This window comes from Quercus robur, chromosome 1 (assembly GCF_932294415.1).
Source record: "Quercus robur chromosome 1, dhQueRobu3.1, whole genome shotgun sequence".
Taxonomy (NCBI): Eukaryota; Viridiplantae; Streptophyta; class Magnoliopsida; order Fagales; family Fagaceae; genus Quercus; species Quercus robur.
Genome location: NC_065534.1, coordinates 14,850,360 through 14,991,370, shown reverse-complemented (window position 1 = coordinate 14,991,370; position 141,011 = coordinate 14,850,360). Strand labels below are relative to the sequence as shown.

At 34.8% G+C, this 141,011-nt stretch overlaps 12 protein-coding genes, 2 long non-coding RNA genes and 1 pseudogene across 26 annotated transcripts; 6 read left to right on the top strand and 9 right to left on the bottom strand.

The window, feature by feature from the left end:
• Positions 1-1,035: 1,035 nt before the first annotated feature.
• On the bottom strand, positions 1,036-6,162 carry LOC126722663 (aspartic proteinase 36). Its single transcript, XM_050425810.1, has 10 exons — positions 5,679-6,162; positions 5,039-5,168; positions 4,666-4,916; positions 4,339-4,566; positions 3,538-3,700; positions 3,324-3,397; positions 3,130-3,226; positions 2,387-2,453; positions 1,869-1,940; positions 1,036-1,507 (listed from the first exon to the last, which is right to left on the bottom strand). The coding sequence occupies exons 1-10, from the start codon at positions 5,915-5,917 to the stop codon at positions 1,335-1,337; spliced, it is 1,494 nt and encodes a 497-aa protein (XP_050281767.1). The 5' UTR covers positions 5,918-6,162; the 3' UTR covers positions 1,036-1,334.
• Positions 6,163-25,103: 18,941 nt separating this feature from the next.
• Positions 25,104-30,147, top strand: LOC126722654 (uncharacterized). Its single transcript, XM_050425798.1, has 4 exons — positions 25,104-25,578; positions 26,400-27,374; positions 29,103-29,150; positions 29,323-30,147. Exons 1-4 carry the CDS (start codon positions 25,390-25,392, stop codon positions 29,692-29,694), a joined length of 1,584 nt encoding a protein of 527 aa, XP_050281755.1. The 5' UTR covers positions 25,104-25,389; the 3' UTR covers positions 29,695-30,147.
• A 1,246-nt stretch (positions 30,148-31,393) lies between these two features.
• LOC126722641 (magnesium transporter MRS2-11, chloroplastic) lies at positions 31,394-40,325 on the bottom strand. 2 transcript variants are annotated; one of them, XM_050425788.1, is made up of 14 exons: positions 39,843-40,325; positions 39,677-39,749; positions 38,672-38,742; positions 37,761-37,846; positions 37,558-37,648; positions 36,151-36,219; positions 35,641-35,721; positions 35,385-35,550; positions 35,232-35,277; positions 33,784-33,864; positions 33,617-33,699; positions 32,338-32,381; positions 32,124-32,215; positions 31,394-31,823 (listed from the first exon to the last, which is right to left on the bottom strand). In XM_050425788.1, exons 1-14 carry the CDS (start codon positions 40,251-40,253, stop codon positions 31,820-31,822), a joined length of 1,398 nt encoding a protein of 465 aa, XP_050281745.1. In that variant the 5' UTR covers positions 40,254-40,325; the 3' UTR covers positions 31,394-31,819. The 2 variants fall into 2 exon arrangements, with proteins under 2 accessions (XP_050281745.1, XP_050281751.1); XM_050425794.1 differs by lacking the exon at positions 36,151-36,219.
• Positions 40,326-43,562: 3,237 nt separating this feature from the next.
• On the top strand, positions 43,563-46,247 carry LOC126722250 (uncharacterized). The gene is made up of 3 exons (XM_050425431.1): positions 43,563-44,304; positions 44,416-45,193; positions 45,515-46,247. Exons 1-3 carry the CDS (start codon positions 43,563-43,565, stop codon positions 46,245-46,247), a joined length of 2,253 nt encoding a protein of 750 aa, XP_050281388.1.
• A 17,202-nt stretch (positions 46,248-63,449) lies between these two features.
• On the top strand, positions 63,450-66,226 carry LOC126722628 (uncharacterized). 2 transcript variants are annotated; one of them, XM_050425778.1, is made up of 4 exons: positions 63,450-63,518; positions 63,872-64,103; positions 64,406-64,732; positions 65,505-66,226. In XM_050425778.1, exons 2-4 carry the CDS (start codon positions 64,068-64,070, stop codon positions 65,907-65,909), a joined length of 768 nt encoding a protein of 255 aa, XP_050281735.1. In that variant the 5' UTR covers positions 63,450-63,518; positions 63,872-64,067; the 3' UTR covers positions 65,910-66,226. The 2 variants fall into 2 exon arrangements, with proteins under 2 accessions (XP_050281735.1, XP_050281729.1); XM_050425772.1 differs by lacking the exon at positions 63,450-63,518 and having other exon boundaries at positions 63,729-64,103.
• Positions 66,227-73,436: 7,210 nt separating this feature from the next.
• On the bottom strand, positions 73,437-74,153 carry LOC126722179 (26S proteasome regulatory subunit 8 homolog A-like). The gene is made up of 2 exons (XM_050425348.1): positions 73,908-74,153; positions 73,437-73,577 (listed from the first exon to the last, which is right to left on the bottom strand). Exons 1-2 carry the CDS (start codon positions 74,151-74,153, stop codon positions 73,437-73,439), a joined length of 387 nt encoding a protein of 128 aa, XP_050281305.1.
• An 864-nt stretch (positions 74,154-75,017) lies between these two features.
• On the bottom strand, positions 75,018-76,266 carry LOC126722621 (uncharacterized). The gene is made up of 3 exons (XR_007654016.1): positions 76,009-76,266; positions 75,767-75,905; positions 75,018-75,618 (listed from the first exon to the last, which is right to left on the bottom strand). It is a non-coding gene; the product is annotated as an uncharacterized LOC126722621 (long non-coding RNA).
• Positions 76,267-76,770: 504 nt separating this feature from the next.
• Positions 76,771-77,778, bottom strand: LOC126722611 (shaggy-related protein kinase gamma-like). Its single transcript, XM_050425758.1, has 4 exons — positions 77,581-77,778; positions 77,444-77,494; positions 77,048-77,143; positions 76,771-76,959 (listed from the first exon to the last, which is right to left on the bottom strand). The coding sequence occupies exons 1-4, from the start codon at positions 77,755-77,757 to the stop codon at positions 76,786-76,788; spliced, it is 498 nt and encodes a 165-aa protein (XP_050281715.1). The 5' UTR covers positions 77,758-77,778; the 3' UTR covers positions 76,771-76,785.
• Positions 77,779-78,258: 480 nt separating this feature from the next.
• LOC126722600 (acyl-CoA-binding domain-containing protein 4-like) lies at positions 78,259-80,679 on the bottom strand. Its single transcript, XM_050425748.1, has 6 exons — positions 80,622-80,679; positions 80,458-80,529; positions 79,354-79,548; positions 79,174-79,251; positions 78,632-78,742; positions 78,259-78,441 (listed from the first exon to the last, which is right to left on the bottom strand). The coding sequence occupies exons 1-6, from the start codon at positions 80,646-80,648 to the stop codon at positions 78,274-78,276; spliced, it is 651 nt and encodes a 216-aa protein (XP_050281705.1). The 5' UTR covers positions 80,649-80,679; the 3' UTR covers positions 78,259-78,273.
• Positions 80,680-91,220: 10,541 nt separating this feature from the next.
• On the top strand, positions 91,221-113,008 carry LOC126722569 (organellar oligopeptidase A, chloroplastic/mitochondrial-like). Its single transcript, XM_050425720.1, has 17 exons — positions 91,221-91,550; positions 92,210-92,377; positions 92,466-92,589; positions 94,701-94,777; positions 102,739-102,882; positions 103,036-103,281; positions 103,343-103,433; positions 104,288-104,409; positions 105,310-105,417; positions 105,505-105,750; positions 106,285-106,430; positions 107,463-107,580; positions 109,622-109,781; positions 110,002-110,033; positions 110,231-110,296; positions 112,359-112,430; positions 112,595-113,008. The coding sequence occupies exons 1-17, from the start codon at positions 91,437-91,439 to the stop codon at positions 112,664-112,666; spliced, it is 2,106 nt and encodes a 701-aa protein (XP_050281677.1). The 5' UTR covers positions 91,221-91,436; the 3' UTR covers positions 112,667-113,008.
• On the top strand, positions 94,795-102,706 carry LOC126722578 (uncharacterized). Of its 7 annotated transcripts, none has more exons than XR_007654015.1 (7): positions 94,795-95,959; positions 96,045-96,119; positions 96,285-96,603; positions 96,726-96,867; positions 97,716-97,878; positions 98,675-100,476; positions 101,398-102,706. It is a non-coding gene; the product is annotated as an uncharacterized LOC126722578 (long non-coding RNA). The 7 variants fall into 7 exon arrangements; XR_007654014.1 differs by lacking the exon at positions 101,398-102,706 and adding an exon at positions 100,797-101,366; XR_007654013.1 differs by lacking the exon at positions 101,398-102,706 and adding an exon at positions 100,761-101,366.
• Positions 113,009-115,133: 2,125 nt separating the features above from the next.
• Positions 115,134-125,576, top strand: LOC126722540 (uncharacterized). Of its 4 annotated transcripts, none has more exons than XR_007654007.1 (12): positions 115,134-115,398; positions 115,840-116,214; positions 116,875-116,940; positions 117,099-117,238; positions 117,978-118,104; positions 119,313-119,464; positions 121,039-121,174; positions 121,491-121,575; positions 121,734-122,008; positions 122,156-122,291; positions 122,877-123,171; positions 124,878-125,576. XR_007654007.1 is itself a non-coding variant. In XM_050425698.1 (11 exons), the coding sequence occupies exons 1-11, from the start codon at positions 115,300-115,302 to the stop codon at positions 124,913-124,915; spliced, it is 1,629 nt and encodes a 542-aa protein (XP_050281655.1). In that variant the 5' UTR covers positions 115,135-115,299; the 3' UTR covers positions 124,916-125,576. The 4 variants fall into 4 exon arrangements, 2 of the variants coding, with proteins under 2 accessions (XP_050281655.1, XP_050281661.1); XR_007654006.1 differs by having other exon boundaries at positions 122,877-123,232; XM_050425698.1 differs by lacking the exon at positions 122,877-123,171 and having other exon boundaries at positions 115,135-115,398.
• LOC126722558 (uncharacterized) lies at positions 124,777-127,080 on the bottom strand. 2 transcript variants are annotated; one of them, XR_007654008.1, is made up of 4 exons: positions 126,887-127,080; positions 126,570-126,743; positions 126,088-126,291; positions 124,777-125,414 (listed from the first exon to the last, which is right to left on the bottom strand). XR_007654008.1 is itself a non-coding variant. In XM_050425712.1 (3 exons), the coding sequence occupies exons 1-3, from the start codon at positions 127,004-127,006 to the stop codon at positions 126,193-126,195; spliced, it is 393 nt and encodes a 130-aa protein (XP_050281669.1). In that variant the 5' UTR covers positions 127,007-127,080; the 3' UTR covers positions 125,834-126,192. The 2 variants fall into 2 exon arrangements, 1 of the variants encoding a protein (XP_050281669.1); XM_050425712.1 differs by lacking the exon at positions 124,777-125,414 and having other exon boundaries at positions 125,834-126,291.
• Positions 127,081-128,635: 1,555 nt separating this feature from the next.
• LOC126722532 (GDSL esterase/lipase At5g22810) lies at positions 128,636-132,179 on the bottom strand. The gene is made up of 5 exons (XM_050425688.1): positions 131,828-132,179; positions 131,595-131,725; positions 130,880-131,113; positions 129,872-130,127; positions 128,636-129,054 (listed from the first exon to the last, which is right to left on the bottom strand). Exons 1-5 carry the CDS (start codon positions 132,066-132,068, stop codon positions 128,861-128,863), a joined length of 1,056 nt encoding a protein of 351 aa, XP_050281645.1. The 5' UTR covers positions 132,069-132,179; the 3' UTR covers positions 128,636-128,860.
• A 2,148-nt stretch (positions 132,180-134,327) lies between these two features.
• The window catches only part of LOC126722525 (threonine dehydratase 1 biosynthetic, chloroplastic-like), a 6,807-nt pseudogene continuing 123 nt past the window's right edge, over positions 134,328-141,011 (bottom strand).

The following is a 141,011-nucleotide window of genomic DNA, read 5'->3' as shown; positions in this document are numbered from 1 at the left end:
AATATCAACAAAGGATAAAGATAAGATTCACTGAGATTTCAAGAAAGAGAAATATAGAGAGAGAGAAGATTATGTTATAATAAAAAATTTAAATAATATGTTGGTCATAGACTCACGGGTACAATGAGAAAAATGGAATAGGTGAAACAAGAAAGATTAAAAATATAAAATTAAGTTGGATTTTTGTTTTAATGTTTTAGAAATCAAATGTGTGGCTATCGTTAGAGAAGTTAATGGGTAGGCTGGCTAATGGGAAAAGAGAAAAATTAAAATAGATGGTCTATACTTTGTTTGACTTTAGCGGTCCTACTTAGTAGAAACATGGTAAATTTCATGTTGTGCAATGAATTAATATTAATATTGTTGTAATATTATTTTTTTGTAGCTCAAGTGCTAGTAAAATTTATTAAACATCATAGGTTGAAAACTATCTCTAAAAAGAAGTTTGTTGTGGTATGTAAGATATGTTTATTTGCCTTTTTTTTAGGACTAACCTAATTTTTGTGAGGCATGTTGTGGATTCAAGTGTGTAGTTGGATGTATCCCTAGCATTATTCATAAGCTAATATTGATGATTTATTGTTGCTAACCTCTAATGTTGATGTCATAATTTATAAAAATCTTAAAATTAAAATTTGAAAAATCACCAAAATTAGTATTAGTTTATTGCAAATCTCAAATTGCATCTACAAATATAAGATTACGATGCCAATGATGAGCTTTACATTAAGCTTTGCCCCCCTTAGGTTTGTACCCTGGCTCCGTCTCTGGCTATCAACATGTAGTAAAATGCTGAACATTCCTTCTAATAACTGTAAAATTTTCATAGTTCAAGTACTAAACCAACCAGGTCTTCCATTTGGGTCTGACTATTATAAGATAGCCCATACATGGAACAAGTCATTAGTGTTTTGTAAAAGATGAGGCCCCAAGAACTTAAATTTGTGTTATTCTACCAGGCTTCAAGCATGAATTCAAGTAAAATACATGGAAAATGATGTCATATATGTAAAAATAATAATAATAGTAAAAATATGTTACAGAAGTAAAAACATAAGAAGTTTGTATAAATTAAATCTGCTATTAAACAAATATTATGTGAAAATGTAATATACAAATGCTGCCAATGGAGCAAGCCCTAATGGAGGAACGTGTAATTCTACATGGCTGACGAAGAAATATTCAGCAGCCACAAACCTATTCCACAATGTGCAGTGACAAGCAGAAACCTAAACTCTAACAACAACGCATGGTCATACCGATTTCTATAAATATAAACCGGCAAGGGAATATAAAATGAACGAATGCTAGTCTCAGACCTTTTGCTGTATATGCTACAAAAATAAGCTGCCAAGCAGTAATATGTGCATTAGGAAAGAAATCATGCTTATTGCTATCCCCTTGTAAGGCTCATTCTGCGGTGAACTGTTATCGTTTAGCTGCCCAGCATTGACATATTCACTTTTCCCAGTTTTCATAGTTGCAGTGACATTTACTGATGTTGAACCTGATTTCATGAATTCAAAAATGAAGGGATTAAGAATTCAATACACACATAAACTCACATAAGTCCAAGGGCAATTGAACACCAGGGAGTAACCATAGCCTGTTATCATTATAGCATTTTAAATGTGCCTGCCTTTTAAGAATAGAAGAAAAGAAAAATTCCATTTAGCATTTGAATAAGTCTATTCACTTTTCATGATGCGTACTTATAACAAGGTCATGGAAATTTTTCAAAAAAATGACCTTATCATTAATTTATAGAATTATTTACATAAATAATCATTTAGGCATTTAGCACAATCAACATGTCCCTTTCAATGTGGTGTCCAAAGGCCCCATTCAGATAGGATATTGAAACTTACAGTCATAGTTAGCCCAGCCAATCCGTTGACCAGCCAAATCATAAACAAATATTTTGTCTTTTAGGACAAGGTCTGCAAAAAGAGATTGAAATATTGTTATCTTAAAGCACAAGAATAATTAAGTTTTTTCGAGCACATTAGACAAAAGAAAATTTAGAATATGCTGTAATTCTAACAAATCAAATACGATAAATTTAGAACTAGCCCTAACTGGCAGAGAGAGAAAAAAAAAGGGGGAGGGGGTGTAGGGGGCACCTTATGTGCACAAGTAGCAGAAAAGGCAAATTGCTGATTATATTAAACTTCGGAGTCCCCCCCAAACCCAAAGATAATACAAAGGAAAATCCTCACACAAATTGCTGTCTACTAAGATTTAAAACGAAAAAGAATATGCCTTGATTGAGTTTAAGGTTTCAGGAAAGGTCTAAAACTACATTATTTGAGACAATATGAACATTCAAGCTAAGCGGTTTCAACACAAGTAATAAATAAAAGCAAAGTTTCAAGTCTGTCCATACCTCCTAAAATTGTTAGCCCTTGACCCTGTAGTTTCTGTAGGCCAATGCACCACACTGCAGAGCTACCCTGAAAAGGATATTGACCGAAGTTAAAAGAATGAAAATAGTAAACCATTATTCCACGTGTGGTGATAAGATAGAAACAAAACTATGTATAAGGACCGCTACAAAGCTTCTTAGCTTGCTTGGGTTATTTTAACTCTGCAGAAGAAACCACTGCCAATGATTTGATGGCAATAGTTAATAAAAGAAACAGTCAAAGAATATCAGCAAAGATGGATTCTTGGGAATAGTGAGGCAAGGCATTAAGTAGCCAGTAATACTTGAGAATCTTCTATCAGTGTGTAAAGGATCAACTTGAATGCAAATAATTATGCCAAGGTGGGTTACTACACAATATGGATTACAATATTTCTGAAACTAGATTTATAAGTTAGAATATCATGGAAATTGCATTGCACAGCCGTGAGTATGCTTCCCGCACAATTGGGTAATTGAAAAAAGTGGTTAAAAAGTCACAGCTGACATTCTAAATAAGTTTTTAAAAGAAGAAATAGAATACAGAAAGCCAAATAGTAAGAGCATGGAAACAATGGAAGGATTATTCAACTAAACAGGCAAATTACATCTCACATCAACTCACCTGCTATTTCCACACAAAGGTAAAATATGTAGACAAGTTCTCACCAGTTATAAAGCTAGAGAGAGAGAGAAGAGAAAAGGGGAAAAAATTGTATACTCACAACAGAATTTTGTTGTAAGAGGTAGTCCTGAGGTCTTAGAATCATGGATGCACCACCAGCAAAGTTTAAACTAACTTGAGGAAAGACATCAGTGACACTGAACATAAGAAAAGAAACATTTCAGAATTAAGATCATCTGAAAAGACTAATACCCAGGGAAGAAGGAACTGAGATGATATGAGCAGAAAGTGAACCTGGAGGTAATTAAATAACACTGATTTCCCTTGGAAACAACAGGTTGAGCAGATTGTGAAACAGCATTTGTTACCTGCATGACAAGAAAATAACATACTTATATTATCATTCATGATTAAAAAGTAAAACTATGCAGTTTTAAAATATTTACAATGAAAATAGAATTATAAATAGGTTAAGTAAACACAGAGAGTTTGCCCAACAGAAACATACAGCAGTGACAAAAGGATTATAAGCTGCTTCTGCAAGGTATGCCAAAGTTGTCCCAGAATCAATTATGGTCCCTTGGTTGTTTGATGTTGTGAACACCGATGGGTCAATCGATAATGTTTGCCCGCTGACAGAAATGCTCTGCAGATTCAAATTATAATGAGGCCTGAAATTTTGAATAGACAAGTGATCAGTCAAACCAAATGCAGTGATGTTTTACATGATCCAATCCTCACAAGCATTTATTAGAAAACAAAAAGGTAAAATATCCCAGAAACTTCAACATATCAGATCTGAATGGAAACCTACAAATGTTGTTTAAAATTAAAGGTTATTATGTGTAACAAGCTACATGTGCATATAGATTTCAGTAAAGAAGAATCTTTTAACAGGCAAAAACTTTTTATGTTAAACTGATGCCAACCATATCACCTCTGATACACATTTATCAAGTTCATGCAATTCCAAACAATAATCCAACTTTGCAGTAGTATAAAATCAAAGTTAATCCTTATAAAACTATTAAAAATCAGGAGGATGACAATGTACGGCTGATCATAAACTATAAAACATTTATTTAGAAGAGCCATAAAAAGTCAAACAAACAATATAGTTTTGGGTTTGAACCTGCCATAAAACAAATTGTGAAAACACATCATGAACTCTAATGACAACCATTATCTGTCACTTTCATATAATTTACAACTCATTAAATTGCACTCAACATAACTCCAAGTAAAATAAAGCATTTAATTGGATATTGCATAAAGATTTAGCAGATTACTCCTGAGAAAAAGAACGTACTGTGATGGAACAAGTGGAGTATAGACTATATTAGGCTCCAAGATTTCCCCAAGAACCAATATGCCTCCACCAGCTTCATCTCCTCTCAAACAGTGTGAGAATGCTTTTGGTGCTACTCCCTGCGAAGCAAGTTGTGAGACAACAGACATTTCCTGTTGCCCAAACCCAAAGATGCCATCAACCGCTCGATCTGACTTTGTCAAGTCTCCTGTCTGTGAGGTGCTACACCTGTTTCATGATCCACCATCTAAGGCACGTATTCCAACTCAAACCAACAAAAAAAGAATACAACTACTATCTCAGGCTTGAAAACTAATTATAGCTCACCCAAAGGCAATGGGAGCCGAAGAATTCGTGGTCACAGACCCTCCAAGAATTGTGTCGAAATACAACAAGTCTGATACATAATATCCAGAGGTCCCACTGCCATCTCCATACTGGAAAGCATATGCACACTGATTGTTCTGACTAGAACAAAGGGCATCTGACGTTTGAACTCCAGCACTGCATCTTTGGTCTGAACAAGAGATCAATGAAGCTGTTGACGAGCTCCCAGTATCAAAGAAATTGAGCGGAATCTATAAGAAAACAAAGCACTTGTATTTAAAATCCATAGCAGCATATTGCCTTATTGTTTAAGCAAAACTAAAGGACTTAAAAACCATATAAAAGAATGAATATGGATAAGAAAAGGCAATACTTGGAGTCCACTCGTTGTTGGGCAACCATTGCATGAGTTACAACTGACCCACAGAACATCACTTCCTGTATCAATCTGCACATAGAATTCTTTTGGAGGAGATCCCAATTGCACTTTTGTATAATACAGTCTGTAATAAAGCCACAATTAATCCATCAAAGTTTGATCAAAATAAGGAATATATTTGTAAAATTAACCAAACACCCAAGATAAAACTCCCAATAATTCCAACATACTAGAAAGCAACACAGAGAAATGGAAGCCATAGCAAAATTAAAACAAAGAAAAAGAAAAAAGAAAGCACCTAAAGACAATGAATTTCTTTCACTCCTACCAACAAAAGAGCAAACCAATGTAGACAAGAATTTAGAAAGAAGAAATCTTTAGCACAACCAGAAAGGAAGCAGATAAAGAAACAGAAACCCATAATTAACAAAAACCGACAAAAGAAAACTACTTAACAATGAAAACCCATATCCCAAAATCAATGAAAAGCCCACACAACACATACAAACTTATCCCAACGCACACAAACAAAATATGAAAGAAAACCCATAACTCAAAAACTCCAATTCATATTAAAAAAAACACGCGCGCACACACAAAAAAGTGAAAAAAACAGAGTGAATTATAGAATTACCCAACCACGAACGGATCGTAGGTACCAGCTACAGGTAAATCAACGACGCCATTAGAAGACTGCAACATTCTTCCATGCCTGAGTGAGTCACGCGCCCTGAGTTGACTCAGTTCCACTCGTTGGCTCAACGGAAAGGCCCTTTCCAGCTTCAGTGTCGCCGGAAAACTGCACAGAACCAGCGCCGCCTGAAACAGCAGCGCCGCCGCAATCAGAATCCCGGCCAGTTCAATTCCTCTCATCTCCTTTCTCTCTCTCTCTCTCTCTCTCTCTCTCTCTGTGTCTGAGTTTTTCACTTTTTTCTCGCAATGATGAAAATACGTGTATTATATATGCGTGTGTAAAAGAATGTTGTAATCAAAGACTAACTTTAATATTAAAAAAAACAATGTTCTTGTTCTTCATTTTTTTTTTTTTTTTTTTTTTTTTTGGGTGAAAGAGTTTTGAGAGAGAGATAAAGTTTGAAGCAACAGCCGACGATAACAGAAGTTTCAAAAAAAACTAAACAACAATTATGGATTTGAGCGATGTTTGTTTGTTTACGTTAACTATATATATTCTTTTTAGGTTTTTTTACTTTTTTATTTTTAATTTTATAAGATTTTAGTTGCGGCCTTGGTGGAGTTTGTGCGAGTTTCGTTGTGTGTTCCTGTTTGGTAAGCCACACAATCATATTGCGCGTACTTTCTACGCTCTTTCCTATCTCGGTTTTTATATTTAATATTTATATTTTATTACATATATAAAGGAGTAGAAATTATTATAGTGTGACGTGACCAAGCTTCTGCCTCGACTTTTTAGCAGGAAGAAAAAAAAGGATTAATATTTTTTTATTAAAAAATAATAAATATTTATTATAATCTAGACCCTTCCAAGTGAAATGTTATTCAATGTCTATTTATATTTAAGAAGTCTATATATATTTTTTGTGAAAATGAGTTTTTTTTTCCCTAATCTTTATAACTCTAAAATCAAATTAAAAAATATATATTTAAATGATTATTCCTAAATTTTGGAAAAATAAATTGAACCAAATGAGCGCGTGATAGTTTGTCTAACATAAAATCTTCTTTTTAAAACTGTCGCCTTCATAGAGAAATGTTATATTTATAACATTTTCACAACAAATTTTATGTGACAAGTTGTTACCTAATATTACTAGTGGGCAAAAAAATAAATTCAATTGTAAATTCAGGTTAAAAACCCGAGCAACCTGCAATTTAAGATTTTTTTTATATGTGTATATTTAACTATTAGTTTGTTTATAATTAAAAAAAAAAAAAAAAAAAAAAAAAAAAAAAAAAGAAGAAGTGGGTGTTGTTCCACATTACTTGAGTGTAACTCTTTCCCATTGCTTAAAAGTTATGTAATTTTTCAATAGTACTTTAAATTAAGCAATGTGTTTGAGTTTGAAGAGAAAGTGTAATTAAGTGTATATGTTTAACAATTAGTTTGTTTCTCAAAAAAAAATTATGAAAATATTATGAAATTAACGCTTCGCTATTTTTAAAGTTTTTTTTTTTAATTAAAAAAAAAAAACAAAGAATTAAAAATTAAAAAGTTATGAGTTCGGTAAATCAGGTGCTCTTCGTAACTTACTATGGTCGGTGATGATTTAATACATTATTATGATGAGTTGACCGTGTCTAATCATGAATCATGAATTATATAATAGCCAAGAAAAAATATATATATGAAAATGTACAAATGATGGTCAACAACCACATTATCGAACTATCATTATAATGACTCTTTTTTAAATACTACTATGCGTTCTATATTTAATTCTCAAAAAAAAAATATACATTTTATATTTTAGATGATATTTACAGGGTCTCTCTCTCAAAAAAAAAAAAAAGGGTATTTACAGGGTTTTCCATTTTAGTGTTATAACCTTAGTAATATAAGCTAATCTATGTTAGGAGAAATTATTTGGTGTACCAGAGTACCACATCAACAATTTTGTGGAATGAATACATTGACAATGTTTTATGTCAACGTTAAGGTAATTTCCTTCTTTTGGACACTTCCTTTTTATAGTCAATATATTTTTTTTTTTTTTAGTTTTTCTTCATTAGTAAAGAGTAATAGTTATACCACCGCGTACTCTTGGTGCGGTAGTACTTGTAGAGTGTGGGGGGACAAGGGTAAGGATTCAAGTTTTCAGAAGAGAGCTTCACACACATATACACTTAGATTAGAATAGAGTATAGTTTTTATCTTGTAAAAAAAAAAAAGAAGTAATAATTATGAAATAGACGTCATAGGTTTGAAATACATATTTATCAAAAAAAAAATCCTCATTTTTTTATATATATATATAAAAATGATAATGGGTCCAAAGCGGATTACTTTTTAAAAAAATATTTTTTTGGTGTCATTTTTTGTTCCCTTCAAAGAACAAACCTCTCATTGACATTATCATATTTTCACCATTTTTATCTATTTTTTTATATTCATAAAAAAATAAAAATAAATAAATAAAGAAAAACTTCATTTTTTTTTTTCTCAAAATTGTCTTTGTTTTAGTTTTATAATTGGGTAATATATGGGATATATGACTTTCAAATGAATTTTGACTTGTATTATGATAGATGGTTAAGTTGAAATGTATTTAAAAGTAACGAATTTATATAATTTACTTTGTTTACATTCTGTTAGTATTAAATAAATCTTACTCTTATAGTCTTATTTTCCATGTTTTTATTTAATCTTGAAATACAATATATTTCTTATTTTTTGAATTTGTAAATTTTTTTTTTTCATTCTTTGAACGTTTGAGTTGAAATCTAGTTATGACCATGACTATTAAGGATGACAATTAGGCAAAACGAGATCAGATTATGGATACTTACTTCTTTCCTCATCCCTTTTTCGAGGTGGAAAAACTCATGGGTTAAAATAGAGGCGAGTTGAATTTGAGGTATTTTGTCATTCCTAGTGAGATGACTCCAAAATAGAGAGAGAGAGAGAGAGAGACACACACACACACACACATATATATATTAGGAAATAGTAAAATAATATACACATATACATACATTCAGAACGAAGTGAGCAACGAGGCAAAAAAACCTCACGTAGGGTGGGGTATTTACCATCCTTCTAAGAGCATCCATAGCAATACTCTTAAAATAGTTTTTTAGTTATTTTATAACTCCAAACAAACAAAAACACCCCACAACAATGTTGCTAAACTTAAAATATTTTACCAACTTGCTACAGTGAGCTGTTAGTAGTAGCAGCTCAATGTAGTAAGTTGCTACAAATATTAAATTATTTTCTCTTTCTTCTCTCATTATAAAACCTTTAATGTGTTATTTATATTTGTTTATTTAATTATAAGGATGACTTTTTTTGTCTGATAATTTTGATAATAGACTATTAGTTGAAGTAGAATTTAAAATTTTAAAACTTAGATGATAAAGTTTTATCTAAATTAAATTATTGTTAAATCTGATTAGTCAAAAGTCTTGTAGTTTAATATCCTAATAAAATATTAATTTAATAAGATGCAACTTGACGAAAAAACAAAAAAAAATAATAGTGAGTTGAGTGGTATTTAAGTTTAGAAAATTTTAATGATAGACTTTTATTTTTATTTAAATTAAAAAAATTTAAAATATTATCCCTTAATTTGAGGAAATATATCATAACAAATAATATAAATTAATTTACTAATTAGTTGTTCTTAAAATGTTGATAATAAACTTTTAGTTGGAGTAGAAGTTAAAAAGAAAACGTGGGTTGTTGTCTGGATTTAGTTTAGAATTTTTGATAATAAACTTTTAGTTTGAATAGAATTTAAATTTTTTTTATCGTTTTCGTTCAAAAAAAATTAGAATTTAAATGATAAAATTTTACCTAAATTATTCTCTCTCTCTCTCTCTCTCCATGTGTAGTGTTTATTAAATTTATTTTATTTGTTTGTTTATATTATTTTAATATGTTGTTTGTTAAAATAAAACCTTTGATATTAGGTGTATTGTAAAGTGAGTTGTTAAAATAGATAAAGTATATTCTTGAATTGCTAAAAACTATATATATATTTTTTTAGAACCTTGTTGTGAATGCTCTAATTTGTATAGTAGGCATGAAAAACCCAACAAAAAATTTAAAAAAAAAAAAAATTCCTTGTAGTGCAGATATTGTTTTACTTTTATTTCACATAGGCACACACAGCTAAAATATTTTCCCCCTGAGAATCAACTAAAATACTATTTACATCCTCTACACTGGAAGTTACTTCTACTGGATCCCTTTATCAGACTTACAAATTCACACTACCAATTATTACAATAATATTAACATGCTTCTATCAACATATTCTAGAACTTGTTATTATCCCACCTAAACATGATATCGCTTTTAAGCAGGTTAACTATGAAAATGTAACAGACTATAATAAATGAATACATTGACATTGTTGTAATAATCGTGAAATTTAAACAATAAGATTTGAATTATATATATATATATATATATATAAGTTGAAGGACTGATTTAAAAGCAATCTAAGGTGTGAAGTGTGACGTTACCACCAAAATATAAAGCTTCTTATGTCTTAGCCTAGTTTGTCTACATTCTGAAACCATTGAATTTTTTTTAATTTTTTTTTGGGTAAGTAAACCACTATATACTAAGTTATTTAATGCACTCTAGTCTATTCTTCACGTTAGGCAAAGAATTCCCCAAGTAGTTTGGCTTATAGTCGGTGCCATAGATGATCCATTTAATTTGAAAAAGAGAATGACAGAGATAGTGAAACTGCTCTGTAGTTTTGATTGATCATTTCATTTCAACCTCCATTATAAATAAACTTCACCCAAATCAGCGTGATCTGCATGCTTGTTCCTTTCAGAATCATTTCAAAGCATTAGGTGCTTCACTTTCTTTTTGGCAAGTATAGTTTCCAAAAGATATAAAGAAAAGGTTGTGTTTGGATTTGAATATTTAAAATCAATGTATTTAAATAACAATTACTAGTATAAAATATAAATCGTTTAATATAAGTTTAATAACACATGATGCTGTGGATTTTGGAGATTTTATTCAAACAAAAACACTTATATTATTATTATGGATTTGAAATGATATCTTATATATAGTCATTTAAAAATCAACATATTAATAAAGCTCAAATCCCTCCATAAATTTTATTTTAATAAAATAAAATTCAAATAATTCTCTTTGAATTCTTTTATCCAAAGGAATTATAAATTGATCTAAATTGACTGCTGAAATTGTGACAAAGAAATAGATATTTTGGGATCAATTTTTCCTTATTGTCGATAGGCTTGCACTGTGGTTTGTCGACTCTTCCTTCATCCTAGTCGTTTCATTTGGAAAAAAGTTTGTTGTCATTCACAAAGTCAGTAGTGGGAATTCCTATATTGATCGCATTCTTCCAGAGTTTCCTTCTCAATCTAAAATTAACAGGGAGGAGAAAAAGTTATAGTACAATAATTTGAGTGCTTATTTCATGCAACAATACTACTGAGTCACCGACACAATTACTTTTACACTAAATTTCATAATTTGTTTATTTATATAATTGTAAGTGGTCAATTAAAAGTGATTTGTATAGAAAAAAAATATTTGCTACTCACAATCTTATAAATCATTAATTTGTGAAATTTGGATGTGTGTGTCAAAGAATTATTCAAATACTCTTTTTTTTTATGAACAAAAAAGAGTTTTGCACATGTGATTATTGACCTGACCCACTTATACTTGCCATATTTTTGCAAAACGTACTATTTGAACTTGGTAACTCTTGAACCCACAAATATGACCAAGTTTGAGGCTCCTACCACACGCCATGCCAAGTGGCTATTCAAATACTAATCCACGAAGTTAAGAATGACAAAGTTACAACATTCTAAAGTTGTAGCTAGGATGGTTAGATTAGCCTTTAATAAAGTGAGGAAAAGTACAATTAGTACATGGAATGATATACATACAATCCCCAAAGCAAGTATGAATTTCTTATATTCCGTGCAATTATCTGGAGAAATTGAACTGTCGTTGACCCTACCATAGCTCAATCCACTTTCTTTATTCTTTAACCCATTGTGGGCCACCCTTTACTTCAGAGGGCAGAGGACCCATTATTCACTGTTCACCATTTACCCCAAAAGCCCATAACTTCCAAATTCCTTTCGAAATGCCACTTAGCACCCTTTTTTTTTTCATTTTCATTGGCAAAATTTAATAGATGCTTAAGTTATTGGTTTAGAAAATATTTTTTAAAATTTTTTACAAGAAAAAATACAATTAATTATTTTGACAATTTATTATACTTTTCATAAAAATTATATTAACATTTTTTAAAATAATTTATTAACAATTAATCTAAAACACTCTATTCAATTTTATTTTGGGCATAAGCACTAAAGGCTTATTGAGGCACTTTAACAGAGCCACTTCTTTTTGTCAAGTACTTTCGCACACCCCAACGCTCAATTATTTCACATTTTACTTTACATGGCCGGTTTTAAAAAGTATGCAGTCCTCGTTCTTTGTCTTCTTTTACTTTCTAAATAATTGTCAAAAAAAGATGACCCTAAAATAATATATATAAATTCTCAAAGGCAAAAGTTGGGGTTGTCTTTTCATTACAATGACTAAATTGCCCTAAATGCTATCTGAATTTTACAGCACATCCACACGTATTTTTTATGAAATTGTGGGGGAACAAGCTTGGCATTATTGTAATTGTGAGGTATACATCTTTAAGAGAGAAGTGCTTTGATTTTCGCGGCTAAACAACTTTGACCAGAGACCGCAAGAGGAGCAGGGATGTGGGCAAAGCAAAGTACTGCCTCTCCATCACGGACGGCTGTGTACCCTATTTTCCTAAAGAATTATTTAAATTTATTTATTATAATTTTTTAAGTTGGAGATCTAATTATTTGAGGAAATTGAAAGTAAAGGATGTTTGGTAATGTTGTTCTAGTAACGTTATTAATATATTTTTAGAAAATACGTGTGGATAAAAAAAATGTGTAAAAATACATATAATGTTGTTTAAACACTGAAAACTGTTATTCTAATTACATTACCAAACAACTCATCAAACAAACATGATCCATGATTTGCTGTAATAATATTCTTAGAATATTTGCAAAATTACTCCCAAAAAATTGCAAAAGGACTAACCTCTGTGTGGGTATATATATATACATTTTTTAAAAACTCAAGTATGTTTATTTTTTATTTTTTAAAAACCCTTGTTTTTTTACAACTTAAAAGTTTTAATTGCATCATTTTTAATTTCATAATTTAAAAAAGGCAAAGTTGGGCTTCAAATTAGTTTGAAGTAATCTTTCCCAACTTATTACTTAACTATATGACACAAAAATGAATGAGATTTAAACATTTAATTGCAGGCCTTTTTACATTGAGAGAAATGGCCTCTAGATCTTGAGGTTAAAAGTGATGTTAGGGACCTTCCATATATTATTACTAATATTATTCGCATGCGATGCATAACTTGATGAAGATTCATATGTAAGCTAATTTTTTTTTAAAAAAAAAAAAAAAAATTAAACAAAGTTACTAAGTAAATAGTAATAATAAATTCTAAAATAAGTAATTTTAATAATTAAAAAATTACTTTAATGTGGCGTTTGGTACAGAGTAATGTTTTATGATTCCTAGGAATGTTTAAAGATTCTCATTTTTTGTTGCAAATCACTACAAGGATTCAGATACTAAGGGTATCTGGATTCCCCCTTAACCTTTTTTTTTTCGTAGGAATGTGGATTCTCTTTTAAAATAGATGGGTATCCAGATTCTCAAACTTAAAAGAAATTGTATTTTTTATAAATTGACAATTTTAACCCTTTCTTCTTATCATTTAAGCAATGGAGATAAAACATAAAATAAATCATCAATATCTTATAGACCTAAACGTCGTCAGGTTGTTTGTTATGGATTAAGCTCTTTTTAAAATTATGGTTAAGAATTAATTTTTCCCCTTTTTATATCTCCTATTTGGGATTGGTTAGATGCTAAAGTAAAATAAATTATTTGTTTTTATTAACAAGATTTTTTATAAAAAATAAGAATTTAAATAGTTATTTTTGTATTGTACTTGCTTGAAATGTTAGACTATAGTTTTATTAAATTTGTCATAATTTATTGTTTACATTTTGTTTGTCATTATTTATTTGGAGGAAGATTAAAAAAAAGAAAAAGAAAAAGAAAGAAGACTTGATCTAGGATTTATAAATCTAAGGATAGTATGGGAAAAATATATAATTCATTTAAGATTCTTAAGAATAAACCAAACATTATAATCTCATATTCCTATGAATCTTATTAGATTCCCAGTTAAACCAAACATAGAAATAGTTACATTCTTAGGCATTTAGATTGCAAGACATCACATTCCTAGTAATTGGGATGCTAGGAGTAATGTGGATTCCTCGTACCAAACGCCACATAAGTTCTGATTGTTCAGAGTTTGGACTTTATTAGTGTTTAATTATTTTTATTTTTTAAAATTCTTTTTGTGCTTTGTGTTAATTCCTTAATATGATATATGGAATGAGGTTGATCATTCATATTTGGATTATGTTTAATCTATGCCCTAACCACCACAAATAATAATAAACAAAATAGTTCATCAATTCATATTATTTTCCTAGTGACAGTATAACTAAAAAAAAAAATTTAACACACTCACAAATTAAATACATTAATCAAAACCCAAAATAAAAATATACACAAAAGAGTTCAAAATTTGAGAATATAAAATATTAAAAAAATTTAAAATTTACGTAAAAGAACCAAGAACTTAAATGAGTGCCAATTGTTTTGCTTCTTTATAGTAAACTTCCTTTGGCATAGTATCCTTCAAGCAAATTCAAAAGAAAAGAACAATAAGTAAGATAATTTTACTAGATTAAAATATAAAAGTAAGTTGCAACTTGGGGAAAAAAATGTGAAAAAAAGACAACAACGTGGAGTGTATTGTGTGAGATTTAATTATAAGAATGACTTTTTTGGTCTAAAATTTTTGATAATAAACTATTAGTTGAAGTAGAATTTAAACTTATAAAACTTAGGATGTGTTTGGATACCGCTTATTTTATTGAAACTGAAAATTTATTATTGAAAGTATTGTAGATAAAGGTAAAAGTTAGTCGAAATAGTACAGTGGAGCCTATGAATAGTACCAAAAAGTGCTTGAACAGTACCGTGGGACCCACCATTTTTTTTAGCAAAATGCAAAAAATTTTCATCCCCAACGCAATCCAAACGCATGCTTAGATGATAAATTTTTATCTAAATCAAATTATTGTTAAATCTTATCTCTTAGTCAAGAGTCTTGCAGCCTAATATCCTAATAAAATATTAATTTAATAAGATGCGACTTGACGAAAAAAAAAAAAACAAAAACAAAAAGGTGAGTTGTTTGGTATTTAAGTTTAGAAAATTTTGATGAAAGACTTTTAGTTTTATTTAAATTAAACAATTTATAATGTTATCCATTAATTTGAGGAAATATGTCATAACAAATAATATAAATTAATCTACTAATTAGCGTGCGTTTGGACTGCGTTGGGGATGAAAAAATTTTGCGTTTTGTTGAAAAAATGGTGGGTCCCACGGTATTGTTCATGCATTTTTTGGCATTATTTTATGAGCCTCACTATACTATTTCAACTAACTTTAACTTTTATTTACAATATTTTTAGTAATAAGTTTTCAATTTCAACAAAATAAGTAGTATCCAAACAGACCCTTAGTTGTTCTTAAAATGCTAATAATAGACTTTTAGTTTGATAGAAGTCAAAAGGTTTTTTTTTTTTTTTTTTTTTTTTTTTTTTTTTTTTTTAAAGAAATAAAACGTGGGTTGTTGTCTGGATTTAATTTAGAATTTTTTATAATAGACTTTTAGTTTGAATAAAATTTAAATTTGTTGAAATTTGAATGATGAAATTTTATCTAAATTAATAAACCGTTGTTAAATATTATTCCTTAATTTGAGGAAATATATTCTAACAAATAATATAAAATTAATTTACTTTTTTTAGAAGAATATATAATTAATTTACTAATTAGTGAGAGTAGTCACTTGGCACAACTATGACTTCTAAGCTCTAATTTTATTATATAGTATATATATGGTATGATATAATATGATATAAGATTTCATGCAATTTATTACATATTTTCCCTCCCTCGTGGCATTGCCCTCCGCCATGCCCAAACCCACACATCCTAACCTGCATTGGCCATACGCAAATGACCATCCAAGCCCATGATCATCATCATGCCTCAAATCCACTTTAGACAAAAATGCAAAAAAAGAAAAGAAAAGAAAAACCCCCTCCTTCCCCACCCCACCCTTAAACCTAAAAAATGTCCTTATTTTCAGGTTGGGTAAGTCCAATAGTTTGATTGCATAGTGCAAGATTGCAAGAAATATGATCCTCTTTTAAATATAAAAAAAGGATAAAATTTAGATAATTATTTATTATATTGTTAATATAATATCAATTGCATATTCGATCATGTTAATTTGTAAGGTTTTTGTAATAAAAAAATAATAAATTTAGTTTTATCTTAAGATTCTGCTACAAGGTTTGAGTTTTTATTTTTATTTTTTAAAGACAAGTGATTGGTCTTGAGGAGGAAGAATTATTATATAAAATAAATTCTACCTCTGAGTTCCTTTATATAAGTAAGAGTTAGGTCACATACACAAAAAAAATTTGACAAAACTTTTTTGCACCCGTTAAGTTGGCAATATTTTATTAATTTTCATCTAGACTTATTACTAACATTATCTTTTTTAACTATTATTAACAATCTACCACATTAAATGTCAAAATTTTTGTGTCTTTAGACTTTTTTTTTTTTTTTTTTTTTTGAGAAACTGTCTTTAGACTTTCTCTATGCGTAAATTTATACCAAATATCAACTTTTCGGTCGAAGAGGGGTAGAAGGTAGGTCTTTTTTATTTAATCATTTATTTGTCAGGGTTAATAAGTAATAAATTGAGTGTATAAACCTAAATTCGAGTGTCACTTTTGGTCAAGATGCTGTTAAAACCTCACTTTATTTTTCTTCCTTTTTGATGAATAAAACCTCACCTATGTGAGGATGGCTTTGACACGTTATAAGTTAGAACTAGTACTGTCTGAAAATTGAAATATATAATGAGACGTAGCACGTAGACAGAGATTGGCAGAGCTAAATAGCAAATGTGCGTCACTGCATATGTTATCGTTCCATTAATTTTGAACTGTGTATACAGAAATTATTGAAAGAAAATCTTTATAAATGTTAGTGTACGCATTGACCGACGAGGATGACCTCAATGAATTCGTCAAAAAAAAAAAAAGGATGACCTCAATGAAACTGAATGTACATGACAATATTTGGTTGGTGTGTCTTGGAGACACGTGTTGGGCCATCACATATATGATATATCCGATTTGGCATTGGGTTCTAGAACAATAAATTTATAGATGCAAATGATTTTTTTTTTTCATAATTATTAGCGTTGATAGTTATGATTAATGCATAATAAAAATGATTTAGAATTTCAATAAGTTCAAATCCTCTATTCTCTAACCATTGAATTATTCTTTAAACATATACGTTAATCGAATCACAATTCATTATTTTATTTTTTTTAACATCATTTTACCTTCACTCTCCACACCCAAAAAAAAATCATTTTACCTTAAAAAATTATAAAAATAACTAATGTGTAACCCTGTGTATATGCACAAGTACATTTAAAAACAATCATAATTTCAAAAACAATTTGGTGTAAGAATTACAACTTACACATTTGTTAAGCCATTAATTTCTAAAATATATAATAGTTTCTCATTATATATATATGAGTTTGGCTTACCTCTAATAATTTTTTAATTGAACATGTCCTTTCGTTTTAAATATATAATGGCAAATGGTAGGACGTTTTAATCTCCATATTTTATTTAGTTAATGGATGATGTGTCAATTTCTCATTAAAATAAAAGAAGATTCTAGTTAAAAAAGTACTGAAGATAAGCCAAACCCTATTGTGGGGACAATTTTTGCTTCAAAGGCTAAGGGCTAGACCATGTTGGAACCTTAGGCAATTTTTGTTATCCCACATTGGAAAGAAAGCCTCCCTCTTTACACCTTACAAGGCATGAACCAATGGTTGAAGAGTACCACTAGTATTTATTGTGGGGACAATTTTTGCTTCAGAGGCCAAGGGCTAGACCATGTTGGAACCTTAGGCAATTTTTGTTGTCCCACATTAGAAAGAAAGCCTCCCTCTTTGCACCTTATAAGGCATGAACCATAATTTACTTGCCACAAAGATTAAAAAATTAAATAGGACATATAGCGCAAAATTGAACTTAGACTTTAATTTATAATTCAATTGAATTTTCTATCCACTTTGACTATTAATATATATGTATAAATTAAATTTGCCACCAATTCTTGGTTTCCATTAGAAAAGAGTACAGTCTCAATCTGCAAAACTATTAGAAATACATATATATACATTTATATATATATATTTCTTTATTGAAGAAAATTGCGAGTTTGCGACCTTCTCGGCTGGTTCTATCGCTATCATTTTAGAAATACTTTGAGAAAGAGAAACTTTTTTTGTTTTTGAAAACTGAGAAAGACAAACTTAGGTGCAGCTGTGCAAGTGTTTCGTTTTGGACCTTTTGGTTTAGGTGAAACCGCGTGTATTGAAGTTCGCAAGTATCTTTACTCTTCAGACTTCAATAAAAGAAAATAAAAATGTAGATAAAAAGGTTTTGTAATTTGAGAATATTCTATTTTTCTTAGAGCATCCACAACCGGAAATCTCATTCCATCTTATTTTATCATTTCAAAAAATTACTTTATCACTTATATCATACCATTTTTTAATACATCCAACATCCCAAATCTCTATTTTTTCCTCATTTTATTTAAATATTCTTTATTAATCTTTTTTTACTATTCCTTTTTTTCTCTTCATTTTCCTCTCTTTCTCCCTCAACCTCTAGCACCGGCCTCAACCTCTAGCAAACCCATACCCAGCAAAATCACAACAAGCAAATCACAACAAAAAATCACCCAAATCAAACATCCACCTGCCACCCTAGCAAAATCACAACAAATCTAAAAATTCAAACTCTCCACTTCGGCAGATCGCAACCCAAATCGCACACACCAGAAATCCACCTGCCACCCCAACAAAATCACAACAAAAAATCACAACAAATCTAAAAAACCAGACTCTCCACTTCGATGGATTGCAACCCAGATCGCACACACACATAACCCAGACTCTCTAGAAACACACACACACACACACACAGAACCCAGATCGCAACCCAGAAGAACCGGATCGCAACCCACTTCGGTGGCGCTTTTTGACACCAGACTCTCCACTTCGGTGGTGCAACCTAGATCGCAACCCACTCTCAACCCAGATCACAACCCACTTCGGTGGCGCTTTTTGACTCGGATCGAGTCGGAGCTCTCCAACATCTGTGACAAAATCCTCAAGCTCCTTAACTTATCCCCTCTGCCACCACCGACGACTCCAAGGTCTTCTACCTCAAGCACCAACACAAAGAGAGAGAGACAAGAGAAGTCAAAGAGAGAGAGGGAGACAAATTACTCAAAGATGCTGAGAAAGAAATTTTGACACAGAGGAGAGAGAAAAAATAAAAGGATTAAAATATATTATTTTGGTTTGGCATAGCGCTACAGTGCCATCTTACTTGTAAGATCGCATTGTAGCGCTATGCCAAAAAAATTTGGCATTTCTCAGTTTTACAATTCCAGTTGCTAGCATGTTTTTGGGCCTGAATGCCAAATGTATCTTACATTTGGCATTTGAAAGGCCCACTGCTGATGCTCTTACATATGTCAAGGTTTTTACCGCAGGATTGTACATCTCTTGCTTGAACAATATGTAGTTTAATTTTTATTGACGTTCATTTCTTGCTTTGCAATGAAAATTATAAATTATTTCACTATTTAACTTATTTTTGTTACTTGTAAGGGCACGTTTTGAAGCCTAAACCCAAAATGTAAAGGAATATAGGTCCAGTGAGCCCAACACAATAAATTTATAGAGAGTGAGTTGGAGAACTAGGCCCTAATAAGTTGGACAACGGATAGAATATGTTCGAAAGATAATCAAACAAAAGCCAGAATGATTGACCTAAATAAATTCACTCTCGGCCCGGTCTGAGGAGTAAGTTCTAATGTATATTAATTGGAAACAGTTACAAATACAATTTTGCTTGCTATAGTGCTTTATTCTCCCTTTTTTCGATCCTCTATCCATGAAGGATCTCTTATATTATATAGTTCTTCTTGGACTATCTTGATCCTACACTTGTTGATCATTTGAGTCACTACTTGAGTGCTTGTCACATCAAACACCCTTTCTGGCTTCTGTGAATTGTGGTAGCCAAGGCATCACTGTTCAGGGGTCTTTTCCACATAAATGTGGCCAGAAAGTTAGCTGCAGGGCATTCAATGTGGTGACAGCAGCTTTTCCTTAGATGTTTCCTAACTTCCACTCTTCCAGTACGTTCACGATGCACGTCCCTCTCAGCAGAATTTCCTAGAAGATCACTTTGAATAATAGAATATACGTTTAACTTGTGATTTGTTTATCCGAGGAGACACTCCTCCTCGTACCACCTTTCCTAACCTTTCTACTTTCATGTTACTTATGGGACTTTGAACTTAACACGCTCACTATTGTTTAGTCATCCTCAGACCAATTAACGTCCTCAGCCAAAATCCAAGGTCCAATATACAATTTTGGGCCCTTATCCCTATATTACTATTCATGGGTTTTACTGTACTATTTCAACTAATTTTTACCTTTATTTACAGTACTTTCAGCAATAAGTTTTCAGTTTCAGTAAAATAAACGGTATCCAAACCAATCCTTAGTTTGTTATTATTATAAGAGTATAAGACCACATTTTATTCCTCCGAGATGCGTAGTGGAATGTCATATGGGGGAACAAACGAAGTACCACCAAGAAGAATTTTGAGAAGGAAGCTTCCTATCATTTTTGTTTTTTCCCTAAAAAACGGCGCAATATATATGGTGTACTTTGTGCATGCACAATGTGCAGTTGTGCAAACGCAAAGAGAGAGAGAGGATAACATGATTAGGTGAGTAGTTACAAAGAAACATTTTTTTCTTTCTTTCTTTATAGATAAATACTATTGTCACACCCATAGGGAACTGTATTCCCGATCTTACCTTCCAAAAATTATCAAGTACTAATACCATAGCTTCCCTTAAAAAAAGAAAAAAGAAAAAAAAGAAAGAAGATTGAGCTACGTTCAACTTATATTATTCAAGTTTGAATTGTCAAAGAAAGAAGGTTTGGTTGCTTATTTATATATATATATATATATATATATATATATATATATATATATATATTTTGTTAGTAAAACATTGTTCTTTTCAATATAAAAAATTGCTCACTAAAATACATCTTAACAACCTTCCATAGTCCCCCTAAATAGGGATAACAATGGGGAGGGGATGAGATTTTCACGCTACCCTGCCTTGTCCTATAAAATTCTACTTTGTGTTAATTTGTTTCACAATTATTACAATTTTTTTTCTCTAATAAAACCTATTCCCTAATATAATTATAGTTGAAATTATAACTAAAGTTATCCCATCAAATCAAACTAATTTTTAGCAAGAACTGAATAATATTATCCAAGTGTTTAACAAGTCAATATCACAACAAAAACAAAAATCTTAACATTCATGCATTTAAATAAGCCAGTATTAATTTGTTTGTTTAAATAGTAGGGATTTAAGGTATGAACAATTTACAATTATAGCTCTTATCAACACGGAGTAGTACGGGGATGTAAACCCATTCCCGTCTTACTCCTTGGCAGGGGTTAAAATCTTGTCCCATCCCCATCGTATCACCTATGCAGGATAGGAAAAACCCATAGGGGGCGAAACAAGGAGGAGCAAGTCAAGGTGAGGCGGGGCAATATTGTCATCTCTACCCTAAAGTCCAAAACATATACATATATGCAAGGTCGGCTGAATGGTAGAGCAATAGACGCGGTCACCTAAGGCCCTAAGTAAAAAAAATGCCCCCAAATTTTAACCAATAGGGTTATATATAATCATTAAATAAAATAATATTTTTTTATTAAATAAAAAACAAACAAAAAAGTGAGAAAAATGTTAAGTCCACAATATTTTTCACAATACTTTTATAACAAATGCTAAATAGCAGATTGTTATAGCCTATTATTATGACAAAAAAATAATTATAGTGATGTTTTCAAATAGAAAACAAGAAGCAACTTAAAATTTAGAATTTGTTGTAAAAAATATTATAAATGTTGCACTTCAAAAAAAAAAAATAATAATAACAAGAGTTGAGTTAGCAAATTTTTACTAGTTTTCGTCTAGGTCTACTATTAACACTACTCTTTTATTTACCACTATCAATCTGCTACATCAACAAATGTGAAAATTTTAGTCAAATTTTTTGTGTCTATAAAATTTTTGAAAAAAAAAAAGAATTCTACGTATATAGTTTATGTTAATTAGTAATAATTTTGCATTTAAAACAAGATAATCAATTTTCACTTTAAACTCCTAAACGCATCAAGCCGCACTGCATATATGACATTTTAAAAAGAAAAAGATAACAAGTCTTGATATTTAGTCACACTTTTGCCGACGCTTTACATCAAAATTCATGAGGTAAAACATGTAAGAGGTCAAGTTTATATTGTTGAAAAATGAGTTTGAAATTTTCAGAGTCAATTTGTTTGATTGGTGAACAAACTCAAAGGCTACTAACATTGAATTAGACAAGCAGCTACAGGTCAATATAGTGACATCGGACAAGCATATCTCAAACCCAGTAAAGCCAATTAATTAGCCAAAAAAAGAAAAATAGAAAAGAAAACCCCAGTAAAGCCTGAAACATCAACAAAATAATTGTATTCATCTTTGGCAGATTGTTCCACAAGAAGACAACAATTGACGCGTTTAACTTAGATTTGACATTAACTAGACGATGAAGATTGGGAATTTATCAAAAGAGACATTAACTAGACAATCAAAAAGATACGGTGAGTTGAGCTAGTTTTAGTTTTGATATAGTTGAACTAGTTTTCTTGGCCATTATTTCTTTATTTTCTTTCCAGAGCCAAAGTCAATTTATTTTATTGACCAGCTGATTGTAGTAAACAATAAAATCAACTTTTCTTGTATATTAAGATAAACGTTCTCTTCGATGTAATCTAGAATCGGCAAACATTTAAAAACACATAAGGCTTCCCCAGGTAGCTTTCTCTTGTTTATTGAATCGATTGAGTTAAAGGGTATACCATAGACTTGTGCACACGAAATATCGAATTGGTCAAGCTCTCCTCACTCCTCACCAATTTATGCTGAACTTTTCTTGCAAGGTAGACGTGTCTCCGGCTTGCCAATAACATTATTATTATTGTAAACAAAAAAAAAACAAAAAGGAAAAAATCTAATGCACGCCTTAAACGTATTGGTTTAAAGAATATTTTTAGAAATTTTTATGAGAAAAGAAAAAGGTAATAGATTTTTTTAGGGCTTTTCATAATTTTTTATGAAAATGGTATTAAATTTTTTTAAAAATAGTTTATTAATAATTGACTTAAAGACACCCGTTAAAATGGTCATTTAAAAAAAAAAAAATCAAATTATGCTTTGGAATTAAATTAATGAGTGCATTTTAAAGGCAAATGTTGGCTGGAAAGGACAGCCAATCTCTGCTTTCTCAAGAAAAATTCCAGCCACCTTTCATTCAGCCGTATGGCTCAGTTTGAACTTTATTTGAAGAAAACTATACTTTGAGAGCTTTAGCGACTACTACTAGGACTAGATTATTAAAAAACAAAAAGACTTTAGGGCTACAAAAGTTAAGCCTGTCAATCATCATTTTGGACACTATATCTACGATATTTCATATTTATCTCTTATCAACATAGCCATGGCAGTTGAACCACCCAAAAAAAGCTAAAGAATTATTGGTACGTTGCCTTTAGAGATTTTTAATTTAGGTTCAATCGCAACCATCCACTCTAAATTATGGGAAGGTTGTAATGTGCAATCTAAACTACAAAATTTTGCAGCTAACAGAACCATTTGATATTAATTTATAATGTTCACCTGCTATGCAAATTAGTGTCTAAAACACTAAATTAGCAGATTACTAGATATATTAATCTAAAATCACAGAATTGAGTGCTGAATTATTGTAGTTTAGGATTCATATTACAAATACTATATGTTTTAGGCTTTGTTTGGTAGGAGGTATAGGGAAAAAAAAAGGTATGTATATTGTATTAAATTCCTAATATATTCCTATATATATGTATTTGATGGCAATATAATCCTTTATTGAATTGTGTTTAATAAATCAAAGAGGTAAAAATTGTCAAATCACTTATGTAAGATATTTTCTCTTCTATTTTCCTCCAATCTTGAAAGATTAAAAATGGTGAGTTTGGGTGAAAAATGATCATTACTCTCTTTGTTTCCTGTACTTTTTAAAAAAAAAAAAAATTAATTTACCAAACAACAGAAAATATCAATTAAATTTCCATTTCTTCTTTACCATTTTCTACCCAACTAAAATCACTCTTAAAGAGTGAGTGGCTACCCACTTTAGAAGGCCTTTGATTGGTTTTGATTTATTATTAATGATTGAGTAAGATCCTCATAAGATCTTAGGATATGTCAACAAGATTCAGGAAAGTATGTTAATGGGATTAGGGTAGGCTTAGACTTATTTTCTCATTTGGTCCAAAAAATCTCTCTAATGCATATTATTTATACGTTCCTAGCTGGGATTATGCCATCCACAACTAGAATCAAACTTAGCCCAAACAGCCTAGGCCCTTGTTTTTCTATAATCTATAATTCTATATACCCAAGTAGTGCATGTGACTATTTTTGGCCAATTGGGCCTTTTTGTAATACATATGGGCCATTACCATCTCTTTGGGCCCAAAACAAAAAAAAAATCATATCAGTGGGCCCTATCTGAAGCAACAATCACAATCAAACCAGCACAATATTCATCACTCTTGTCTTGAATCTTGATTCTATCAATCTTAACACCTACGAGATATGCTATCAATCATAATATTACACTATTGTAATATTAATGTAATTTTTACATCATAACATTATTTAGGAACATTATTACAAAATTAAGATATAATATGATATATTTTATAATTTTAAATTATGATAATATTAAAAAAAATAAAATAAATCAAAAATTATAATATCATATTTTTATAACATACATCACATCAAAAATAAGTCACAGCAAACCAAACGTGGGTTTAAACCACTTATACCCCATGAGCTATTACATGTACAAAAAAAACCCGCACAACAAACAAGCAGTCACTTTCTTTCTTTATTTTTTTGTTTCCTTTTTTTTGAAGAGCAATCATAATGCAATCCCTTTAATTTCCCGGCAAGACAAAAAACACTCAAAAACCCTAATTACTCTTTTTTTTTTTTTTTTTTTTTCAGTTCCACCAACCAGAGAGAGTAACAGAACCAAACCAAACCCACTCTTTTCCTCATTCTTCTTCACAGTTCATCAAACTCATCAAAATCAACCAAACCCATTTTTTGTTTGTTTGTTCAGCATTCGATTTTTCAACAATGGCGGATAATCGGAGCGAGGCGAGTGATTACTCGTCGGAGGAAGAGGGCAGCGAGGATTACAGGCGAGGAGGGTACCACAAGGTCCAAGTCGGTGATACTTTCAAGAATGGGTGCTATGTTGTGCAGAGAAAGCTTGGGTGGGGCCACTTCTCCACTGTCTGGCTCGCTTGGGACACTCAAAGATCGGTAGGTACACTCAAATGAATGAACTTGATTTGTTTCTTTGTTTGTTTGGTCAGAAAAAATTGAAAGAAAGACTGAATTTTGAGTTGATTTCAAGAAAGAAATGGAGAAAAACTTTTGTGGGTTTGAGAAATGGAAACCCCACTTGAGCAATTGCCTGGAGAGGTTGAGAGACTGTGAGAAACAAAAAAAAAATGGTGTTTATTAGCTTTTTAGCTTAGATACAAGTGCAACTATAATTTAACTGGAAAATAAACAAATTAGCTTCCAGCAAAAAGCTATATCCAAACACATTGGGTAGAACCCTAGCTCACTTTGATTTATCTGAGTTTAGTTTCTTACAATACTCTAAATTAGGGAAAGAATACAGAATGAAATGGAAAGAATGTGGTTTTTGTTTTTGCGTTTAGTGCATTCCCAAAAGAATTTGTGTTATGCTAAAGAGGGGAAAAATATAGTAATATTACTATTCCATTTTTATTTCCTTTGGAGAATTCGGGGTTCTTATTGCATTATTTGTTTTTTGTGTTTTTCCATTTAGATGTTTACTACATGTGTTGTCTTTTATTTACTCGTATTAGATTGTATATACAAATCTTGCCAATGACCTTTAGATCAACTAGCACTTCCTGGTATTTCAAAGAGAGACATCCAGGGTTTGAATCCTTCTTCTCCCACTGAAGATGTATCAAAAAATAGATTTTATAAAGCTCTATTGCATCGGATGTTTTTTCACTGACACATTTCTGAATACTAAATTAGGCCGGTGTGGTTAAATTTCATTGTTCAACTCATTAACATCATGAACTATTTATTGTCTGTAGCTTTATGTAGCTTTAAAAATTCAAAAGAGTGCTCAGCATTACACTGAGGCTGCGTTGGACGAGATAAAGATTCTCAAACAGCTTGCTGAAGGGGACCTGGATGATAAGAAATGTGTTGTGAAGCTTTTGGATAATTTTAAGCATACGGGGCCAAATGGGCATCATGTTTGTATGGTTTTTGAGTATTTGGGGGATAATCTTTTGACGCTTATTAAGTATAGTGGTTACCGAGGGGTTCCTCTCCACATGGTTAAAGAAATTTGTTACCATATTTTGGTTGGTTTGGATTACTTGCATCGTCAACTCTCAGTTATACATACTGATTTGAAGCCAGAGAATGTCCTGCTTTTGTCGACGATTGATCCATCCAAAGATCCTAGGATATCAGGTGCTCCTCTCATCCTTCCAATCAGCAAGAATAAAACTTTGTCCGAGTTTCAGGCTTCAAAAGACACTAAGAGTTTGAGTGGGGACCTGACCAAGAATCAGAAGAAGAAGATTCGAAAAAAAGCTAAGAAGGCAGCTCATGGTCGTGTGGAGCATGAAACTACTGAGGGAAATGAAGCAGATTCAAAATCACTTGGTGAAGAAGATTCCAGTACTAATATTAAATCAGTTGAGGGTTCTTTTGAAGAACAACCAAATAATTCTGTGAAAGATGAATCAACAAAGGGTGATGAAACAAAGGATAGTTGTGAAGGAAGTGGTAGGAGGGGAAGCCATTCCACAAAGAAGAAGCTACTGGCAGCTGTTGATCGTAGGTGCAAATTGGTTGATTTTGGAAATGCTTGTTGGACATATAAGCAATTTACCAATGATATTCAGACAAGACAGTATAGAAGCCCAGAGGTTATTCTTGGATCTAAATACTCAACACCTGCAGATCTCTGGTCCTTTGCTTGCATTTGCTTCGAGATGGCCACTGGAGATGTTCTATTTGATCCTCACAATGGTGACAACTATGATAAGGATGAGGTACGTGCATATTGCTCTTCATTTTTAACTTATTGGATTAGACAAGCCTATTGCATTTGATCTTTCAATCACCAGTCTTTAATGCTGGAGGAAATGCAGATTTCCAAAGAATTTGGATTTCAGTTTTCCAGTTTAAATGACTTGAATGAAGTATCAAAAGGCTTTTTTTTTTTTTTTTTTTTTGGATCTCTATCGATGTAATTTATGGATAGCTTCAAGCTTTATTAATATGTGGATTTGAAATGATTGAGTAAAAGAGGATGTTTTAAATCTATATCATAAATGGTCTTGTTGGAGCAAAATTCTCAAAGATCAAATCTATATCAAGCGATTATACTAGCAATTGTTTTTTCAAATCCCCTGATTTTGAGTCTTAAAATCCAAATGCAATTTACGGGAAACGTTTATGAAAATTTTGGAACACATTCCCTGTGCTTTTGCCACTTTGAATAGAATCTCCTAGTTCTTACACATGTTGCTGATGCTGCGTATCTGTGCTCATGTTCTTTGTTTAATTTTTTTGGGGTGCACTTTCTTGGTTATCTTGACTTCAAATCTTTTTGAAATCCATATTATGCCCTCTGTTAAATTAGCTTTATTCATGTTGTTTTAACATCAGTATTATGCATGTTGTTCTTGGTTTCCAAACTGATATATACAAAATCAACAATTAAATCTAATACATGTGGCATGTACATTGTGGACTATGACCTATTCAAAAGGCACCCCCCTCTAGAAAATGGTGCATGTGTTCTACCCTGTTAGACCTTCATTCATACTCCATACCTTCAAACCGCGTTCTATTCTCTGTTACCTCAACCCATACGGATGAACCATTCTTTGTGTCATATGATTTTACATCAGCATATGGACATCTTTCTGTTCTATCATTTGCAGTTGCTCTTCTTCTAAATCTCCATTAATTAGGACCTCTGATGTACTTGGTGATGTAGTGGGCAATAGCCGTTGTAGTGGCAATACCTGAACTATTATTGCCTTCATTTCTGGGTATACAACTTTGGTTTATAAATTTTGGTTATCACCATTTTCTTCTTCAGTTAAATAGGGAGATTTGACCTCTAACCTACTGCCATTAGAAGCAGCTGTTCCATTCTGCATTAGTAGGTCCTTTGGCATAATCTTTGGATTTATTTTATGTGGCATTAATAGGTTCATTCTCTGTATGATATCTTTTGACTGATGCACAATCATTTAAAGAATTGCTTGGGTTGCGTGTTGCTAGTTTAATTTGAGCAGTTGTGCAGCATTGTTTCTCCTCTTTTAAAATTATATTAAATGGAAAGCGGATACATTTCAATGTTTATTCTCTTTTTGTAGGATGATCCAATATGAAATTTTATTCCCCTTTTCTTGGTTGCCAAACATTTTCTGTTTTATCCAAAAGGGTACAATGGTGACACCAACTGTGTTGGGTATCCACAAGCAACTTCATAATATATTTTTTTTTTGAGGGTATGCATAAAGAAAATTGAAACTGAAAAAGAGCCTGTTATCATCTGTTTCTAGCACATAAAAAACATAAATGAACTTAATGTTAATTCATTGTTACAAGTGGGGGTGGGGGGGTTTGATGTTTGAACCATAGTTAATAATGGAAATCATGCAATGTCACTGAACTAAAAGCATCTTGGCAAAATGATCCTAATGCTGTGTAAGTTTCTTCATGATTTAGCATCAGTAGATTGTGACTTTTAATTTTGTTTTCAGGATCACTTGGCACAAATGATGGAGCTTCTTGGAATGATGCCACGCAAGGTAAGAGTATTACATGTGCCTTGGTCTTAGAAAGCAACTTGGTGTATTAACTATTTTGTGCTTATGTCTTCCATTTTTAAGAAACAAAATTTTGATTACTCTGCTGTGTTCAAAGTATGTAGTTGTGCTACCCATTTGCTCACACCACTCATTGTTCAACAAATGTCCTCAGATTGCTTTAGGTGGCCGCTATTCCCGAGATTTCTTCAATAGATGTGGGGAATTGAGGCATATCCGTCGATTGCGTTTTTGGCCTATTAATAAGGTGCTAATGGAGAAGTATGATTTCAGTGAGCAAGATGCAAATGATCTGGCTGAGTTCCTTGTTCCATTACTTGATTTTGTCCCTGAAAAGAGGCCAACAGCAGCTCAATGCCTTAGTCACCGATGGATTAGTGCAGGCCCTCGGCTTCTTGAGCCTTCGGTGGCTGATATCCAACTTGAGGCCACAGATGAGTCTCTATCTGAGAATAAAAGGAGGGAAAAGTATGACAGGGAGGCAATGGAAGTTGGATTTGCAAACATAGCCGTAAATGGAGCTTGATAAGCAGCCAAAAATTCCCAACCTGTACTAAATTCACCAAAATAGATGACTAACAGGTTTGCGGTAGTATACCCTGTTATTTCATGCAATATGTTTTCTTCACACACACTGACTTCCATTTTATTTGATTGGTGGAGTGCCTGTATCCATCTGAGATTCATGTGTTGTGAGGATGCAACCTGGGAAGCACTTGTTTGTGAAGTGGTTTGTGTAGCTACACGGATGTCTACTCCAGTTTTGACTATTGAAAGAGAGCCTCTTCAAGCATGCTCAAATTTGAGAATGCCTTTCTCAAGCATGTCATCCCTCTTTGTTTTTTGACCTGGTCTTTTTTTTTTTTTTTTTTTTTTGGGGTGTACAATTCTTTGGAGTTGGGCAGTTAATGTATCAAACTCTTCCCTAGATTAGGATTCTTTTTATGTTATATTTGATGGGTAAAAGTTGTACGTTTTATTTGGTTTGTTCTTTGTTGGTCTCTTTGAAACAGTGTTGGGTGCTGATGGGTTGAGTGATTTAAATTATTTGGCAACTTCATGAGTACGTACTATTATAGAGAGGACAGTGGAAGCAATAGTCTAAATAACCTTGGCTCAGACGGCCATATTCACACTTCTAGTGATTAGAAAGCCTATATTGACCTTCACTTTCACGATGTTTAATTAGAGGGAATTTAATGTGATAATTAAAACTATCGAGAATAATCATAAGTATTTGGTTGGCTACTATTTGAGAGTTAAAAAGTTTCAAGATATTTTTCACAGTTTATATGATTTTAAAGTCTCACTCTATTGCATTCTGTCCAAAAAAAAAAAAAAAAAAAAAAGTCTCACCTAAAGATAGAAATTTAAATTCTTCTAAAAAAAAAAAAATAGAAATTTATATATCCTGCATCTTGCACTTCAATTAGGATGTAACGAATCACGTTTAAAGTTCTAGAACTTTTGTTATCTGACTACAGGAACCTATTGAACGTTATCCCTAACAAGCGAATAAAGCACACATACCGTAAAACCAACCGATGTGCCGATGTGTTGACTAGATTGGGGGCAAGTTCCATTTCTTCTTTTGTTGTATTTTTGAATCCACTGCTTGTGGTAGAAAGCCTTTTGGCGTTTGACAAAACTACTACATGCTGTAACAGACTTGTTAATTCCTAGTTTTATGCTATTATCATGTTTAACCAAAAAAGAAAGTGACATACCTTATCAATTCTCCCTTGCTATAATAGCTACATGGGTTGTTCTCTCAATTAAATTTACATAAAACTCTCAACATTTGTAAAAAATACTAAAAAAAACTAGTTTTTTTTAGGTTTGTTAAACATTGAGATCTAATTTCTCAAGAATTCAAACAATCATGCAATGCAGATGGGTAACGATAATGAATTAGTTCCAATGTTCTATATATATATGAGAATTAACATTTTCTGAGGCAAAACTGTGCAGACTTTCAGCTTAGCAAGACATGCTTCATTTCCTCTCCATCGTTCATTTTTCATGCAGCAGAAGCATATTTAAGGGTCGAAAGAATCGATTGTATCAATTCTAAAACTTTTTGTTGGGCCAGTAGCTTTATTTGACTCCACACCTTTTTGGTTAGACCAACGCAAAAGAAATCACTCAGTAGACGAAATACCATAATTCACAATAGTTCTGTAGCTACTCAATCAGCCATGGATCTTTAAAGCAAAACAAAATAATGATTTAAAAAGGTGCTTCTATCTTCATTTTATGGAGCTTGTCAAATTGGCGCTCCATTTCATTGCAAAATGTGAATAATTATTTCAGGAATAATTCTAGTTCCACCTCTGAAATGCTTCATGCATTTCCCCTAAAGAATACAGTGCAGCATTTGGCTTATTGAGTAAATGTGGGACCTCAAGTAACTTCATGGATAAAGAATCGGCTATGTTGATGTTGAAGAAACTGATGAGACCTCCACTCGTTGATTTCAAGGGCTGCCACTGTTATTATCTGAAGGACCATTCAGGTACTATTTATGAAAGTTCATACACCTTACCAATTATGTACAATGCATATTTTATGAAGTCCAAAGATTTTATGATCCTCTTGTATAATTACCGATTCGGTGGAAGCCTGGAACAGAATGCTCTGGACGTTTGATGTCACCTGTAAAATGGATGATATATGATCAGGTTCCACAGGCTCATACAAGAACAGCATTTGGATCTCATGGGCTTAATTTGCTCCAATGAATTTTAAACCCTAAAAATAACTGAGATTTGCTGGTTAGTTTCTGAGTTTTTAATGTTATCAACTAGAGGGTTAATAGTCTTAATAGCTCCTTATCAACTAGTCAAAGTTCATGAGAATCATCCAAATAAAGTGGATGGTGATTTTCTTAATAATACTTTAACAAAGGGGTTGAATCTTTGCCTACACAATAGAATAATTTTTTTTTCTACTTACAGTATCTTCCGTGTTTTGAGATAGGAATACATGAGGAAAAATGCTAGAACAGCACCAACAATTATCCCAGCTGTTGTTAGCCAAAATGCAAACTGCATCAAGTAAAACAGTATGGTAATGGTAACATGTCCAAGTGAAAACAAATCCATGGAAAATTGGAAGTGACTCGTGTACTTAAAAACAGTAAGTTTTTTGACTTTAGCGACCAACGTACCAGATGTTCTTCAAGGTAGGACCTCAAGTTCATGCCAAAAATACCTGCAACCAGTAAACAATGTCTTGACAAGGAGATAAGCAGAAAAACACAGAACCTTTAAAATTCTTGAAACAACAATTTCTCCGGCAACTCAAGTAATCCTTTCATAGATTGCTTAGCAAAAAAATTCTTTCATGTATTTATTTGTTTTATAAGTAATTGTTTTCATGGAGTCAGTTGAGATGAGATTCATGGTGTTTTGACATTAAAAGGATTTCAACCAATAAAGTATAGTATCATTATCTTTCTTACTGAGATTACTCCAAATTTTTTTGTGCAACGGAATCATTTCAAAAGACAAATAATTCCTAAATTTCTATGGAAAACAAGTTAGAAATCCATCCGTTCTTTATCGAGGATTTATGGTTACCACTGATGACATCAGAAGGGTTGATAAACAACTCAAGCTTCAGTTTTCATATGATACTAGAAAATCAAGCTTGTCTATCCATTCATTATCTATTCAGTCATATATGCAATTGTTTTAGGTTTATTAACCTTAGCCTCAGATTCCCCCACCAAACTGAGAATTACAACTTTAAGAGGGCTTCCACGACCGTTTGATTTAGGCAGTAATTTGCCAAAAATTTGAAAAATTATTTCTTTGTCAAATGGATATCTGGGGAGTGAATGATGATCAAGGAGTTCAGGACGGATTGAGATTTGAGAGGGAGATGCACAAATCAACGAGTTAATTTGAAGTTAAGATTTTATTGGCAGGTTCATTACCTGCCTCCATGGTAAATGGGGTTGGGATTATTTGAGTTATGGATTTTATCTTATTAATATTTTTTTTAATGATAATTGGGTATAAAGTAACCACCTATTTTTAATTGATCTAAATTTAGACCCAATGGGTGTACGGCAGGTTTGGGTACCAAATAACCAGCCTATATACGTTTGTAACTTACCAGAATCACCACCTTGTTTTAGTTGCCAAGTTTATTCTTCTCAACCAATTTTAAAACTAACAGCCTTACCATTGTTACATGCTAAATGCACTTTCCAGCCTGCAATTCTAAAAGGTTCCCTGTAGTCTTAGTACTGAGTAAAAAGAAAAAAAGGGCTTATAGGACCCTACATCTTGGGAAAGCAATCATCACAGTAATTAATAAACAAGGCAAGTTCCAAGGTGGGCAAATGATGTGACAACTATGCACAAAGCACAACGCAATGCATGTTGCATCACAGTTGCTAAATAAATCAACTATTGATTTAATGCAGGTGAAAGGCATACCCGCAACTAGAGCACCTACACCCACACAAAATGTCCCAACCTGGAGAAGCAATTCCACTCTGCTAACCTCAAGCCTCCGTGAACTGATAAATAGAAGCAAATAAAAATACTGAGGAAATTGTACATCGTATAAACAAATCAAGAACATTAAAACCAGTCATCCAGACCTCAAATTGACAGCAATTGAATCTTCCATTTCTTTTGCAGAGTCAAGAAGCTTTTCAGCCTGACCATGACAAGATTCACATCTGCAAATGCAAAAAGACAAGTGAAAGATGAGCCTAAATAATCAACAATGCTTGTTTTTCGGTTTCCATGTCAAGATAGTGGAAAGTTCCATATGCAAATTTTTATTAGCAACTTCTCAAAAGATTCCATTTACATTTTTTTAATAAGGAAATAAGAAGAGGGCACAAACATAGAGCCTCCTAAAGGATTACAATCTTACATTTAAATGGTCCGCACAATTTTCTTTAAAAATAAAATGAACCACACAATCAACTATAGACTATAGAGTTACAAGAAAACCTCCTAATCATGGTACAACATTCAAATGGTAAGCACAAGAAAGTAGAATTGATCTCTTGATCTCTATAACTGATTTCTCAAGCCTTCAATGGTTCAGTTATTCCGCTCTCTCTGAATTATCCACAACAAACAGTGAGGAGAATGATGTTATTTTTATTCTGACTGTACATACCTTTCCAACAAGAATAGACTTCCATTGCCTCAAATCCAGCTTTTGACATTGGGTGATGTCCAAGGGCATCACCTAATGTCAATCGCTTCCATTCTACTTTCTTGGTTAAATCTGGAGTTTCATAAAAACAGAAAGCATGACCTTGTATGTAGTTCTGGTTACATTCATATGGAGGCCTAATTGGAAAATAATAGCAAAATGCCAGCAAGGCACAACTAAGCAAAGGTTTTGTAGGATTGTTCTATGGACTTGGGCAACTTGGCCAAGATTGCACTTTTTTATTTACTAATACACTAAAAACTAACAACTAAAATTGGAGTTTTAAAAGTATTGAAAGAAATAGGAATTGTGGTAAATGTTCTCATTCACAAAAGAAATGGCCAATGCAGTGGTGGCAGCACACTTGCACTATGAGTTTTAATTGCTTCCTTTTGAAGAACTAGCTTAGGTTAGAAGTGATATTAAGTAAAACCAGCCTGCAAAATTGGTGCTTTTCAGTAGTAATCATAAAGATAAGTAGCTCTAGCCTAAAAATATTAATGTGTCGAGCAGTGGCCAAAGTAATCAATATTATAATATCTTTATGAAATTTAAAATCACAAAATCACTGCCATACATTGATGTCCTACTTTTTCTCATACACTATTAAAAACAAGGCAAGCAATGACTTTCTAAATCAATACATGGACTCTAAGTCAGCATCTCTCTGCACAGGTGAGCATTGAATTTATTTATTTTTTTATATAAGTTTCATAGTAAATATTGATAAATGAGAAAGAAAAAGAATCCAACTTGATATGCAAGAAGATTTATCAAAAAAAAAAAAAATTGATATGCAAGAAGTACATTAATTTGCAGCGTAAGAGTACAGCGCAGAGCAAATATGCTTTACATGCACTAGGATCAGGAAATAACCTTTGAAGATAATTTTCCAGCAGCATCTCAATTTCTTCCTCCTCTTCTGCATATAGCAGGAGCAGATCAAATAAAAACCTATCTCTGTGACTTGTATATGCACCTGAACCATTTCTAAAAAGCCAGGAAGAAGGAAACCTTTACATTGCTTACCCTCAGCAATCTGCTTCTCTAATGGGACAGAGCATTCCACATCATCATATCCTCTCTTAAGTGTGCAGTTTCTTCCCATAATACAAATACGACGTATCTCCTCGGTGTCCTCCAGTAGATCAAGCAACATTTGTCTGAGAGCCCCTGCCCTTGAACCCAATTCAACCTTTCACAAAACAAAAGGAATACCATATAAACTAATATTTTCCAATGCCAATGAACACATGCAAGCCATTCAGAGTTAATTCCATAATACCAAAGTTTGCTTGCTAATACGAAGTTGCTCCAATACATCAGCAGTTAATCGGTTTGGCAAAACCTCGAGTAGAGCTCGTACCTGAAGCAAATAGCAAATTACTGCTCATAGTTCCATTGGAAGGCCAGTAGAAAGAGAGATTCATCTATATAATGAAGAAACAAGACAGATTGAAGCTTGAAACTTGAATACTTCTAGGAAAAATCCAGAAACCATTTGTATTCAAATGCACTATCCAATATACTTAAATACAATCATGAGGTGGACACATTGAATCGGCAACATACCGTACAAAGGTTCAAGGAGATTGGTTAACCCCAATTTTTCAACTGTCTGCAGTTTTAGAGTCTTTCAGTACAAGGACTACTAAACATGGTTTTAGAAAACTTTTTTCCCCAAAGAACCAAAAAGAACCAAACACACACGGACATAGACAAGCCAAGGAGACAAAAAGAAGAAAAAGGAAAAAATAAAAATAATAAAGTATACTCACTATGTTCTCATACTCACACGAGGTTCTAAATTCATTAAACTATGCTCCAAATGCTGTATTCGCGAAAGCAATGCTGCTTCAACAACCTAAAAGTACAATAAAAAAAATTCTCTTCAAGTCTCAAGAAAACCATATGATTAAAAACAAGTAGTCTAATGCATAAGTTCAATTTTACTGAAGTCAAATTGTATCAGAAACACGAGTAAATATGATCTCAAGATCATACCCATTGCTCTAGGTATTGGATGTATATGCATGATCATCAAGATCCTACTCTCTAAATATCAATGATTGCTATCTTAATAAGTCCATCTGAGTTGATACAGTGGGTATATGATGACATGAAGATTTTATTAGATTTAGCTTAACCATTTTGTAAAACCATGTCAATGAGGTGGAAGTCGGTGGTCTCCCTTGGCCTTAGAATGGGAAGAGCAGGGGTTGCTTTTCTTGTGCAAGGAGATAGCAGTAACTTTATGAATTTAATATCCTAGGGATGAAAAATGGAATCTAATGAGTGACAACATAACATGACTGTCCCCAAATCAATTATGCTCCCACAAAACTTAATATTACACAATATCTTATATCTAAACCAAATTACTGAGAGAGAGAGAGAGAAAGAGAGATTACATCTGGTGGAGCTTTACAAGTCATGCCAACTGATGGCTTTCAATTCCAGCAATTGGAATGGAATGCATATTTGCTGCATATCAGTGCATGGCTACAAGATAGGTTCTGTAGTAAACCTCTACAGAACTTCACGGATCACAGCCATTACAGAAATACCCAAAAGGAAAAAAAAAAAAAAATATATATATATATATATATATACAAAAATTCAAAAGATCAAAGAACAGCAAAACATTTGTGGAAGAGAGTGAACTAGTAGCCATTGACCAATCAGAAGTGATCTTAAGAAAAATTTATTCAATTTCACTACAGACAACTCACTCCCCTCAAACTTGCATGCATTCCTTTCTCACCAAAGTTCAATGCTCCACATTAAAAATAAAGGAATGGCCTTCCAAATTTCAATATTCTACCACTTACCAAAATATTCTTTCAAACATGCCAATAGCTCAACCATTGCTCTTGGCATACACACACATTTGGCTTACACACACAACACCTTCCGTATTTATTATATCACACAAAAAATAAATTCTATGTCTAATAAAACCAAAAAGATAAATGTCTCCCACATCAACCTCATCTTCTTATCTAATCAACCTTTTCCATTCCTGACATCAGCTTGCTTCTAATAACTCTCTAATTTATAAATATTATAGGAATAATAAATTAAACAAAGTAAAGATTGCCTAATTAGAGCAGAATTTGTAGCCATCAAAATAAGAACCACATACATCTAGCGATGTTGTGTTTTAGTATGTAATGTCAGAGATTTCATAGACCAAACTAACCTCAAGCTCAAATGGCATACATGGCCCTCCATTCATGTTTTTGGGGTTCAATCGACCCAGCAATGTTTCTAGAAAGGCCTTCCCGCCTTTACTACAGGTTATCAAAATATAACAAGTACAACAATGTCAGTTCACTCTGAACTATATTAGATTAAAATTCAAGGTCTAATGAAAACCGTACTGCTCTAGAAGACAAAGATGACCTGTTATAGTCAAAAATAAGGACGCACTCTTGCATCGCCATTGCTCTCAATGAGCCCAGATTAAGAAGAATAGCATGCTCACGGACCTAGCACATGAAACAGGAAACAATTTTTTTGTAAAAGTGATATGAACACCAGCCAAATTGGTGACCATTTTGATCCACCTTCATAGTTTTGTTGTGCTTCTTAATATAACCCTCAACCAGTTTTCCCATTGATGCATTCCAAAAGTTCAGCCTGATGAAAAATTTGGAATAGAATATTCTTCCTGCTATCTATTCATTTTTTTTTTATCTACTTTTTTACTCCCAAATTCCACTAGGATGACCACCTAGTCCTCAAAAGCTCTCTTATTCATATATGTATGTTTTGCATTTCCTTTTCGTTTTTTTGAAAATATAAAATGGGCACTGTCAAGAATCATTTACTAGAATAATTATTTATGGAACCGCATACAGAATCCAAGCCAATTTCTATTTATTAGAATAAAAATGAAATATAGTTAGGTTCCATCAAAACAAATAATCAATGACGGTTCAATTATTATTTATTTCACAGCTTCTATTCATGTGAAGTTGCAGATATGGAAATTCTCAAGTGTGTCAGCTACTGTATTTGTTTAAAAAGAACGAAATAAAATCTTTACAATCCCCTTCTATGTTGGCATGGCATAAGATATTAGAAAAAGCAATTAATACCCCATTCTCAAGCCACATCTGGCATATAACTTTTAATTTGTGTATGCTTTATAAGATCACTTAGAGGGCAATATATGGTATAAGAACTCCAGTCAAAAGGTAAAACTAATGCAAAATCAATTTAATAAAGCAATTAATTAATACACAAACACACACGTACCAAAAAAAAAAAAAAAAAACTAGAAAATGGTAGGGCATAGGTTGACATGATACCAGTAAAGCAGGCATAGAGTTTGTTAAAAACAATGATGGATCTACACTTCTTATATCTCGTAGACGAAGACCTGAAAGCGAAAATACTCATAAGCGAAAATGAGAAAGGAGAAAATTAACATCATTATTGCAGGTTAAGTGTGTTTGAATATCATGACCTAATAAGCAATGCAAAGAAGCACAATTAATAATGCAACAAACCAACACAGCTAGAAGAGCTAATATATAATCCAGATTAGGTAAGTGATGTTAAAGTTTTCTTAAATCCAAGAAAGCTGTACACATAACACAGAAGAAAAAAGAGATTTCAATAGTATGTCATTCAACTATTGTCCATTTCACAATTAGATAGAGATAGTCCATTTCACAATTAAAATTTGAATTACAATGTCTAACTGTATATAGAGAGTCATGTCATTTAAATAACAAGCTACTGGATATGCCTTTAGATTTGTAATATAAGTGATGCTAATGATACTATAAAATTTACTATGCAAAAATTACAAGTTGATGTGTCACTAATTACCAAAAAAAAAATCTAATCAGACATTCATGTATCCTATTAACAGGAAAGTTTTAATCTCACTTTCATGGAAAAATGAACATTTTTTTTTAATAAAAGCTTTCTAAAAATAATTCCTAAACTAATGCGCTTCCATTATCTAAAACTTTTAGTGTGTGTTTGAATTAAGATAGAAAATTAAAATTATTTTACTATTCAACTTATTTTTGCTACTATTTATGACCTCATTACCCTTTTTACCCAACCATAATATTTCAACTAACTTTTATCAACTTTACTTGCAGCAAAAAATTTACAGTTTCAACAAAATAAACGGTATCCAAACACACACTTAAATGCCAATCACACCTTCATTACCACAATAATTTGTAAGTATTTTTGTAGTAAAATTGACAGTAGTTTTAGCGTATTCCTTGTAACATTTAATCCGAATTCTGAAATGGATCGATTTGAAATGATTAAACAATATCCTTAGTCCTTACCACTTGACTTCAATAACTGGCGTCTATTGATTTTCCTAGTAGATACCAACCCATTCGACTTTACTTCTACCACCTATGGAATCGTGAAGCAATAAAATTCCCGTTAGAGACAGAGAAAAAAGAGAGAAAGAGAGAGGGGAATAGAGAAGAAGAAGAAGCAGAGGACCTCGTAAACTGGCTCGCGAATCCCGAGAGAAAGAGAATCACTCAGTGACGAGGCAACCTTCTTCGAACCAGTAGGTACAGTAGTAGTTGCCACTGAGCTCTGGTGTTGCTCGACATTCTCATCTTCTCTGGATTCATCGCCATCAGCGGCTAGGGTTTCCGGTTCGCTCAACCGGCCCTCCTCCGCCGTGGATTTCGCGGAGCATTTCGCTTTACACTGAATCTCCTTGATAACAGTCGGAGAAATCGCGGTCTTGTGCGACGAAAGCAGAGGCGGTGGCCATGGAGATTGGAAGAAGCGAGAGCTGGTGGCGAGATCGGAGAAGAGAGCGGTTGAGGAGCGAGAGTGAAGTGGAAATTGGAGGAGATTGGAGGAAGAAGAAGAAGGAGGAGGAGGTGCAGTTAGAGCCATGGGGTACTGTAGTGGTCAAGGAATGGAAGTTGGTGGGTTGGTTGGTTTGCGCTCTAGGACACTATGCGATCTTTTGGTGAATAATTTATTTCTGGATAATATATTTTATTTTAAATTTTGAGTGGTTTTTTTTATATTAAATTGATTATTTTAAAGTGACCGTTATTTTGTGGCTCGTATTTTGCTTCGTGCTCTCCTTCTGATCCTCTTAAAACTTGAAAGCACTCCCGTTCAATTTTAAGACTATTTTACTGTATGATTTTTTTTTTCACTATATTTTTTTAATATTTTAAAATTATTTTTCTTTCTTTAAACATAACAACTACTATTCATTTTTTTCATTTGAGAATAAATTTACATAATTATTGTAACAAATTTATAAAATTTACATAAATATATACGGACCGATGTAAGTTATTTTTATGCAAATAATGTAACCATACACATTTTTTTATGGGTTCAGTTAATGTGTGTGCTTAAAGTATACATTAATTATTCGTTTTAATAAACATTTTTATGGAAAATTAAAAAATTGTCAAAAACATTTAGTCATTTTTTCATTTTTTTTTATACAAAAGTTTTCTAAAATGGTTTATTAATGTATCACATTCGTTAGTAAAACATTTTTTTATTTTATTTGTTATACACTCATTGATGTGAGTGCTCTAAAACTACGCAAATTTAGATTGATACTATATATTTTGTATTTAATATATATATATATATATATATTTTTTTTTATGTAGTAAGATAATGAATAGTAATTGTTATGTGTGAAGAAAGAAAAATAATTTATAAAAAAATTTATATTTTAATAAAATGTATTGTAAAATAGATATTCTAAGAGCATTCACGTTAGTCTATGTATAAAATAAAAAATGTAGAATTAATACAATTTTGCCTAAAAATAACTCATATCAATCCATGAATAAGTTTGTAAATTTACAATTTTGCCACAGTAATCATGTAATTTTATATTAGCACTATTTATTTTGCATTTAATTGTTTATTGATTCTTTAAGTATCTCCACAATGAAAAAAAAATAGACAGTAATTGTTGGGTATAAAAAAGATAAATAATTTAAAATATCAAGAAAAATTAATATTTTAATGAAGTGTAATATAAAATAAATAATTTATTTTGAAAAGTAAATTTATAAAATAAAATAAAAATAGATTTTTACGTTAAAATAGATGGAAATTATTGTGCGAATTGATACAATTGCTTTAATATAATGTATTTTAAAAAATAAATATGTAAAATAAAAAATAGTATTTTACACTGAATGAAAGAAAAAAATGGCCCCATGTTGCGTGTACTCTTATATTTTTTTATTTTTTAAGAGAATCAAAGAAATCTATAATAGTTTGAAATATATATATATATTAGAACAGTGTTATTAAAGTGATAAGTGATGGTGTCTAAAAAATAGCCAACTCCTTACTCGTCCATGAATGTCGTCCATACAAAAGGTACGTCGTCCTAAGTTTACAAGGCAGACTACATTACTGTCGTCCAGAGAAACCTTTGGACGATGTGTACTAACTAGTATACTATCTCTCGTCCAGGCAGCACTTAGGACGAGGGCAAGGCAGTTTTGACACAAAGATAACCGCTATAGCGGTTATCAAATTGTACGCTCCGGACTCCGTGAAATAGGGGGAGGTTATCCAACGGATAACTGCTCCCTAAACCTATAAAAGGAGATGAATCTCCGACAAGAAAAGGGTAGAGTATTTCTTCTTTACAGATTCTTTACAGACAATATTTTTCTTTAAGAGGAGAATTGCTAACTTCATCATCGGAGGAATTTCGACCGGCCAACCCCGGTCTCCTCTGATCTTCTATTTCTTATCTTTCAGGCCCTTAACATCATCGTGATCCGTGTTGTTCAACTAACTGATTTCTTGATTGCTATCAGTTGGCGCCGTCTGTGGGGAGATTATTCTTCTCTTTGACAAAAGTTGATGGTACGGACTAGATCAAGGGCTACCAGCCCAGGCCGTCAGGGAAGCAGAGATGCTTCCAGCAACCCTCACCGCGACCGCCAATCTGCACTGGCCATGCAGACTTCATCTGTCCAAAACGTACAATCCATGGCGGCCACAATGGCGGAGTTGACTCGCCAAAACCAAGAATTAAGAATGGAGATTAATCTAAGGAGGCAGACACGTGAAGAATGTGAGGGTGGAAGACAAACGCAGAGTTGTGATGACAGAGAGAACACTGAGATTGGAAGTCAGTTAAGAGGTACCACTTCACGAGCGGTGCCACATTTGAAGGAAGAGATGGACCAGATGAGAAGAGTCATGGAGGAAATGAAAGAGAATATGGGAAGGACAAATCCTATAGAAGACCTGGTCCACCGAACTGATTCTCCCTTTACGGCTTTCATCAATGGTCACCCTCTACCATCGAAGTTTAAGATGCCTTCTCTGGATTCGTACGACGGAACACGAGACCCGTTCGATCACATTGCTACCTTCAAGACCACCATGCATCTCCAAGGGGTTCCCGACGAAATAATGTGCAGAGCATTCCCTACTACCCTCAAGGGCCCAGCACGAGTTTGGTTCAGCAAAATACCCCCGAATTCGGTGAGTTCTTTTGAAGAGTTGATCAAGCTGTTTGTTAACAACATCATAGGAGGACAAAGACATAAGCGTTCCTCGTCCAGCCTATTGACCATAGAGCAGGGAGAGAACGAGAGTTTACGGTCGTTCATCACCCATTTCAATAGAGAAGCCCTGAGTGTGGACGAAGCAGATGACAAGCTCTTGTTGGCGGCTTTCCATAATGGGGTGAATTCGGATCTGTTCATTCACAAACTCTATGAAAAAGAGCCTCAATCTATGGCATAACTTGTCCATTCGGCACAAAATTTTATGAATGCAGAAGATGCAATCATTGCTAAGAAGAGGAAGAGGTCTGAGAGAGTAGACGCAAATCCCGGTCGCCACTTAGAGCAGGGCCCTCGTCCAAAGAAGGGACGGACGGAAGACAAGAAAGACCAAGACATTAAGAAGCCGAGCTCTTCAGCACGGAACCAGCAGTATACCTCTTTGAACGTCCCACTTGAGTAGGTCCTAATGCAGATCAAGGATGATCCTTCCTTGAAGTGGCCGGAGAAAATGAGGGGAGATCCCAATAAACGCAATCGGAACAAGTATTGTCGCTTCCACAGGGATCATGGTCACGATACAGACGAGTATTTCGATTTAAAGCAGCAAATCGAAAATCTCATAAGGCAAGGGAAGCTGAAGAATTTCCTTGGACGAGATAACAGGGACAAGAAAATGAAAGGAAAAATGGAAGAATCATCACGGCCACCACTCGGAGAAATAAGAGTCATTATAGGGGGAAGTTCGACAGGCCAGTCATCCAAGTCCAAGAAAGCATACTTGAAGGTAGTGCAGAGTGTCCAGCTTTCTGGACGATCACCGAGAGCAAGGACCACGGACGAAGCAGCGATCACATTCACGGACGAAGACGCTGAGAGAATTCATCACCCCCATGATGATGCTCTCGTCATCACCTTAATGATTGCTGACTACACAACTAGAAGGGTGCTTGTAGACAACGGAAGCTTGGCGGACATTTTGTATTATCCAGCTTTTCAACAAATGAGGCTAGGACGAGACTGGTTCCGTCCAGTGAACTCCCCCCTAGTAGGTTTTGGTGGCATGAAGGTACAACCCGTGGGTACTATTTCCTTATCAGTGGTAGTGGGGGCATACCCACGACAAGTCACCAAGGATGTGAACTTCCTTGTGGTAGATTGTCCGTCCTCCTATAACGTCATAATTGGACGACCAACTTTGAATAGTTGGAAGGCCGTTACCTCTACTTACCACCTATCAGTTAAGTTTGCAACAGAACACGGAGTAGGGCAGGTACAAGGGGATCAACTGGCAGCAAGAGAATGTTACTTGGCCATGTTGGCCATGGACGAGCAAATTCAAGCCATGAATATTGAAGAAAGGAGAATGGTAGCAGAGCCTACTGAAGCATTAGAAGACATTTCCCTGGACGAAGAGAACCCTGAGAAGTGTACCAGGGTTGGAGCAAATCTAGAAGAAAAGATTAAGGAGGACCTCGTCCACTTTTTGAAAAAAAATATTGATGTGTTCGCATGGAGTCATGAGGACATGCCGGGTATAGACCCTAGTGTCATTATCCACCGTCTGAATGTATGCCCTTCCTCCAAGCCAGTGCGGCAAAAGAAGAGGGTGTTTGCCCCTGAGAGAAATGATGCTATCAAAGACGAAGTTCAAAAACTGATGGGGGCGAGGTTTATCCGGGAAGTGTACTACCCAGATTGGTTGGCAAATGTTGTAATGGTCAAGAAGGCAAATGGTAAGTGGAGAATGTGCATGGATTTTACCGACTTGAACAAGGCTTGCCCGAAAGATAGTTATCCGCTACCACGCATTGATCAATTGGTGGATTCAACTGCGGGCCACAAGTTGCTTAGTTTCATGGACGCTTTTTCAGGATACAATCAAATAAGGATGGACGAGGCGAATCAGGAGAAAACATCCTTTGTCACTAGTCAAGGTTTATTCTGTTATAAGGTGATGTCGTTCGGCTTAAAGAATACGGGGGCCACATATCAGAGATTGGTCAATCACATGTTTCGACAACAGATTGGGCGGAATGTGGAAGTCTATATAGACGACATGCTGGTAAAGAGCCAGGATGAAGGAAGGCATCTAGACGACCTGCAGGAGACATTTGACACGCTGAGACAGTATCACATGAAGCTGAATCCTAGTAAATGTGCTTTCGGAGTATCATCAGGGAAATTCCTTGGCTTTATGGTCTCCTACAGGGGAATTGAAGCGAATCCTGATAAAATTCAAGCAATACTAGACATGAAGCCTCCGCAGAATACAAAGGAGATTCAATCTCTTACTGGACGAGTCGCTGCACTCAACAGGTTTGTCTCTAAAGCCACTGACAAATGTTTGCCATTTTTTAAAGTTCTTAGAAAAGCATTCGAATGGACCGACGAGTGTCAGAGAGCTTTTGAGGATCTGAAGGCATACCTTACCAAGTCTCCATTGTTGAGTCCGTCAGTAGTGGGAGAGGAATTATACTTATATTTGGCGGTAACCCCGTATGCCGTAAGTTCAGCATTGATAAGAGAAGAAGGTAAAGTGTAAAGACTCGTGTATTATACAAGTAAGGCATTGAGGGGAACGAAAGGATGATATCCACAGATGGAGAAGTTAGCCTTCGCATTGATCACCGCTTCCAGGAAGCTAAGGCACTATTTCCAGGCCCATGTCATTAATGTCATGATGGATCATCCACTTAAGAAGGCGATGAACAGACTGGAAGCGGTTGGACGATTGATTCAGTGGGCCGTCGAGCTCAGCGAATTTGACATCAGATATCAACCAAGGCATGCCAAAAAAGCTCAAGTATTAGCAGATTTCATTGCGGAATTTACCCCAAGTCATGATGAAACAGAAGGCAATGATAAATGGGTCGTCCATGTGGATGGATCATCCACAAAGTATGCAGGTGGAATTGGTGTGGTTTTACAATCCCCAGAAGGAGACAAATTGAGACACAAGGTTCGTCTACAGTACCAAGCAACTAACAATGAAGTCGAGTATGAAGCCCTTCTCAAAGGGCTAGAATTGGCTAAGTCTGTGGAAGCCAAGTCTATACTCGTCCTGGGAGATTCTCAGTTGGTCATGGGGCAAGTAAATGAAATGTACGAAGCAAAGGAGGAACGGATGAGGAAATACCTTAGTAGGGTGATGCGCCTAATGAAGAGATTTGAAAAAGCTGAATTCGTTCAAATCCCAAGGGAGGAAAACGTGGAAGCTGATACTATAGCGAAAGAAGCCTCAGCAAATGAATTTATGGACGAATCTGATGAAATTCAGTACATGCCAAGCATAGATATTCCAGAAGTACAACAGGTGGAAAATAGAGGAAACTGGATGACCCCGATTATATCATACCTGAAAGACGGATAGCTACCAGAAGAGAAAGATGAAGCAAGGAAGCTGAGGGTGAGATCGGCTAGATATCTACTTCTGAACGAAGTGTATACAAGAGGGGCTTTTCTCAACCTCATCTTAGGTTCTTGGCTCCGGACAAAACAAACTACGTACTGAGGGAAGTTCATGAAGGAGCATGTGGCAATCACTCCGGAGCCAGGTCCCTTGTTTCCAAGGTCGTCCGTGCAGGGTATTACTGGCCAAATATGCAAGGTGATGCTAAAGTGTACGTCAAGGTTTGCGACCAATGTCAACAATTTAGCAACGTCCCCAGACAAACATCAGAGTACCTCACCCCGATGATGGCACCGTGGCCCTTTGCACAATGGGGACTAGACATTTTAGGTCCCTTTCCTCAGGGCATAAGGCAGATGAAATTTCTAGTTGTGGGCATCGATTACTTCACAAAATGGGTGGAAGCTAAATCGCTGGCAACGATCACGCAACAAAATGTTAAGCATTTCGTGTGGAAGAACATTGTATGCAGATTCGAAGTGCCCAAGGTATTGGTATCTGATAACGGACGATAGTTTGACAACACACTCTTTAAGGACTTCTGCGCACACTTTGGAATACAGAATCACTATTCCTCACCCGCTCATCCTCAAGCAAATGGCCAAGCTGAAGTGGCAAACCGATCCTTGTTGAAAATCATCAAGACCCGGCTTGAGGGGGCAAAGGGGGTATGGCCAGAGGAGTTACCTGGTGTTCTATAGGCCTACAGAGGAGTTATCTGGTGTTCTACGATCACGCAACAAAATGTTAAGCATTTCGTGTGGAAGAACACTGTATGCAGATTCGGAGTGCCCAAGGTATTGGTATCTGATAACAGACGACAGTTTGACAACGCACTCTTTAGGGACTTCTGTGCACACTTTGGAATACAGAATCACTATTCCTCACCCGCTCATCCTCAAGCAAATGGCCAAGCTGAAGTGGCAAACCGATCCTTGTTGAAAATCATCAAAACCCGGCTTGAGGGGGCAAAGGGGGTATGGCCAGAGGAGTTACCTGGTGTTCTATGGGCCTACAGGACGACGGTGAGAACCCCTACGGGGGAAACTCCTTTCAAGCTAACTTATGGAAGCGAAGCAGTCATACCTGCAGAAGTACATATGGCCAATCACAGGGTGATGATGTATCAAGATAAGGACAATGAGGAGCAACTCCGTTTGAACCTTGATCTGGTAGACGAGGTAAGGGCAGACGCAGAATACAGGACAACAAAGTACAAGAACCTTATGGTTAGGCATCAACTGTAAAAGGCAAGGATCCTACTACTTGGAGGCCCTGGACGGGAGGAAACTGGAGCACCCTTGGAACGTGGAGCACTTGAGGAGGTACTATCAGTAAAAGTCAGCCTAGACGGAAGTATGGCCACAGACGAGGCTAGACCTTGTCTGAAGACTTATTCTACTTATATTTAATGTTGCTTGTGTTAGGAACTACTATTTTACTATTTATATTTATGTTGTGTGTTGTGGACGAAGTTAAGGCTTTACTATTTATGTTGTGGTGTTTATGGATGAACTTATGGAGCTTGTACTTAATAAAAAAGGCATAAATATATGTATATGCCTTACCTGAAAACAATATTTATGTTATGTACAAAGTATTGTGTAAATTCCTAGTCTCCAAGCTATTTTCGTTCCAACTAACTCACCACAAGGCTGAAAAGCCCAAGATGAGGAAAATCTCTAGACGCGGGGATATAACTTCGACAAACAAGGGAAATGTATGCACGCCCAAGTGTAGACAAGAAAATTTTCCTTTGAAATGGCACGTCCACAGAACATCCGTCCCTGAAATAGACGGGATGGAAAATAGTACGTCCACAACAAGGACGAACAATAATACGTCCACAAAGCTCAACTGAAATAACGTGAGATTTACACGTCCACACATGGACGAATACATGCAAAGACGATGTTCTGGTTTATTAATCAAGAACGTTCCAGAGCAATTAAGCTTATGGATGAATGCAAAGTCTTTCATTAGAGAAATAATAAAAAAAGAGGCGAAGTCCCAAGACGGGTGATGCTGATATTTGGGATTTCTCCAAGACGAGTATAAAGTTCCAAGCACTTCATAAGATATCACCCTCATGGACGAGAAGAAATTTTAAAGCAAAAGCATAACTTTCGTCCTTGATATAACAAAAAAAGAAAACACAAGTGCTTAAAGGGTGGACGACCAACGTCCAAACACCCTCAAGTTACATGATAACTCGTCCTGAAACTAAGGACGAGATAAATAGAAAGTTACATCAAGTCTTAAAATTACAAAAAAAAAAGAAAAAGAAAAAAAGGGCATCAGGCTGATGGGGCGTCTTTGTTCTGCTCGTCCTGAAGTGGCTGGGTTGTAGCATCATCCTCCACATTAACGTCTTCTGAGCTCGTCTGGAGGAGGGAGCTGGTAAGAGCACCACTAAGATTGAGCTTAATAGAGCTGAAGTCAATGTTGGGGAAGTTCTCGCCGGCGTCCATCTAGAAGTCCTCAAACCCAGCCACATAGTTAGTATCTAGCAGATCAGTGAACTGCTTGGACGCCTTGAACTCTACAACCGCATCTTCCTTGGCCTTCTTGAGAAGATCACTCAGCTCGTCATTCTTCTTTTGCAAGTGATCAAGACGAGTTTCCTTCTCCACAACATCAGTCTTCATCTCTTCAATTTGATTTTGCAGCTCTTTTGCCCCTTCATTGGCTTTAGCAGCTGCCTCAGCCCAGCGTTTGCTCTCGTCCCTCACTTCCTTGATTCTCTTCTCTAACAAGACCCTCGTCTTGTCCAGATCAGTTGCTTGCCTGGACGCAGCAATGAACTTGGACATGGCCTGAATAATGGTTTAGTTAGGAAGCTTATCAAAGAGGACAAGACAAAATAAAACACAAGTAAAAATACATACCTTGAAAAGATCATGAACCCCTGAATGCTCGAAGTCTTTCAAAGACATGTTGTAACAGGCAGACACGTCCGCATCAGTCACAGCCATCCTAAATCTTTCCCAAGCTAGATTCTCGTTCCCAATGAGGTATTGAGGTGCTTGGGGAGAAGGCTGAGACGTGGACGGCGCCTTGACTGTGGACGGGACTTGAATGGGTGAATCTTTGGGCTCAGAATCAAGGATCTGGAAGTCTTCAGGCTCATGAACAGGAATAGGTGCAGGTTGAACGTCTTTGGGCTTGGACGACTTATGTTTGACCTTTTTCTCCCTACGCCTGCTGGGAAGATTGCCCAGGTCAACTCCCAGTGACAAGTTTTTTCTTTTCTCACCTACGGACGGGTGAGACTGAAGTGCGTCCTGCCCAGTGACAGCAGCCTCGTTCACAACTTCTTTACCCTTATTTTCCTTCATTATAGCTATTCCTGAAGAAGGGGTGTTAAAAATAATAAATAAATAAAAGAGAAGGGGAGAAAGGGAAACAATTATATTGACTTACGTCTATGAATGGTGAGCTCGTGTGCAAGAGCTTCACTGGACGGGTTGGGACCCAAACTCCAGGTGGCAAGATGTTGGAGGGTTACCAAAGAATGGAAAGCCCTATCAGTGTATAGACAAACCTTTTGAATTCTTTCAATATGAAACCTGTCTAGGTGAGGTCGTCCAGCACCTAAAAAAAAAAAAAAAAAAATTTATTATTTAGCCGTCTACAAAGATAATTACAACACAGTAAAATGACAAACACAAGCATACCTTCAGGACGAAGGTTCCCTAACTCTCCTGTGTAGGGAGGAAATGGGTCTTGAGAAACCTCAAGTGGGCGTCCAGCCCAGAAACCTAAGACGAAGAAGAACTCCGCCTTCCAGTTCCTATCCGAGGAAACTATGGACTTGATCAATCTATAATCCTTCCCTCTGGCTGTGAATTGATAAAAGCCAAGGGACTGATTGATCTCAGAAGGCTTGTAACAGTAGAGGAACTCGTCCACAGTCAAAGGACGGTTCCCCTCAAAGACCTCCCTCCACAGAACTTGCATGGAGACTACTAACCTCCACGCATTGGGGTTAAGCTGACAAACACCTATACCTAACCTAGTGAGTAACTCTCTGGCAAAAGCATTTAAAGGTAACCTAAGTCCACCTAAAAGATAGGCTTCGTAAATACCTACCCCAAAACGTGGTTGACAACACCACTCCCCACGAACTGCTAACCTAGGATTAAGGTCGTCTGGGATTTGGTACCATTTCTTAAGCAAAACTAATCTCCTATCATCCGTCTTGGATTCTACTCCTATGGCATAGCTATAAACTACCTCAACCTCATCCTGAACTGTGGACGAGGGGGCACTTGTACCTGCCTGAGATCCAGACTCACTCCTCGTCTTGAGTCCTTGGAGAACTTCTAAAGGTACCCTAGGGACGCCAAACACATACTCGTCCGTGGTGTTTCCTCCACTATTAGTACTATTACTACTATCACTAGAGCCACTAAAACTACTTGGGTCATGATACTCGTCTATGGCTTTGCCCAAACTATTGCTAGACGAGGAATGAACGGTCTCAGACATTGTAGAAAACTTAAAATCTGAGAACGAGGAGTAAAGAAATACCTAAAATCTAGACGAGGAAACTAAGGACGAGATGATACTTCTAGACGAGGCGCTAAGACGAGGATGCTTAGGGAGGGAAATCTCAGAAATGTGAAGGGCACTGGAGGAATTCAACTATTTATAAGCTGAAAACTTTGGGATGTGAAACGACGTAGCCAACCAAAGTGCGCCACGTGGCATAGATCTCGAAAATGGAACCAAACGCATCAGTTCATAAGTTAGATTTTGACAGGTGGCATACAGTACACATTTTGAAAATCCCCCAAATTATCCTTAAGACGACACCTATGGACGACGGGGCAATTGATGGTGTCTAAAAAATAACCAACTCCTTACTCGTCCATGGATGTCGTCCATACAAAAGGTACGTCGTCCTAAGTTTACAAAGCAGACTACATTACTGTCGTCCAGAGAAACCTTTGGACGACGTGTACTAACTAGTATACTATCTCTCGTCCAGGCAGCAGTTAGGACGAGGGCAAGGCAGTTTTGACACAAAGATAATCGCTATAGCGGTTATCAAATTGTACACTCCGGACTCCGTGAAATAGGGGGAGGTTATCCAACGGATAACCGCTCCCTAAACCTATAAAAGGAGATGAATCTCCGACAAGAAAAGGGTAGAGTATTTCTTCTTTACGGATTCTTTACAGACAATATTTTTCTTTAAGAGGAGAATTGCTAACTTCATCATCGGAGGAATTTCGACCGGCCAACCCCGGTCTCCTCTGATCTTCTATTTCTTATCTTTCAGGCCCTCAACATCATCGTGATCCGTGCTGTTCAACTAACTGATTCCTTGATCGCTATCAATAAGCATTAACCTTTATTTATGGAGGTAGTTTCAGAAATTGTACATTATAGTGACAAGACTAGACTACGCTGTGGGGAGGAAAGAAAAGAAAGTGTCTTTATTGGAATTTGAGAGTAAAAAAAGGGAGAAAAAGCAAAGACAAATTAATAAAGGGCGTTGGTAAATGCACTTAAAAATATGTATTTTGTTATTTGAAACTATATGTAAAAATATATGTAGGTAAAAAAGTATGTGAAAATATATGTAATATTATTTAAAAATTAAAAATTATTGTTTGAAATAGTGTACCAAACACCTCCTAAACCTTTGTTATTTCTTTCTTTCTCATTTCTCTTAGTTTGGGAAAATGCTGGGAACATCGAAAATGTTATAACCTTGTGCCACAACTCACCATGTGGCGAGTTGTGACTAGTGAAAGAGTGTCTATGGGCCATGTGAGGACACACCTTCACCAATCACGACTTGTCAAGTGGCGAGTTACAGCACAAAATTGTACCATTTTTTGTGATCCTAACACAACTCCTCTGTTTGTGAATTAAAATAAATGTTAATCAATCGAGCAATATTATAAGAGCTCTAAATCTTACATGAAAAATCTTTTCGAATAAAAAGAAAAATTAAAAAATTACAAGGCGGCTCCTAAAATAGATTACAAGTTTACAACTTTCAAATTCACGCTAAACTGATTCTACAATAAATTGTTTATACAATAGGAGTAAGTGTCTGTTTGGCAATATTATTTTTGCTATTTAACTTATTTTTGTTTTATTCATGGGTCCCACTGTACTTTTTTGTACTATTCATCAGTTCCATTGTACTATTTCAGCTAACTTTTACTTTTATCTACAGTACATTCAGTAAAAAAATTTTAATTTTAGCAAAATAAGCGGATTCCGAACAAACCCTAAATATAATCTCGCCACCACAAAACTAGTAGCAAATTAAGTTTTTATTTATTTATTTATTTATTTTAACACTTCAACTCTTTAAGGTTGTAGTAGGGACAGAGCCAAGAATCGAACCTTAGGGGGGCAAGCTTAATGTAAGCTCATTCACTTTCATTATAACGCTACAATGAAGTATTACCAATTTCATTGAAGTAAAACCATTATTTATTTATTTATTTATTTATTTTTAAGATGCTTAGTTATTTTCAGAGCCTTTTGGCTAAATATTGTAGAAAACCAAGTTTATTTGTGATATGGGATTTTTTTAAACTTATTTGGGAAATTGAGGAGAGAAGCGAATTTCGGCAACACCATTGTCGAAATTCTAAGAAAAAGTAAGAGAGAGGAGAGAGAAATGATGTGATGGAAGTGGGAAAGAGAAAAAATAAATTTCGGCAATGGTATTGAGAAATGATGTGATGGAAGTGAGAAAGAGAAAAAAGAAATTTCGGCAATGGTATTGCCAAAATATGTGCCTAAAAAAACCCAGCTGACTTACCTGAAATTGGGACTGACCTGATCGAAATTAAAAATAAAAAATAAAATTGTGGCAATTGAATTGCTGATTGTGGCAAGAGTAATGCTACAACCATAAACTATTTTATAATATTTTTACAAATTATTGTTGTGGCCAATTTCTTACTTGTTCTCATTAGGACCCCACCAATAACATCATTTTATTTATTTATCAATAATCACTCACCACATCAGCAATTTGTGAAAATTTTTGTAAAAAAAAAAAAAAAAAATCAACTGTGGCAATTGAGTTTTTTTTTTTTGGTAATCATCCACTTTAGGCAAAATGATAGAGATACGATTTTTTTTTTACAAAACTTTCACAAACTGTTGATGTGATGAGTAATTATTGATAAATAAAAAAGTGATGTTATTGTTAGGCCCTGATGAGAACTAGTATGAAGTTGGGCATAACAACAAGTGATGATGCCGAAAATCGTCAATTAGTCACACAGTCCTCACGTTGTAAAAACAACATCTACACAACACAAAACAAGAAGACCTTAGGAGAGTACCAGTGTAGTACCGGCCAAAGACCCTCTAAAGTTTAAGTTAGAGAGTTTCTCACAACTGTAGAGTGCCAAAGTTGGGGTGAATTATGCGTACCTTGATTTCTAAAGGCTTTAGGTCTTTATAGTAGTGTAGAACCGACTTTTGTTTATTGGCAAAGAAGATGTTTCCTTGTGGAGAAGATCCTTATAAACGAGCGTATATTACAGGATTCTTCCCATGTTAGAATTCCCTCAATTAGGGTTAATCGTGGGGTGCAAGACATTTCCATGTGGAGTTTACCCAAGTCATGTGAGTGCCATATGGCCTTGGTATCCGTCAGCCTTGGCCCCAAGAACCCAAAATTCGTCCATATACAGGGACCATCCGTCTATTATGGAGAGGGGTCCATCCGTCATGTGGTCCCTCCGTCCATTGCTCCATAGGTTGCCTTATTCCCGACGACTCACTAATTCAGTACCGTCAGATTTATTTAAACGGATCCGTCATCCTTGATTTTTATCCACTTTAACAAGTGCATATAGGGTGTAGGGGACAAGGGCCGTGGTTCAAGTCTCTAGGAGGGAGTTTCACACACATATACACTTAGATTAGGCTATAGTATAAATTCTATCTTGCATTAAAAAAAAAAAGTTGGCCATAACAATAATTTGTAAAAAATTATAAAATAGTTTGTGGATGTAGCATTACTTTTGCCACAATTGCCACAGTTCAGTTTTTTTTTTTTTTTTTTTTTTTTTTTTTTTATAATAATTTCGGTCAGGTCAGTCCCCAATTTTAAGTAGGTCAACCTGGTTTTTTTGGGCACATATTTTGGCAATACCATTGTCAAAATTCCTTTTTTCTCTCTCCCTCTTCCGTCACATCATTTCTCTTTGCCCTCTCTTACTTTTTCTCAGAATTTTGGTAGTGGTGTTACTAAAATTCGCTTCTCTCCTAATTTCCCTAAATAAGTTTAAACAGTACTCATATCATAAATAAATTTTGATTTTTTACAATATTTAGTCAAAAGACTCGTTATTTTCATGTCTTACAAATATACTTTACTAGAAATTAATCCCTAACCAAAAAAACCAAATAAATATGGCCCACGAACCTAAACAAAAAATGTAAATAAAGTTTAAAGTAAACAAATACTTAAAAAAAAGTTAACAAGCAAAAATTAGTGTTAAGTAAAGAAAAAATTTTATAAATCAAATCACAATTAAAATTTTTTCTTCTTTCTTATTTGAACCTACTTGAAGTCTAGAAATCAAATTAAATTACAATTAAACCATCTTTTGTTGTGTTCGTTACTTCCTTAACTGTTAGATCTAAGAAGTTCACCATTGTTGCATCCATACACTGCTCGATCTCAGAAGCTTATTAGGTTCGACACTCATTGTCAAGAGCTCAAGTCTCAACACTCAAGCTCACAGTTGCTGTATCTATCACTCTCTCTGTCTCTCACGTTTAGTTTCGTTTAGTTTTTTTTTTTTTGGAATTTGATGGAATGATTTGTGTGGGGCTAGAGAATTTGTGATCCCGGCCCACTTTCTATTAGGGCCTAAGGCCCGCGTCGAGGAGAGTCATTGTTGAGGACATGCAGCGAAAGTTCAAATGGCCTAGAGATGCAGCCGAGGACGACCCTATCCTCGGCGTTCCAAGGCCTAGAAGGGAAGAACGACATGCCATTAAAGGCAGCCCCCAAAGCGCTCCCAGAAGAAAAGGCGAGTAGAATAGGACTCGCACGGGGGTACAAAGTGGGAGCGGTTCAAGGAAAAGATATCACCTTCGCATTGAATGCGCCAACAAACGTTCTGGTCACATTGATGGGAAGAGACCCCTGAACAGTGTAGTTTCGGTTATTGCAATTAACAGAAAGTGGGGGAAGGCGGCTGATGGGACAAGTACTCGAGTAGTTACCTGCCTGATCAACACATGGAAAGTCGGGATCAACTGAGAGGGGCTATATAATGTCAGAATTCATGCGTCAAAAAAGGGGAGGAGGCGAACCGAAGAAAAAGGGAAAAAATAAGAACATTAAGCTCATCGGACGAGGTCCAATGACCGGAGCCGCTCAGACCGTGCCAAAGAGAAAGTCTTCTTGGACAAACTCAGTTCACCTCCGTGCGACCATCATGAACACCATGACAAACTATTGTCCAACAACCAAGACCTAGCCTTTTAGCCCACTCTCTACAAATTTATTGTTTGGGCCTTTAACGTTCGAACCCCATAAACCAATTTGGAGTCATTACAAATTGAGTCCTTACAATTTGGTATAATTTGGTATGTAAGATTCACATTGATTTTGTTTCAAATATTTTTAAGGGCTGGGCTAATCTTTTGGTGAAATTTGTTGATTGGGCTAAGTTTTCTTTAACTTTTTATTATTGATTTTGTTGTTGAGTTAATATTTTTGGGCTATCTAATTTGTTTTTTTTTTTTAATTTTAGATCAGTAATTTTTTATGAGTCTTTTCTTTGGCTTAAAGGGGCAAGTTTAATTTTATTGAGTCAAATTGCTAAAAATTAGGTAGCTATATATATATATACTATTGATTTTTTTTTCAAAATTTAAGGGGGCCCATTCCACCCCCCCCCCCCCCCGGCGGCCCCCAACCCCCCTAAGCCTCCTTCCCTTGTAGCATGCACCTAAAAAAACCAACATGAAAAATCTACTAATTTATTTGACTTGTGTGTAGTTTGAGCAAATGCTTATATTTTTTTTAATTCTCTCACACTCTCACTTTGCATCTCTCTTTATTTCGGAAAAATATACCCGGTCTTGTTGTATTTCTCTCACAGTTTTGGATTGAGATTAGGTGATATGCTTAGGATATTGTACATGATGTAATTGCAACGAAAGGCTAAGATTAAAAAAAAAAAAAAGTAATTTTCAATCTCCATGGTTAAATAAAAAAAAAAGTTAAGAGTTAAAATTAAAAGCTAAAGCTGGAAAAACTTTTGTGAAGGAGCGAGGTTAATTGCATGGTGCAATTGCTAATCTCAATCCTACAGTTTTAGATTCACTCAATGGAAGCTTTCAAGCTCACTTGAATGTGTGTCTCTCTTTTCCTTCAGTTCTCCTTCTTACGCCCAAATGGCCTTGCTTTTGCTTCAGTCAATTTTCTTTCTTCCTAGACGTGCTTAGTGTGCATTTGGATACCGTTTATTTTGCTAAAAACTGAAAACAATAAAATAATATTTTTTAGTTACTGTTCATTAAAGAGAATACTGTGCATTTGCCTTGATGCATTGTTCATGTCCCAAGAACAGTGCATTAGGCGTTGGACTTAAAAAAAAAATAAGAGAAAAAAAAAAAACCAAAAATGCAGGAATAGAAAATGCAGACGCCAAATCCAAACAAAGCTTAAAAGCTCCGTTTGGATCACGTTTTGGCATTCACATTTCTGCGTTTTGCCTTAATGCATTGTTCATGGGACACGAACAGTGCATTATGGCAAAACTACAGTGCTGAACAGTGTTTTTAGCAGTGAACAGTAACTCATAAATTATTTTTTTTATTGTTTTTTAGTAATAAGTTTTCAGTTTTTAGCAAAATAAACGGTATCTTAACACACACTTAGTATACGTTTGGATAGAAATGATTTCTCTTGCGTTTACTTTACTTTACTTTTTTTTTTTTTTTTTATAGCGCCTCTTACACTATTCATGGGACATGAACAATGCATTTAGGCTTATGAACAGTAACCCGCATGTGAACGTTAACTTTTTAATTATTTTTTTTATTATTATTTTCAATTTTCAGCAAAATAAGCGATAAAACGGACCAATGTCAATTTTCTTAATGTCAAGTCTAATCTGAAAGATGGTTGGCATAAAAACTATAGAGACAAGCTCAGGGCTATTCCATCTTTATTCTCAAGACATTTCAAGCTATAAAAGTTGCTGCTTGTGTGTGAGTGAGAGAGAGAGAGAGGGGCAGAGGAAGTAAGAAACACCATCAGGTACTTTTTCTTTCATTTTTTGATCTTTTGTGTATATATATATATATATATATATATATATATATATATATTTGTTATTCTTTTGTTTTCACCTGAAAATGTTCTTTTGTTTTGTCGCTAATGGTAGAGAAGTATCGATTGAGAGAGATCGTTGAGAGCCAAGAAGATTAAAATCTAGCAGTTGAAGCCGTAGACTAGACACCATGGAAAGTAAAAGTAGTTATGAAGAAGAGAGTAGTGAAAGATTGAAAAGATTCAATCCAAGCTTTACAGATTACAACAATGGTGTTCACACAATAAATCACTCAGAAAGAAGCTACAAACTCAAAGAGAAAAGAGAAGAAGTTTGAGAGAGAGAAGGAGAGAGAAGAAGAAAGATTCTGATGAATGACAGCTTAACTATTCATTACTGTGATGTACAATATATATATACACAAGGATCAACCACGGACTCATTAGAGATCCTGGAATTAATGGGATTGATCCGTAAAGTGAGGAGAGAAATTAGGAACTAAGTAACTGTTAAAAACTACCTAACAGATTGCCTAACCGACTAACAATAGCTAAACAAAATGCAGCGTAGCACATGGATAATATCAGATATATAAAACACAGCGTTTCAGTAAGTATAAATGTAGCGTTTCATTAAATACATTCAATAGTCTTCGTTTAACCAAAACGGCATCGTTCTAATGAATTCTTGAAGTAGCCGTTGGGCATGCTCTGTTGGCCTTTGGGACTTCTTCTGGAACTACTCTCAACATCCCCCCTCAAACTCGAGGCAGTGTGAGCCAAGAGTTTGCGACGCAGAACCAGAAAATGGGGACCGGGCAAGGGTTTGGTAAAAATATCAGCAAAATTTTCACGGCCAGAGATGAACTTGATCCCCAAAGTACTCCGAAGAACACAGCCCCTCACATAATGGTAGTCAACTCAATGTGTTTGATTTTGGAATGAAACACAGGATTAGAGGCCAGAGCAATAGCAGAGTTTTTATCACACCAAAGTATGGGGATGTGAGGAAGAAACAACTTAAGTTCTTTGAAGAGTGTGCGAAGCCAAGCTAACTCAGCTGCTATGGAAGCCAAGGCACGATACTCTGCCTCTGTGGAAGAACGGGAAACAGTGGATTGTTTCTTGGAAGATCAAGAAATTGGGCTTGAGCCAAGGAAGATCAACATGCTAGTAGTAGACTTTCTGTCAGTGGGGTTGCTAGCCCAATCCGCATCAGAGAAGGCTAAGAAGGTGAGAGGACTTGGAGCAAGATGTATGCCAAAATGCAAAGTGCCCTTCACATAACGGAGAACACGCTTGGCTGCCTCCAAATGAGAAGTAGTGGGATGATTCATGAACTGGCAGAGTTGATGCCCATTGAAAGCTAAATCAGGGCGTGTGAAAGTCAAGTATTGGAGAGCACCCACCATGCTCCTATATTCAGAGGGATCAGGTAAAACAGAACCATCAAAAGGAGTAAGACGCACATTAGGACAGCAAGGAGTCTTTGTGGGCTTGGAATTCTCCATGTGGAACCTGTGAAGCACATTTGAGGCATATTTTGACTGACATAAGATAAGCCCAAATCGTGAAGGCATAATTTGAATGCCTAAAAAATAAGAAAGAGCACCCAAATCCTTAAGCTCAAAAGTTTGACTAAGAGCAGTGACTAGATGAGAGACTTGGGAAGATTAGTTGCTAGTGATAATAATATCATCAACATACACAAGGAGATAAATGATGAGCTGATGAGAGTGATACACAAATAAAGAGGAATTTTCCATGGAAGCTTCAAAGCCAAGATGTAACAACTGAGAGGCAAATCTATCAAACCAAGTTCTAGGAGCCTATTTCAAGCCATACAAAGATTTATGCAACCGGCAGACATGATAAGGAAAGTCATGATCCACATAGCCTGGGGGCTGCGCCATGTAGACTTCCTCCTTTAGAAAACCATGGAGAAAGGCATTGGAGACATCCAATTGCCTGAGAGGCCAATGAAGACTCACTGCTATTGAAAGAACAAGCCGGATTGTAGCTGGTTTCACAACTGGACTGAATGTCTCAGTGTAGTCCACACCTGCCTGCTGATGAAATCCCTTTGCAACCAATCTAGCTTTATAGCGAGCAATGGTTCCATCACTATGTAATTTCAGCTTATACACCCACTTACACCCCACCAAATTGATGCCAATAGGAGCAGGAACAAGAGACCAAGTTTTCTATCTTTAGAAGGCAGAAAATTCTGCATCCATAGGTTGAACCCATTGAGGAAACTTAGAAGTAACCTTGTAGGATGGAGGTTCAGTATGAGTGTAATCAAGCATAGCCTTAAAACAAAGTTTAGGCTTAGTGATACCATTCTTAGATCTGGTGATCATAGAATGGGAATTGATAGGTGCTGGAGTAGAGATAAGGGTAGAAACTGAAGTATTTTGTGGAGGAGCAAGTGGCAAGGAAGGAGAAGAAGCTGAGGCAGTAGGTTGTAAAGTGGTAGGGAAGTGTATAGGCTGAGATTGGGATGGAGATGGAGAGTGAGACTAAGATGAGGAACTAGGAATAGGAGCTAGACTAGGACTAGAGACAGATGGGATAGGAGTAGAGACATGTATGGGAAAAGAGGAAGAATTAGTGTGTAGGGACCTAGGATAGAAGGCTGATTAGAAAAGTGAAGGTACAAGAGATTGGACAGCCATATGTCTGGAGTTGGTAGGTGAGAAGGTGTGATAGAAGGAGATGTAAGAGAAAAAGGGAATCTGTGTTCATTAAACAACACATGCCTGCAGGTATACAACTTGTTAGTGAGTAAATCAAGGCACAAGTATCCCTTAGAAACATTGGAATAGCCTAAGAAGATGCATTCGGCTGTTCTGTGATTAAGTTTGTGTTGATTGTATGGTTTGAGGTAAGGGTAACAAGCATAGCCAAAAACTTTAAGAGAAAAGATATCTGGATAATGACCATAGAGTTTAAACCAAGGTGACATGAAGTCTAAGGTGGCTGTTGGAAGGAGATTGATGAGTGTCAGTGCTGACTAAACAGCAAAGGACCAATATGTGGAAGGTAGAGAGGTTTGTGAAAGTAAGGTGATTGTGGTTTCAATTAGGTGTCTATGTTTCCTTTCAACTAAACCATTTTGTTGTGGAGTGTAGGGACAAGAAATCTGATGTTGAATCCCATTGGAAGATAGAAAAGACTCAAAAGACTTAGAAGTAAACTCACCACCCCCATCTGATCTCAGAATCTTAATTGTGGAAGAAAATTTTGTTTTAATCATAGCATGAAACATGACAAATTTAGAGTAAACCTCTGATTTATTTGTGAGCAAGTACATCCATGTAAAACGAGTGAAATGATCAACAAAGATGACATAATATTTGTAGCCATTTATTGAATTAAGAGGTGCAGGATCCCATAAATCTGTATGTACAAATTCAAAAGGAGAAGTAGCTACAAATCTAGAACTAGGAAATGGAAGTCTGTGCATCTTGCCATGAAGACAATGAATACAAGAATTTGCAAGATTAACACTATTAGGAGAAGGCATTCCATTATTATGTAAAACACGTCTAAGAATTTGAGAATTAGGGTGACCAAGCCTACTGTGCCACAAGTGCCAGTGAGAAAGAGACAACTTGATTGAATTACACAACTTTTGGGGAAGAAGAAGCTTAGGAGCTTTATTAGGATAGATGGGGTAAACACCACATTCACTCTTGTCCTTGTAAAGAATTGTCCCTGTAAAGAATTGTCCCTGTGGCCAAGGCCTGAATTAACAAAGTATTTGCATCAAGTAACAACTACAGTTATTATCATAGCAAATCTTGTGGACAGATGCAATATTAGAAGCAATAGAAGGAACCCTTAACACATTTCTAAGCTGAATAGCAGAAGGAGAAGAAGGAATTAGTGAATTACCTATATGAGTGATAGGCAAATTCTGTCCATTCCCAACTGTGAGTTGTTCTTGGCCAGTGTAAGGTTTAGGAAAGCTAAGGTGGTCGAGGCTAGATGTGACATGATCAATGGCTGCACTGTCTGCTAGCCAAGGTTGCTCCTGAGTCAACATATGGTTGGATGAAGTGACCATAACTGCTAACTTTGTGGGTGGATGCTTGCCTTGATAGGCATAGTCCATCCTGTGGTAGCAGTCAATGGTTGTGTGACCTGCTTTACCACATATTTGGCAAATTGGCCTCTCAGCTCTAGCATTAGAACCATGAGACTGTGGTGAAAAATGATTAAACTGACTTGAAGATGGACCTGGACCTCTGCCTTGGCCTCTGGCATTGTTGCCTCTTCCTCTACATTTATTAGTATTATTTGACTGATTGTAGGTATGAAAATTCCCACCAGTGTTATTGAATCTTGGTGTGGAGTTAACTGCCATTGCAAAAATGGAGTCTTTGAACTCTATACCTTCATTTAAGGATTCTTCCTCTGCATTCAATAGAGTGCCTAGTTCATCAAAGCTGAGTTTTGTGCTTCTAGTTCTGATTGCAGACTTGAATGCACTAAACTCCTTTGAGAGGCCTTTGATTGCTACATGGAGTAGTTCTTCATCATCCAAAAGAACTCCTACTGCCATTAATTTGTCTCTGATCACCTTAATCCTCTATAGATATGAATCCACAGAATCAGATCCTTTTTTCACATTATGCAGTTCACCCTTGAGATTCATCACATAAGATCGTGAAATTGAAGAAAACCTATGTTCAAGAACCTTCCATACTTCTTGAGCAGATGAACAACCAACAGTGATAGCCAAGACTGAAGGAGTTAGGGTAGAGCTGATGAAGGTCAATAATGCCTTTTCCTTTGACTACTAGATGAGATAATCTGGATTAATCACAGAGGTAACAGCTCCAAAAAGATCATTGAGAAATTTCTCAGGAATAAGAGGAACTTCATCAAGAAGTTCAAGCATAGAATATGTTTCCAATACCATGGAAATTTGGTGCTTCCAAACAATGTAATTGGAAGAATCGAGCTTGACTGTCATCATGTTTGACATGTTTGACAGCAACAGTAGAGGTTGGTTAGTGAGATTGATGGATGAAGAGATTGAAGGCATGGTGGTGGAGGTTGACGGCATAGTAGAGGAAGTTGATGTTGAATTAGTTTCTTCCATTGTTGGACCTTGGGATCGTGGCTGCTCTGATACCATGAAAAGATTCAATCCAAGCTTTACAGATTACAACAATGGTGTTCACATAGTAAATCACTCAGAAAGAAGCTACAAACTCAATGAGAAAAGAGAGGAAGTTCGAGAGAGAGAAGAAGAAAGATTCTGATGAATGACAGCTTAACTATTCATTACTGTGATGTACAATATATATATACACAAGGATCAACCACGGACTCATCAGAGATCCCGAAATTAACGGGATTGATCCGTAAAGTGCGGAGATAAATTAGGAACTAAGTAACTGTTAAAAACTACCTAACAGACTGCCTAACTAACTAACAATAGCTAAACAAAACGCAGTGTAGCACATGGATAATATCAGATATATAAAACGCAGCATTTCAGTAAGTATAAATGCAGCGTTTCATTAAATACATTAAATAGTCTTCGTGCAACCAGAACGGCATCGTTCTAATGAATTCTTGAAGTAGCTATTGGGAACTAGCCGTTGGGCATGCTCTGTTGACCTTTGGGACTTCTTCTGGAACTATACTCTCAACAGCTCACACGAGCCGGTTAGTCCCATTTCCCCATTTTCACTCTCAAATTTGTTTTGCTTTGCTTTTATAAGTGCACTGTAGATGGCTGTGTACATCTGGTTGGTTAAAAAGCACAAATATATTAACCACAAAGTGCCCCTAATCTGCAACTTTTGTTTTCTTCTACACTTTACATCTCACTGTCTCTGTCTTCTCTGCAAATTTGTGAAGCATCAAGCATCATTGACAGCGCTCAAGGATTTTGGTTATACACAGCCACGGATACGAATGCGACACAGGTACGGACACGGAAGTAAAGTAATTTTTCAAAAATAAAAATACACAGAGCTAAGACAATTAAATAATTAATTAAATTTTATATTTAGATATAATTTTTAATATTTTTAGACAAAAATAAATAAGCAAAAAGGAATGACCGAATAAAGAATTAAAAAATTGATTAAATAAAAAATAAATCCCAATAAAATTTTGGAAAGAGTGGTTGACAGTTGACAGCATGTATTTAATCAAATTTTAAAAATAAAGAATAAATAAAAGCTAGAAGAGTGCACAGACAAGCTAATAAAAAATTGATTAAACCCAATGAAATTTAAAATCGAGTGGTTGACAGCATGTATTTAGTGATTGACAGAATGCAAGTTGTCAATCATCTTCAAAGAGACCAGAAGACTCTAGAGTTCAAAGGAGAAAAGAAAACTGCAGAAACAACAGCTGAGAAAAACGCAGAGAAAGAGAAAATGCAGAACCAGCAGTCGGCAAAAACGCGGAGAGAGAAGGCGAGCGAGACTATAAAGAAGAGTAAGAACAAATAGTGGCGTGCGATCTCAATGTCTGAGGTTGAAGCTTCATCAATGGCTGAGCCTGTAAGTACCAAAAAGAAAAAAAAAAAAAAAAACTCTGAATCAACTGAACCTGCGAGAACGTGTCCACGCCGTGTCGAAGAGACAAAAAAAAAGACCGCTCGGACACCGGAGTCCGGCGAGTCTTACCGGTATCGTGTCGGACACCGGTACTTTGCCAAAAATAGCGTGTCGGTGATAATAGCTTGTAATTTTTTTTTTCTCATACACCCAGTGACAATTTTTGGTTTTTCTAAAGGTGTTAGCGTTGTTTAAGCACTAGATAGTTTGTATGCTAATCTTGTGTTTTGGTTTGTTACCTTCAGCAAAATGTGGATGCTGGAAAAGATGACGGAAAAGCATTTTTGAGCAATCCCGAAGTCACAGAATATTTTTGTCAGTTGTGCATGGACAGAGTCCAAAAAAACGAAATGATGGACATACCGGAGGGGTTATTTTATGTTACAAATGAATTAAATAAGAAATATCAATCGAGCCTTACGGTCCAGGATATTATTGATAAATATTGGGAACTCCTTTCTAATTGGAAAATCTGGATAGAATTGATCAAGGATGAGGAGTTGGTCGCTCTAGATTGGGTTAATGGTAAAATTACTATGGCAGACAACCCATGGTGGGAAAGAAAGTTAAAAGTTAGTTTCCATTTCTGTTCTTGTTGTTCCATCAAATTGCTTGAAAGAATTTAGGAAAAAAGCATCTTGTATTTAGTTATGTAGCACATTTTTTGAAACTCGAGTTCCAAGCGATATGGGCTCCACTGCCGCTGTGCCACTTGGGCAAAATTTGGTATTTAGACTGTTTTTAGAAATTTTTTTTGTGAATAGTATACGTATCAAACTATTTAATTAGTTGGACTTATTTTGGAATTCGAGTTTTTTTTTGTGAACAGTATGCGCGTCAAACTATTTAATTAGTTGGACAAACTCAAATCCCGACCCAAAATTCAAACTATAGTGGCATTTGTCAAAAACGCCACTATATGTATCCCATAGTGGTGTTTTCTATAAATGCTGCTATAGGCACTAAAAAAACACCACTATAATATTTGCTTTCCAGTCCAAAGTCGAATTTGACAAACTCGAGTTCCAAAATCAGTCTAACTAACTAAATAGTTTGATGCGCATACTATTCACAAAAAAATTTCTAAAAACAGTCTAAATACCAAATTTTGCTGTGCCACTTGAGTTGCTTGAAGCGATATGGGCTCCACTGCTGCTGTGCCACTTGAGTTGCTTGACACAGCAGCAATGGATGTGCTACATTACATAACTAAATAGCTTTATTAGGATGCGTTTTTCCTAAAATTTTTCTTAAATTGTGCTATGTGGCAAATCTGGTCCGAAATTGTATTCATCTCTAATTTGTGGATCCATTAATTGAAGTTTGTAATCCATGCTCATGCAGGAGTTCCCTAAGGCGGCTTTTATACGTGAAGTAGGTCTGCCAAATGTAAGTATTTTAGACATCATATTCGGAAGCTGTTCAACGGTTGTACCGAAGGGCTTAGGATTAGAGGCGTCAAGGGTTTCTCTTGAGGACTCGTACTCGGAGGCTAGTACTGCGGGTTCAGACAGGGTTGAGCTGATGAAGAAAGTAAAAAGAAGGTTAGCCAAAATTCCTGAATTGAAGTCAGATGAGGCCCTCGCTATGTTCTGTAAAGAACTGTTTGTTGATATATCTAAAAGTGCCATGTTTTGTGCAATCCAACCGAACCAGCGGTTGGATTGGCTCCAAGATGAATTCAAAGCGTTTAACAAGAGGCAGCAGGAGAGTCAAAGTCCAAGCAGCAGCCCAAGCTCTTCAATTTAATGTGAAATATTACCATGTTCCTCCAAAACTTCAAGAACAAATACTCTTTAATGTAACTCGTGTCAGTTTGATGAAACCTTTTGGACCTCATCAAGTCTGGTGTAGATGAGTTCAATGATGTTGCATGGGATGCAAAGAGGTAAGTTGTGAGATTTTTGTAGCTTAATTGTTTGGTGCTTTTTTGTGTGTCTATGGCATTCAGGGTTCAAATCCCAACTTTCCGTTGTAACAATCAAATTATCAAAAAAAAGAAAAACTTGGGTGTTGATGAATTCCAATACTGTTGCGTGGAATGCAAGAACGTAAGTTTTGAGGTTCTTGTACCTTTGACTATTAAAGATTGAAGTTTTGATACCAAATGGTAAGAATTTTATTGTGTGGTGACTAGTGAGTAGGGATGATTACTATTGAGTCAACCCTCCAGAGAATTAGATGAAAACGACTAGACAAGATGAAATTCAAATTGTTTATGAAAACTCATCTAAACCTCTTATTATTTCTAAAGAAGATATTTAAAATTCAAATCACCGCTCTCCATATTATTGAAATTTTTTTAAAGAGAAAAAAAAGGAACAGAATACCTATCATACAAGTATAAACTTTTATTGTAAGGGAAAATTTTCTTTTACATTGTACCGTACAATGTAAATTTACTTTGTAAGCACAAAAAGTGGCAAATATTTTACACCCTTTACAAAAAGGTTTACATTATTTGCCAATTTTTGCGGATTAGGTATATTTAGTACCATGTAAACCTGTAATTTCCTTACCATAATTCTAACCTTCAAAATGAAAACACCGCTCTGTTGCCTCTTTTACAAAAGGCGAAAATGGGTAATTACCCATAAGGATGAAACTATTTAGTTAGTTGGCCCGGTTTTGAAAGTTATTGGCAAACTAGCAACTCGAGCCTCAGAGGCTCGATTTTGGGCCCCTAAATCGAGCCTCTGAGGCTCGGTTTACGTGCTTTGATGTGGCAAAAATCCACGTGGCGTTTACATGAAACTCGAGTCTCAGAAACTCAAGTTCCACGTAGATGCCACGTGAAACTCGAGTCTCTGAGACTCGGTTTCACTTTAAGTAAACCGAGTCTCAGAGACTCGAGTTTTAAGCAAAAAAACGCGCGCATTTTAACTTTGAAACCGAGTCTCTGAGACTCGAGTTTTAAGGCAAACTGAACTCGAGTCTTAGAGACTCGAGTTTTAAAGCACTCTCATGTCTACCTGTCTGGTCATATCAAGCTGTCTTTGCTGTGCTCTGTGCTAGTCTATTAGCTGTGTGCTCTGTGCTAGTCTATTAGGTGAATACATTGTGCTCTGTGCTAGTGCTGAAGGACTTGAATTATTTGTCTGTTGCTTGTTAGCCTATTAGTCTATTTTGGTGCTTGTGCTAGTCAACAACAACAACAGTCTTTGTTGCAGGTACACGTGAATATAATTGAGTACGTTGCTGAAGGACATGTGAATATAATTTGTCTGTTTTGAGACATATTCAAAAAATATGTTAAACTAGCACAAGCACCAAAAACTTCTCTCAGACTATGTTGAACCACAACTCTCAGACTATGTTTTGAATCACAAAGCCTCAACAACTCTCACACCTTCAGCAACTTCAATCACAGAACCTCTCTTAAGAACTCTCACAGAGACTGAAACTCTCATACATATTTAGCAGCAAAACATTGCTCCTCTCACTCTCATACAATCTCAGCAGTACATTTGCACATCATTATGTCAAGTAAGGATCTCCTCACTCTCTAATTAGTTGTTTAGTGTATATAGCTGCTTTAACCATTATTGCTTGCATTGTTTTAGTGTATATGCCATTTCGTAATAAAATATTTGTTTGTATTAGGCAAATATATTTGTTTCCTAATAAGATATTTGTTTGTATTAAAATATGTATATTTGTTTCCTTATAAAAAATACGTATATATATATATTTATATTTATATTTATATTTATATGTATATTTATACAACTATATAATTAAATATTTATATATACATATTTTTATTTATATATTTATAAAACTATATAATTAAATAATTAAATATTTATATAAATATATTTATATTTATACAACTATATATATAAATACTTATATAAATATATTTATATAAATATATAAATATTTAATTATATAGTTGTATAAATAGGCTAAATATAAATATATTTATATAAATGTATTTATATAAATATTTAATTATATAGTTGTATAAATAGGCTAAATATAAATATATTTATATAAATATTTAATTATATAGTTGTATAAATAGGCTAAATATACAAATATATTTATATTTATATATTAAATTAGATGATATGTCTAATTTGATTGATCATGATTATATTCACATTAGTGTTTTTTTTTTTCTTTTTTTGTCTGATGAACCCTGCTCTATGTTATTTCATCAATAGTAGTGTAATAGGGTATGGCATTAATTTAAAATTACTTGAATGATGTTGTTACATAATTGCACTCATTCATTTGCACATCCTCATGACTTTTGTTGTTTGGTTTGATATTTTTATTTATATTTTTGTTAGAGCTGAGTTTCAATTTTGTAATGAGGGTGAGTTTTGTCTTCAGTTTTTTTATTTGTTTGAGTATGAAATTATAATGATTGAGTGTGTTTGTATGTGATGTGGGGTGAGTATATGCAATTGTTACACTTTTAGAAGTTGCGATTGTTGTACTTTGAGTAGATAGAAAAGGTTTTGTAATTGATGTTAAATCAAAGAGATCAAATATGTCACTAACATAAATTTACTTGGCTCTCTAATAGGTTCACAATCTTTGAAGAATATTGACATAAATGTATACTTCGGTGGACCCCTTTACAATCCTGAAGGGATTGACGGATTTCCATTTAGAGGGGAGGGTATTGAATGCTACTACATGATGTTACGTCGTAAGTTGAAGACGTTGACTGATTTGAAGAGGAAAATAATGGACGAATTGAAATTGAACCCTGCTTGGTATGACATCAAGATTATTTATCGTTACCCACAAGAAGTTCTTCATGAACGGATAAATTACGGGTATATGGCGATTAAAGAAGATAAACATGTAAAGATGATGTTTAATAGGATCCAGAAAATGTCCCAAGTAAATGCTGCTGAGTTGTATGTAAGTTTGGAGGCGAGTGTAGACAATAGTACTGAGGTGGTGCAAGAAACATCTACGGCTTTACAATTTACAACCCTAGATAATGGATGCACTACAATGGGAGGGTATGCAATGGGAGGTTATACGCTCCCATCTCAAGATTATGTTGCAAATACTGGTGAAACCCTCTACTCTCAAGAGACACATTTAGAGGAGGAAGACGAAGACGAAGACGAAGATCATGCTGCGAATGATAACATAAATAATGATGATATGGATCAGTACGAAGAGAGGATTGAGCAAGGTGACTTTGAGAACGATGTGGATGAGCATGAAGTCGTTCCTAATTTTGAAGAGGAAAATATGGAGTACCATGATGAAGGTGATGCAGATGATGATGATATTGGTGTCCAGCATGATACAGATACGACCATTGGCTACAGAGCTCCTGCGGACTCATTCTACGCAAATACTTGGGAAGATATGGTTGATCCTTCACTTCTTCAGATACCATTTCTTTGTACTTGGCAAGATGGGATGCATTTTTGTAAAGGGTTGACTTTTGCAAATAAAGCTGCGGTGAAGCGTGCATTGATAATATACGCAGCAAAGGATAATAGAAATTTCTCCATCCAAAGGTCGAGCACAACTCAATTGTGCGCCGCATGCGTTGACGACAACTGCAAGTGGTACGTTGGGGCATACATGAAGTCTAAATTGAATGGTCTGTGGATGGTCACGTCTTATGTGGGTCCACACAGTTGTATACCCTTTGGGCTGCGAAGAGACGGTAGAATGATGGATTCTAATTTTGTTGCATCAGAAATTGTGGGAAGATTGCGAAAAAAGCACACTGCTACTATTGATGAGCTTTGGGAGATCATACGTACTAAGTATGATCATGAGCTTTCTTACTATAAAGTATGGGACGCAAAACAGAAGGCAATTGCTAAGATTTTTGGGGATTGGGAGGAGTCTTACCAAAGGTTGCGAAAGTTGTTGTTGGCATACTTGGATCAGGATTCGGGTACCCAGTATAGCTATCACACCATACCTAAGCCATTAGAAGGTACTACGTTACTGCGCTATGTATATTGGGCATTCGCTCCATGCATTGCTGCATTCCAGTATTGCAGGCCAGTGATCAGTATTGATGGAACTCATTTATATGGTAAATACAAAGGGGTATTGATGATTGCAATGGCAACGGATGCTAATCAAAAGGTTTTGCCTATCGCCTTTGCTGTTGTGGATAAGGAGTCAGGGGCTAGTTGGGGGTGGTTTTTAGAGTGTCTCAGGACTTCGATAGAGCGTGTTATTGAAAACAAGGACATTTGCATTATTTTTGACCGACATAAAGGTATCAAATGCGCCATTCGAGAGTGGCCTAGAGGGCAAGACGGAAGAGAACGGGTATATCATCGATATTGCCTTCGACATGTTGCTAGCAACTTCAACACACACTTTGATAACCCGACTCTAAAGGCATTGGCCTTGAAAGCTGGATATGCGACTCATGATGCTAAATTTGTGTCCATAATGCAAACCATTAAAGAGGCCGAGATTAATTTACTGAGGGGTGTAGACCCTACTGATCGCCGGATTATACGTTATATGCCATACACATATCTAATGAGTGAGGATGTAGACAAATGGACCCAGTCACATGATGGTGGAAGACGTTACGGGGCAATGACAACCAATATCTCTGAGTGCTTTAATGGGGTTCTTAAAGGTGCCCGCGGTTTGCCCATTGCTGCAATGGTTGAGTTCACTTTTTTTAAACTTGTTGCATATTTCCATGATCGACATAAACAAATTACTTCTGATCTCTCTCGAGGTAAGGTGTGGAGTGATTATGCAATGGAGATCTATAACAAAAATGAGCAGAAAATTGCAGGACACACTCTGAGGAATTATAATCATGCAGAGGGTATATATCAAGTGGTTACCCCGTATAACGACCATAGAGCTGGAGGGGGAAATCACAGTCATGATGTGCGCATATTTGATAGAACATGTGGTTGTGGAAAGTGGCAAAACTTGAAGATCCCTTGTTCACATGCAATTAAAGTTCTTAAAGGTCTGCATCTCGATGCGCCCAGCTATATTGACCCATGTTACAGTCTGAACAACGCCATTCTCACATATTCACATAATTTTGTGGTGCCAAAGTCAGAGTCATTATGGACAGACGTTCGCGGACCACGGTGGGTGCCTGACCCACAATTGTTGCGGGCCAAAGGTCGTCCTACGATGTCAAGAATAAGGAATGAAATGGATGGGGTACGGCGAGAACGGGGAAGCCGGAGGGAAGATCCGGAGTTGAGGGAGATTCAACCGAGGCAACGATGTAGAGTGTGTCATCAAGAGGGGCATAACCGTAGATGCTGTCCCAATTCCCATGGGGCTTCGACAAGTGGTAGTGCTATGAACTAGGCAAGTGCCGTCACTGTTTTTATATAATATACTCAGAATGTCATTTGGTTTTTGTTCTTTGCATTTGGAAACTAATAACCGTATTTAATGTTTGTCAGGCAAGCGGAGACTTGATTTTCGTAAGTGACATTTTACGTGGGACTTGTCGTGATCTTCTGTATGGACAAGCTAGGTGATTATGTAGAGTATGTTGTATCAGTATGGACAAGTGTTAGGTGAATATGTATAATATGTTATATCAGTATGGAGCTTCCGCTAGGCGAATATGTAGACTATGTTGTATTAACTTAGTTGTTATTTTGTTTATTGTTGTAAATTACGAATAATTGAACTATTTGCTATCCATTTTACTCGTTACATTAGTTGCGTGATGCAGCTTTTTCCTATAAAACGAACAATGATATTACTTTGGCAAGTTGCCCTTCTAGTATTGAACTGCCATTGTGTGCTAAGACTTTTTGTCCAACAATAATTTTATTGAATAGTTACTGTTTTAATCTGGTTGTAGAACTTTAATGTATGCTCCGTTCGCGTATCACAGCGTATGTAGTTGTTTGATGTGTTCTGGACCCTGGAAAATTTGCTGCAGGGGAGAAAATTAATTCTGGTCCATGCACCTGTTGCAAAAAAAAAAAAAAAATATCCCAGTGGAACTCGAGTATCTTATACTCGATTTCTATAAATAGAAATCGAGTCTCTAAGACTCGATTTCCATTTATGGAAACCGAGTATAAAATACTCGAGTTCTACTGGGAATTAATCTGGTCCATGCACCTGCGGCAAAAAAAGAAAAAATATCCCAGTGGAACTCGAGTATCTTATACTCGATTTCCATAAATAGAAATCGAGTCTCTAAGACTCGATTTCCATTTATAGAAACCGAGTATAAAATACTCGAGTTCTACTGGGAATTTTTCCTTTAATGTTGCCCCAATTTGGTGACCTGCGGCCAAAAAAGAAAAAAAAATTCCTAGTGGAACTCGAGTATCTTATACTCGGTTTCCATAAATAGAAATCGAGTCTTAAAGACTCGATTTCTATTTATGGAAATCGAGTATAAGATACTCGATTTCTATTTATGGAAATCGAGTATAAGATACTCGATTTCTATAAGTAGAAACCGAGTCTTAGACTTGATTTCCATTTATGGTAACCCCTCTACTGGGATTTTTTTTTCAATTTTTTGTTATTACCCCATTTGAGAACTAATTTCAGGTAATTTTTTACTAAACCGCCAACATCGAAGAGTAAACCTTGTAAATCCAAAAATATAACTGAAATGAACAAAATAAAATTATACAATCTGGTTTTTTTGTTTTCAACTGCCAACATCTAAGTAACCCAACCCTGTAAATCCAAAAAAAAAGAAAAAGAAAAGAAAATCAACATCTCATGTCTTCACAATCCAACAATACACAAAAAGCACACATTCAGTATAATTTCATATCACATTGTAATGCACAAACTATAAGCAAGAAAATTGAGTGGAATATTAAAAGTTCAAACTTGTTCTTTTTATTTTATTTTGAATATAATTGAAGTTCTAACTCTAATTAGCTCATTTACAACCACTACATGGTAGGATTGATCCCTGAGTGCTATGTCTCATGCTACAGCTACACATGCCCAGAAAACTAAGCCACATGTGCTTGTCCACTAAGCACAGATTTTTAATTATCATTCTGGTCGTCTAACCAATAGATTGATAACAGATTGACAGTCATTGTCTACGGACATTCTTGTCAGATACTTGAAGTAAAACACATATTACATAAAAATGTATCACAATAAGAATATTTAACAAAATAAACAGAGATGCCAGTGGTATTTAAAAAACTTCAACAAAGTGTGGGCACCCCCATGTGGCTTTTATATCCATACAAAGAACAGAGCTGTTGGCTGTGTGTGAAGAACAAAGCCACGGATCAATTATATTCAGGGTGGTGGAGTGAAACAAAACATTAACATGGAGACACACTACTTCCATAGCTTCCGCAATGACATGTTTTTCTCGGTCTCCTTCTTCATTACCTTTGCCACTACCATCTCAAAATCTTCTTGTGTTACATCAACCCTCCTCTCCCTCAGAGCAAACATCCCAGATTCTATGCACACAGCCTGCAGCAAACAAAATAAACGAAAAAAGGAAGAAGGGATAATATGATTATGCACAGAGAAAACACACAATCTTTCACTTCTGAAGACTTTAATAGCCCAGTGCAATAGGTCGTTATGGAATTAACAAGACTATACTTATCATTCTGTCCAAATCCATCGAAAAGAGTTGAGATTGTTTAAATTGAATAAAATACTGGCAATCTTTATTTTATTTGATGCTTCAAATCCATCCAGTTGGTTGAGAAGCTCCAGCATAGTCCGCAGCACTTCACTGTCACCATTGCCACTACCAGTTTAAATGCAGAAAGTAAAAGGGTACACGAGGCAAACCTCCTTTATCTCTTTAATTTGCTGGTCAAGACCGCCAATCATGTCATATGTGGAATCTGGAACCTTTTCAACTTTCATGAGGTTGACCAATGGATCAACTTTGCTTGGCAAGATTAAATGAAGCACATAACTGTCATTATGGAGAGCAACTCTTGTTGATGGAGTTATCTTGGTGATATCGATATTTTTATCAATGTCAACAACATATTTCCGTTCAATTGTAAGATTGTAAACAATATGAAACATTAGATAAAAATGTATTCAAACTGTTTTCAAACCATCTCTTATTAACAAAAAGGCACTCCTAAGGCACTCCTTGTGCATGTAATAGTCTATTCCCTTGCTAAAATATCATTACTTTTCAAAAAAATATATAGTTAAAAAACAGCTGCAAATTTACAATTGAGTGCATTCATATAGGACTATTACTTACCTTAACTAAAACGTTATTCTTCCCCATTACTTTGACAAATAGTGTGTATATATATAACTTTAAATTGGCATCAATGTTAATATAAATGTGCTAATTTCGACTTTCAACATTTAAATGAAGTTAATTTTATTCTTAGAAATTGGTTTTAAAAGTGTATGAACAACACTATTGATACAACTAATAGTTGGGGAAATTGATTTCAAAGTCGAGGGACAAAATTGATACTATTAAATGGCTTGAAAAATTTACGATGCTCTAAAAGTATAGGTTTAGGAACTATTTTTAAAAGCATTTGATAAAAAAAAAATTAACTAAGTTTTTGTCCTTAAAAATGATTTGGTAACAAATAATCTAAGGGCATCTGTTAACAAGACCCAACTAAAACTAAAACTGTGACAAATTTTTAAAAACCAAAATCTCTTTAATTTGGCCATTTTATTAATTTTTTTTTTTTTTTGGAGGGTGGCCATTTTATTAAAGTTACTAAAAAAATTCACACCTAATGATGACATTGGCTTGATTTTGCCACGGCTGAGTGATTAAATTGATACAAATAGTATTTCTAAAAAAAAATTTATTGATACAATTATACAAATAGTGCTATTATAACGCTAGTGCTATTACAACGCCCAAGGAGTCCCTTTCTGTCATCACTTCTCCAGTCCTCTGCAGCTACTTGAACGTGAGAAGTAGGGTCCAAGGAAACTGATGAAAAGGCTGATGAGGTTCTAAAGTCGGATATTCTGGACTGTTGGACTCCAGAAAATCATTATCGATGGTCTAAACCCAACATGTTTAACACTCAGATTCAGTCCATCGATAGTGATTTTCTGGCGTCCAACAATCCAAAATATCCTACTTTAGAACCTCATCAGCCTTTTCACCAGAAGGGAGAACAAAGTGCTCTCGCTTACAGAATTGATGGTCTTACTCTTAAAATTAAGCCACATGTTTGCAAATATAATACATTATTAGTAAGTCTATGTCCAATAATCTGTACTAGATTGTGGTACAACTAAAATGTTGCACTCCCTCAGGCAATTGTACTGCTGACTGCCAATAGCTTCATATATTGTTTGCTGATAGAATCAACTGCAGTAAACACCAAACTCATGGCATCTGGGTGCCTTATGGTCCTCTATGAAACCTGCTGTGTGCCTTTGTATTCCTCCCAACCTTGGTGTTGGTAATAAGCATTTTTCAGTGGCATATTGGACTTGATGAGTGTGAACATACTTTAGTTAGTGTGAAATCCCTCAAGTTTGCAGCCATGCCAACCTAAATAATGTGAACATACTTTAGTTTATAGTTAATCCAAGATTGGTAGCATTCAGAACTAATCTTGTCCGTATAGGCATGTTTCTAAATTGACTCTCCTGGTGCAAGACACTAAGTAATTCATTGAGATTGTGGTGTAACAACTTACTCTTTTAGGGAGCACTGATGTAAGACATTCATAGATCAACACCCTCATCGAGGCCTTTTGACCCAATCATCACATTTGAATCAATTTTCTTGTCAAACTCCTTCTTTCTTCTTGCTTCAAAATCTTGAAATCCTTCCATCTAAAAGCGTTTACGGTTCAGTTGGGTTGAAAATACATATTGGCTTTTTGCTGAAATATAAATGAATAAATTAATAACACTACATGCAGGGACTATGACATACCTGCTGAAATTGATCCATTGAAATAGGATTGCCATGCAGGGAGATATTCTGCAGAACTTTGCAGTCTTTCAGTAGATTCAGAGGTATCTGTCCAGAAATAAATACTAAATATTAATACAGGCAAGTCCAGCTATTGCATAAATAGACTAGTACAAAGGGAATCAAAAGAACCATGACTCTTCGATACTTAAACCACCTTATTCAAAACAGTACCAAATAGTAAGGCTTCACAAATAGATTAATAACCATGAATGTTGAAACTCCAGAATTCAACATTTCCAACCTAAAAATTAAATTTATATAATCTTCAGAAAATTGCTGAACTCTCCAGCCAAAGAAAAAAACAAACAAAAACAAAACAATCGTGACTCATGCTTAACCAACATCAAGTGGCGACATGGTATCAAGATGAGATGCAGCCCAAGTTTAAAATGTGCATGCCCCACTGGCCCTCAGTCTCACAGAAAATTCCTCAAGCTTTGACTCCTATAAGTGATGCTGTCTAAAATTGTGTTAGGTGAAAGAAATGAACCAACTCTACCAAGAGGGAATCTAGAAAATGATACAACCCAAGTAGGACCACCTGTATAGTCAAACATATTTGGTAGACTTTTGTCATTAAATGCTCTTTCCAAACCAACCCGTCCCAAACAAAAATGGAACAGATTGATCCATGCTGTAAAAGCAATCTCCACCATCATACAACTATTGTGAACAATTACCAATATACAACTACAAGATTCCTATGATCAACAGATGAATCATATCATACACAGCCTAGTGAAGATGTTCCCAATGGAGTAGTGCAAGATTGCTGGTAAATTGGTAAAATAAGATATTGGAAAACTGAGATTTTAATGTACTCACAGCTGAGCATCGTAGGTTAGGGGAGTATTGTAGTAGTCTTGAAACCAGATCAACAGCCTCTGGAGGCATACGCTTGTGGAATATCTAATAAAAGAGGAATGAACAGATATTAGTAGGAGGATTGGTGATAAAAATATATACTATGAGACCTTAAGATTCCCATCTTGAATACCTTGTGCCATGGATGGGCTTTAATCTGAGGGAATTTGAACTCTGTATAGTTAGGGTTCATGCATTTGATTTCCTCCCTTGTAGGAGTGCCCAAAACCTACAACACAGAAAAATTCATATCAAATACAGCAGTGTAAAAAATATCCATATACCATGTAAACATGCATGACCATAATTCAAACCAACCACTGCCCAATCTAAGAGGCTAAAAGCTAAAGCATCTGCTAGGTCAGCCCAGTGATATAATTGTACTCAAAAGACTTCATTTTGTCTCATCAGCTAGTTCCCAACCAGCAAATTTCATACAAAAAATCCCACAATAAATAAATATCCCAAGTTCCATTTTTTTTTTTTGATGGTATCCAAGTTCCATTACATAACAAAATATTATATTTACCTTGATTATCTCCACGAGCTGGTCGACTCCACTCTCACCAGGAAACAAAGGCTGATAGAACAAAAAGTTCATTTTAATCTTAATGTACAAATTACAAATCCAGAAGTTGACCAGAGCTTATATGAATAATCAATTACCTGTCCAAGCAGTAACTCAGCAAGAACACAGCCAGCAGACCAAATGTCAATAGCTGTAGTATACTCAGTTGCTCCAAATATAAGCTCTGGTGCTCGATAATACCTAGAGCAGATGTAAGAAATGTTTGGCTCACCTTTTACCTGTCCAACATTAAAGAAAATAAGGATATTAAGCATTCCAATTACAGCAAAGACAAAAATAACTTCAGGAAAAAGGACATAAATTTGAATTATTGACAAAGTTTTCAGAAATTTAAAATGTTTTCATGAATAAATTCAATAATTAAAGGATCGAGAGATCTAAAAGGCATTTTATTGTTTATTTTAATTTATGTGACCAAAATTCATTATAGTTTTTTGTTTTGACAAAAACTCAGTCTAACACTGTGCTTTCGCCAAGTAACTTAAAGTTTATTTTATAATATCATTTTTACTAACTATTTTATTGTGTAATTTAAATTATATTTTGGAAGTATTTTCTTTATTTACGTATGACTTTTGATCAATCTGTGTATCAGACATGCCAATGATTAAAAATTTTATATTACTATAACTGTCATGAATCTCAGTAATCCATACCTCTTTTTAAAGGTGAATCATGCATCAATAGATTTAGGTCAGAAATGGCAGAATGTTCCATTTTCTGGTCATAAATGTTTCTCTAACTTAAAACTTTCCACGGTTTTTCCACTTTTATAAGTACGATATTTCCACAAAGTTCACAAACTCAAATAAATCAAAAGGCAGTAAATGATATTGACTTTTTTTGATAGGTAAATGATATTGACTTATACCTTGTATACTTTCAGCTGGATCCTTTGTATGTCCAGCAATAGACAGAAGCTTATTCTCCCATGGTATCTACAGAAATAACGCAAGATTATAATTTCATCACCACTTAAAAGAATTCATTACCGATACAAAAAATGTTACAACTTACAACACATGCCAGTAGAAACAAATAGATAATATGCAAAAGTTCATATATTACTGAGAAAAACTTTCTTCAAGAAGTCCACATAATGAAAACATAAAACTGCTCTTTACTAACCAAGGAATGACCAGCACAAGGAGCAAACGTTACTGGAGACGGTGACTCCAGGGACTCAGCCCCAGACTTTGCCTCAATCTTTGACCAAGTCCAACTTCTCAAATCCAGTACCTGCATTATTACTCAAGTTAGGGAAGGTGGAAAAATCCGTAACCACATCAATGCAAAGGAAAAAAACAAAAAGAGTTTAAATGTAAAACCAAGATTCCATCTAAAAAATGAACACACAAGAAAATAAAGCTCAGAATCACAAAAGCACAATGCTAAATATTCAAAGTTGCCCAGAATAACTCTTACTTTTACTTTCTATTTATTGTTCCTTTGTTTTTTGTGAATGAGTAACTACTTATCGAACGTATAAAAAGAAAAACAGAGAACTAATGAAAGCAAAGGAGACCAATTCAAATACCAAGTAAACAGGAGACAACAACCAAAAAGGCAGTGCCCTAGCGATAGCCCGAGGAGCAAAACAAAATGGGAGATGTTATTTCTATATCGCATGAGGCCATCAACACATGTATATGTAAAGAAAATTTTCTTACATGAATATCATTAAGGTAACGACCATTGTGGTTTCCGCCATATATGTACATCTTGTCTTGCACAACTGCTGCAGCATGCTGAAAATATGTGACCAATGCTTTGTTCAGAGAATAGAAGAAAAGGCCAGAAACAAATTCATACTATAACAAATAAATAAATAAATAAATAAATAACAATACCTCATATCGGGCTTTTGGGCGTTGACCAGATATTGGAGGTGCAATCCATTGATCATACATGGCAACTGAGCCAAGGCCTTCCACAACAATATCTTTATCCTGAGTTTCTGTCAGGCTCCCATTTTCAGTGGAAATAGTCTTTGTCTCAGGAAACGAATTCCCATTCTCAACCACTAGCTCAACTTTTGAATTATGCTATGAACCATCCAAAAAATTATGCAAAAAGACGAAGAAAAAGTGAAAAACACAATAATCATAGTAAGAACAAAGATGAAAAAGAGCTGGATGCTATACATGCAGAATTAAGGTATAATTATTACACCTATGGCTCTCAAGAACACAAGACTTTGATCACTTAGAGCTCCCTCTTTTCCAATCCCAATTTTAAAAACAGACGCATAGTGGAGTATGAGAGCATTTTATTTTATTTTTTGGTAAGTAGTGGAGTGTGAGAGCAAACAAGAACAGATACATAAGAGAACAAGAATATTTCCTTTTTTTAGTGGCCTTTTCAAAAGCAGAAGAAACATGAATGTATTGAGTGATCCACTTAATGCATAGATAATTTACCAACAAAAAATAAGGCAGAGGATTAAAAATAGATGAAATGTGATGTTGGTTATGTAATTCAAGATAACCGTGTAGTGGTGGTGGTAGGAGGGTCGAAATCAGGGAATGCCAGTGCAACAGCAGTGATTGGATAGGCAGTGGTATAGTGACAGTGGTATGATAATGGAGGCTTAAGTGAGACATCGTCACTTTGGTCGCAATGCTTTTTTGTAAATTTATGGTGCCTTGCTAGTAGCATCAATGTAAAAAAGATGGTGTATTTGCCATAATACAGTGCCAGCAACAGCAGCAGAATAGAAGTAATAGTGATGGGTAACAGCAATGGTAGTGATGAAGCATAAATGGTAATGGTGGAGTAGATATCAGAGTGGTTATATGGTTATCGGCAGAGATTTTTTTCACATTGTTCTGTACAGTTATCTATTATGACAAAATATGAAGATGAAATTCTTAACTGACATTGATTAAGTCAATCAAAAATAGAGGAAGAAGAAGAAGGAACTACACAATATAAACAAGTTCCATGATACTCACATTCATTTGCACATCTACTACAGGCTCTGCAACAAAGTTAGAAGCTCTTGAATACCAACTTGGATCATCTTCCTACACAAAAGGAAAATATAAAAAAATCAATTACCCAAGTTTCTACACGACATTACAAGAAAACGCCCCTAAAAAATCTTAATTGCATGGACCTCCAATATTTTCACAAAGAGACGCATAGCTTCTGTGGGAGACGTGTTTCCAAGCCCGCTCCAGTTGCATAAATAATAAAACCCTTGAGAAAACCAAATCCAGCAAAGGCCGCAGATATCAAATAAAGTCCGCAAGTATACCATGTGCCATATCACCAATGATGTAACAAGGATCCGAATCATTAATAACATCATCATCATCATATTTAACCAAATTCCTCCACATCCAGCAAACTCATATCCAACTCTCCACAGAAAATATAAAATGATTCGGTAACTGCCCAATTTTTTTTTTTTTTTTTTTTTTTTATAAGTGGTAACTTCACAATTTTTTAAATGCTAACATTTCAAACTTCTCCCTCAACCACTTTTCAGCTTTCCTCATCCTAAGGCTTCAAGACCACTTTTTTCCTAATAGCATGTGTTCATTATAAGAAGCTACAAAAAAAAAAAAAAAAAAAAAAGGTACTCAACAAGATAACTTTCAAAAATCCCATTCCCTAGCAACTAGCTAATGCAATGGGTTCCCTAAGCAAAGCTCAAAACCTAGGCTCATCAGCTCATGTATGTGTTCTAAGGTCTGACAATCCTTTATGCCGTTTCCAAATATCACCAACTCATTTTAGAATACACAAATTAAAATATTGTGTTACAAGTGCAAAAATAAGCACAAATTTGTGTTTAACACATACACATTGGCATATGAAATGACAGCACAGGAGAGCTTAAGAGCACAAACCTCTTCCATTTGGTATGCTCAACAACTTTCCAAGAATTAGGTTCCGGTATGTTACAAGCTCCAACTGTCGCCTGCAACAGAACGAATAGCAAATTCAGCAATGAAATTCTTTTTAACAAAAATCTCAAATCAAACAAGTCATTCCTCTCTACAAATAATTCATGAATCAAATACTCCACACATAAATACTTAATTTGACATGTAGCTTAAGGTTACAGTTAAGAACCATCACACTATCCAAATTCCTAATTCTTTTCCGTGATCTCGCCTTAACAAGAAACATTGTTTCTTCATCTTCTTCAAACTCGTCGCTAAAACAATCATCTTCGGAATAAAATTATATGTAGATTAAAATAACAAATGATGCAAGGAATAAAATTGCAACAAAAGCATTTAACAACCAACACATGTTGGGTTACCTCCATTGTCACATTTAAGAACCATATCCTTGTTGGAATATCTACCTCCAGCTAATGTCCTTATTTGAGGCATTCACCTAGTTCCAATAATGTACGTTCAAACCATATTGAAAACAAAAATAATCTTATTGAAATGTGAAAAGAGAAATAATAATGGAATAAAGTGTGTTGTTTCACATTAAGCTTTCAGATACCTTTTTTGAATCTTACGCCGTCTCATATAATGAGGAGGAGGTCTTGCATGTCCTTTGTCAGATGCCTCGGGCCCAACATTGTGTCCATGTTTGTGCCCCCCTGTCCCACACGGAGGTGCCTTTGATATGCGTTTAGGCCGACCTTCAGCCTCTGTAGGTAACCCAACCGCCTGCTCAGCCTGAACATGGGGTGGGTCAATGGCTGAAGAAGGGGTACTAAACGAACTATGGGAGGGTGGCTCCTGCTGCATGTCAGGTGGGGTACCCAGGTCAAAGGATGGAATGGGTGACAGCTGAAGAAATGACTGTGGGGTGGGTGGACGGACGTCAGAGCCAGAACAAGGAAGTGGGGTGGGTGGAGGGATGGTGGGGCAAGGAGATGGATGGGGGGTGGGTGAAGGGATGGTGGGCGTAGGGGCTAGATGTGGGCTAGGTGAAGGGATGGTGGGCGTAGGAGCTGAATGTGGGTTGGGTGAAGGGATGGTGACGGTAGGGGATGGATGTGGGGTGGATGAAGGGATGGTGGGGCTGGCAGATGCATGTGGGGTGGATGCAGAGGGATCGGGGGTAGGGAGAAGCTGAGGGGTAGCAACAGGCGGACGGGATTGACATCCGGCCGGAGCTGTGCTCGTGCTTGGGCCGGTAGGCATAGCTGCCTCCTCAATCGGGGCCTCAGGGATAGGAGGTTGGACACGTGCCATCGCCTGCACTGCCGTCAGCACCTCAGTAATGTCATTGTGGTCCTCCGTGCCCACTGGATGACGCCTCAACAAACGGACGTATCATTCAATCTGCACATGAAAAGACCACACATATTAGACCTGCAATACGAAATCAACAATGCGAATTGATAATAAAATAAATGTTGGTTCTGCTACTAAAAATTGCAAATTAAAGGGAGATGAAGTGCTAAGCAAAAAATACACGAGGCAAACATCATGCTCTCTAAACAGTGGTTTCATGGTAAGAAACACGGTAACTTGGGTTAGAAATAGAGAAGTTACCAGCAGAGTCACTACAGCACCAGGCCTATCGATGAACCTCCGAGTCACCCTTTTGAACCAGTCGTGGTACTCGTGCTCTGGAGGCATATCACCAAGCACTGCTTCACAACGCCGATAAACGCGATTACCCCACTCAAGGATATGCACAGCATGTTTCTGCATCCAATTAACACCGATCTTCCCCCTCAAATCAATGCCATGAAGCACTCTGTCAGTGTTAACAGCTTTGGGAATTTCTTGGATCATCCCGAATTGACGAACAACACGATCCGGTGTATGTTTCTCTACTAGGTGGAAACATACAAGCGGCACCGTTGCCGTCCATACGGCCCTCCCTGCAACACACCACGGCGAGAGGTCGTCAAAATGAGCTTTATATGGCTGCCACACCACCTACAATAGCCAAAAAAAAGTACACAACACATTAGCGAACAATGTTTATATTTCAAAGTTCACAAAACCTATATGGATGTTCGTAAAAGCGTAAAAGAAGGCATTTTCATACCTGGTCTGGCAACATGGAAGCTAGTTGCTCGCGATACCTGTCCCTGAAAATGTGGGCGGGCCTATTTTTCTTGTTTGGGACCCACAACCACCTACAATCAAGAAGAATGGATCAATAAGTACTGAGATAATCTTAAAACTATAATGTAATCACAGATATTAAATATCAATATAATACTAAAAGCTGAAACGTAGCAATTAATGTTAATTGGATGTTAAAACTAAGATATTAAACTAATTAATAATATCAATATCAATATAAAACTTATGAGTCTGTTAAAACTAAGATAATGTAATCACATATAACTACTGAGATAATCTTAAAGATATTAAACTAATTAATAATATCACTGGAATAAGAAACGGCCCTTTTAAAAGACAAAGCACAAACCAGCTATATTGAAAGTCACAAAATTATAGTAGATTAACATAAAATTCTACATTGGACCTCGGTTTAAAATGTTGTTATGTTGACATAAAAAATTGCTAGAAGCCTTTAAAATCAATAAATAAAATCAAGTTACATGATTGTGGAGTGGGTAATGATTAATCCGGAATGATAAGTGTTATTGGACCCCAATGTTTCTGTGTAGTTCATGATTGGGATGAAACAAAGGAGAAAAATCAAGATTTCGGTGGCTGTGAACAGAAAAATAAAGAAAAAGAGACTCGTGGCTGTCATCATTCTTTTAAAATTCACTCTCTCTATGAGTGTTACTGATTACAATAAAGCCTTTATAAATAACCTAAAGAGACTAGGACTTCAAATAGCAAATAAAAATACTCAAGAAGAAGTTAGAACCAAATAGAAAAAGAACTCAAAACATAATATAAGACTCATGCTTTGGTGAAGACAGTATGTTATAGCAGTATGAGGTAGAGACTTACTTCAGGGATAGTGGACCACGTACTGGAGGACCGTAAGCATCCACTGGCGGGCCTCGCTCAACTGTCGGGCACAAATAGGGGAACCTAGCCCATGCCCAGTACTGGAGCAACAGCAAGCACCCACCAATCTGACTGGTGTCCTCGCTTGCCCTGCATAGCTCTCGATACAACCATGCAAGGCAAGCACTTCCCCAACTGTACCTCCGTGGGTTGTGAAGGTCTTCCAACTGCTGCACCCACATTAGATGCACCCTATCGCCGGATTTGTCCATGAATATTGTGTCCCCCAATAGCGCTAGGATGTAGCATCGTGCGTACTTATGCAGCTGATCCTCTTCAGCATCAGGCGGCAATGGGTTAGCAACTTCCTCCAAAAGGCGGTTGATGAGAATCCTCTGCCCATCAAGTTGCTTATGGTTGTTTTGAGTTACAGGTCGAAAGCCAAGGAAGTCCCGGCACACATCCACCCAAGTTTTTTGTGTGCTCCCTGTTATAGCCTCACCATCAACAGGAAGCCCGAGAAGAATCTCCACATCCTGCAATGTGATGGTCACCTCACCATGTGGCATGTGAAAGGTGTGAGTCTCGGGCCGCCATCGCTCCACTAAGGCCGTTATGAGGCCATTGTCAATCTCTCTACCCGGGACCCACAAGAGTCCCTCCAAACCAACTGTGGTGATGATGTTCCTCACTCGGTCGTCCACCATTGGAGGTTGCTTGGAGAACTCTGAACTACGACTACGGCAGGTAATGGACCCTGGATCCTGCACATAACATCTCGTTATGGATTAATATAGTATATGCAAATACATGTACATTGTATGGATTAAATGCATGTGCACAAGTAAATATTCAGTTGAGTGTTTTACCCGCCCATTCCAAATAGTTTCGGACCGATGCGTCGCCTGCTGTGACAACACCGAGTCGTCAATGGGTCCAGGCTGTGTATAGTCAATGCGTCCAGCATTTGCAGCAGCCATACTGAAGAAGAATGATAAGCAGTTAGTTTCAAAATTGAACACACAATATGCTTAAATATATAGGTATGAGTTAGAGCAACTAAAGCCAATTTGTACAATGAGAATTCAGTAAAAGATGAAAGAGTAAACCAAAAGAGACCAATATGAACACAAAGCTTTTTAGACTTAGGATTTTATTTTTAAGGTTACAGTTTTGAACACACGCAGTTTTTTTATTTATTTTTATTTTTTAGAAGAAGATCACACACAGAATAATGCTTAGTTACAAATACCACAATACAATGAAGGGCTTTGATAAACTTACTATCAAACATGAGATTAAAGGGTAATTTAGGAACATAAAAAAAGAAAAAGAAAAAAGAAACTAATGTATTAAATAGTATTGATTGATTTCATATCAACAAGTAAATAAATTAATTTTTGAATGAAAGAAACAATTTTTTTTATATCAATTTTATTACAAAATGCTTACAAATTGACATGATAATTCTTCTCAAAAAAAAAAAATGACATCATAATAATTGTGATTGATGTCATGACAACCACATAATAAGTAAATTTCTTAATTACTTTTTTTTTATGTGTTTTAAATATCAAAGTCAATCATCAGCAACTAGAAATTCTGGTGGCAGCGGACTTGGCCTTGCAATTTGTAAGAGGTACTTAAATCTTTTGTTGTTAGATGTTTAGCTTTGGTTTGGTTTTGTTAGGCTATACATTCAGTATATGCAGGTGTCTCTGCCTGTTTTTTTTGTATTGCAGTTTTTGTGGACTAGATTTGAAAAGACTATTTTCATATAAAGATGCAGCTGTAATTCTTTTTCCTTTCCTATGATGTGATCAGGTTTGTAAATCTTATGGAGGGACATATCTGGCTTGAAAGTGACGGCCTTGCCAAGGGATGTACTGCCACTTTCATTGTAAAACTTGGAATTCCAGAGCGATCAAATGAATCTAAGCTTCCCTTCACACCTAAAGTACCAGCAAATCATGGTCAGACAAATTTTTCAGGGCTGAAAGTTCTTGTCATGGATGAAAACGGGTCAGTAACTTTGCCATCTTTTGTACTTAGTCCTGGAATTGTATCTATGGTTGCGAAATAATACCAAACAAAATGTCATTTAATTGGTTCTAAGATCATTAGACCACGTAATCCTGGATTTTGATAAGGACATAATTCTCTTAGCAATCGAAGTGCGTTGTCTCCCAATGTATTTATGTTACTCTTTCTCTTTTTCTTTAGTGTTTTGTGGATAGGTGCAGTTCCCCAAAATAGTTTTGGTGGCCAACTAGGTTGTGGTTTGTCTTATTTATAAGACTTTAAGTAAAAACCTTATAGAGAGATTGAATGTGGGATCCTTAGTGATATTAATCTTTAGCTATAAAAATTAATCATTTCCTTTAAAAGGCTATTGACATAAACTTGTAAACTCTTTTCCGTAATCAAATCATTCAATTGACCCTTGAAGATTTGAAAATTACAAGTGAGGTCTGCACCTACAATTTCTCATATTTTTCCTTCCTCCATTCAATATTCCACATGAGCCTCTACTTCAAAACAATTTCTAAAAACTCTTAATACATGTGTATATATGTAGTTTGAAAAATGTCACCAGCCAAGTTTCATTAAAGTCCAACCCCCATAGAAATTTTTGCTATATACTATCTCCTTTTAGAGACTATTGGGTTCCTTGCCTTTGGTTCATTAACCACCGGTATGATTTTTCTAAATTGATGCCCTCACAAAATCTATGTCAACATCATATGTCTCACTTTATCAATAATTATACCCATAATAATCATGCATGCGAATATGACGTTTATTATTAAATAATAAATTCTTATACTTGGTTGTTGAGTGTTCAATTACCATTTCTCCCAAAAGCTTCAAGTTATTAGAAAATGGTAAATTTAATCATTTAACAATAGTTTTAACACCCCCCCCCCCCCCTTCTCTCATATGAGTCTAAACTCCCCCTTAATAAATGGGGCCCAACAAGTGGGATTTTTAACATTTTAAATAGAAGGTAGAATCAGAATCTCCTGCCATGATACCATGTTAAATTGCCAGTTCTCCCCAAAACTTAAGCTATTAGAAAATGGTGAATTTAATCATTTAACCATAGTTCTTATATTGAAGGTATAGGAGTCTTATACGAAATTTTTTTTTAAAAAAAATTTCTAACATGTACCACTATCTTATTAGGGGTTTATAAATTATTTACTCACTTAGTGAGGTATAGATAGGCTGGAATACAACAACGTTTAATCTATGGTTACAATCCTTGAAACAGTTAATAAAAATGGCTCTTTTTTTTTTTTTTTTTGATGAGTAGAAACAGCTTGGGAAATGAGAGGCTGGGATTTAATCTGATTTTGAGAATTAAGCAAAATGCATTGGTTTAATATTTGCCAAAATTTGTGAAATTTCTTGGAGATACTGAAATGATGTCTTTTTGTCTCCAAAACATTTCCCATGGCATTTCTGTTAGTTCATCTATGTTTCTGTTTGACTTTGAACACACTATAAACAGAATCACACTTGAGATCAGATGTTCTGGTAACTGGGCTCTAACTAATCCTGAATCACTTGGGATGTGTCATATTTGACCTCTAGCTCAGGCCTTGAGCTTGCAAAATGTCTCCAACCAAGGCAAGGCGGGCATCTAAAGAACATGAAATCCAAGTTAGCTCAGACTTTGAGTTAACAAAATGTCTCCAATGAAGTTAGCCTAACCTCTTCCTTTTGCAGCTGGACATTTGGCAGGTAAGGCAGGTCATCTAAAGAACATAAATTCCAAGTTGCCACCAGGCAAACTGATAGAAGTCATAATATAAACAACAACAATTGGCAAAACCTGGCATCTCAAACATTGACAAGGGAGAAGGCTTTAATAAGGATGGCATTCTTTTTAGGGCAAGGCTTGCTAATTAGGTTAAGGAAAATATAGTTACCATTTACCACTTTCCAAATTTCCATTAATATCAGCTCTCTCTCTCTCTCTCTCTCTCTCTCTCTCTCTCTCTCTCTCTCTCTCTCTCTCTCTCTCTCTCTCTCTCTTGTTGTGTATGTAAGTCTTTATTTACTTAATTACACCACTGATCGTGCATAAAAATTTGGACTTAAAGCCCTGGCACTTGAAATGCTTAAAAACAGCTACAATTTGCTTTACTCTACGGCTTTATTGTGTTGTGTTGGTTGAAGTTCTTGAAAACTGGGATTTTAATTTAAGTAATCTTGACAAAGTCTGAACTAGACAACTTGTCTACATTGGACTTAGACTGTAAGAAGTCTAAATTGTATATTGAAATTACAAACAATGGGATGGTGTGGCACTTCTAGTTTAAAATGTGTTTATATTTAGTGATAATTACTATCATTTCAATATTTCATTTCAAGTTCAATGGAACTACTGTTAGCAATTTCAATCACATTACTGAATGTTGAATTTTATTTGTGTTATACAGGGTTAGCAGGATGGTGACAAAGGGGCTACTTGAGCACTTGGGATGTGATGTGTCAACTGTAAGCTCAAGCGAGGAGTGCTTGCATGTTGTTTCTCATGAACACCAGGTGGTGTTCTTGGATGTGTGCATGCCTGGTATAGATGGTTTTGAGCTTGCTGTCACTATACGTGAAAAATTCGCAAGACGTCCTGAAAAGACGTTGACTTATAGTAGCACTTACTGGAAACACAGACAAGGTTACCAAGGAGAACTGTATGAGGGTTGGTATAAATGGAGTAATACAGAAACCCATTTCAGTTGATAAAATGAGGAGCATTTTATCAGAACTTTTGGAGCACCGAGTTCTATACGAGGCCCTATAAGCAGCAGAAATATGCAGCACCATTTGAGTGGTTTCAGTCTTGTGTATATACCACGTGTATTGGAAACTTACATTAAAAATGAAGCAATGATGCAAATAACATGACATTCTATAAACGGTTTTATGTATTCCTTCTGTGCAATTTGCTAAAAAACGTTGGCAAGAAAGAATGATGACGGCTTGCTGCCATTTTTTTTTGTAAACGAGTTGGTTCTTATTCGAATCAAAAAGGAAATTGTCATTTGGTAACTTTTACAATGAATTGCTCTTCTATTAATTTGAAATTTTATTTTGAGTTTTAATATAGAAACATCCAATGTTCCATTCTCTATGCTATCAGTCCATGGGAATTCTGAGGTGTCCTATTAATTGGGAGTGGAATAGTCCGATAAAGGCTGGGAGATTACTTCCTTATATGGAAATTTCTAGATACCTAAAACCAATTTATGCCAAGCCAGCTAACGTAAACAAAACTTCTAACCAAAATCCCTTAATCAAAACTAAATCTAATCCATCTATTTAAACTAATTAAACAAAACCATTCCTAACCGAAAAACCTAAATCATAGCCAATCAACCAAAATACATAACTGAAAAAAGACTATGTAATTTGTTTCTTCAATAGCAAACTACCAAGTGCTTTTTTATATGCATATAATTTAGTAATTTGTAATGGTACGCAAGCACTATAAATATATGAGATAACTATTTCATATAAACTTGTAAGTTCTAAGCTCCTAATAGACAAGCAAATGGGCCTAATGAGATATACAATTCTCTCGTAAAAGCTATAATCCTAATCAGCAATAACAATCTAACCTGAAGGCAAAAATTTGGAAACTCTTAAGGATGGCAGCAACAATATGCACTATCCAAGCAACAATGTCATCTGCACTCACCAAATCCAAACCCAAATTTCATAAAAATCATAAAATAAAAATTAAATAAACTATCTACCACAAAATCCAAACCCAAATTTCACAAAAATCAAAACTGAAAATTAAATAAATAACCTAAATGTTAAGTATCCAAATCCAAACCCAAAATTTCACATTAATCAAAACAAAAAATCAAATAAATAACTTACCAAGCAAAATCGGAATGGGTAACCAAGCAAGTTTGACTTCAGCCAAAGAGAGTTGAATGTCATCTGCACTCACCAAATCCAAACCCAAATTTCATAAAAATCATAAAATAAAAATTAAATAAAGTATCTACCACAAAATCCAAACCCAAATTTCACAAAAATCAAAACTGAAAATTAAATAAATAACCTAGATGTTAAGTATCCAAATCCAAACCCAAAATTTCACATTAATCAAAACAAAAAATCATATAAATAACTTACCAACCAAAATCGGAATGGGTATGGGTATGGGTATGGTGAGGAAAAATGAATGGGTATGGGGGTGGTAATGAGAGAGAGGGAGAAAAGGAGAAAGGATCTCCTAGTGAGGGAGAGAGAGATCGATGAGGAGAGGAGCCGATGGCTGGGCTCAGCCTCGTCGGCGTCGTCGCTGGGCTGGGCTGGGCTCTGCTCGTCGACGCCGGCGGGGTTCTGTGTGTGTGTGAGCGTGTGTGAATGTGAGAGGCCGTGTGAGAGATAGAGAGAAAATGAGAGAGTTTTGTGAGTGTGGGAAATGAAAATGTAAGACTGAGGGTGAGAGAGTGAGAGCGCTCTGGTTTGTGTGAGAGTGAGAGGGTGTGAGCGTGAGTGTGAGTGAAAGTGAGACAAATGCAATAGACGAAGACGTTAATTTTGAAAAACCCCAATTGGAAACCGAGTCTCTAAGACTCGATTTCCTGTTGGAATACACGTGGAAATCGAGTCTAAGAGACTCGATTTCCATGTCAATGCCAGATGGCAACTCTGCCACATTAGACGTGGTCAAAGCACGTAAACCGAGCCTCAAAGGCTCGATTTAGAGGGCCAAAATCGAGCCTCTGAGGCTCGAGTTGCTACTTTCCCAATTACTTCCAAAACCGGGCTAACTAATTGAATAGTTTCATCCTTATGGGTAATTACCCATTTTCGCCGAAGAAGAAGTGTAACGGTCAGCAGTCAGAGTTTCCAACTAGAGCTAGCCAAAGTCTTCATTTGTTTTTTAAAAGAACATCAAGTAGTCCCAACAAAACAAAGTCTCTTGTCCTGTTCGGCGAAAGTGGAAGCTATATGGATCAGTACCCGATCATTTTCCTCATTCTCAAACTCAAACAATTTTCACAACGAACCTGCAGTTTGTTGCTTCCACTCCACAAATGGCGGCCGAGACCCACCACAACCCCTTGTTGGAGGACTTCGTTTTTCCTCCTTTTGATATTATCGAGCCCCACCATGTTGGTCCGGCCATTCGGTCCCTCTTGAAACAACTTGTATGTCAACCCTCCCTCCATTTCTGTTACTTTCTATTCTGGTTGCTAAATACTAAGAGAACCATGTTTTGTCTTGTCGATTTTCTTTGCAATATTTGTATTCAAGTACTGATCATGTGAGTTTGAAAGCAAAAAAGAAAAAGCTGATTGAATTAATGGGTCTATTCTATTTTCTAGGATGATCAAACACACCCTTATGAATTTTCTCAGCAACCAATTAGAGTACTAGCGATTGCATGTGTGATAAATTATTTTCTAGTAGATGATTTGGATGAACTGATCATGTGAGTTTAAAAGAAAAAAAAAAACTGATTGAATTAATGGGTCTATTCTATTTTCTAAAATATGATCAAACACACCCCAATGAATTTTCTCAGCAACCAAGTATAGTACTGCTGATTGCACTGTGTAATAAATTCTTTACTAGTAGATTATTTGGATATGGGCAAATCTTCTAGAGTTTTTTACATGTTGTACCTTAGACCACGCGGTTGCATTGACTAATGCAGCATAAAAAAGGTGTTATCTTTAAATTCAACTATGTGGACCATTGGCTACTACAACCATATTGTTAAATTTAATTAGGGAACCTAAGCTACAACATCTAAGACTCTTTACCTAAATTTTATCTTTTGTGGATATAATCAATGGTGTTGCAGGAGAGGGATTTGGTTGAATTGGAAGCTACAGTGGAACCAACATGGCCAAAGTTAGTTGAACCGTTGGAGAAGATCATAGATAGATTATCTGTTGTTTGGGGAATTGTGAACCATCTCAATGCTGTAAAGGACTCTCCTGAACTCCGTTATGCTATTGAAGAAGTTCAGGTGTGTTTCGTTTTGTGTACCTTTAAGAAAGATTAGATTCATTAGAATAAATGCTTTATTAGTTATTATTTATTTTGATTTTTGGCAGCCAGAGAAGGTACAATTTCAACTTAGGTTGAGCCAAAGCAAACCCATATTTTATGCTTTTAAAGCTATCCGAGAATCTTCCAGTTGGGAAAGTTTAAGTGATGCACAAAAACGTATAGTTGAAGGTTAGAAAATACTTGTTTGTGGTATGAATAAATTTGCATTTACTTGATTGAGTTAAGTGGGTTTTTTTTTTCTAGTTTTGAATTGAATAAAGGTCAATGGTGTGGGAAGAATTATGCTTTTTTCACTCTCAGATAGTAATTACATACTAGGCAATGACAACCATTAGGTCTGCACTCTACACGCATAACATCTATTTATCTTAGTGGAACCATGCAATAATGTGAGGACCTTCTAGAGATGTAAGAGCTTAATAACCACCCATAAAATTTTTGCAAAACAAAATGCTTTACAATTATTAAACTTCAAGAGATTTCCTGTGGGGAGGTTTAGGTGAGGACTTCAAATTTCACTTAGTCAATTGGAGGGTTTGTTGTGCCTCAATTAGCAATGGTAGATTGGTTATCAAGAATTGGTTGCTTTTTAATCAAGCTCTGCTGGGAAAGTGGTTGTGGTGGTATGGGATGGAACATGATTAGCCATGGAGGAAGGTGATAGATATGAAGGATGGCACACTTGGGAAAGTTGGTGCTCTACTAAGGTTAAGGGGCTGTATGGGGTGTGCTTGTGGAAGAATATTTGTTGAGGCTGGGACAGATTCTCTCATTAGATCAGATGTGATGTTAGAGACGGTCTCAAAACTCTTATTGGGCTTTATTTGTGGACCGGTGAGTCTATTCTTCACGAGAGGTATCCCAATCCAAATAGCTCAAGACAGGGATGCTAAAATGGCCAATTATTTAGAATGCATAAATGGCTGATGTTCTTGGAGTCCTCTCCTCATTTGAGAGGTGAATGTTTGGGAGCTAAAATCTATGGCACAGCTGGTAAATACTTATATGCTGCAAAGATTAGGCATGGGGTGGCAGATAAATTAATATTCGATCTGGATTCCTTCTAGAAGCAAAAGATTCCAAGTGAAAAGCTACTACAAGGTTTTATTTGGTGCAGGTAGTTATATTCCATGGAAAAGTTTCTGCACCACCGAGGGTATCTTTCTTCTCCTGGTTTGTGACATTAGGCAAGACCTTGATTATAAATAATTTGTGGAAAAGAGGAATCGTCATTATGGACTGTTGTTTTATGTGTAAAAGACATGGTGAGAATGTGCCTCGCCTATTTCTTCATTGTGTGGTGGCTAATGAATTGTGGCCATTGATTTTGTGTGTGTTTGGGGTTGTTTGGGTTATGCCTTCTTCTGTCATGGAGCAGCTGACTTGTTGGGAGGGATCTTCTGGTAAACATGTTAATGGGAGGATTCGGAAGGTGGTTCCTTTATGCATAATGTGGTGTCTTTAGAGGGAGAGAAATGGCTGTTGCTTTGATGTAGAAAAACAAGACTTCACTAAGTTGAAGTTTTTATTGCGAAAGACCCTTTATGAATGGACTTTTGCCTCCAGCCAATTTCCAGTGAAAATTGTTTAGATTTTTTGGATTTTTTTCACTTTAGATTTCTGTTTTTGGTGTTCTGTATGTTTCACTTTAGATTTCACACACACACACACGCACATTAAAATTACTAGTTGGATGGAAACTACAAGTTAGTCAGTGGCCATGCTTGCCCTTGCAGGTGATTTAAATATACTTGCATTATGAAGGGTAACTACAGCTCTACAAGTCCCATAGGTGATGGAAGTCATTTCCCCAAACTAAATTTGACTTGCCTTTGAGCTGCTCATAGTTATCAAGCATCACATTTATGTGACACCACTGAATTGAGATTTCTAACTTCTTGTGGTCCTCCTTCTTGATGTGCCATTGTCCATATCAGTTTAAACCCAATCCAACTACATGACTAATTAATTGATCCTCACCCCTTGCCCGTGTAAGTGTTTATGTGTTTTAGTCAGAGGCAAATTGGGTGTGGCCCCACTGGCAGTAAGGAAGATGAACCTTCCATTGCAAGTGCATCTTACATATGATCAAGTTTAGCGGCTCTAGTGGTTTAGCCCATGGAAGATGAACATTGCATGTTAAAACATGGCCATCTATCAACCATGCTTGCATTTCGGATTAAACTCCGATTGCTGTTTTCATTTTTACAGTCATATCTTTAGTGACATTGGCTTCTGGGAATTTTACATATGTGATGCACAATTTATGTTTTGTGCAGCTCAAATAAGAGATGCAGTCCTCAATGGTATTTCCCTTGAAGATGATAAAAGACAACAGTTCAATAAAATTGAACAGGTGAGTTTTCCATCTGAATCATAACCTTAAGGAATAAAAAAATTGAAAAGAATTGAAAAGAAAAGGATTTTAATAAAACTAAAGAAAGGTAAGCATTTAAGTTTGTCCATACTGTTTGAGTTCAAAGTTCAGACGGTGGATATACTAAATGCTGGTTTCTTCTTTTTAACTCCATGGCTAACAATGCCTAGCCCACAGAGAAAAGGTACGGGCTCCTTCAAATCAAATAATGACATAAAACTATTATTTCCGGTAGCAAATATGCTGGTACGACTAAATTTACTTTCATTACTGCTCTGACGTAGATTTATAGCATTCTTTTCTAAGCAATCTGATATATAAATAAGAAAAATCATCTCCATGATAGTCAGTTATTTTCTTCTTCATTTGATACATTTAAAAATCTGCTATAGAGGGTGACTGAGAATCCTTCTTCTCGTGCCCAGTCACCACTAGCAAAACTCATCCCACTTTTTTTTCCACGTTTGGCCCAGTTCGCTTATTCTTCTTCCCATTGTCTTCTGGGTCTATTCTATGGGATATTTCTCGACTTCGGTTGGGTTTGTTTTATTCCTACGCAACTTGTCTTGGCAACCAAAACTTCATAGAGAAGGCAACCTTTTGTCTTGTCCTAATCATTGATGTTTGGTTTCTTGCTCATATAGTTGTCATAGTAATAATAATAGAGATTTTTATTACTTATTTAAAAAAAGGAGATATTTATTTACACTCAATATGGAAAGAGGATTTTGAAACTTGTTTCTAATTAATCTAATGTATGAAACTAAATGAGAAATTATCAATATATCTATATCTATATATATATAAAAGCAGAAGCTGAGAGAAAATGAGTTCCTAGAATTAAGGAGATAATGACAAATAGGAAAAGTGCCCACTTAAAATTCAGACATGTGTAACTTTAAAAAGCGATACATTACATTGTTTGATAACGTTACAACACCATTTAAAAGCGATAAATTATAATATTTGACTACATTAAAATACTGTTTGGAGCCTCTTGGTATAAAAGGAAACTAACCGCTAAAAAAAAAGGAAAAAAAAAAAGAGAAAGAAATATCGCTTCACGGAGTAAGGAGCGAGAGATCGTGAGAAAAGAGAGACAGAAATAGAGAGACAGATAGAGAAAAGGGCGCCACCAAGACCAGATCTTCTGCCATCACCGTAAGTGAACCTTCCGTTTCCCCTATTCGGACACTTTCTTTTCGCTTCCTTTTCAATTTTCTTAACACCGATGCTTGCGATCCAGAGATAGAGAAGGAGGAAAAAAAAACCTTGCGATATAGAGATGAGAAGGAGACAGACATTGAGAGAACTACCACCGGTAAGTTTTTCTTTTTTTCATTCTTTCTTATATCTGGGTATGGGTATGAGATATGAATTAGTTTTGGGAAATTCGGTTGGATTGATTTTTATTTAGGTATTTGGGTAACATTAGGTTTTGATTTGATTTTTTGAAATTTGGGGTTATATATGATTATGTTTGGAGAGGGCAAAAACAGAGAAATTGTGCCTCTTCATACACAATAAAACAGAGAAATTCCGCCAGTCAGGCTACCGGAATCGTTACTGGTAAAGTTCTGATTATATTCCTATTTAAATACAATATCCTGCTTCTAGCCAAATTGTTTTTGTCTGCCACCGTCCATACACCAATCTTTCTCTCTCCAATTTATCCTATCTGACCCTCTTCAGAAATTTTAAATATTTACTATCTGACTATCAACAGATGCATTCAATGATGACAAGCCCTGGACTTCTCAACGACGCATCAAAGATATTCAGTGACTCAATATTGTTTCACTAAGGTATTTTTGAATTTGATTTGTGTTTCAATTTATTTCCATTATTACGTTTAAAACCTATGTCAATGCATGTAAAGAATTATACTTTAATTTGCACTTTATATATTTCCAACACACTACTCCAGCAGGAAATGATGCAACCCAAATTGACATGGCTTAAATTGCATCGGGATTGAAAGCTTGAACAACCAAGGCTAGATTGAATGCAACCCCTGGCAGTGCCTCAAGATTGGGAGCAACACCATAAACGTTTCTTTTTTTTTTTGGGTATTTAACTATCTTCTTCGTTTATACATTTTTGCTTTTGATGAAATTGTTGTCTAAGCTTTATTGCAAATTAGAGCATTTTTTTGAAAATACACATTCTCCCTTCTATACTTACTGCTGCATCATCCTCTGTTTTTCTTTATTTTTCTCCTCCGACCCCACCCAGGTTTAGATAACTTTCCTAAAGGCAAAAATAGTTTCACTTTCCATAGACGCGCACCATCTATTTGATAAAAAGGTTCTAAATTATTTTCACAACCAACCAAAATTAATACCAAAACAAGGAATCTGATTTGTTTTTTATAAAGTAAATAGGATATATTCATGATGTAGAGCATTAGATCAATTAGATAAAAAAAATTAAATACAAATTTAAAGTTCGAGTACTATTACAAATTTGCATAAGCATGTGCTAGAAGAAGTACATGGTGTTTTTTAAGTCTCTATTATGGTAAGTTTATCATTTTATCATAAAAAAAATAGCAAAAGAAGTCACAAGACACAAATTTTTATGTTTCTTTATGTGTTTGGTATAATATGGGTGATTGAAATGGAATGTAGCATTTAAGTACCTGGAAAATAAAGTGACATTTATATTATAAATACTATCGTGTTACAGACACTTACAGCCTACTTTGTTGGGTTCAAAATCGCAGCAAGGTATCATGTGCTTTCTTATGATATAAAATATAAAAGCCATGGAAGAGTTGGGTTTTTGGCTTTACATTGTTCATGGAATAAGTTAATTAGTTATGTAGTTTCGTGTATTTGATACTTTTCAGTTTGTTTCTATCTTATCTCTTCTATTTGAAAATGATTGTGATCATGTAGTCTTTTAATTTGAGTAGGCTGACTCCATTTATGGTTGCACATTATCATTATCTGGCCCACCAAGTGGATATGATGGTGGGCATGGTATTGGTGGTCGAGGGGGGTTATGGTGGTGCTTCTGCTGAGGCCCCAAATGTGACAACTAAAGAACTAAGGGAGCTTTTTGGAGGCATTGGACAAGTAATATTCTACATCTATTCTTTTGAACTCCTTGCATTTAAGTTTTCTTTAAAAAAAATTTAACATGGTTTTCATTCAGTTGTATTTGGTTACTAGGAAAATGTTGGAGCAGAATAGAACTGAGGTTTTAAAAGTTTTTATGTTTTATTTTTTTGGTTTTATGGAATCAAGAAAGCATTATATTTTTCTGGGAAAACTAATTTTGATTGGCCTTTTATTTTTATTTTTTTGGTAACTTGAAAAATGGTTTTGGGTTACTTTTGTTGAGCTTTTTATTTAATTTTCAAAACATCTGCAGCTTAAAATTTAGGGACACAAATTGGTTTTTCTGTTTCTTAGAAGTTTCTTTGAGTTTATGATTCTAATTTACTGTCAGTTGGCTTATGCTGTTGAGATATAGGAAGGAAAAGTTCTATTGTCTTGAAACTATTTTTTGATTTTGTGAGTAATTAGCAACCAAATAGCCCTACATTTACTTCCAAAGGAATTTATCGAAGAAGAAAAAATTATGTTTTAAGAGTGATATATTTGAAGTGTTCTTCAACTGCTTCTTTTCCCTTTGAGAACCAAAACTTTTACTTGAAAATATATTGAAAAACCAAACAATTTTTACCTTGCTTGGCTTAAGTTTGTAATTTTTTAACAAACCTAACAACAAAGAGGGAGGGAAAGATTCAAGATATAGTTCTTTCTTCCTTCCTTCAACTTTCTCTATCATCAAGTGGTGTAGTGTTGTTATTTCAGCAATTAAAATCTATTCTCCTTCACATCTAATCCCATTCTAGCTGTTATACAGGTCTCCATTCCCAGTGCATTGAGTTTGCTCTCAGTTATAGATGGCAAAGGCAAAACAAGAAGGCAGATCTTCTTTAACTTCATTCCATGAATCCTCTCCTGGATTAGGATCACCATACCTCTGGCTCAGATCGCCACGATCTGAGGAAGGAGGTTTGCAATTGATAGAACTTCTTGGAGAATGTGCTAGCCATGTAACTGCCAGATGTCTTCATAGTGTTAATACCAGGCTTGGACATATTTCCTATCTTGCCTCTCCTAAAGGCACTGTAATTCAGCAAATTGCTTCATATTTCATTGAGGCATTTGCTAATAGGATGCTTAAAGGCTTTACTGGTCTCTTTTGCAGTAAAAACATGATGTGTTCCAGGAATCAAAATTTCGTTGGATGAAAGTTAAGTTCAAAACTAACCCATCAGGGTAGTTGGGTTTTTATTTATTTATAAATTTGAGCTTACCAAGTAATATTTCTACAATCACTTGATAATTTTAGGCTATTTAGCAATAGGCGCTATCATTTGCCTAGCCAGTTGGCACAAAACCATCAATATAGATCATTAGATAGCTCATATTGCAATCTTTTCAATATAATTTATTTTTGTCTTACCAATCTATCAATCTAAGATTCTGAATTGATTTGTTTCAATTGCATTGGAATAGTCATGATATGTTTTTAACATGTGAGCTTTGCTTCAAATGATTGTATGAGAATAAAAGGAATTATTCATTGAAGAAACAAATGAAGAAGAATAATGCACTTGCAATAATGGTTTTGTAATATGAATATATATTATGAAACATTCATATACATGTAGGATGGTGCTATATATGTAGGAGAGTACACTTTCAAAGTTTCTTATTGAGTTAAAAGAGATTGCATTAAACAACACCATTGGGTTATTTTAGTTTTTTTTTAAAGGTGTAGGAGTGGAGGAAAAAGTAGGAGTAGAGATGGAGATGAAAGAGTATGAGTATGAGCAATTAGCTAAAACCCTTGAAATGTTTGGAAACAACATCGCATTTGCCTACAAGCATTATATCTTTCTTTTCTTTTTGTTTTTTGTTTGTTTTTTAAATATAAACATAAATTTGTTGATGTTGGGACTAGAGCATATTAGAGTTAGAGCAGTAAGACGCCAAGCTATAGGCCTAGAACTACTCTAAAGTGCTTATAGTCCATTGTAGTTTCATATACATTGCGCTCTTATAAAATACTCACTACCATAATTACAGTATATGAAGGATGGTACAATGATGGTTTTTTAATTTATAAAATGATCTTGTGCATTGCGCGGGTTAAACGCTATATATATAATAGCAGAAGCTGAGAGAAAATGGGTTCCTAGAATTAAGGAGATAATGACAAATAGGAAAAGTCCCTACCTAAAATTCAGACATGTGTAACTTTAAAAAGCGATACATTATATTGTTTTCAAAACATTAACACTGTTTGGCTGTAATTGTTTATATTTAAAAAAAAAAAAACTATTAAAAGAAAAAAAAAAACGTAGAAATTAAAAAAATCTACCGATCTCTATGAAATTAAAAAAAACGTTGAAATTAAAAAACCTTGCCAATATTGCGATACAGAGAAAGGGAAAAAGGAAAAAACCCTACCCTCTTAACATCAGTCTTCTTAATATTTTTTCTCTCTAAAAACACCCTAGCCATACTGCGATAGAGGCAATCTCTTCACATCAAACTCTGCTAGGAGAAAAAAAAAAAAAAAAAAAAAAAAAAAAACTTGCGCCACACTGGAGATTCGATTGGCCGACCATCGCTATCCCCTTTTGAGTTTTCCAGGTACGTTCTTCTCTCTCTCCCTCTCCCTCTCCTTCTCTCTATGAGTTTTTGTTGTTTGATTCGGTTTTGAAACTTCTCTGTGATTTCAGGATAAATTTCCCCTGTTTCCGTCAATTTACGGAATATTCTAGATCTGTTTTGAGAGTTTAGAGAAATTTGGTTGGATTGATTTGTATTTAGGTATTTGGGTTTCATTAGGTTTTGATTTGATTTAGTTTCTCAGAATACTAAAAACTTTTGGGAGTATTTGGATTCAATTAATTTTGTGTTTGATTTTGGTTTAGTTTTAGCGTATTTACAATTGGCTTTGGATAATCAAGGTTTAGATGCCAAAAGTCCGAGAACGGTAGAGAGAGAGTCGATTAGTCACAGACTTCAGAGAGATCGACCGATTGGATTTTTTTTTGGAACAAGAGGAAGAATAATCATTAGACTGTTAAGTTAATGCGCCATGGATTGAGAAAAGGGCACCACCACAAGTTCTGTCATCACCGTAAGCCTCCATCCACCACAAATGAAGGGTTTTTGGTTTTTATTTGGAGAATCAATTGGGGGTTAATTATTAATTTTGGCTTATTTGTTTTTGTTAAATTTTACTATTCAGTGTAGCTCAATGATTACATTGTGTTGGTTTTGAAGCATTTGAATTTCTATTTGTGATGATTATGTAATCATTAATTCCAATTCTTATTTCACATCCTCACCGCTATTTTTTGTTATTTGAATTTGAATAAAAATCCGGACGTTTATTCTCTTTCTTTCAATGTTTTGGCCTCAAGTTATAATCTTTAATTATTTACTGTTATTAGGGACAATCTAAGTTATCAGATGATTTGTATTTATTCATTAGGGACAGTCTAAAACATGATAGTTGCTCAATAATGATTGATTTCTAAACCTTTTTTTTTTCAATGTTTGTAGGTTTTGCTGTTTTGGGCTGCTTTGAATAAGTATATGATAGTTTTGTTATAAGATTTTTGGTGTTGGGCTGTAATAATTTTTCCTAAGGGAATATTTGCCTATATATATATACACATAATATTTAACAATGCTTTTACTTGGTTCTTTTTTAGAATAGCATTTTGTTATTTCCTATTGGCTTTTCTTTTATATATGGTTGTTAGAGCCATTTCTTGGGTTCTTCTTTTATCTCAATCGAAAAATATATGAGTTCTAATGTATATACTACCTTACTCTAAGAGTCTTTATGTATTTCATAGTATTGTTAATTAATTTTTTTTTTTCTTTGGAAGACTAAACTGAATGTATTGAATAAAGCTGACAGATTAGGACAACGTTACTATAAAATGTAATTATATTTCACAATTCAGTATGTTAGACACTATAATGGTCCCAAAATGGCTGATTTCAAAGTGTATAAGCTGAATGAAGAATGTAGTCAACAGGATTTGCTTTAATAAAATAAATAGATTTTCCCCTACTGTTCTGTTGTTGTAAAGTAAGAAGTTATGTGTGTTCAGCTACTGCATCTCTATTTTTTTAGTTATTTTAATTTTTCAACCAAGTCAATATAGTGTATATAATTGTATTGTGGCTGTTTGGATTAGTTATATATTTACTTGAATGCATCAAAATTTTCCTTATAACGTCTATTGTGACTATTTTTTCTTCTCATCATCTATTGAGGTTTTTTTTTTTTTTTTTTTAGAGAAAATCTTTTGAGTAGTAGAATGCATGCTCGGTTGCTTAATGGAACACTATGGAGTTTTACCTAAGAAATATGATAAGTTAAAACACATTGTTTTCTGAAATAGTATGCCGTGGTTCAGATATATAAATCTAACAATCTAAATTTTTCTTTCCATTTCTTTTCCTCTCCTCCTTTTTTTTTTTTAAAGAAATATAACGATATCTAATTCTTACAACTTTATTACTTCTAATGAAACCATTTTTATATCTATACACAGGTTATCATTTTGATCTCTTATTTTTTTAGGAGGGCTATACAGTGAAAAACATGTCTGTTTATTACAATGTAATTTGTCAGGATCCCGCGCATTGTGCGGGTTAAACACTAGTCTCTATAATAGCACAAGATATGAAAATCAAAAGTTAAACCAATTAACTTTCATTATTTCAAAATAAAGTCATATGAAAGTGTATATTCCTTTCACTAAAAAAAATGAATTGAAAACTTACAGGTTTTCTAGAGAATATTCATAATTAAAGCTGTTGATGATGCAATAACTGTATAAATTTTTGGGCTGGTGATTATTGCCAATCATTGTGAGTTATTTGTAGGAGTTAGAAAAGTTAGCACAGAAATTTGAAGAGAATGTTCTAGATGCCACAAAGAAATATGAAAAATTGGTTACTGATAAGAAGGACATTGAAGGAATGCCTACTACTGCACTTGCCATGGCTGCACAAAAGGCAATTTCCAAGGTATGTCATGTACAGTCCTAGTAACTAGTAAGCAATATTAATGGTCTTTACTTACTGATCAGGGAAAAAAAAAAAAAAAACTGCTGTGAAGAGGCAATTTTTACCGTGTTATAGTTTCTTTCATTTCTGATATATGCATCCTCCTAACATTAGGGCTATGAAAATGCTACTGTTGAAAATGGGCCATGGGTTATTACTTTGGATGGGCCAAGCAATCGTTCTGTCATGCAACATGCTCGGAACCGATTTTTGCGTGAGGAAGTATACCGTGCTTATATCACCCGTGCTTATATCACCCGTGCTTCAAGTGGAGACCTCAACAATACACCAATTATTGACCAAATTTTGAAGCTTAGGTTGGAGAAAGCAAATCTTCTTGGCTATGATAACTATGCTGAGGTATGATGTTTTATGTATTAGCAAATGTCTTCTTTCAGAAACTTACTTATTTTGAATATAGGTAAGCATGGAAAAGAAAATGGCTACTGTCAGTAAAGCAGAGGAGCTTATTGAGGAACTTCGTAGTGCTTCGTGGAGTTCTGCAATTCAAGGTAATGTGCTGTTAAGTTGATTTGTGGAAAATTTCATGGAATTTGGGTATTGTATAGGGTTTTTTTCCCCCCTTCCTTGAAGAGGAAAAGTGAATTATCGTTGTCTTTATATATGTTTTAAGTATCCAGAAAAAGAGTACGTTAGTAAATAATTGTTATATTTCATAATGGAATCTGTTGCTTTGTTAGACACATTGGTATTTTTATGGAAGAAATGAGATCTGAAATTGGTGCAATTGTCACTAGGTTCAATATTTTTGTGATATAATTGTCCATAGATTGTAAGAATCCTAGGCCTCACATATAAAGGTGAAGAAAGGATGGAAAGAAAGGGGGAGCTAACATTCTAGGCAACACATTAGGGTAAAACCATTTTGAGTTTTTCAATGAAGCATTTATTATATATTAAAAAAAATCCTAGGCAACACATAATGGGTACTCCTTTGTGGATGCTTAATTATATGTTATAAGATAATTGTTCAAGATGGAATAATTGTCTTTTTTATAAATAGATGTGTGGTATGTTCTCCATGTCTCTTGGAGTTTTAGAACTTTAATGATGCTTTCCTTAATTTTGTGAAGGATTGTCCTGGGTTTATCCGTACTTACTATAGTATAGCTTTTCTACAGATTAATAATTACTGATAAATGAAGAGAATATGGATTGTGGGTGCAAAGTTAAACTGCCCCCAACCTAAAACCTATTTTAGCAGGTTTCGGGTGGCCATAGATGTATGGAATTGCTTTTGAGACATAGACGAGAAAAAACAAATCTCATTTTCTTTTTCGTTTCCAATCAAATGTCACTTGTCTTGATGTTTTAGTGGGCTCACTATCTTTATTTTTCTTTGTAGACATAGAGGACATTAAAATTTTTGCTAAAGGTCAAAATGCAGCAGAAGCTGATGAATTGAATCTCTGGGACGTTAAATTCTGGAGTGAGAGATTGCGTGAGTCCAGTTATCACATAAATGAGGTAGGCCTCTCTCTCTCTCTCTCTGTGCATGCATCTGCGCATGCGTGTGTGAAAAAATTAAGCAAATGTTGATGGATACACTTCTGATGAATTTTTATTAGCTTTAGAAAATGCATAATATATAACCTTGATATTGCTTAAGTCACTATTAGAGTTTTTGGGCCCATCCAACAAGGTGAGATTTTCTTCTCAGCAGTGCCTCAAATCACTTTCTGTCCTGGGGTTTGGAAATGGCCCACTTAATTGGTATGTTTCACCCAGAAGCTCTACAGGAACCCTCCAACATTGCAAGAATGGTCAGACATTGACATGAAACAGGGGAAGTTTATCTCCTAGTTATCAATGTGTTCTTGAGTGTTCAAATATCCATGAAGTTGTGCTTGATAGGCTGCATCTCCCAGTCTTAAATTCTAGAGAAGGTTTTTGTGAGAAAGTTGGACAATTTGTCTGTGCATGCTCTTAGTATACGTATTTATCTGTGGTCTGCAATGGACTGATAGTCATGATACTATATTAGCCCTTGGAGGGTCATACAACATAAGAAAAACATCAGGAATGACTGAGTGACTGCCCTATGTAATTTTCAAACTATGGACATTAACTTAATCAAGGAGACTACGAATTTGAAAGTGAAATGATTACTTTGGCTACATGACTTTTGGTTGACTCATTGTTAAGTTGGCTGCACATGGCTACAGGACTTTTCTTCCCCCTTCTTACTATTTGAGAGTGATCTGAATTTTTATTTTTGTTAAAAGCTATTATTTGTGACATCTGTCTTTGGGCACATGCCAAGTATTCTTCAATGGACTTGTCTTTATTTAATCTTCTATCAAGATTTGACTTACAGTTCTATTTACATAAGCTTTAGTGTTACTTCACTTGATTTTAAACTTACAGGAAGAGTTGCGTCCCTTTTTATCACTGCCAAATGTTATAGATGGCCTCTTTAGCCTCGCAAAGATGCTCTTTGCAATTGATATTGACCCAGCGGATGGCCTAGCTCCGGTAATCTATTTTATTTACTGCATTCACTTGCTCTCTTTGATTTAAACATTAAAAGTTTCATTTGTCATGTTGGAAGTTACTCTTCAGGTATGGAATGAGCATGTCAAATTGTACTGTGTCAAAGATTCCTATGGTGCTCCCATGGCATACTTCTATTTTGACCCATATTCTCGTCCCTCTGAAAAACGTGGTGGGGCATGGGTCTCTATGGTTGTTGGTCGTAGTCGTGCACTTTCACGAGATGATACATCATCTAGGTTGCCCATTGTACACATAGTGTGCAATCAAACACCACCATTAGCTGGCAAGCCAAGCCTTATGACCTTCCATGAGGTATGGCACATCACACATTGCATATAAGGTGAAATCATTTTAATTCTGGCCCTTATAGTGTAACTTAAAATTGCAAGTAAATATCACCTTGAACAATTTTGTGATGATTTAGTCTTATAGTTTACTTATCAAAAGAGAAAAAGGTTTTTGCTATGTTTTTTTAGTTTCCTTTTTCTGCCCTCTTTCAGTGTTGTGTTTATCAGGGGTCTATTTGTTTTACCTAAAAAGGCCAACTTATTTTCATCACCGGCTTATCTACAGCCTTTTACAGCCTTGCTTTTCTATATATAACTGTACTTTCACACATATTTTGATTTTAGAACAAAGTAAACCAATGAAAATAAACTCATCCTAACGCACTCAAAATTCTATAATTTATAAGAAACTGATTCTTGTTTTCCAGTGATTTTCTGGGATTTGGATAATTCATTAATTTCTGAGTAGGGGCAATGGCATGTTACAACTAGTGTTGCTCACTGAGTGCATTGTTTCAAGAATGAATATTTTGATGTTGATTGAAGCCATTATAACCAGGTTGAGGCTGTCTTCCATGAGTTTGGCCATGCCCTTCAGCATATGTTAACCACGCAAGATGAGGGACTTGTTTCTGGTAATCAAGGGATAGAATGGGATGCTGTTGAATTACCTTCTACGTTCATGGAAAATTGGTGTTATCAAAGGTAATGATTTTTGATATCTATAGCGAAATATACCATATTGGATCAGACTCGATCGCTTCACAACTCATATGCTCATATCTTTTAATTTGACAGAAAAAAAAAAAAAAAAAAAAAGTGAATTTTTTTACTCAGTTTGAAATGGAGCAGCATGTGAAGTTGGTTGTACATCACTAGTCCATATACAGAATATCAAAGATAGTTTATGTTGATAGAAAGTGCCCAAGGAAGTTAGAGGTGAGACATGAGTTTTACCTCGCTTCCTTTGTTGGGATCTTAAGATAGGTGGTCATTAGGGACTTTAAGGATGTATATTCTGATCTTGTTTTTATTGTACAGTGCTTTACTTTAAGATCTTATTCTCCTTTAGTAAGTACCAAGGTGCAAATAAAACCCTCCAAAGCAGTTGTCAAGATTTTTTTTCACTTATCTAGCTATTAAAATTTGGTTGTTGATTCATTTCATGGGTATGTTTCCAATTTAAATGTAGTTATCAGAATTGTTAATGAAAATTTCCTTTCCAGCCAAAAAAAAAAAAAAAAAAAAAGATGGAAAAATCCCTATCTTTTTGCCTTCTGACTTCTATTGAAGAATCAAAGATGAAGGAAAACTAAAGGTTGAAAAGCAAAATGTACTAAAGTCATATAGAAAGCTAATCAAATTTGGTTAAAATTTTGTCAGACATACATACATACTTGTACTATAACATTAAGCAGAAAAAAAAGGGACTAAAATAATAGGTGGGAAAACCCATTTCATCCACACATCTAAATGTTTGCAAGGATTTTTTTAGATGTCTGAAGAGAGCTCTAGATGGCAATCTGACAAGTGAGCTCTGGGGCACTTTGTAGTGACTCATCCAGTAATTTCAAGCAAACATTAAAATTTGAGGAAATTCTATGATTTCCTTTGTACAATACCAAAAAAAAAAAAAAAAAAAAACTATAGGTCTGAATCTCAAGCACTTGATTGTTTTGTATAGTTATTCTAGATTTTGCATCTCTGGCATTCTATTTGAACATTCTCCTTTTGCAGGGATACTTTAAGGAGCATTGCCAAGCACTATGAAACTGGTGAGAGTCTCCCTGAGGAAGTATGCTTGAAACTTCTTTCAGCAAGGACTTTTCGTGCAGGTTCAGAGCTTCTTCGTCAGGTTGATTGAAGCCTATTGAACTTTTTCTTTTTTGGATAAGTTGAACTTAATTTTGCAAATTTCTTTGTTTCAAATGTTAATAAGGCTTCTTTCTGTTGTCTTCTTGTTTTTATTTTTTGCATTCCAAGGTCCAACCATATTCTACTTCAGGCAATAGATCGTCTCTTTTTTTCTTTCTAAGATAATTTATCTAAGAGATTAGTGGTAGTGCTAGGAGTTTAAAATTTAACAAATCTTTAAACAATGCTAATTAATATAAGTAAAAAGTAAATAAAAAATTAAACAAAATTTGAATCGTAATGCAAAATATAATATAAATGTGAACTAATTTATTTTTTTCACGTGATTGTTAACTTACCTAGCTGCATTGACAATTTATCATAATTTGAAATTGTTGCATTTTTCATTGATTGGATTCTTGCTTTTGAAGATTACTTTTATTATTTGGGAGATCTGTGAAGAGGAAAAAGTTAAACTTGTGTCAAATAATTTAGAAAGTTATGCTGCAGAATGGTGGGTTGATACTTGAGATAAAAGATGTTAGAATACATCAACGTAAACATGAAATTCATTCTTGGCAAGAATTTAAAAAGATGATGGTTGATAATTTTTTCCTTGTGATTATTATGGAATATTACATTGTACGAGTGACAAATAAACAAGTAAATTCTTGCATAGAGATAAATAATATGGGCTTTATCTTCCAAACACCAAAGAAGAATATTAATTTGAAGGTTGGAGATTCAAAGCCACATTTCAAGATCAAAGAAGTCCCACAACAAGAAAGTGGAAAATTTTCTTTGGAGAATCTGACCAAGAGGCACTGGTTGAAAAATCATGTGTTGAAGAGAATATTCTACTTGCAGATTACACAGTAGTCAAACAAGAAAATATGGAGATTCTCAAGGAGATTAATGAAGATCCTGTTATAGAGAAAAATCACAAGGAGATTGATCTTGTGCTGAAGAGAATATCCCAATTGAAGATTACACAAAAGTCAAATTAGATTTTGAGTCCATCACATACAAGTAGTGCCACAAGATATATATATATATATATATATATATATTTTGGGGTAATAATTTTATATTTTTTTCATTAATCTGCTCTTGATTAGTGTTTCAAATCAATTAAAGATTGAGGTGAAGAAATTTTGGGTCAATTAAAGATTGTAATATATTTTATTAAGTCATATGGTATGTTTAAAAATATTTTGATTGGAAATTAGTTTTTTTTTTTTTTTTTTTTTTTTTTTTTTTTTTTTTTTTTTTTTTTTTTTTTTTTTTTTTTTTTTTAAAGCCTGTTAACTTGGCCCCTAGAGTGTAAAACAAAATTAATACGTCTTCTATCAGTAAAATTTCAGTCTTTCATCTTTATTTTTTTCCTTTATATTCCAAATCTCTACCTTATAGATTCAAGGTTTTCCAGGGGCCTAGTTGTGCATTAATCCTTCTCTTTCTATAACATTGTGTTAGATTTACTTTAGCCCCCTTCTTGGGGGTGAGGTTTCCAGGGACAATTTTCCCCCTCAACCCCCTTGGGCCCTGCCCTTGTGAAATGGTATTTTTATTCAGTTCCACTGCTAGTCACCTCTTCAGAATGAATTACCAATTATGGCAGAAAAATCTTCAATGGCTGTAGATCTTATTTAGTTCACATATTTCACAGTTGATAAATTTAGGCTTAGGAAAAATGGTTCAAACAATTGGATCTGCCCATACAAACTCCTCATAAAGTGAGACTGAAAATAGAGAATAGCTTGTTTCTGCAGTAACTATAATTTGTGCTTTAGATTTAAGAATGGACTGGTAATTGAAGTCAGGAGTTCAAACTAATGTGAAAGTTCAACGATACCAATAACTCATCTTGGAAAGAAATGGAAACAAATTCTATCATGCTTGCCGGCTTTCTTGATGTTCTTTTAATTGCCTAATGATTATAAAATGTTTTAATAAAAAGAAAATAAGAATTACTCATTTTATCACTTTAATAGAATGTAATGTTTTGTGTAACTGTTTAATATGTTATCATGTCATTGTAGCTACGATTTGCGAGTGTAGATATGGAACTCCATACAAAGTATGTTCCTGGTGGTTCAGAATCCGTCTTTGACATTGATCATAGAGTGGGTCAAAAGACTCATTTGATCCCATTGCTTCCAGAGGACAGGTTCCTCTGCAGTTTCAGCCATATATTTGCAGGTTTGTGTCACAGATTATTTTACTATTTCATTTTACCTTATTGTATGATGTGTAATTACAAAGTTGAAGGAACAACTTCGCTTCAAAAGGTTTGAAATCACCACGTATCCTGCTTAGTTAAAATAACAATAATAATAATTACTAAAACAATAATAATAAGAAATTTTCTACCTTTTTTAATATTTGCAATCACAAATGTCTTGTTTTTGTTGAACATTAGATGATTATGCGGCTGGATACTACAGCTACCAGGTACTTTTTGGTCCCTCTTGCATACATAATATTCCTTTTAGTGTTCATGCTTTCTTCAGATTGCTCTTATGTAGTATGAACCTCAATTCTCACATTTTTCCAACAAGCTGCTTCTTTATTTTTCAAGTTTCATTTTAGATTGTTATATTAACTTTTTTATAAAGTATTTTTCTGACCTTAGAAGTCCAATTTTTCAGTGGGCAGAGGTGTTGGCTTTTGATGCCTTTTCCGCATTTGAGGAGGCTGGCTTGGATAATGACAAGGTATGTCTTTGAACTTGAACTTGACTTCAAAGAAGTTGGCGTACAAATCTTTCATGTGTCATATAAGTTCCCTCATATTAAGGTAGATTGAGTCATGTAATGCTTCTTGGTTTCACCTTAATGGCTACTAATTTAGATTATCTTTTGACCTCTTAATCTCACTGATTTAGTTTATTTATTGTCTAATGGTTTGGACTTCATTAGTCTTGAAAAAACCCTCTCACACTAGGTCTGGCATGTAAAAAACTTCCAACTGTTTATAGGGATCACTGTGTGTAAGAAATCAAGTGTGGGTTCAAGATAAACAGAAGTTAATCTTTTCCCCATCTTACCGCAGCTAGTGAAATGAAAGGAGCTTAAAATACCAATATCGTCTAGTAGGGTGGCAAAAAAGTAATCAGCAACCATGACATGACTATTCAGATTGTTATAAAATCATGCAGTCATAAACAAACAACTGACTGCCCCTGAACCTCATATTAGGGGTCACTATTGACCTGAGCCAGCAATTCTTGAATGCATCATAGATTTGAGGAAAGCCTGCAGTCCTTTTAGCTGGGTCATGTGGATTCTGTCTGTCACTGAATTTTATCATTATTAACATGTCAAGGCCATTAGATAAGTTTTTTCAGTTCCTGGTATAAATTGGCATTGTTAGCATTATTTCATAGTATGCTTTTGGTTACCAATGCAGTATATCATATTCCTTGCTTTTTCACATGCTTAATTGATATTTGAAATAAAAAATTGTGCTAGATTATTAGTGTTTTGGCAGTTATTGGTGTCAGTATCTTTGATCTATTAAAGATTTCTTCATATTGCTGGTTTCTTCTCAGAATCTTATTCAGTTTTGTGCATATATGATTCATTTCAAGCTCAAATTACTGAAAATTTGATGGAGATTCTGCAATTCCACTTGTGAGAGTAATATACTCCTGTTCCATTTATGGTGGGAAGTTTCTTATTGGTGGTTGTTAAAAAATATTGAATTTCACTCAGAAACAATATCTCAGTGATATTTACCTGTGCAAGTATCACAGATGCTTCCCTTTTTGCACATTGCATCGAAAAAACACATCCTTGTGAGAATTTTCTTTTAAAAATTATAATGGGCATACATACATGTGTGCACACACAGATATATTCCTACATACACAGCGCATGCACCCGCACTGACACACATGAAAAATATATAGAAGGAAGAACCTGCTAGCTGCTACTGAAGTTTTGAAAACTCATCCTGTTTAGATACTTACACACACACACACACATATATATATATTTAAAAGGAAGGATCCTGCTGTTGCTTTTGATATGATTGTAAGGTTGGTAGGTTGATTTTTAAAATTAGCAGTTGTAGTTTACTTTTCCATTCAACTGTTGATTATTTGCTCATAATGGTCACTTAATTTAAGTTTGATTTAATAAACATAACAGCATGAGTCTGGGAATACTTTTGAAGAAAAGATCCAACTCTTATTTAACTAGCTGTTGTTATTTTACATATGAATTTTAGAATTTCAATATCATAGATTTGTAGATTGAATGCTGATAGGATTTGAATGTAGCCATATTTGATCAAAAACTGATGTAAACTTAGAGGAGGAGCCGTCCATCCTATTAGGTGGTCTTGGTTGTTGCATAACGTAAATATCATTTAAAATTTTTGTTTTTCTTGCAAGGAACTGAGTAGGGGATCATTTTATTTTGAAGGTTTAATTTTCAGTGCAACAGTTTCATACACCAATTATTTTTCTAATTTAGAACTTAGTGATCATTTAATTATTCTAATAATGTTTGTTATTCGGTTGACAATATTGATATATCACTATCACAAGTTCATAATCAATTCTTAACCACCTTATTCCACCATTTTCAAGTGAACTGCACAAATATTCTGTTTTCCCTATATATCTTATTCCCTTGTGGTTCATATCTACTTTAATTCATCTACAAGCTTACTTCATGAAATCTATTGGATGAACTGGTTATTTCGTATCATGATAAGTTCATTACACTGGTCTTCTGTCATTAGTTTATTGATCAATCTGTCTTGCAACAGGCTATTAAAGAAATGGGTCTGAAGTTTCGAGAAACCATACTTGCTCTTGGTGGTGGAAAATCACCCCTTGAGGTTATACACAATTAACATACAATTGTTTTTTAGTTTGTAAATTGAAAAATCTCACCATGAAAGTGCCACGGGCTCATGGTTTTGGTTATAGTCACCATTTGAAATAAAACTTTGTTTTTGTATAATCTTTGCCATTCCTAATTGTATAGAGATAATTCTTTCAGGTTTTCATTGAGTTCCGAGGGCGTGAACCTTTGCCAGAGGCGATGCTCAGGTACAATGGCTTATTGCCTTGATTCGCATGCAAGGGCTAGCAGAATAATAAAGCCAGCAATCGACTTGTAAAGTCCTTGTTATCATGAGCATGTAATCTCAATCAAAACATGTTGTCCTCAACTTCTCCATCAAAGTAATATCAATACGTTGGGCACTTGTATAAAGCACTATGATTGTGAAGATTGTATAGGTTATGCTTAAATTATTGCAAATTGTAAGATATTGCATCCAAGTGTAGCTGCTTTTGGAGGAAACTATTCTCTCCTTCTCACTCAGTGCAGCAATAGCCAACCTTCATCACACAATCACTATCCTGGATGCATTTACGTTATCAAAAAGGACACCATCTGCATTAACTTTCAGTGCCATTTTTTGGTGGCTTCTGTGTCCTGAGTGTGTTGTGTTACTTGTGTGTATTACCGTTTTGCCTCTCCGTGGCTCTTATATAAATCCTGGTTGCTTTTTATTTAGGTGGGCTACTAAAATTAAAATGGAACGTTTTAGGAAGTACTTCGCTTTGAAAACTAGAGAAAACTTTGTGAAACAACAATTGATGTTATATGGTAAACTCCGCCATTATTTGGCTAAAAGACCCATTTTGAATGCTCATTAAGACCTCTAAATCCAAGGATTTTTATGCTATTTAACTTGATTTTCTTAACAATTTTGTTAGTTAGCCTGTTTTTAAAATTATTTAGGAAACAAGCATTTTGAGTCTTTTAAGACTCAAGTTCTATGAGGTGGTAAAGCTGATATGGAACTTGACTCTAAGACTCAAGTCCCACCAAAGAAAAAAAATCTCTTAGGCTAAGAAAAGAAGAGAAGTCCATTCCATGTCCCACCAATTTGAAAAGAAGAGAAGTCCATGCTGTGTGACCGTGTCCCACCGATTTAAAAAAAAGAGAAGGTGATCTCCCATTAAAACAAACTCAGCGTAGCAACAATGAAGAGAAGCCATGCCTCCCATTCACGTGTCCCGCCAATTTGATGTCCCATCAAAACAAACTCGGCAGAGCAACAACAAATCAATAGCTAGCCAAATGAAATGATGACAAGTGATAATACGTTCTTCCTACTTCAGCTTTGTTGGTCCCCCATCCCAACCATTAAATCTGAAGAGAATCAGTTTATTTTATTTCTTATTTTAGTTTTCTTTCGAGGAAGAGACTCGAGTTTCACGGTGAATTTATTTCGCATCAACTTTACCACCTCATGAAATTTGAGTCTTTGAGACTTGAGTTTCTTCATTGAACTTGAGTCTTAAAGACTTGAAATGCTAGTTTTTTAAATAGTTTCGAAAACATGCTAATTAACGAAATTGTTAGCAAAATGCTATTACATATAAACCAACTTTCGACTTAGCTATTGAAGCCTTCTCTCATCTCTTGTTTGTCCAGCCCGAGACTACTTATCATTGAGTTAAAATTTTCACATAGGTTAATTGGAAACTTGAAGCAACTCATGACATATATAGAAATGGTTTTGGCATTGACAACAACCTTAATATATATATATATATATATATATATGTAGGATAGGTAAGAAAAAAATTATTAAAAGAAGACTACTGCATGTAAAAGAACATAAGATAACCAAGAAAGTATAGTAAATAGTCAAAACTATGTACACGAATGAAGGGAATCTATAAGCATCAAAAGAAAATCACTAAATGTGAGTTAGTGGCAAAGCTAGACCATTTTCTTAGGGGGCCAATGTGTAAAAGTTAGTATATATATATTTCATAGAAATTGTGAGGAAGGGTTTTTTCAAAACCTAGGGGGGGCATGGCCTCTCTGCCCCCCTCCCCCCTCTAGTGTGTGGGTTTCCAAGCCCGAGACCAATCAAATAAAGTCCATGTAAATGATGCAATTAACTACTCCTTCAATCTCTTCACATCCTCAAAAGTGTTCCTATTTCCCTCCCTCTAAATACATTGTATCAAACATAATGATTTTAAATTTCATTTGTTAAACTAGTGTTTTCCCCAACCAATCCCTCCAATCTTGCAAGAGATCAATCACTTTCACCATAACAATGCATGCAACCCCAAAGATTTAAAAACAGAATTTCTTCGCATAGTATTCTTTTTCAAAAGACTAAATCGACAATTTTTTGTATAAAAAATAAAATAAAATAAGATATATAAGCGAATTGGAATACATGAAAAAGATATTGTATTTTGTAGTCACATGCTCTAATCTTCTGAGCTACAAGTCTCACATATTTCCTAGACCAATTAAAAAGCTCGTCTAGGTTAAACGGGTTACAAAGCATCTATCGAATTTGATAAATTCATATGCTTAAACCATCTAATCTAATTAAAAACTCAGATAAGTCTAAAATCTAGATATCCCTACTGTGTTTTTTAATATAAATAAATAAAAAATAAAAACGTAGCTTATTTTTACCTACAATTAAAAAATAAAAATAAATAAAAAATTTATACCGTAATTATTTCAGGGGAAATATATATACATGTAAAGTCCGGGAAAAAAGAAGGTTGTTTTCTTTTGGCTTTTCGTGAACTGGTCTCGTTTTGTTTTCCCCCCAACCTGGAATTTGAGAAAGTAGAGGAAGAGCCTCCAGAAATTTTCAAAATACAATAGTTGGTGGGTAAGGGTGACTTGTTATTCAGCTTAATCGAAGATATACTATGTCGGTGGACTCAGAACCAGCCCATTTAGAACAAGAAGAAGAAGTCGAAGAAGAAGTTGATGCACCGGCACATCACCCTTATGCTCCGCCTGATGAGGTTACTATTACATTCCATCGCTGCCTCTTTTTTCATTTGCTTTCTTATTAGCTTAGTTTTGTACTGCTTTACCATATATATATATGGAAAACTCATACACAAATAAAACTAGATAAATAGGATTTCATTGCTCGATTCATCACACTATTTGATAGATTTTTAGTTTATGGTTTACATTTTCTTGTGAGGCTTAGAATTGAGCTTTACTTGATATATAAAGTACTTGTTAAATAATGTTCATTTATTTACACCTTAGGTATATTTACTGGTTCTGATTCAACATGATTTATAGGTTACAATTAGCTCGACAATTAAAGTCTCTTGATACAAAGGGACTCGGGTTCATATTTCGCCTACACTTCATACATGTTTGTTAATAAATCAGTTAATTTCTAATGTTGAAACATGATGTTTATATTTCCTTCTCATTCTATTATGCAGTTATTTGACATCTCAACTACAGTTGATCCTAGTTATATAATCTCTCTGATACGGAAGCTTCTACCAACTGATGCCAGTAATAACGGCAATAGTCATGGTTTTGATGTGTGCATTGGTCAAGTAGCAAATACTGATCATGTGGAAGGAAGTGCGGCTTCTGTGTCTGGACAAGAAGTTTCGAACTTGTCAGACCATAAATCTGAGAGCATGGACATTGTTGAGGATTGTGGTAAACATGCTCAACTAGAAGAAGAGGATGAGGAGTCGTGCCATAGATTTGATCGGCCTAGTGTTTCAGCAGGAGAAGAGGCTTGGGAAGAGTGTGGTTGCATTTTGTGGGATCTTGCTGCAAGTAAAGCTAATGCAGAACTCATGGTAATCAAGTTTCCCCTTCTACTGTTTAATCTTGATGTTTCTTGTTGTTTATTTTGATTCTGATTACGAGTCAAGTCACCATCCTTCATCCTTGACATGACGATGCTACTATAACTCAAATAAACCATTGCCTATCTAGTTTGAATGTAACCCTGTTAATGTCTTGATCCTGCTTGGGATTGTGTAAGATGATTATGTTCATTAACAATTTCATGAGCACATGTGATTAATCATATTGATGTAGATTTCTCATGTCCCACAGCCCTTCTTTCTGCAAGCACCCCAAAAATTACTCCCTCTGTCCCATTTTGTTTGTCCTGTTTGAAAAGTCAAACTTTTTAAGGAAACATCATTTATTGTCTTGTCTACCTTTTAAAAATGTATAAGTTTCCAAAACTACCCTTAAATAAATTTATCAAAAAATTGAATTATTAATAAAATAAGGGTATAATATGAACATTAGTAAATTAATGACTTTTATTTTTAGAAATAGGACAATATTTTGGGACATCCCAAAATGGAATAGAGGACAAACAAAGTAGGATGGAGGGAGTATTAATTTTCATTGAAGTAGGCTTTTGAGCAGTAATTTAATTTGTTATGCTAGAGATGTAAATATAAATTATTTTATATCACAATCTAATTATCATATGTTTGCAGGTACAAAACCTTATACTTGAAGTACTTTCAGCAAACCTTATGGTTTCCCAATCAGTGCGTGTTAAGGTAAGCCAAATTTCAGCTTGTTGCATCATCCTTTTTGCATGATAAAGTAATGTTTGTTCCTTCTCTCTTTTAATTTGCTTTTTGTATATGGATGAACTGGGAACCTAGAGGTTTTGAAGAATTCTTTCGTGTGAAAATGATTCAGTTTCATGCTTCAGGAAATTAGCCTTGGAATTATTGGAAACCTTGCCTGCCATGAAGCTCTGTTGAAGCATATAGTTTCTACAAATAGATTGATTGAGATAGTTGTGGATCAACTATTCTTAGAAGATTCTCAGTGCCTTTCTGAAGCTTGCCGGTAATATATTTTTAGCCACTTGTGATTCCTGCAGTTATTTTATTTAATTTTTCAGATTTTGGATTTGATATCATATTTGGTATCAACTTATATATTTTGTGCCAGAATGTTTTATTTCATTGTGATATGAAGTAGTAATTATCCTTGCTTTCTACCCTATCAAGTTTAAACTTGTAGCCCGGGTGCATGAAAGTCATTATGCCTCTCTTGAAAATTATTGTGCTCATGTTCTTTTTCTTGGTGTTCATTGTTTCTTCTGGAAAAAAATTGCAAATTGGGGGGAGTGTGGGGGGGGGGGGGGGGGGGCTGGTGAAGGCAATTAGCTCTAGCTCAAATGGAACCTTCTCCCCTTATGAAGTGCAAGGTGGAGGGTGAGGTGGTGGGGTTCAAAATCAATTGGGTGCATTCGTAATTACAAATAAAAATAGAATTTAAATATTTATTTTTTTATTTGTTGAAAGGAAATACTCATTTTCTTGAAATGTTTTTTCTTTCTCATCCTCCCCCATGTAAAGTGTCTGTGTCTGACTCTCTTCTTGCTTGTTGCATCACTCATGTCATAGAAAATTTCATATGTCCAACTACACACATTATACTTCTTTCCATATTGTGAATTTAGTGATGATGCTCAAGTTATTAATCATACCTTGTAATATTGTAGGGCAGTGTCTTATACAGATCTGCATGTAAAATATTCTGTTTGTTTCATACTTCTCCTGTGGTTAATATTTTGATGCAGGTTGTTATCTTTGGGTATTCAAAGTAGTGAATGCATTACATGGGCTGAAGCATTGCAGTCTGAACATGTTATATACCATATTTTATGGATTGTGGAAAATACTCTAAATCTCCAGCTTGTTGAAAAGGTAACAAGCTTTCAGCTCAAGGAAATACCTTTAATTTTTAATGATCAGCTCTCATTTTGATTGGTGCTTGTGGTGATATTTTGTGGTAGTGAGTACCAATCTCAGAGAAAGTGAATAACATTGAGTTGCAGTTGCAGCGATAAGGATCTGAAACCAACTATGGAGTTGATAGATCCTTTATCAAACTCATTTTAGGGATTGGGGCTTCATGCTTCCAAAGAGGACTAATTGGTTGAATAATTTTAGGAATGAAGAAATTTTTTAGTTTTAGGAAGATTTTGGTTATAATAACTATTTAAATGATTTGATATGATTTAAAAAAAAAAAAAAAAAAAAAAAAAAAAAAAAAAAAAAAAAAAAAACAGAGAAAGATAATCTTTTTAAAAGAGCTTATATAATGGAAGTCTACTAACTTGGCAAGAGGGCTGGCTTATTCAATGGATTGTTGACAAAAGGAATTTAATACTCAGCACTGTTCAACACAACTAAGCATCGATTGCAGTGAAATAAACTTTAGGAATGTTGGAAAAGCTTTAGTAAAAGATTTTCTTAAAAGAGATACTTTTACCTTTTAGAAAGTGTTAAATTTATTGTAGTCTTCTTGGCCTAAAGTGTTATCTTGGTATTTTTATTCACCAGTTATTGTTATATTCAAACTCAATAAGCAGTTAGAACCTCCTTGTTTTTGAAAATGTTTTTGGTAGTATACAATCAGGGTTTATCATATTCTCTGATTTTATTATTTTTAAAATTCTTGAATTCTTGTACTTACGAAAAAAGGAAATTCTTGAATTCTTGTGTCTATTAAAGTTTGTGAGCTTTTTATAAGATTGTCAAAAAGACTTTGATCTTTGGTGTTATAAGCATTTCACTCCATATGATGTCCAATCAGAGATGATTAAAACAATATTACTTGTAAATTACAACAGAGAATTTAATTAACATTCGAATTCAGCTTTTGGGGATGATTAGAAAAAGCTAGCTCTTCTAGTTTTATTTGTTTTGGGGTAAATTATAAAACTATAATTTGAGACCTCGTATAGACTTTAAATATTCCCTTTTCATTGCTTCTGGAATTAATGCTTTAGAGAGATAAATATTGCTTAAGTATACAGTAAGTAAATGCTTTATTACTGAGTTGAAAATACTTCATTTGGAAATCTTAAACTTACTTTTCATTTGCTGAAGAGCCTTCCCTTTCTGAACAGAGTGTTGGACTATTATTAGCCATCATCGAAAGTCAGCCAGAAGTTTTGCATGTTCTTCTTCCACCTTTGATGAAGCTAGGTTTACCAAGTTTATTGGTTAATCTCTTGACTTTTGAGATGAGCAAATTAATGAGTGAAAGAATACCTGAAAGGTACGGCTTCACTCTGTTTTCAATTAGGCGATGCAATATGAATTTGGTAGACTAATTCACTTCATAAATGCTATAAAATGGAACATTTATGATTTACTATCTTGTTTAGCTATTACACATTATATACTAGACTAGTAAAACAAAGTAATAATCATGTGCTACATGAATCGGGTGTACCAAATGGCAGTAATATTTGGAAGAGGCATATTTCAGTGCTAGAGTGATGCTTAATGTGTAAAAGGTGTGGGAAATCAGTGGATCACCTTCTTCTTCATTGTCCTATAGCATATGAGTTGTGGTCTATGGTTTTTTGTTTGTTTGGTATACGTTGGGTTATGCCATATAAAGTTAGTGAGTTATTGGCTTCTTGGTAGGGCAAGTTTGGTAGACAATGAAATATAGATTTATGGAGGTTTGTGCCACATTTTTTGTTTTGGTGCTTATGGTGGGAGTGGAATGCTAGATACTTTGAAGATTGTGAACGGTCTATTCTTGACATTAAGTCTTTCTTTTTCCGTACTCTCCTTGATTGGAGTATAGTTTTGCCTTTTTATTCTTGTTTTTCTCGCCCCGATCTTATTGATCATTGTAATCTGGATTCTTGATATCTGCCACTATAGTATACTTCCAGTATACGTAGTTAGTTTTTCTAATAAAATTTCTTATGTTACTTATATATAAAAAAAAAAAAAAAGGTAATACATTTAGTAACATGATTTTAGAGTTGTGTATTGGCTGTAACTTATGAGTCAAAGCAAGTTGAATGTATCTTTATAGTTTTCCTTGTCATTGTTTATTCCTTAAAGGAATATAGCTGTGGATCTGGAGATCCATAACTTGTAAGGGCACATATCTGAACTAGTGTTGGTAAATTTGGTGTTTTTGTCAAAAAATAAATCTCTTTTAAAAAAAGAAAAAAGAAAGAAAGAAAAAAAAGAGTGTGGTTGTCCAATTACTAACTTCTAATACCATATATATAATCAAGTAATTTACCTCAGCTGGCCATTGTTGTTAATAATTTGAATATGCCATGATGGCACATTAGTCAATAAACATCAATGGGGCTCATGTTAGATGACTTGGTTCTGGCCATTGAATTTCTGGCACATGCTCAACAATTAATGACCTAGAACCTTAATACATAGGCGTTTGGTACTTCTAGTGAGGTAGATATTGTGTAATGCTCTAAAATCTCAGAATATTTACTTGTAATTTATAACTGAATGTTGTATAATTATCTAATTTAAAAGGGTTAAGTCGTTTGGTCTAGTGGCTGGTACGTGGGTCAGTAAGTATTTTGATGCTTTCATCATTGTTTATTGTATGGTTTTGTGATAGTAAACAAAGATGTTCAACTTTCATCAAGGAGATTCTAATGTCTTATGTGATTTTATAACCCAAGACAGCTGTTAATTATAGCTGCTACTCTCTGAAATTTATGGCTATAAGTGGTTTATATTGCCTCTGATGCTTTAGTGAGATAAATCATGCAGATGACTTGCTGCAAGTATTCTATTGTTTTCCAGAATTTATTTTCGTTCTTGTGTTTGATCTTCACTTTCATACAATTTCAGGTACTCAATTCTTGATGTGGTTTTCCGTGCAATTGAAGCTCTTTCTGCTTTAGATGGTCATTCTCAAGAAATCTGTTCAAATAAGGAACTTTTCAAACTAGCTTGTGACATGGTCAAACTCCCTGACAAAGTTGAGGTACATTGTAGGCTTGTAGCATACCCAGATATATGAAATTATTGGTGGTGCAGTCTCTTTTCATTCTTTCCAGTTAATTTTTTGATAGTTGGTTGCAAATATTTAAATTATCAATCAGTTCTTTTAAACTTTGGAAATTTCTGTCATTAATACTAAATGGCTACTATAAGAAGCATTATATAAATTGAAGTGACTACCTATTAATACTGATTTTTCTTGAAAAAATCTTCAAACATGAAAATTGTAAATCAGTAAGTAGAATTAGCGAAATTTTTTTTTGAAGGGCCCTCTGAGTTGATTTATACTTCTTTTGTAGGTTGCCAACTCTTGTGTTACTGCTGCAGTACTAATTGCAAATATTCTTTCTGAAGTAACTGATTTAGCTTCGGAGCTATCAGAGGGTAAATTATTTATGTTTGTTATCTATTAATCTATCAAAAAAAAAAAAAAAATTATGTTTGTTATCTGTAATGAATTTTTTTTTCCATAATGTCATCACCTTTTGTGTAATTTTTCTAACTTCTATTATGATTGGAAGTGACACTTTAGTTCCATCCAGATTTTCCATTCTTACAGGGGCTGCTTGATGTGTTTCCTTTTGCCTCGGATGATTTAGAAGCACAGAGTGCACTCTGGAGTATTATTGCAAGGATACTGGTTCAAGTTCAGGAAAATGAGATGAATAGATCAAGTTTATTTCAATATGTTTCAGTTCTTGTAGGCAAATCTGATCTGATTGAAGATGAGCTTCTCGACTGCCAATCAGATGACTTAAGCAAAGGACACGAGGGCTTGACCACCTCTTGCACAAAATCAAATGCTAGAACTACAGCTGTATCCTGTTTTGCATTGCTTTTTTCAGTGACAATGACATATATTTGGATTTAGAAACTTTATGTACCTTTTGGCTCATTTGGTTTATTTATTTATCTCAACTGCGGTGTCTTGCAATATTTTTGTTTCCCTTGACCTATGTGACAGGTTAGAAGGATAATCAGTATTTTAAATCAATGGACTGCTTCAAAGGATTCTGCTGTAGAGAATAATATGAAGGGAAAACTTCTTGCAGATAATGACAATATCAATAGATTGTTGGATTGCTGTCATAAATATCTGAGTAAGCTGTGTTTCTCTATCTTCATTTGTCAATCTTATTTGTTGCAATGCTTCAAATGGTATAAACAGCTTGTATTTCATTCACTACTGATTTGTTTTAGCCAATCGTAAAGCTTGAACAAAGTTTTTGCTTGTTAATTATCTTGTTTGACAGCATATTTCTTTTTTATTTATTCAGTATGTAACATCACTAAAGTCATGTAATTTTAGTTAGAAGTTGAAGATACTATGAACACAAGGGGACATGGCACTCATAGACAAAGGATGATAGGGAGAAAGATCCAAAGCAGTGTCTGGTCCTCGTCAATGTCATTTGAAGAATGAATTAGAAGTTAGCAAGCCTTGAGCATCGAGCCCATTTTCTATGTGATTGATCCCCAAGTGGGTAATGTTATTTCACTCGGTAATAAGATTAAAATAAAACAGAAACAAAATGTGGGAAGGGGAATGATCAAGGGGTCAAATTTATTATGGTTAACGTCAAATTTATTTCCTTTACATGGTTAACATCTTTGGGGGAGGTTTAGATAGGATGGGTTATTTATTATCTAAGAAACAGAAGTTTGATGTGAAATCTTATTATCAGGTTCTTTTTTATGGCAACCAATTTGGAAGTCCAAGGTTCCAAAGAAGTAGCCTTTTTGCTTGGACAGTGGTTCATGGCAAAGTTCTAACAGTGGGTAATCTTTGCGCAAGATCATCATTGTTTACTGGTGTTGTATGTGCAAAGTGACTGGGGAGTTGATCAATCACCTCTTGATGCATTGCATTATTCTAAGGACTTTGGTCTCTCATTTGGTGTGATGGCAAGTGCCTTCCGTCCATAGCAACTTGTTGCGGGTTTGAGTCTAGGAATCAACCTCTCCAAAAAAATAATGGAGGTAAGATGGCCTACCAATCACCTCTCCCAGATCCTGCAGAAGCGGGAGCTTTGTGCACTAGGTATGACGATTATTTAATAGGGATTGTTAGAAGTATGTGGTTAAATGATTAAATTTACTATATTCAAATAACTTAAGGTTTTGGGACAATCGGTAATTTAACATGGTATTTGAGTAAGAGGTCTTAAGTTCAATCCTTTTCTCCTCCACTCTATCTCCCATTTAAAATCCCACGTGTTTGGCCTCACTTATTAAAAAGATAGTTTCGGCCCACACGAGAGTGAGAGTGTTAGAAGTATGTGTTTAAATGATTAAATTTACCATATCCCAATAGCTTAAGTTTTTGAGACAATCGGTAATTTAACAGGGACATTTTTGGAAAATTGAATAGAGAATTCTCTTTTGAATAGTATTATAGAAAATAGAGACTTGGTTCCCAAGCAACTATGTGGTTAACCGATTTTGGGCTTTTATGGTTGGTTAACAGAGAGCTTAGGCAGTTTAGAAAGAAAAAGATTAAACAATTTCTTGATTTCTTCTACTTCTTTTGATTCTGACCTGTTAGGGCTTAATCTTAAATCTCAGGCGCCATAGCTAATTACCTCGGGCCTTGCTTGCTGAAAATTCTGAGAAACTGATCTGAAAAGAGATCTGCCAATTTACAGCTCTGATCCAAGTATTATGGTCATCTATTTGAGTGGTAGGTCTGACACATTAGGAAAGTGTTGTCAGTGGTGCTCTAAGCTCTGTCACAGTCATTGAGAAGCTGTAGGCTCTCTATGATATGCATGAGAAAATAGTAAGCAGAAGATGGTGGCAACAACAATATCACCTTAGAGTATGAAGCTAGTTTTTTGTGTTGCATTTTTTTTTTTTTCCTTCTTGACTGTGAATGTAAGCAGTATAAAGCTAGTTTCACACCATTTTGCTCTTAGATATCATCTTATCTTTTCATGTTTATTTATTGGAACTCTTAAAAATGAAGGTCAAACAAAGCGAGTGAGAAAACCTGTCTCACTGAAAAATATATAGAAGTTTTCACCAGAGGGGCATTTCTAATAACACAATGTTGGTTCATGCGGAAAGCAATGAACTCAAGAATTTTTGAAAAGCTTCTCTCTCTACAATTCTGTAATGGACTTAAAGCATGATGTAGTCACAGTTCTTGACTGTGTCTTAAGTATTTTGATAACAAGAGTAAACGGTTATCGGATGGAGAAATTGCTTCAATTAAGGGTTCTTTGTTTCCTGGTTTGGAGCAAGGAACTATCTTATCTAGAAGCTGAATTGTAAAGAGGGAATCTTAATGTACCAAAGCTGATTTGTTCCATCTTCATATTATGAGTCAATAAATTGATGGCAGTGTCAATAAGATTGGTTCAACCCCCAGTGTGTACATGTGTAGGTGTGTTTTAGAGAGAGAGAGAAATATGATGATGGACTTGGATCCCTATTTATTAGTTTATTATAACTATTCTTAATGTTCTTGCTGTTGTGTTTGTTGATACTCCTATTGATATCCAGTCCTACCAATTGTGATGGAAATAACTGCTTCTAATATCCTGTATTGACCCTAAAATGCATTGTTTGCCTTTTGCTGTTGCATGTGTGAATACGACATGTTAATTGAACTTTTGCTTGGAAAGAGCTAAAAATTTATGAATGATGTTCATTCACAGATGCTAATATTTAATCTTTTATTACAGATTCTCTGCATCATGCTTTGGGGAATAATCTTTCTTGAAAGTGTCATAATTGTGATCTACTTTTGAGATGTATGTCCCATACAATTACAGCAGACTCCTGCACAGAATATTGCTAGGAGGAACACCATTCTGGATCCTGCAAGGAATGTGGGAATTTCAGCTGTCATTACAACAATGCAAAAATTCAATTTATGCCTTGTACATCAAAACGATGATCTGATGAGCCCAGCCAGCTAACATTGCTCCAGCCCCCCTTTAGCAAGGTAGATTTTCTGATAGAAATCAAGTGGATCTTTGATGTGACCTTGGGGAAATTGCATGTAGATAAAGGCATGTCATCAGAAACATTTGCTTGCTTAATGCACTTCACTGGCAAAAGAAAGGGCTTGGGGCGGATGGGTTGCCGTGGTTAGTTAAGTGCTGCCCTTCTAGTACTTCTGCTTGAATCAAATCAGAGTTACTTAAGCCTGGTTGAAACATGAATCAATAGTACGACAGGGATGGCTTGTGATGGTTGATAATGTGCTGCCCTTCTAGCTGTTCTCCTTGTATCAAAACACAGATAATTTAAGCTTTGTTGTAGCATGATACAACTCTCTAATTCATGGTACACATTAGTTGGCAACCACAAAACATTTTGTTAGGACAGAACATTGTAAAAAGAGTGAGCATTAAGTTTTCAAGGTTTGATTTGTTTCATTTAGACGACTTAGTGTGAACTGGTTAAAAGAGGCTATAAATTTCGAGAGGCTGGCTGAATTTGGATCACCAAGTGTTGAAATATAGCGCAGAAAATGAAAAGTTATGACCTGATATTAATAGAGGCAGCTGTTTGTTAAGCTGCAGATATGAGAATAGAAGAAAAAATAAAATGCACATTTGGGTTTCAATTCTTTTGAACTCTTCAAACTAGGAGTTTTGATTCTTCATGTTCAAATTCCATGCAAAAAAGAACAGAGGATAACAAGCATGAAAGAATGTCATTAACCGTCTATAAATTTTGCAAAATCACATTACCGGTACAATTTACTAAAGGGGAGAAATAATTACAGGACTCCATCACTCAAGTTCAAATATCTATGTCATTATACTTGTCAAGGAATTAGTGAAAAAGAACACAAAATCAATGTCATTAGAAGTTTAAAACTTGTAAATCAATGGTGCTAACTGCTAAGTAACAATTTGCCAAAGAGGGAAACCATGAAGGGACCTTTGTGGCAATTTCAATCAGCATCATGGGGCTACAATCTGCATATGGGGTTACTAAGTTCACTATCTCTCCACTATATGATCTGAACAGAAACATACAAGTTCTTCAATTGGGACCATAGAACAGTTTGTATGCCTCAATAACTTCAAGATACCACATTGCCTCTCGATCCGGGAATGCTGAAAGATCAACAATCTTGTGAACCTGATATTAGGACACAACAGAGACTTTCAGGTGACCCCGAAAAATACTAAAATTCCATATCAACAACCATGTATGCAATGCCCAAATGTTTGCAATAGTTAAAACAAAAATTGTCCCAAAATATCTACCTTAAAAAGTCGCATTTCTCCTAAATTGTGGATAGAAGGAAACAATTTCTAAGGGTTCAAGATTCTTACTTCTAATCAAGGTTCAACAGTACTCATCAATGTCTATCTGATATAAAAAAAAAAACAGAGGGGTTTTGTTGTGTTTTGTACCTTAATCATGGGGGGCTCACCCAAACTCGCAATGTAACCTCCAACCACCATTACATACATCCCTGTCTTCCAAGGGCGGAGACGGAAGTCGCCGGAGAGGGAGAGGTGGATAACGCCGGTGCCGTCGTCGAGAAGCAAGGGGGCTCCCGCGTCGGAGGTGGAGACCAGAACGCCCTGACCAGTGATCACACAACAACGGATTAGTTTGATTTGTTTTGGTTGTGTTGTGTTGGGGGGTATGGTGTGATTAGAAGAATTAGAATATTCAATATTAATAGAGAGAGATATTAAGAAGAGTAGAGAGTAAAATGGAAGACCTGTAACCAGGCGCGTTGGAAGAGAATGCCGCCAAGAGTGAAGGAGTTTTGCGACTGTGTTTCCTTGGCCTCCCTCAGCTGAGCGCACACCAGCTTCAGCGCTGCTAGCCCGAAGTCCATCCCTCTTTCTTTCTCTCTCTCTCTCTCTCTCTCTCTCTCTTTCTCACGTTTTCTTTCGCATTTAGGAAAAAAGGAGGGAATTAGCCTATTACTCTGGGTGCAGTGAAAAGGGAAGGATGAAAAATTTGGTAGAGAAAATGCCGCTCACAATATTTTTCACACAATTTTTGCACGATTATTGCTGAAAATGTAATTATACACTCACTATTACACAATGCACACGTCATACATACTTTATTTTGAAATTATTTTAAAATTGTGTTTTAAAAATAAGATTTCGGCCCATATAATAATGTGTGTACTTTACAACGTTATTCCAACTATTGATCGTAAATTCGTAATAAACTTAGGTGAAAGTAATGTTACTTAGATCATTATAGGTATTTTTAACATTACTTAAGAAAATAAGGGTGATAAAAAAATGGGGTTTGGATGCACAAACTAAGGCCACTTGCTTTGATTCTATGAAAATTGGCCAATTTATGTGAAACCTGAAGGCTTTCTCACAAAATACAAGACTTGACTAGGTTTGACTAATAAATTAGATTATCTTATCAAAGAAAATGTTAGATAGACCTATAGATGATTTTTTTTTTTTTTTTTTTTTATAAGGACCTATAGATGATTTTATTTCTTTCAAAACAATTGGTTATGTACAAATCAGATGTAAATCAAACAAGATATAAAAAATATGGAAGTGATAAAACTCCATCTTGTTTTGTTTGTTTGTTTTTTTTTTTTTTTTTTTTTTTTTTTTTTTTGTCCCCAAAGTTTGACATTTTGGTCAAATGATCTTGGATTCACATAAGTTAAGGGTCATTGAAAAACTCGAGTGACAAGCTTCATTTTTTCACTACAACTTTTTAGATTATATGTTTTCAATCATCTTAACACGCACACCAAATTTTGTGTTGATCATATGTTATCTACTATCTAATCTAAAAATTCATGTTTTATTTTTAATTTTTAAAATAAAAAAGCTTGAAATTGAAAACAGTTCAGTTATGGATGAGATAGTTATTAATATTTGACCATCTTGAAATTTTGCCACAATGACTTAGGTTAGAGAATTGATTTGCCTATCATCCCTAACATGATGGACTATCCATTGTCATCAAAGTTCAAACAGCTGGAGATGTTAAAGTTTCAATGACACCAAAGATCTCTTCAACCATTGGAGACATATAATCCATTGATTCATTTGCATGCTATCCCAATCAAAATAATGTGCAAAGCCTTTCTAATCACACCAAAAGGCTCAATCATGTTATGGTTCAACAAATTGAAACTTAGATCAAGTTCGTTCACCCATCTAAGTAAGTCATTTACTCATTTATGAGACATTTTATTGGAGATCAAAGACAGAGGAGGCCTACTACTTACATCTTAAATACTAAACAAAGTAGGATTAATATATAATTAGCCTAAGACTAGCTAGTGTATATACCCTACATTGGATCAGTGTAACATAACAGATCTCAATAGCACAAAGACGTAGCCATCATAGGCTTTTTGTTGGGACTTAGACCATCAAGTCGAACCATGTTAATTATATATTCCACTTTCTCTCTCTTCTCTCAATTACCCAACAATAATTCTAACAAGTATATTTGTGACACAAATTTAAAGTAAGTAAAAGATAAGACAGTTGTAGTCTTTATTTTATTTCTTGTCAGAATATACAAAAGCAATTAACTTAAATAGAAATCTGAATATACAACTCACAAATCCTGCTGTTTTTTTACTTTCACCCAAGTAGAACCACAAAACAAGAGAAACACTAATAACCAAACTTGAAACAACATCAATCAAAGACTAAAGCAGAATAATGTTGATGTAGATGCAAGTGTTTGACTAGCCGATGAGGGAGATGCCATCTATGAGCAAATTATCGGCTAAAATTTTGTTTGCAGCCTCTGATGGATGGACACTGTCCCAGAATACATACTCCGATGCATTGGCACATGTGCCAACTGATTTTGGATTGCATAGTATTGATGTTTCTAGCAACCCTGTCCCACAGCAACCCCTTCTTGCCTCAAAAAACCCTGTAATCACACAGATTATAGTAATTAGTCAATTAATGTCAATGCCCAATGAGTTTGTTCTCTTAATAGAGGCTCACACTGAGCTGGGCCATGCTCAAATTTGTAGGATTTTTTTTTTAATAATATGGGTGACTGAGCAAAATTGGTTAATAAAAAATTTATTCTGAAATTAAAAAAAATTAAAAAAAAAAAAAGGAAAAAAGAAGAAGAGGGATACGTGATTAGGTCGATCTGGCCTTTCCCTGGGTCAAAGCAATCATGCCCTATTGGGTTTGAGTGGCCCAAAATGGTCTGACCTTATTGGCAGAACTAGCCCATGTAAAAGCCTTTTTAACGCTTAGGGTCTAACCTGAGCTTAATGGTAAGTCTAATTAGTCTGTTCTTTTGAAAATGGGGTTATTGGAAAAGTACAAAGTTTAGTTTTAAACAAATTTGGAGTTATTTATTTAATTATTTATTGATTTGGAACTAAATTTTTTTCCTTTATGAAAAAGCTATATTTTAAAATATATAAATAAATATTTTAGTCTAGAAAAGTTATACTTTGAAAAAGTGTAATTTGAAATTGCTTTACCAAATGAGCACTTTGTCTATTTTTGAACCAATTAGAGGAAAAATGAATGAATAATTTCTCTAATTTCTAACACTATTATGATTAATTAGACTAATGTTATTAATCAGTAACTAATAAGTTTTGTTTCTCAAAAAAAAAGAAAAAAAAAGTAACTAATAAGTTTTAAACAAAATGATAGTGTTTAAGGAGTTGGGCTTGAGATGTGGCACACAAGCCCAAGAGTCAAAGGAGTAATCCACGTACCATTATCTGTAGGTTTAGTGACAAGATCGAAGAGAGTTTTGTAGATGTCAAAGACAACCAAATTGAGGCCAGAAAGCTTTTTTTGCAACCTCAGAGATGTGGCATTGAGCTTTGTATTGAAGGAAACTGCATCATGGTTTAACCTAGCCACACACTTGTTGCTATCCAACCCAAATATTGTGATGGCTGCTGGCAGGCATCCCATTGGGGGCAGTGTTGTCACTCCAATTTTCCTAGCTCCCAAATCATATAGGTTCTGTCACAAAATGTTGTTTAGCAATGTGAAATTGGACTTTTTTTTTTTAAGTTGCATATAACTCACAATCATTCATATAAACACTTTAATACAGTGTTGTATTTTTGTAGAGTTTTTTTTTTTTTTTTTTTTTTTTTTTTTTTTTTTTTTTTTTTTTGTTGGGGGAGATAAATAGGGTATAATTTAAATCTATAGCGTGCACTTATAATGATTGCTCTTATCATCAAATTAAGACACTGGTTAGTTTTTGGTGTAGGATGTGTTTGAATCACAAATCTCTTATTTGACGACAAGAGACTTTAGCAGTTGAGCTAACTAGAACTTAGTTTTGATCCAATTGGTGAAAAATATGAACATTAAAAGTGAAAAAATTCAACAAATTTCTGGTGAGTCTAAAATAATGACTAGTCTCACTGTTGAACTAGCTGACTAGAACATGTAGGAAGAACATATTGGGGGCACTTATGACTTATCAATGTGGAAAGTATATGAGTGTTTCCGTGATTAGTGGGTGATAATAAGTGTAGCAGTAGTGATACAAATTTTTTTTTTTTTTTTTCCCACAATTATTGACTTAAAACTTTTGTGATTAGTGTGTGATAAAGTGGTGTCAGTGACTTACCGTCAAAACAAGTGAAAAAATATTGTGATTTTTTTTTTGGGCAAAGTACACTACAGTTACTTTCTATCTTATACATTAGAGAATGGCTAAACTGCTAAAGTAAACTCCATTGATGGTTTATATGAGGGACCTGAATGAAATCTGTATAGGATTGAATGAGAATGTCTGAGAACTGATCAGGAGTATAGGCCTCGTAAAGTAAAGGATCAATGTAATAGTTCTGAACAAAGTCACTGCTCCCAGCACTAATAAGATAGACTGCACCAGATATTATTGATGAGGCATTTGATCTCCCAGCAATTTCCGCCAACTTAGTCTTGTACTCCTTGTAGTACTCCAGCTGCTGCTCTAATGGGATCGCATTCTACACCACCAAAATCCCCAACAACATATTATATCATGTCATATGTGCATATAATATATGAACAATAAGGTTGCAATAATATAGATACAACCAATTTTATAACTTTTTTTCATAATTTATTAATATAAGATAAATTGTAATTAGTGTAGCATCACTTTCAAATAAAATCACCACTGACAATACTTGCATTGTATATTGATCACAATTTGTTAGCTTGCCAGTAGTGAAAATGTTATGTCATTAACTTTATCAATATAAGAATAAGAGTGAGAGAAGATATTATGCTTTCAATAATGTTATGAACACAATTTTTTTCACAACAAAATTTATAATTATTGAAGTGATTGACGGAAAGTGGTGGACACAATTGACACTCACGGACTCCACCATTAGAGTCTACCACTTGACCACTTTAACAATTGTGAAATTTGTAACAAAAAATGTCGTGTCTGTAACATTATTTTGCTTGTAGTGTCTTTACATATAATTTGGCTGTAGCATCAAAGTAACCAGAAGCAGCTGAGGCAAAGTTGGCACCACCCAAGAGGTTCTTTCCTTTGGCTTTTTTGCTAAGATAGGCTGGTGGATAAGAAGTGAAGCCTAAGTTTTCAGCTGTGATTGAAGAAAAAACAAAAATGAGAATTTCATTAGAGAACAAGTAGAAGACATTGACATTAAGAGAGTGAGAGTTTTTTGAGAATCAATTTTATGTACCAGTGAAGTCTGAGGCAAGCTTTCCATTGCAGAACCTCCCGGTTGGTTTGTGTTTCACAAAGTCTCTTCCATAAGGAAGGAAATTTGATTTTATAATGGTCTCGAGGTCGTTGTTGTTACCCACATCAACAACAGAGTCCCCAAATATGATCAATGCAGGAACCAGAGGCTGCCCATTTGCCACAAAGAGCAATAGAACCAGAAAAAGAAAGGAAGCCAAGAAAGAACTTAAGAGGCTCATTATTATAATCTGTTCTCAGCAGTGATTTTCTTGCTGTGAGAGAGAGAGAGAGAGAGAGAGAGGAGGTTCTGAACATGGATTACTAGGGAAGTGGGAATTTAATTTAAGGAGTGCATGGAAGTTGAGGCTTGAAGTTCAATAACTAGTCTGAGCTACAGGTACACGTTTCTCCAATAAAGAAACCGTCTTGAGTTACAGGTACACTGTCTATTTTCCTTCCTTCACCAACATTTTGAACCTTCTTAATCTTAGAATAGTGAAACACACGACTAATCACCAAGCCAAAAAAAAACGTCCATTGGAGGGTCACACAATAAACATGACCAATTATTTTATGCGAAAATACAAAGGTAAGGTTTAAAAACTGCGGTAACAATAAATGTGATCGGTTAATTTAATAAATATATATTTGAATTACTTTCTTGTTATTAGTGAGATTAATTTAAAAACTTATGTAGTATTTTAGTATCTATTAGTATAACAATAATGCTATAGACATGATCATCCAAAAAAAAAAAAAAAAAAAAGCTATAGACATAACATATTACTCCATATAACTTGTCGAGGTGACAAATTGTAATTAATGTAGCATCACTTTTATTGAGACCATGAGTGACTTTACTTTTACTGTCCACATATAACATACAATCACCTCAACAATTATTAAAAAATGTTGTGTCATTATATTTATTATTTTTATAAATGGTTAAATTTTGAGTGAGCCCAATCTAGATTATCCTTCCCTATCTACATAAGAAATGGTTGCAATCCTTTGGATAAGAAACAGAAACTTCGTAAAAGATATGGGATTATGTGTGTTACAAATTAAAAAACTACAAGAGAATGTGTCTAACTAAATTCAATTGAAGTGTCGTGAGGAAGTATGTTTTAGCTGTCCTGGCTTCTATGACAGCCTCCCTTATTAAATGTATTTAGCTCAAATAAAAGAGGATTGACTTAAATTCAATGACTGTATTCAGCCATTTAGACATATATGGCTGCAAACTTTAGTTTCTTACCCTTGTATTTTCTATGTTGTGTCCTTTACTTCTAGCAGCTCTTCAATCACAATCACAACCTTTGTCCATAAAATTCTCAAGTCTGAAGTCTGAAACATAGCCAGTTGGCCACAGACATGAAAAGCCCTTATATATTTCATGCTTGAGCAATTTCAAATTTTCAATCTATTTAAAGGGCAGCGGAAACCCAACTACATGCATAATCAGCCTTTTCGATGTGGGACAATGATGTCCTTTTGCTATACATGGGGCGCCTGTTTTATTGCCCTTGATTACTTTTCTTAAGAAATATGGTATAATGCTGTATTACTGTGATTTCGTGTTCATTTATACTATTAATCCTATTTGGGATTTGGTGGGTAGTAATTGATGTTACCTTCCCTCCTAACTGGTGTTGAACCTTTCTTTTTGGGGAAAAAAGGTACATTAACTATTATTTTAGGTGAGAATGACCAGAGTATATGTTAATGCCAAAGGGTGAGATTTTCTACCATGCTATGGTTAGTTCGATCATGGCATGTGGCCAAAGGAAGAATTTCATATTTTATAAAAAATGTAGGCTAGCTATGTTAAATGACTCCAAAGTCTTGTTTGGTGTGGTCAAAGAAGTACATCCACACGAAAGGCCCAACTACAATGTACCATCTTTTGTTATAAGCAACTAAAAGTTGATGTTAGTGACATTGTTCACCTCAGACTATTTTGTATGTTCATTATACATGAATTTTAGTTTAATATTCCTACTTTGTAATGTTCATTATACATTAATTTTGGTGAAGTGGTTTTACACTACAAAGTAAGAAGTGTCAAATATATCCATAATGGCATAAAAGTCAGATAACATATTTTCCTTTCTCCTTTCCTTGCAAACCAAAGGAGTGGAAGATGTATTCCACTCTTTTTTCCCCACACCCACTCACACAGGGAAAATAGTTTTCTTCTCTTTTCTTTCCCTTACTCTTAAACCTTGACAATCCTTTAAGTTCATTATTAGTCCAATGAAGTGATCCATTAGAGACACTTTATTGAGAGTATGAATCAATAAATGTTCCTCCTTTAAGTTTATATTATAAGCCTTGACTATCCTCCACCAATAGGTTGCATCGTTTACAAAGGTAATAAAAATCAAACATAGTAGATGACTTAGAAATTTGATGTGCAATGATCTGGTGGAAGTACACACAATTGGGAAGAGCAATAAGTTAGTGGTAACATTCATTATATTTAGGGCTAAAGTCCACAACCATTAACCTCCAGCTCAATTAATTTATGCTCCAAGTTAAATGCATAATTACTCAAGAATATCAGACCACGAGAAACAGGATAAGATTCCCTCCCATTTAAATCCTCCAATTCCCTCCAATTTATGTGAGACATGATATTTATTTGATTTTTATGTGGTTTACATGAGTTTTTTTTTTAAGACCATTGGATTTTATAAGCACCATGTGTCTTACATCTCAATTAAAATGGGAGGAACTTGGAGGTTTAAATAGAAGGGGATCCTTCCAGCTAGAGACACCAGCTTTAGTTTCTCGTTCTTTTTTTTTTTTTTTTTTCCTGATGATTTCATTCCTTGGCTCCTTACTTCCCTTTGTATAAACAGCTTAGATATAATCAGTACACATACAGTGTCATCCACTAATGCAACTGAAGTTGCAAAGCTTTGTTGCTAGTTTCAAATGGATAATCACATCCTAGAGTGTCAGCCAAAGCCTTAAATTCATCCATCTCTGAGCTTACAACTTGGAGACCCATCAATACATTTCCACCACTCTCACCCTGGAAATGAGGACAACACATATTTTAGCGACGAGAGACATCTAAATGAACAGATCAGTTCAATGAAAATTATCAAAATAAATTGAGCTTTTGCATAATTGGGAGACCAATGTGCTAGAAGAATATTAAGCACAACCTGTCCTTGGTAGTGGAACAAGTTCATGGTCCAACGGCCATTGAAGGCATTTAGTAATTTCATCAGAACACCTGGCCTGTCTGGGATTACAAATCGACAGAGAATCTCATTTTCAAAACTTGATCGATCACACGCCTGAAAGATATCCAAGGGTTGGAATCAGAACTAGTGCCAATGTGATAACAAACTGAATATGAACAATTTCATAAATTTTTCTCTAAGTATATTTCTAACACTTGCTTATTGCGTTACATAGGAAAGTCATTAAAATTAAAAAAAAAAAAAAAAAAAAAAAAAAAGCTCTGGAATCTTATTATAAGATATTGATCTTAACAGAGCTATAATCAAAGTATTAAAATTTCAATTCTTCTCATATATAACTTGTAAGCAACTAAACTGAGAGTAAATTAAAAAAAGATGAGTATCAAGAGTCTAATTAAAATTTGTTGGACCAATAAACTATCTTGCTATGTAAACAATCTACAAACCATGAGCTTCAGATCTGAGAGCCATTACAAGTTCAATCAGGTATCCACAAATTTACAGGGTAAATCTCAACAAAGTGGAGGTTGGCACTCCCAGAGTAAAAAGACAAAAAAATGAAAGACAGTTAATACGATTTCCAAAAAAAAAGAGAGTAAAGGTGATCAGATGATTAGGGTAGCTAACAAAAAATGTAAATCATTCTTGACCAAGTCATTATTTTTGAGGGTGAGGTTTATTTTTTAAAGTTGGAAGTATATAACATTTGTCCGAGCTCAGAAACTTTATGGAATTTGACACAGCTAATAAGATGAGCAACAAGCAGTGAAAATGTGGACCAACATTTAACTTGTTTTTCTTTCAACATAAATTTCAGCACAATGAGTATATTTTATTTTACTGCCTTGGTTTCTATTATTTAGTTGACAACTTTTTGGAACAAAATTACTTTAAAAATGCATTCCAAAAACTGCAGGTTTTTTTTGGTGCATAAAAATTCATTAAAAAACAAACATCAACATGCAGAGATATTCTTTCCTAATTGAAATGATCAGCCCCAAAGGAAAGACCTCAGGCAAGAGAACCAGAAACAAATGAAGAGCAAGCCCATTTTGTTAGAAAGTGGGCAGTAGAATTCTGGTCCCACACCCCAAATCTGCAGGTAATTAACATCTTGCTTGAGGGTAATAGTTATCAAGAACAAAATGTTGCTCTTAGGTGCAGAAAATCCAATGAAACAAAAAGATAGAACATAAATGGCTTATTGGACATGATAAAAAGTACTTTGTTGCCATACCAGTCCGGAAAACTGTTCCAATTTTTCCCTCTTCTGTGGAACAATTGTCGAGAAGACAGCCTCAGGCTCATGCTGCCAACCAACATCAGCAAGTTTGGAAACCAACCTAAGTTTATTGAAGTTCATGTTTGCTCCACTGGTTACTGCTACAACATTTTCACCCTGCAGTCCATAATATTTGCAATATGCTTTTGCTCCAGCAATGGCAAGGGCCCCTGCTGGTTCAAGTATGCTTCTTTTTTCATCAAACATGTCCTGCAGCAAAAATTCCAATCATAATTCGTAGTACTCAAAATAATACAATTTCATTGCCACAATTCCTTCAAAAATATGTGCACGCTTAGTTAATAACTCTTTTTTTTTTCCTTTTTCTTCTTTCTTTTTTTCCATCTTTATTTTGAGCTGTGCAAGCAAGAAATGACTCCTTAACCCAACTAGAATGTAAGGGTTATCAATTTTCTTAATGAAATGCTCTTTCAAGATGCATCTGAGAAGGCTCTTTTTCCTTCCTTAATGAATCAGATATTGTTAACTAGCAGTGCACATTTACATTTTTATGTTGTCTTTCCTTACTGAAGAGGTGACTTCAAGAAAAATAAAAAGAATATTCGTTAATTCATTCTGTGGGAATCAAGTTGTCCACTTCATTATTTGTGAAACAGATATTTGAGAATCAGGTGCAAAAATAGCACAGAAATAACCTATAAACATAAGCTATGAAATGGAATGCCCATCTAAGGCTAATGAAAAAGACTAAAGGCTAAGCTGCATTTCATTAAATTTAAAAAGGAAACAACGGACTATTCCATGTAGTGTAAAATCAGGGGTCCTCTGTGATGCAAAGCTTGTGGGCTAAAAGTAGGAAGAATGACTAACCTTTATTGATGCACAGATAGCATCATGGCTAACAAGAACTACCCCATCAATCAGTTCTCTGCACAGCCGGAATGTTTCTTCCCCAACCTCTTCAATAGCTACCCCTTCTGCAAAATTTCCCATTTTATCTAGCACAATTCTCTGCCCATGATAGAGTGATAGTGCCATTGAATTTGCATCATATGGCTCCACTCCAATGATTTTGACCTACATTAGAGATATCAAATGTAGTGCTAATTATGGCTTTATTCGCATGGAATTAGAAAATCTACACACAGTGACTAAAAATAAATGTGAGATGCAAATTAAGCATCACATAGCAGGTGGGACAAACAATTGACCATATGCATCGATGAATTCCAAGAATTTGGATGTTGATATATCATTAAATTTGGGGTTAAGGCTTAGTTGTTGTTGTTATATTTAAGATTAATAAATGAACAGATAAAAATCTTTTCATGTCTAACCCCAAATTCTTTGGGCGTAGCAGATATTTACCTTGAGCAGTCTATAAGTTAAATTCTAGGAGTCTATACTTTTCTTCTTTTCAGCCTTTAGATGTCTTTGCATATATAGGGTATCCTAAAGATTTTTTTCCCCCCATAAGGTTACATTTCTTATTTGAAATGTTACATAAAGAACTGCCCCTGGCCTTAATTGCCATGTTTCAACACAGCTTTAACAACATCCATACCCTCAAAACAATGTGCTCATAATTACCTTGAAGTATAATTCTAGTGACTTGAATTCAAAAAACTGTAGTACCTTTAACTTTGTATACTTTCTCCATCGCGCCATTGAAGTCATTGCCTAAGTGCATTGCTTAATTAAAATTTTAAGAAAACAATGTCAAAAACAATGTCACATACCTCAGGACAAACTGACTTCACATAGGCAGCAATTCCAGGCTTCCAGCTATTAGGCCACCACCACCAACAGGCACAAAGATCGCATGCAATGGAGCACGTAATTGACGAACAATCTCCATTCCTACAGTCCCTTGCCCTGCTATAATATCTGGATGATCAAAACCAGGTACAAACGTTCGACCTTCTTCTTTGGCCCGATGTTTTGCATATTCTTGTGCTTCAGCATAGCTCTCACCAACAAGTACAACTGTAGCACCTAACCTCTCTACTGTCTTCAGCTGAACAAAACGGATGTAATACCAAATGCTTGAGGTTCTAAAATGTTACAACATAATCAGACACAAGAACAAAAGCTTTTACTACTAATTGGGGCAAATTGCATTTTTCTTGTAAGTATAGGACAGTTACAAGGTATTAAAACTATAATGTATTAAAAGTTCAAACCTAACGATGTTCCCTTTTAAATAAAATTCAAATTTTATTTTATTTTTTAAAATGTGCTTGACCCACATTTTAATATCCTTAAGTATTCTCCAATATCACACACATGTCACATCACATGCACAATTTGAACAGTCATCATTATGCATGTGACATTAGCTATCACGTCAGACGTGATGTGTTTGTTATAAATGAGGATATTAAGATTAAAAAAATGTTAACAAGTATTGTGGTGCTTGTTAATATTTTTCTATATGGGTCATACTTAATAAAAATGACATAAAATTAGTAAAAGGATTGTTAAAAAGGATAAAAAATTTGTCAAAAATGACAAAAAAGTTGCAAAAAAGTTGTTAATGAGCACCTTACGGTGCATATTAACACAACCCTTAAGATTATTAACATGTGAGTCTGGGCACATTTTTTTTAATATATATATATATATATATATTCTCCGAAAGTTTGATAGAAAATATTTAGAGGGGGGGGGGGGGATTGCTTTGGTTTAAACTTAAAAGGGAAAGGGAATTGCAACTGTCCTATACTTTTGAGAGGAAAGTACAATTTACCCTAATAATTGTGACATATATATAAGGGGAAGAGGCTATCAACTTTGATTTCAGGAGTTGTGGTAGGCATGGCAACCACTGCATCAACACCTAGTTTTTGTGCAGATAATGCAACTCCTTGGGCATGGTTCCCTGCTGAACAGCAAATAACTCCCTTACGCAACTGTTCCCTTGAAAGCTTGGCCATCATATTATAAGCTCCCCGTAGCTTGAAGGAGAACACCTAGCAGTTTGAAAAGCATTAACTGCATGTGTTAGCGCTTATAGAGTATTAATTAGACAATAGATTTCTGTTCGTGAAACGTTGAAGAGACACAAAAAGATTTAGGAGGGCATTTTCAAAAAAAGCATTTCTAGAGCATTAGCAGCATCGTGTATGTTAAATATTAAATTTTTAGCATTTAACACATCAAACACAAAAAATCACCTTCATGAAATGTGTCAAATGCACAAAAAATCACCTTCATGAAATGTGTCAAATGCCAAATTTGGCATTTGTTATGTACCGGTAGATGTGCTATTTGTTTTTTGTTTTTTTTTTTAATTAAATTTTATTCAAACTTTCTCACTCTTTCATACAAAATAATGAAATATCTTTCACTCTTCCATACAAAATATCGTTCTTAATTAAAAAGAATAAAGAAATAATATTTAAATAAAATAGTAAAATAATAAAAATATGTGATCGATGTAGAGTGTATTTTAAGTGGTGTGTTAAAACTTAAAATAGAAAAGGTAACATTTTGATATGTTAAAGTAGTGGTATGTTTTTAGAAAGTTTGATGATAGTGCTAAGAATAAACACCTTGGAAAGGCCACAATCCTTTTTCTTTTCTTTTTTTTCCAATTTGTCCTTAAGTGAATTAGGAGGGCCTATTAACGCTAACTCTATTTGATTATTTTTCAACGCTCACAGCCTAGCACATCAACAAATAATTAAAAAAAAAAATGTTATATTCTTTGATTTATTCTTTTTTTTTTTTTTAGCTTTTTCTTTTTTCAAAGGCAACTCAATTATACAGGAGATAGCACAAACTGTATTACAAACTTTTTTCCAAACAGTTGATGTAGTGAGTAGTTATTAATAAATAAACAAGTAATGTTAATGGTAGACTCAATAATTTGTCACATTAATAGTTTGTAAAAATATTGTAAAATAGATGGTGACTATAACATTACTCAATTGAGTTAACAATAAGACTAGAGTCACAATATATTTCACAACAACCTATATGATAACTTGACAATGATGGATAATAAAATGGTGTCAATAATGAGTCAATATGATAAACAATAATAACTTTTGAAATTTATATGAAAATTTTTGTTTAAAAGTATTTTTTGTTGTTGATAATTTGATAGTTATATTGAGAGGATGATTTGAACCTCAAAACTCTTCACTTTCGTGTGTACCATTACCAAAGGAATCTTCAAAAAATAATAAATAAACAAACAAAAAAAAAACCCCAAATATTTTGCATTAAACAAAAGCAAAACCTGAGAAGTACTTACTCCGGGTTGAAGGTCTTCTCTCTTGAGCCAAATATGAACATCAAGCTTCTCAGAGAGCTTTGAAGCATATTCCAATGGCGTCTCGACCGCAACATCATAAACCTTAGATAACAATATCTCATTCAAGTAATTGATGTCCTTGTGGTTGTGATTGTGACTCTCTCCCGCCAACTTTTTTGGCACAGCTCCTAGAAAGCCACTCTCATAAACTAACGACTCAGCAGGAACTCTCATCAACTGGGGGATATGTGAGGGCTTAGGCAGCTTCGTCTTTTTATGAGAATTCAGATTTGAAGCCCTGTGGAAGATCTCAACCTTTTGGTTTGTCAACGTTGCAGTAATATTGGACACTTGGTTTTTGTGAGACTTCTCGGCTTTGTTTATGGTTAAGGTTTTGGTTTTTTGGAACAGTGAGTGGCACGGTGTGGTGCCAAATAGAGGAGTGGGTGAATATTCGAAA

What these genes read in the sequence shown, in the direction of transcription:
- LOC126722663 (XM_050425810.1), bottom strand. Translation starts at nt 5,917, where the DNA reads ATGAGAGGAATTGAACTGGCCGGGATTCTGATTGCGGCGGCGCTGCTG. An exon ending in TACGATCCGTTCGTGGTTGG is followed by an intron (nt 5,169 to 5,678) that starts GTAATTCTATAA and finishes GCTTTATTACAG; the next exon opens with ACTGTATTATACAAAAGTGC. An exon ending in CAACAACGAGTGGACTCCAA is followed by an intron (nt 4,917 to 5,038) that starts GTATTGCCTTTT and finishes GTTTTCTTATAG; the next exon opens with ATTCCGCTCAATTTCTTTGA.
- LOC126722654 (XM_050425798.1), top strand. Translation starts at nt 25,390, where the DNA reads ATGGCGGATAATCGGAGCGAGGCGAGTGATTACTCGTCGGAGGAAGAG. An exon ending in CTTGGGACACTCAAAGATCG is followed by an intron (nt 25,579 to 26,399) that starts GTAGGTACACTC and finishes TATTGTCTGTAG; the next exon opens with CTTTATGTAGCTTTAAAAAT. An exon ending in ACAACTATGATAAGGATGAG is followed by an intron (nt 27,375 to 29,102) that starts GTACGTGCATAT and finishes TTTTGTTTTCAG; the next exon opens with GATCACTTGGCACAAATGAT.
- LOC126722641 (XM_050425788.1), bottom strand. Translation starts at nt 40,253, where the DNA reads ATGGCTCTAACTGCACCTCCTCCTCCTTCTTCTTCTTCCTCCAATCTC. An exon ending in GTATGCCATTTGAGCTTGAG is followed by an intron (nt 36,220 to 37,557) that starts GTTAGTTTGGTC and finishes TTGTACTTTTAG; the next exon opens with GTTGTTGAAGCAGCATTGCT. An exon ending in TGTAGGTGCTCTAGTTGCGG is followed by an intron (nt 32,382 to 33,616) that starts GTATGCCTTTCA and finishes TACTGGTTGCAG; the next exon opens with GTATTTTTGGCATGAACTTG.
- LOC126722250 (XM_050425431.1), top strand. Translation starts at nt 43,563, where the DNA reads ATGGAAGAATCATCACGGCCACCACTCGGAGAAATAAGAGTCATTATA. An exon ending in CGAAGAGAACCCTGAGAAGT is followed by an intron (nt 44,305 to 44,415) that starts GTACCAGGGTTG and finishes TGCCGGGTATAG; the next exon opens with ACCCTAGTGTCATTATCCAC. An exon ending in CGAGTCGCTGCACTCAACAG is followed by an intron (nt 45,194 to 45,514) that starts GTTTGTCTCTAA and finishes CACCGCTTCCAG; the next exon opens with GAAGCTAAGGCACTATTTCC.
- LOC126722628 (XM_050425778.1), top strand. Translation starts at nt 64,068, where the DNA reads ATGTCTGAGGTTGAAGCTTCATCAATGGCTGAGCCT. An exon ending in CTTCATCAATGGCTGAGCCT is followed by an intron (nt 64,104 to 64,405) that starts GTAAGTACCAAA and finishes TGTTACCTTCAG; the next exon opens with CAAAATGTGGATGCTGGAAA. An exon ending in GGTGGGAAAGAAAGTTAAAA is followed by an intron (nt 64,733 to 65,504) that starts GTTAGTTTCCAT and finishes ATGCTCATGCAG; the next exon opens with GAGTTCCCTAAGGCGGCTTT.
- LOC126722179 (XM_050425348.1), bottom strand. Translation starts at nt 74,153, where the DNA reads ATGTTTCATATTGTTTACAATCTTACAATTGAACGGAAATATGTTGTT. An exon ending in AAATTAAAGAGATAAAGGAG is followed by an intron (nt 73,578 to 73,907) that starts GTTTGCCTCGTG and finishes TGTTTGCTGCAG; the next exon opens with GCTGTGTGCATAGAATCTGG.
- LOC126722611 (XM_050425758.1), bottom strand. Translation starts at nt 77,757, where the DNA reads ATGCTTAATATCCTTATTTTCTTTAATGTTGGACAGGTAAAAGGTGAG. An exon ending in CTGAGTTACTGCTTGGACAG is followed by an intron (nt 77,495 to 77,580) that starts GTAATTGATTAT and finishes TTGTTCTATCAG; the next exon opens with CCTTTGTTTCCTGGTGAGAG. An exon ending in AGCTCGTGGAGATAATCAAG is followed by an intron (nt 77,144 to 77,443) that starts GTAAATATAATA and finishes TCTGTGTTGTAG; the next exon opens with GTTTTGGGCACTCCTACAAG.
- LOC126722600 (XM_050425748.1), bottom strand. Translation starts at nt 80,648, where the DNA reads ATGCGTCTCTTTGTGAAAATATTGGAG. An exon ending in GCCCAAAAGCCCGATATGAG is followed by an intron (nt 79,252 to 79,353) that starts GTATTGTTATTT and finishes ACATATTTTCAG; the next exon opens with CATGCTGCAGCAGTTGTGCA. An exon ending in GTTACCTTAATGATATTCAT is followed by an intron (nt 78,743 to 79,173) that starts GTAAGAAAATTT and finishes GTAATAATGCAG; the next exon opens with GTACTGGATTTGAGAAGTTG.
- LOC126722569 (XM_050425720.1), top strand. Translation starts at nt 91,437, where the DNA reads ATGGCGGCCGAGACCCACCACAACCCCTTGTTGGAGGACTTCGTTTTT. An exon ending in GAAAATTGGTGTTATCAAAG is followed by an intron (nt 106,431 to 107,462) that starts GTAATGATTTTT and finishes CTCCTTTTGCAG; the next exon opens with GGATACTTTAAGGAGCATTG. An exon ending in CTGGCTTGGATAATGACAAG is followed by an intron (nt 110,297 to 112,358) that starts GTATGTCTTTGA and finishes GTCTTGCAACAG; the next exon opens with GCTATTAAAGAAATGGGTCT.
- LOC126722540 (XM_050425698.1), top strand. Translation starts at nt 115,300, where the DNA reads ATGTCGGTGGACTCAGAACCAGCCCATTTAGAACAAGAAGAAGAAGTC. An exon ending in AAGCTAATGCAGAACTCATG is followed by an intron (nt 116,215 to 116,874) that starts GTAATCAAGTTT and finishes ATATGTTTGCAG; the next exon opens with GTACAAAACCTTATACTTGA. An exon ending in AGCTTCGGAGCTATCAGAGG is followed by an intron (nt 121,576 to 121,733) that starts GTAAATTATTTA and finishes AGTTCCATCCAG; the next exon opens with ATTTTCCATTCTTACAGGGG.
- LOC126722558 (XM_050425712.1), bottom strand. Translation starts at nt 127,006, where the DNA reads ATGGACTTCGGGCTAGCAGCGCTGAAGCTGGTGTGCGCTCAGCTGAGG. An exon ending in TCCAACGCGCCTGGTTACAG is followed by an intron (nt 126,744 to 126,886) that starts GTCTTCCATTTT and finishes ATCACTGGTCAG; the next exon opens with GGCGTTCTGGTCTCCACCTC. An exon ending in GTGAGCCCCCCATGATTAAG is followed by an intron (nt 126,292 to 126,569) that starts GTACAAAACACA and finishes TCCTAATATCAG; the next exon opens with GTTCACAAGATTGTTGATCT.
- LOC126722532 (XM_050425688.1), bottom strand. Translation starts at nt 132,068, where the DNA reads ATGAGCCTCTTAAGTTCTTTCTTGGCTTCCTTTCTTTTTCTGGTTCTA. An exon ending in GCTTGCCTCAGACTTCACTG is followed by an intron (nt 131,726 to 131,827) that starts GTACATAAAATT and finishes CTTCAATCACAG; the next exon opens with CTGAAAACTTAGGCTTCACT. An exon ending in ATGCTACAGCCAAATTATAT is followed by an intron (nt 131,114 to 131,594) that starts GTAAAGACACTA and finishes TTGGTGGTGTAG; the next exon opens with AATGCGATCCCATTAGAGCA.